At 44.1% G+C, this 144,179-nt stretch overlaps 1 protein-coding gene and 1 non-coding gene across 2 annotated transcripts; one reads left to right on the plus strand and one right to left on the minus strand.

The window, feature by feature from the left end:
* The first annotated feature begins 13,210 nt into the window (after nucleotides 1-13,210).
* PPA1 (inorganic pyrophosphatase 1) lies at nucleotides 13,211-76,570 on the plus strand. The gene is made up of 11 exons (XM_075258254.1): nucleotides 13,211-13,376; nucleotides 24,824-24,888; nucleotides 38,139-38,192; nucleotides 40,971-41,090; nucleotides 53,070-53,156; nucleotides 54,116-54,242; nucleotides 57,960-58,087; nucleotides 61,041-61,126; nucleotides 66,034-66,103; nucleotides 75,175-75,214; nucleotides 76,180-76,570. The coding sequence occupies exons 1-11, from the start codon at nucleotides 13,316-13,318 to the stop codon at nucleotides 76,209-76,211; spliced, it is 870 nt and encodes a 289-aa protein (XP_075114355.1). The 5' UTR covers nucleotides 13,211-13,315; the 3' UTR covers nucleotides 76,212-76,570.
* A 31,757-nt stretch (nucleotides 76,571-108,327) lies between these two features.
* On the minus strand, nucleotides 108,328-108,409 carry TRNAS-CGA (transfer RNA serine (anticodon CGA)). The gene has a single exon. It is a non-coding gene; the product is annotated as a tRNA-Ser (tRNA).
* Between the last annotated feature and the right edge of the window lie 35,770 nt (nucleotides 108,410-144,179).

Genomic DNA, 144,179 nt, shown 5'->3' on the forward strand with positions numbered 1-144,179 from the left:
CCAGCAAGGGAGGCCAAAAACGCAATGTGAACACTCCTTTAAAGTGAAAGTCCCACCCCCAAACAGGCTGCTATGCTAGTAGCATAGCGACCTACATCATTATTAATACAAAGCACACATACCTTTAGAGGTATTGTGTGCTTTGTAGTTCTCCAGCTAAAAACTTATATATTATTGCCCCAGTTCCCTCTCCGCAGTGCCGCACACCCGATGCCCCAACAATCCCCCCCCCCCCCCGTCCACCTTCTAACATCTTTCCATTGCCCCCTGTACCCATACCTCCCAACTTTTGAAGAACCAAAAGAGGGACAAAATGTGCGGCGCGGCAAATTTAGCCCCATCCACTGTTATGTTGACTCCGCCCATTCTCATTAATTTTTCATGTGCCCGCACACAGTATAATTCTCCTACAGTCATCCATACATTATATGTCCCCCTCTATCTCTCCCCCAGCTTCATATACACCCTTCATCTGCCCCCAGTTTCATGTCTCCCCCTCCATCTCTGCCCCCATATTCATGTCCGCCCATCCATTTCTGCCCCCAGTTTCATGTCCCCCCTCCATCTCTGCCCCCAGTTTCATGTCCCCTCCATCTCTGCCCCCAGATTCATGTCCCCCCTCCATCTCTTCCCCCAGATTCATGTCCCCTCCATCTCTGCCCCCAGATTCATGTCCCCTCCATCTCTGCCCCCAGATTCATGTCCCCTCCATCTCTGCCCCCAGATTCATGTCCCCTCCATCTCTGCCCCCAGATTTATGTCCCCTCCATCTCTGCCCCATATTCATGTCCCCTCCATCTCTGCCCCCATATTCATGTCCCCTCGATCTCTGCCCCCATATTCATGTCTCCTCCATCTCTGCCCCCATATTCACGTCCCCTCCATCTCTTCTCCCTTATTCATGTCGCCTCCATCTCTGCCCCCATATTAATGTCCCCTCCATCTCTGCCCCCAGATTCATGTCCCTCCATCTCTGCCCCCAGATTCATGTCCCCTCCATCTCTGCCTCCAGTGTCATGCCGTCCTCTCCATCTCTGCCCCCAGATTCATGTCCCCACATCTCTACCCCCAGAGTCATGTCCCCCATCTCTGCCCCCAGTGTCATGCCGTCCTCTCCATCTCTGCCCCCAGTGTCATGCCGTCTTCTCCATCTCTGCCCTCAGTGTCATGCCGTCCTCTCCATCTCTGCCCCCAGTGTCATGCCGTCCTCTCCATCTCTGCCCCCAGTGTCATGCCGTCCTCTCCATCTCTGCCCCCAGTGTCATGCCGTTCTCTCCATCTCTGCCCCCAGTGTCATGCCGTCCTCTCCATCTCTGCTCCCAGTGTCATGCCGTCCACTCCATCTCTGCCCCCAGTGTCATGCTGTCCTCTCCATCTTTGCCCCCAGTGTCATGCCGTCCTCTCCTTCATCTGCCCCCAGTTTCACGTTCCACCTCAGCGTACACGACATTACACTTACCTTCTCCTTCATTCCCTCGCAGCTCTCTACGCGCCTCTCTCTCACTGGTGCACAGTTGTAGACGCGATGTGACACAGGTCAGCTCCTCACTTCAGCCGCATATGTGACAGCAAGAGAGGCGCGCAGCGGCGAAGCGAGGAGCTGACCTGTGTCAGCTTCTCGCTTCGCCGCCGCGCCGGCTACTGGCTTGTAGACGCGATGTGATCAAATCGCGTCTGCAAGCCAGTAGCAGCGGCTGCGGCGAAGTGATGAGCGGACACAGGTCAGCTCTTCGCTTCAGCCGCATATGTGTCAGCGAGAGAGGCGCACAGCGGCAAAGCGAGGAGCTGACCTGTGTCAGCTCCTTGCTTTAGCCGCGTATGTCTTCAACTTAGATCTGCGTCCTCTGGATGCAGATCTGAGTTGAAATAGGACATACAATGACTGCTACGGGCGCCAGGGGGCCGGCACACGGTGGCGGGCCAAAACCGGGCCCCCCCCCCCATTTTTCAATTTGGCCGGGCCCCTGACGCCAGTAGCAATAGTACTGGCCTATCGGCGGCCCTGCATATACTGTATATCTTGTGTATATATATTTTCTTCATTTTTCCTTCCTTCATTTTTCCTAATCCATCTATGTTCTGATTTTTCAGAACATCATGCTGGATTACCTATTGAAATTCCTGTCATATTGCAAACACTTGTTCTTTCCCTGCTATATAAAATTACAATGCTGCAATTATGCGAGGAGAGAAATTCATGAGTGAAATTTCTTTGCTTTGCCATGTCTGGGTAAAGGAAGAAAGAAATTGAAAATAATTTATTTATTGCTCAGAACTCTTGATGAGAAAAACAGCAGCAATACCACACACAGCCTGAGCAACAACTGTCCACAGTCTGTGTGTGGTACTGCAAACTTTGTGTGTGGCACCATTTCTTTAAAAAAAAAAAAAAGACAAAACACTAAATCATTGTGGATTTTTACTATATTTATGATACAGCTGGAAGGTCTGAACTAATACAGACTGCTGTGAGAATAAGATACCATTTGTACTGAACCCAAGGAAGAGACCAGTCAGTCCCCAATATGCATTGTAAAATAAGTTATATGTTAAAAGACATATGAATCTTTTGTTAGAGATTCTGTCCACATCTACGTTTCATCACTTGTGTCCATCACTGTCCACATCATCAGTTGTGCGATGACAGATGGCAATGTCTAAGTCTCCTCTTTTAGACCAGTAGTTTGTTTACCTGGCTATAGATATGGCCTTTCTTGTTCTTATTCTGGGTGATTTTATGTTTTTTATAAAAAGAACCAGTATGTGTTAAACCTCCCAACTGGCCTCACGGCAAATTCACGTCTGCCCACTTCTATGTTGATCCACCCATTCTTACCCATTTTTCTTTGTGCCCCCACACAGTATAATGCTCCTACAGTCAATTTAACATTATATGACCCCATATTATAAAGTTCTCCTCCAATTGCCCCTTACAGTATGAAGTCCCTTTCCTCATATCCCACCTTAAACTCGGGCAAATAGAGGAGAATACTAAACTAGGGGCAACTAAAGGCAGACATGTCCCCCCCAGCTAAATCCTCAGTTTATTGTCCTCTTAGTCCCAGATCTTTCTGTACTAAAATACACTGGACGTTATGTTAAAAGACATATGAATCTTTAGTTAGAGATTCTGTCCAGTGTCCATTCTGTCCAGTGCTGTGGACAGGACTGTTTATAATAATAATAATAAAAAATTTTATTTATATAGCGTCAACATATTCCGCAGCGCTGTACAATTTGTAGGGTTCAAATACATACAGATACATAACAAAGAACGTCATTTCACACAATGGGACTGAGGGACTTTTGTTGGATCTCATCAGCACAGCATAGGGAAACTGGTTTGGCTGGATAACAGACTATAAACCAGGGTCAGGGACTAAGAAAACAAATTTTATTAAAACGGTTGTCCCACCATCTCAAATGGACAGGAGTCTGCAATTTCGCACAGTCTTGGAGTGCTTATCTGGTGGACCTGGTTCATCCATGAATCACTGTTATGGGTCAGAGATGAAAGTAACCTTACACCAATCCGGGCCATTAAAATGTCATTCATTGTATCACTGAATAATTTCATTGTGTCTGCTGTTGATCATTAGAAGACTTGCCTATGCTACAAATGAATAAACAGCATGGTGATACATTCTCCATGACTAGTCAGACCACAATATTTGTCAGGATCATCCCTTAAACTGGAACAGTGGAAAGGGTTTTGTGCCGGGAATAGCAGCAGTTACAGTCAAATATGCAGGTCTAAATATTGTGCAGTGTGCTTGGCTTACGTGTCGGCTTGGTATTCTACAGGTCGCAGTAAACCTGTCCAACACTTACATGCTATCTACCTTTTAACCCGTTCCTTCACTATGTTGTAAACATATGGCATGGCGAGCAGCAGTTCATATGCCAGGCAGTACATTTACAGCACGAACATAATGGCATCACCTGGCAACCCCAAAAATCATCAGTTTGAAGCTGCAACAGCACATGGGTGAAGCCAGTGACAACACATTCATTATTAATATGGAAGATCACTGCTCATTCCCATTTAAGAGTCTAACGCTAACATATCACTGTGTGGGGGCCAAAAAGAAGAGGGTAGTATTATGTGTGTGGGCCTAAAAAGGGACAATATACTTTAAAGGGGGCAATATACTGTGGGCACCAGTAAAGGGGTCCCATTGTGGCTCGTCCGTCTCTGGGGACCCTTCATCACTTAGTTTTTGCTCGGGCGGATCTTCACTACTTGGAGACCCGTCATGTGCAACGACTGCTCTTGTACTCCCGCCAGCGGTATTTTGAGCGAGGTAATAAATCCCACACGCTGCTGACAAGGGCCCTCAGACACCACTGTGCTGATTCCACTCCCCACTCTGTTTCATGACCCTTCCGGTGTCCTCCAGCATCATCCTGACGCTGTGGCTCGAGTCTTACACGGATGGCCATTCTCTCTTAACTGATTGGTTGCCGCTTGCCACATCTTTCTTTGGCCGCCCTGGCTTCCCTTAACTCTCCCATCACGGCCGAGGAATTGGCGGAGACCCTCAAAGATCTTCATAATGGTAAATTTCCGGGTCCCGACGGGTTTACATATCACTATTACAAGGTATTTCAGGGGCAGCTTGCAACTCACCTCCTGAATCTCTTTAATTCCTTCCTATCCAGTTCTCCGATCCCTCCCTCGATGTCCCACTCACTCCTCACTTTAATACCTACACCGGGCAAGGATCCCCAAAATTGCGCTAACTATCGCCCAATAGCCCTGTTAAACACTGATTTGAAACTCTTCACCAAAATTTTAGCCAACAGACTGAACGCTTGGCTCCCTTTCCTTGTCCATAAAGCCCAGGTGGGCTTCGTTCCTTGCCATCAAGGTTGTGATAATACCAGAAGGGCTGTAAAATTGGTAGAGGTAGCCAACCATTCCTCCACCCCTGCTCTCCTCCTAAGTCTTGATACTGAGAAGGCTTTTGACCATTTGAACTGCACATTTTATGCAGTCCACTTTGGAGGCCTTCAGGTTTTCGGGGGCTTTCCTCACAGCTATCTGGATGCTTTATTCTTCACCCTCAGTGGCGGTTAAACTCCCCCATGCTTCCTCACCCACTTTCCCTATTTTTAATGGTACCCGTCAGGGCTGCCCCCTCTCCCCCCTAATTTTCGCTCTGTGCATTGAGCCGCTGGTGGCCAAAATACGTCATGATCCCTTAATATCCCGACGCATGACCTTGCACTCCTCCAGGCTAATTTTGACTTCCAATGGCGCTCCTCCTCCATTCGCTACTTGAGAGTCCAAATTACCTCCTCCTATTCTACCCTCTATTCTGCTATTACTGGGCTTCCCACCTGCGTTGTATCCCAATCTGAACTGCTGCCCCGGCTTACACCAGGTGGATGGAGATTGAAAAGCTCTGGTTGACCCCTATGCACCCTAATGCATTCCTGTGGGTTGCCTCCCCCCCCCCTTCCGACACACCTCCCTCTCTTCTTTTGCTGGGCCCCATCCGCTTCACTTGCTCCGTTTGATCAACTTGTAAGGCTCAGTTCTCCCTAATGTCCCCAAGATCGTCAATAGAATCTGTACTTTATAACCCTCTCCTCTCTCCCAGCCTTCAAGGTGTGGTCCAAGGCAGGTATATTTCACATAGCTGATATGGTGGATCCTGTGATATTGGAGCTCAAGCGCTTTGATTATGTTGTGGCTAATGTAGGGCCGAATTGTTCCACTACTCTCAAGTTGCATAATTCGTCCGATCTCTCCATGGCTCTTCCAAGGTATCCCTCCCTACGGCCTTCTTGAGAATCTGCCATGCAGGTACCTCTGCCAAGGGCTTTATTTCCTCAGTTTACCAGCTCCTCTCTTGTCAGGTGCTTGGCTCCCCCATCCGGCATCATTATATGTCTAAGTGGGAGGAAGCATTGGATGTGCCCATTTCCTTGGGTCAGTGGAAGATTGTTTGGTCCCGAGCTCAGAAATCCTCTCAGGGAAACACAATTTAAACTATTGATGCATTGGCACCATACCCCGGCCCTTCTCCATGCTTTGAATCCCGCACTTCATATGGGGTGCTGGCGTTGTAAAGTTGCTGTGGGTACTCTGTACCACATTTTTTGGACCTGTCCCCTTATCTTGGGCTATTGGTGGGAGGTGAGAGCATTGACGGACTCCCTTTTCCTACAAGGGGTCCCCTTAGATCCCCTCATTTATATTTTGAACCTCCCTCCTAGGCATTTGGATAGCAAGACCTCCAGGTTATTCCTCTACCTTTGCACAGCTGCAAAAACCCTCATTGCTATACATTGGAAGAGCCCTAATTCCCCCTCTGGTACAGAGCTTTTGGCCTGCATTAAGGATGTGCGGAGCCTTGAATTTCTGACTGCAAGTCTTAACAACACGTTGGATGACTTCCACTCCACTTGGTAGTCTTGGGACGCCTACTGTGCCCTACGTGGCCTGTGACCTGGTACCCTCTTTCCCATCTTCCCTTCCTGCCCCATTTTGTCTCTTAGTGTTTGTTCCCCCCCCCCAGTACTTTTGTTTATTGCTATGTCATTTCCTCCAGTTTTTTTTCTATTGTCTGATACGAGTTATGGGAATGGCGGTATAGCCTCTCCCCCATTTCCATTTCTTTTGGTGGAATTGTTTTATTTCTTGTTATGTTAACACCTTCAATAAAAATTACAGTTTAAAAAAAAAAAAAGAAGTCAGTAAAGGGGGCAATATACTGAGGGGACCAGTAAAGGAGGCAATGTAGTGTGTGGAGACCAGTAAAAGGGGTGTTATTCTGTATAGAGGCAGTAAAGGGATTTTTTTGATCTGCAAATTTTACAATTTTAATTTGGGGAGCCCAATCACAGAACCAATGATCGTCAGGTCAGATATGTATATTTTTTTGGGTGGAGGGGGGATGCCCTCTATAGTTTGTCTCAGGTAGAATAAAGTCTAGGTTTGCTCCTGCCATGGGGGCACTATAAACAGTACTATAAGGGCTAGTTCATACAGAGTTTTTTGGAAGCGGATTTTGACACGGAATCCATCAAAATCCGCTAGTAGCGTAAAAAAGAAGCGACATGCCACTTTTTCCTGCAGATGCACTGCATTGGCATTCCATCGCAGCTAGCCATGCGGTATGTTCACACGTGGAATCCATTTTCCGCCATGTGAACATACCCTTAAGTTACCATGTACTGCAATATTGTTGGATGCACTGTGGTGCCGTGAACTTACAAGTTTCTCTGCAATTTAAAATTTAGCAGAAAAAGCAGACTTTATAAGATCAATTGAAAGAGAAACTTAACAAGCCAGAATGGAATCTGAAAAGTTACTCTGAAAGGGATAAAATTCCTAAGATTGCAGTGTTGGCAAACATAATGATAGGTTAGTGAAAGCATGACCTCAAAAAGGGGCTGACAGCTGCCATTCCCACAGATGTCCATTTATATAACACTTTGCTTTTACTGGAATCACAGAAATTGGTTTTACCATCAAAGATGGAGAATATAATAATTTCAGCATGGCGTAAGTCAATGGAATGATCACAAAAATAATTATAGTCCTTCCTTATAAACAGACACCGCTATCTTTATACATGATAGACTTGTGGCCATGAATTGCTATTACTACTACCAGGGACGCACCATCTACGAGGCACATGTGCCCTGATATTGTACTAGCCATATATTTACAGCTAGCACACTAACCCATTATTTTCTCGACCCCCCCATAAACATGCCTGTGTATTATCATGTGTCTGTGCAGTGAACTGTGAATTTGGGGCAAAACTCAGGACAGGTCCTATTTCTGTCCATTTTGTGGCTCAGACTCACTGCAAGCACACATAGGGCCAGAAATGTTCTAAATGTATTAATTAAGAAGCATGCTTATTAATATAATAGGTACATCTCAATACAGGTGTCAAGATTGGCATTGGGAACACCATTCTTTATAAGTCTCCTCCAAAATCCTTTTCCGAAAGTATCGACAACAGAGAAAAATCAAAATAAAGGTTATAAGTATTTAGCGCAGATATTGCCTGCACCTAAATTGTCTGACTTTTGGGACTCACAAGTAGGAACCAGTTTCAATTTTTCCATATGGTTATGGCCTCAAGTTAAAACATTTTCATCTAACATTAGGTTCATATTAGCGTTTGAGTCACAGTAGGATACGTCGTCCCCCATTCTTAAAATTGGGAAGAAAAGTCCTGCAAAATGGGTGAAGGACCACAAAATGATAATATCATGGTAACCTGAATATGAGTGCACAGGTCCTGCATCCAGTATACTACAGTGGCCAACTCTAGACTATAGAGGATGTAAGAGAAGCCAGAAACACGTTCCCTCCCTCCTTTAGCACCATCTGGGATCCCATCAGTGTGAGAAGCATAAGAATAGTGGAGGCATTGCTAGCGGGGAGGAGGTAGAAAATAGGAATATGGTGCTGCCAGTGAGGAAAGGTGGAAAGGGACACAATGCTCCTGCCAGTGACTGGAAAAGTAAGAAGTGGTAGTGGAGAGTTCTTTATGCTGCACTATACCATAGTATTTGTTTTGAGCTTCTTGCAGAGTCTGCAGACCTATAATATTCGCTATCAATCCTTTGACATGCAACTTATACCGATACATCGATGTTCTGCTACAGAAATATGTCATCAGTCTCCCCTCCTACCTTAGAGACTCCACAAGCCTCATAAAAGACCTCCTACCTATCCCTTGGGAGTCCACCTATCTCTGGGACACTTTGGATCTTGCTGCACTATGTAGAAGGGTCTCACAACTACATCTCTCTTCCCATCCAGTCACCCATCAGTCCCTCGTAAACAGTGTGAATTTATCCTTGAGAGCATAAACTTCAAACTCAAACATAATGCTTTCCAATTCAACTTCAAATGCGGGGTACCGTGATGGTAACAAAATTTACGAATGAATTCATTTATTTCAATAACCCATGGAAAGACAGCATCAAATTTTACAGGTGCTATATAGATGACCTGGTTTTCATTTGGGATGGTTGTGCAGATAGTTTCACAGCTTTCACTAACCACTTAAACAGTTTTGAACAGGAATGGGGTATCACCGTATCTCGCGCCACTTCCACCAAATGCATTAAATATCTGGACCATACTAACAACAGAAAACAATTGGATCATAACAAAAATGTCAAAAAAATTGACTGCAACAAGTGCAAAAAAAATGTCCCCTATGGATAATTTCGGAGGATCCGATGAAATTGTACCTTGGATAAAGACTATGAGACCCAGAGCAAACTAATGACCCATCGTTTCACAGAAAAACACTATCCTAAGGACATCATACAGTCCGCACATCAGAAAGCCAGAAAACTCACTCAATTAGAACCAGGGGTGAACCATGGCTTTCTGCCGCCTGAAGCGGACATCAGAAAGCCGCCCCCCGAAGCGGTCTCTTCAGGTCGCCTCATGGGAGGTGCGGCACTGATTAGAACACATCCTTCCATCTACTAAAACCAAGAACAATCAATTCAAATATAATTTCATCACAACCTTTAATTACAAACACCAGCATATAAGATCCTTCCTGCTCAATGACCCTTTCCTCAAGAGGATCCTGGGTTCATGTAAATGACCCCAGGATCCAAAAATCCAGGGGTCATTTACAGATGAGCCAAACCCCTAAAGAACCTGCTAGCACCAGGCAAACTAAGACCACCCGAAGGTTCCTCATCTTAACCTGTACCCTTCTATATCAGCAAAACTTCAGGAAGCTACAGATGCAAATGTTGTCTTATCATCACCCATGGCCTAACAACTATTACAAGCACCGACACAGGAGAAGAATTTTCCTTCAATCTGTTATTGATATGTAGTTCCTCCTACGTTATTTATGTTCTACAATGTCCTTACGGAAGTGGTGCAGCTAAGGGTTCAGCACAGGGGGGTGAACATGTCCAAGTGGGCCCCCAACTTAGGTATACCGATAGTATCACCATACGGTGATCGTCTTGTGGTATATATTGGCTCTCCACAAGGCTCTGCAGGTGAATACAGTGCAGCAAAATTTAGTGACTTAAAGGTGACGTCTCATCTAATCGTTCACATTTCCTGTCTTTTCCATCTGGACCGCCATGACCAATACTTTCGATGTCTGTACAGTTTGTAGCACAGACATCTTTGGCTCCTTACTTTTCCAGGCACTTGACCCACATTGTCCTTACCGACATACCCATACTGCTGCCACCCCAATTACAAAATATGCAGCATCCCAGAGCAATGGGTTGTCTTGTTTGTCTTGGCTGTGTATGTGTCTGTGGTAGAAACAACATGTCTGCCTTGTTACTGTACATACGCACTTATCTTTGCACCTTCTTATTGTTTGAACGATGCACACTACTCTCATGACCAACCACAGGCTACAGGGCGAGGTTTAAGAAAAGGGTTTATATTCTCTAGCAGCTGTAGTTAAGTTAGTCCAGTCCAGTGGTTGGGAAGTCCAGTAGTTCAGAAGTATAGAAGTTCAGATCTACTTGCAACGTTCCAGCACCAGACACCTTGCTGAGTGAGACAGCAGGAGAACTCATCTTAGAAGCTAAAGATTCAAGCCATCTTATTCCAAGGTACAACCAGAGGCTGCCTCAGAGGCAGTAAAAGAACTTTGGGGGTTCCCGAGAGACATTGGTGTCCGTGCCATTAGACGCTACAGAGGGATCTTACAGGAGTGTTCCATATCAGGACCAAAGCCCCTTACAGTCCCCTAACAGCTGAGTTAGGGAATGGTACGAGGAGTAGAGGAGAACAGTACGTCAAGTACTACAGTGTCTATATTGCCATGGCTACACTCTTAAGTCTTGGACATTGTGTATGGAACTGTATGCTGTAACCATCCTGCAAAGCTGCTGAAGCATCTGATGGCGTTGTTCAATAAAAGTTATTTTGGTTTGCCCTACCACCACTGGGCTCCTGAGTCATTGCCTGCATCACCATCAGGGCACCTCCTGAACAATATCTACCCAGCTCAGTACCCAGAGGTCCCCTCTCCTACAAGGAGTGCCTTGGGGAAAGACAAGAACTGCAGGTATCCCTGTTTACTGCACAGCCTCGTGGAGGATTTAGAGTGTGTGAGTAGCGCACCAGGCCTAGCAGGCGGCACAGGCCATGTCGTCATATTCCACACTCTCTGATCCCTCTCCGCCGGGTTGCTGCAAATATATGATATAACCCCCATAATGAATAATACCCCCAAGTGCATCTTTACATTAATAACTTTCCTTTGTGCCCCCTTTAAATTGTGCCTTATTAATATTGCCTATGTGACAAGGCTGTAACTACATGACACGGTGACTATCCCGGGCCCAAGTACTGTACAATGTCTTTGGGCCAGCGGCAGCCATCCCCCCTTCCACCTCTAGCTACGCCACTGCCTTGTGGCCTACAACAATACGTAGGGCGAACAACCATGCACCTCCAAGAAAGACTCAATAATCACTGTTCCAATATACTAAAAGGATTCTAAAAACACAGCATTTCATGACACGCTGTGACAGTGGCATACATATCGGGATGGGGTAGCAGCGGTAATAGGCCGTTACCTGCTAGAGTAACCCCATCAATAGGCCCTATTTACTTACCAATCCTCGCTCCTGCTCACGGCTGCCTGTGCTTCCCCTTCTGCAGAAGCGGAGGCGACTATGATCAGGAGTGGGGATTGGTAAGTAAGGCCGTGGGCCCGTACACCCCACAAACGCTGCTATCATTATACTCTGGGGGGATTTTCAGACCCCTGAGTATAACGATCGGGGGCCCAGGAACGTGAGTGAACACAAAAAAGCACTGTTACTTACTTACCTCTCCTGTGCTCTGGCATATCACAGATATCACGCATGCCAGGCCGGCATCCTTACGCGTTGTGACCCAGTTCTGGCTCATGTGATGTTTGGTCCAACATTAAAGGGGCTCTATCAGCAAAATCATGCTGATAGAGCCCCACATATGCGTGCATAGCCTTTAAAAGCGCCTCCAAGCGCCGGAGGATGACGGGACCCGAAGACATCGGAGGAAGAAGAAGCGGGGAAGAAGATGAAGACACACCCTGAATGCCCGCCCAGCGTGCACGATCCGTAAGTAGAGCACATTCTTTTTTAGGTTATTATTTTAAAACGGGGGGGTAGTTTAATATAACTTTACCGGGGCCTGAATAGCCTTTTTAAAGGCTATTCACGCATATGTGGGGCTCTATCAGCATGAGCTGATAGAGCCCCTTTAAAGATGGCTGAAAGTAGCGTGGAGTGCACCGGAGTCAGGGAAAGGTAAGTAACATTGTTTTTGATGTTTATATCCTCTCCTAGGTCTCAGATCATTATAAAAAGACCCCAGAGTATAATACTTGTCCATGGTCCACAATGGGGTGTAATACTGTGTACAAGGGCCACTATGGCACATAATAGTGTGTACAGGAGCGTGTTTTTTGGGGTTGGGGGAGTGTGGTGGGGGGGGGCCATGTCAAATGTTCGCCTTGGAGCCCAGCCATTCCAAGTTCCGCCACAGCGCTGTGAATATAATGGGTTCCTCATCACCCCAATAGATGAAGTCTCCATAAGCTCTTTTATTCATCGCTATGCCATAAGAGAAGTTGTGAATACTATAATAGACTCAGTCTCTGCTGCCACGCCTCTCCCCCATAACCCCGCCCTGATTCAACCCCTCCCCAGCCACGCCCCTCCCTCTCTACTGAACACGTCACCCCCCCTCCCTTCCCTCACCCCCCACAGCTGTCAGTTTACATCCCTCATACACGTGCTGTACAGTCCTCAGTATATCTGCTGGGACTTTCTTATGTTCTCTACAATAACACACACCTGCTATACTTCTATGACTTATATCTATGTGTCTTTTATGACCCTGTGCTCTTTTGACATTTGACTATAATAGGATCTTTAAAGGGCAAGTCCCATATTAAACTGTTTGCCCCCGGTCGCCTCTTGTTTGGGGTCTCCATCTATACCCTACGCCGCTGTAATGGCAGTGTACTCTGACGTCACTCCTCTACACCTCTGTATTGGCGCTTATGGCGGTGCACGCTGACGTCACTCCCATTTCATTCATTGCGCATTCTGGCCACGCCCTTTCCCTAAGATCTCGCTGCTATTGGCTCTGAGCGCTGTGGGTGTGTGTTCCAAAACAAATCTCTTTTGACAGGAGTCCCCGCCCAAGACACGCCCACAGCCCCGGCGGCCAATGACATAAGAGCCGGGAAGGTGCGTGTGGGGATATGGGAGCTGCGCGCAGCCCGGCCTATCCTTACTGAGTCTCACGGCAAGCCTGAGCAGACGTCCGAGCACCGGCAGCATGTCATTCAGCGTGGAGCACAGGGCCAAGGCCAACAGCCTGGAATACCGCATCTTCTTCAGTGAGTTATGGGCGAGGTCTCCGGGAGGGAGCCTGGGAGGAAGGGGTTAATGGGAAAGCCACGTGTGAACTAGAGCTAAGGGGAAGGATAACAATAGCCACAGGGTACTAACGCATCACAGTCTGAACAGCTGCATAGTGAGCTGACAGGTTGGGGCAGCAAGTGAGCAGTCAGTGATGGAGAATCTCTGGCATGTGTAGGGTTAACCGTGCACCTGTAATGGGGGTGGCAGGTTTAGGTTTCACTTGTAATAAAGAGGGTGATGCAACATTCAGAAGCGAGAATACATGTTAAAGTGGAAATCCATTGATAATATTTTTGTTTCTGATTGGGGTCCAAAATTGGCAATTCAGATGACCTTCTAAACTCCTCAGCCCTGTCTGCGATTGTATCAGGAATAGTCATCGAACTTTTGTCATTTTGTCTATTTTCAAGTATGTTTAATGTTACTGCTGTGAATGAAGATTGAATGTGCCGCCATAGTAGTCTGGTTACAACTGTAGCAAATTCTTCTGTGAGATTCTCACCAGTGTCCTTCTGTCTGTTCTAGTTTTTTCAGAGAAACAGAAAATTGCATCCAATCAAATCTGTTAGATGATAGATACTAACAAAGAGACCAACAAACCAAACTGACTGTATTGGGGTTTGTAGGGTGTCAGATTTTTATCTGAAACCACCGGACTTGCCGGATATTTCACCTGGTGACTTCTGATGAATGGAGACTGTGGTGCAGGTGTGAATGTGGACTAGGGTTAGGTTAGAGTCACATGACTGATTTTTACCCACGTGTCCTGCTGGGGTATTGACTATGAATCTAGCAGTCCCTGCCCCCCAGTGAGATATTGTCCTGTAAGGGACTGTATCATGCTGCTGGATCGGTCACAGTGGCTGCCTAAAAATCAGCAGAGATAGTTTTAAAAATGACAGACTCTGTGTGTAACTATTATTTTAGCGGTTCACCTCTGTTCTTTTCCTCCAATGGACAAAAAATATGCAGCGCTAGTCTGACACTAGCGTCACGCTGCCATTGGGTAAGTACCTGTCACTAATGATTCAGTTATCAGCCCGCCATGTATAACATTCCATTATTTAGCAAATTTTTCCAGACTTGTATAAGGTTTGTTACAATGGGATCCATTTTTGATCCTGCTCTGTAGTCTAGGTCCTACACTAATTCTCTCTCCAAAACCTGACCATGCATTGTACTTGCAAGGATTGTAATAACCCCCCCCCCTCCACATCCACTATGAGCTCCGTGTACACATGCCTAATCCATGAGCGGTGGATGTATCTTTTCTCTGCTCTTGGGGACAGAATTGGTATAGGGACTAAAACTGGTCCTACACAATGATCAGCTGACATCCCTTCTGTTTCTGATGCCACCTTTTGTCAGCCAAAACAAAGCTGTTTGGGTTAGATATTATTGTTTCAACTGAAAATATTGGTGTTTGAGGATTGGCCGATCATACCAGTCAACGTGCATGGACCCTCTGGCTTTTCCTTTCCCTGTATGAAGGATCCACCAGCAACATTAACAAGTAAACTGACCGAATTGAGGACTGGCTTAGTGGACGGGTAAGTTCACACGATGTAACGTTGAGCGGGATCTGGCATGTATACACGGCAGATGACGTGCTCAAAAAGCTCCCATTGATTTCAATGGGAGTTAGGAGCGTATACGCTGCGTTATTTTGCGCCCATGATTTTGTGGCCGCAAAATCACGGCTTATATGCTCCTAACTCCCATTGAAATCAATGGGCGCTTTTTGAGCACGTCATCTGCCGTGTATACATGCCAGATCCCGCTCAACGTTACATCGTGTGAACTTGCCCGTACACTAAGCCAATCCTCAAATCGGTCAGTTTACTTGTTAATGTTGCTGGTGGATCCTTCATACAAACTGTCCAACCTCTTATGTGCATTTTGTCAATAGGGAGAGCTGAAGCCGGATTCCTGTCGCAGTATCTTATCTCCCTGAGAACAAAGGGTCACAGGATTGAAGTCCAAGTGCGGGAGCCTTTTTATTCCCTGACAGGAGTTGGGATACCTCCATACACATTAGATGATCATATCAGTGGTTTAAGGGAGCTCACTTCATAAAATCAGATAAATAACTGGGAGATAATCTTGAGGGCCCCTCTAGCCCACCATCAATCATAGTAATTGTTCAGGACACCGGTATTGCTAAAATGGAGGTGAGCACATTCTCAAACACCCTCCTGTCCCAGTCATCAGGCTCCCACCGATCTGAAACGTGTCCAGTAGATGGGGGAGGTGTTATGTTGCTTTAGTGGTCCAAGCCTTTTAACACAGTAACTTACAACAGACAAGAGTAGGGCAGAGGTTGCACAAAATATATTTCAGCGTATTAGAAATACGGGGAGAATTCTTAGCCAAGGAGAAATCTATAACTTCGAGTAAATCAATGTATAATTATCTTATGCAAAGGTTTTAGTAACAATCCAATAGCTCTGTTCCATCTAGCTACAGATATTTAAGAATTTATAAACTTGGTGATGTATATGCCATTAGCAAGGATTAGTTCCCAGGTAGCTATGATGGATGTATCTTACAGGCAGTCCTTATACCTATGAGATCAGTCGGAGTTCTTATTGATACATAGCCGTAGTGGCAAACCTATGGCACATGTGCTAGAGGTGGCTCTCAGAGCTCGCTCTGTGGTCCCCAATCTGTGGAGCAGACTGTACTGTGTGGGGGCCACTTTGCAACAGATTGTACTGTGTGGGGGAGCAGCTTGGACTCTTTTCTGGCAGAAACTGTGACCAAGACTTTGACACAGATACGAACATAGCCTTAGTGAATGAAGACTCTAACTGATTAGTGGTTTTTCCTGTATTTACATGGTGCGTTTTTCCTGCATGCAGTTTTTAATTTCAGCAATGAATAGAACGTTTATACAATAAAAGTAAACTAGAGTTTTTCACCTTAATGGCTATTAACTTCTAGAGGAAATGTATAGTGTTGGTAACCTATGCTTATTACACCAATTAAAAACTGCATGCAGTTTTTCAGTAAGAAAAAGCATTGTGTGAACCCGGCCTCACTGGCTGTACAGTCAGCTGAAATATTACTTGGCTAGTAATTCAGGAATCCTTAGTGAATTAGCACTTTCTCTTACATAAAGGGGGTTTTCCATGAACATAACCACATTTAGATTTTTAGAAAATTTAGTTTTTTTTCTATATACAAATAAATAAAAACTTAGCAGTGTTAGGGGGAGTTCCGACAGCTAGTGTCCGCTGCTAATGTCTGTTCAAAATCTTGCGCGGACATTAGCATCTAGCTTGAAAAGTCGGACATCTTTGAGAACGGACAGTTAAGGACAGGCACGGATTGTAAAAGAACGCGCCCGATTTTGAACGGACATTAGCAGCGGACACTAGCTGTCGGACACCGACGGTAGTGTGAACGCCCCCTTTTCTCTAATCATCTTCGTGGTAAAAATCTTGTCTTGATTGGCAATGGCCATGACCATGACTGCAGGAACTTTCTATGGTCTCCAATGTGTCAGAAATCCAGTCATGTGCCCCAGGGGAAGAGATATCGGTGCCGTTACCAATAGCTCTTCACTGTCAGAAGGGCGTTCCGAACTTCACTGGTGTTCTTCTGCTGATGGCAACCTGTGCGTTGCAAATAATGAACACCGACTTCCAGGTTACAGCAGCAAGATACTGAGATGAGCCAATTCTTTGGATACAAAGCTGGCAACCCTCTCAAATCTCTACTAGTATAAGGCTAATGTCACTGTGGTTTTTTGGTTTTTTGGTTTTTTTTTTTTTGTTTACTGTGGAAACTTTAGATTAACATTAATCTCCCTTGTGACTGATGCAATACCCTAGAGCCTCTATTATCTGTGAAGACAATTACTATCTTTATTATCCTCCTATTCTTCAGTACTAACAAACTGTATCATACGTCTTCAGCACAGAGGTTAAAAATTCACTTGAATGGCAGGGACTGTATTGTAAAACTAGACACAGCCTATTGACAGGGGTGTAGCAGTTCCAAGAGATAACAAGCAGACCCAGTTTTCTTATGGACAAGCCCTTTAAGGGTCAGCTTTATACTGTGTAGTAAACATCCTTTTGTTTTCACTGTAAGAAATGTAGTTTGGTCAGTTCTTAGTTACCTTTTTGTACTTGCACCATTCCTTACTTTCTCTTTACTATGTTTAATGGGGTAATGCTGAGAAGTGCTTCAAGCTAAATGTCTTGTATGTAAAAAGATCACTGTTGTCCTGTTGTACGATTTGGCTTTGGCCAAGCTTAAGCTGTCGGTAGATGACACATTTGACTCTAGAATAATTTGGTATGTAGAGGTATAGTTCTAAATCCTGCAATTTTCACTCTGCCTACTAAGCCTAATACAATTGCCAATTCTGTAGGGGTTTTCTTTAAAGCAGTTGTCCCAGACAAGGCAGAATTACAATATAAGAAACAAATCTTTGTTGCATCCACTAACAATAGATGTCACAAGTTACCTACTCCCCTTTACCTGCATATCTAGATATTACACTCTCCTATAGACCTCAGTGAGGTGACTCTAGTCTATTACTGCCTATGACCATGAGTGCTGTAAAGCATATCGGTAAATGCTGTTAATGGCACGGAGCAGATTCATGTCAGGTGGTGGCCGCCATAGCCAGATACAGAAAATGAAATAAATCTATTTTTACTAAATTTTTAAAAATTGGCATTAGCTTTCATTTAATGTGCTGCCATGGTGTCTTTAGATAGAGTAGACCTTCTCCTGGCATCCAGGTCAATCTAGGCATGTTTGTTCAGTCATGAACAAATATATGTTCATCATGACCCTAGCATGTGATGACACTGTCATGAGCCTGAATATCTAACATGCTCTGCTTTTAGTGTAGCTCTTGGGTTTCTGGAATTATCTGAGAATTGCTCAGGTTTCAACTTGGTGTGAATTTGCAGGAACTTCTAGGAAGATTGTCAACTGTCTTGAATGTTTTCTACTTAATATGACTTTTTCTCAGTGTAGAATGACTTAGAAATGGCCTTATAAGTCTTCCCTCACTAATGGGCAGCAACAGTTGTATCTCTAAGATCATTGCTGACGCCTTTCCTCCTTTGCATTGTGTCCTTGGTAGACCAGTAAACTGTGTCACAAAGCTGTACAAAACTACCACACAATTGATTAATAAAACATAATAAATTTTATTAATACCTACTAAAACAGTAGAATCACATGACATATATGAGAGACAATTACATAATACAATTCTGTTGCTATAAAGCAAGTGGGGGTAGACAAAACTACATAGTACCAACTAGCCAGTAATAGGTAGAAAACAGATGGCCAATAACAGTTACATGAAGTAGGAATGGTCCTGGATAGGAACAATAATATATAATGTATGGTGCAAGATGCACCATACATTATGGGGACCTGATGAAGCCTGCCTGTGTGCAGGTGAAACGCGCGTCGGGCGTTTTCCTTCTTGTTGGTAGGTAAGATGGCAACACTGTATTGTTATACCACCTAGGAGAGATACTGGGTTCCTGGCTTTGTCACACTGCTGTTTATGGTTAGGTGCATCCTGCACTATACATTATATATTGTTGTTCTTATCCAGGACCATTCCTACTTCATGTAACTGTTATTGGCCATCTGTTTTCTACCTATTACTGGCTAGTTGATACTATGTAGTTTCGTCTACCCCCACTTGCTTATAGCAACAGAATTGTATTATGTAATTGTCTCTCATATATGTCATGTGATTCTACTGTTTTAGTAGGTATTAATAAAATTTATTATGTTTTATTAATCAATTGTGTGGTAGTTTTGTACTGTTGGACATGATTGTATACCCACACATAAGTTTACATTTTTGCCTCTTTTATGTGTTGTCACAAAGCTGCAGCATTTTCCCATAGAAGATTTAGGGCTCCTTCACATGACGTAACTGCGCCGCTCATTTAGACACATATACACGTGTCCCAGCGTGGTGCTTCAAAACAGAGCCCATTGATTTCAATGGGAAGAGCGCGTATATCGGCATATACGCGTGCTTCCCATTGAAATCAATGGGCTCTGTTTTGAAGCGCCGTGCTCGGATACATGTCTAAATGAGCGGTGCGCTTACGCCGTGTGAAGGGGCCCTTATAAGATAATCCTTTAATAGTCCCACAATGGGGAAATTTCAGTGATACATTTTCATAGATGGTACAGTAGTATATAACAAGAGAGAAAACACATACAAGCTCATGGCAGATAGAGAAATCCTAGGAATCATAGCAACTAAAAAGAAAGAAACAGACACACTGCAGGATCATTTAGTTCTCTGTGTGAAGTGATGTTAATAATACAGCCCCACCGTGGTTGGAGGACATGAGGAGGGGTCACAGCATGTAGATATAACAAGCAGAAAAAAACGTGTGTGTTTTTTTTTTTTTTTTTTTTTTTTTTTTTTTTTTTTTTTTTTTTTTTTTTTGCAGAGGTGGGGGACATATGCAGCTATCATGATAACATGTGGCAGTTCCTTTGGTAGGTGGTGAGATCTCCTGCTCACAGCTGATAGTTCGGTATCTTGCATCAGCGCTATTGTCCATTAACCACAAAAAAATGCCCCAAATATCCTTCATCACAGCCCTCCTCTTCCTTTCTTCTTACCACTGTGTTCTACTGCCCAGAGAGGTCTGAAGCCATCCAGGTAGACAGGGTGCTGCTATCTTGCCAAGCTTCCATAAACACATGGGTAGGTGGGTGATGGTAGGTTCCCAGGCTGTAACAGAGTCCCACATGTCCACAGTAAAAAAAAAATACCAGTCAGCTGTAGGCAGCTTCACACATCAGCAATAGACTCCAAAATTCATCTCCTTGAAAAGAAGTCGTCCACACTTCCATGCAGGTTTCTCCTCCATGCCACATGGTGTCCATGCTGTCCTTAGCTCCTGGGGGGATGGTAACAGGCACATGTGCAGGTCTCCACGTCTTGAGTCATTGTCCATGCTTAACAATAGAAACAAAAGGAACAAAATACTCCACAGGATCTTCCATTCGATTTATAGTTGCTAATTCATAGTGCTAGTTTGCTTGGTTACAGGATTCTTGAAGATACAGACAAAAAGAGTGAGAAAGGAAAGATAAAGGTTGCTCCCAGCTTGGAGCACTGTATCAGGCAGCCACACACAAGGTGGCGCCAGGAAGTTAGGCTTCCTTATACAGCATTTAACAGTTCTTGCATATAATGATGTGGACATTGTTTCCTTTAGGGCAACACTGAGTGTGAGCTGAAGCTTGTATTGTCTAAAGCAGTAACTAGTTGCATGTATCCCTTAGGCCCGGTTCACATCTGCGTTCAGGCCATTCCATTCCCCAAAAGCAGCACTTTGGCTTCCGCATGAAAAATGCGGAGAGAAGACGGACCTCATTATAATCTATGGGGTCCACCTGTTTCCTAATATATGTGTGTGTGTGTATGTGTATATATATATATATATATATATATATATATATATATATATATATATATATATATATATATATATATATGTAATGTGGATTAGGTTTCCATTCGGTGGGTCCCAAGTGGACTCTCTGAATGGAAACCTATTTGAACCAGGCCTTGGATATCTGATATGTGGTTCCAGGGTCCTATGGAAAGATAAATTTAAGACCTATTATATGGGAAGATAGTCATACCTTTATACTGTTTAGGGACGTGTGCTCCTGTTCAGTGTCCAGCCATACAGGACAGCAGTCATCCAATGCTAATGAGCCTATAAGCCTTATCTAAATATACTTTGAGCTGATGAATTATTTATTTTTTTTCCCCTGGGGGGGGGGTGGTAAGAATCTTCTTTCTCATAGTTTGATTCTACCTTGCATTTCATTGGTAATAAACCTGTTTACTTGTACTTTCATTAAGTCCTTACTATTGATGTACATTCTCTGTTCTGCTGAATTTACAACTTAACACCTTGATACTAGGATGAATGTTAATCTTAGTCTGATTTTACTTCTATAAATATCTTTGACGTCTTGACCTCTCACAGATGTATAATCCTGAAGAGAAGCTTCATTCTCTGATCTTGTAAAGCCTGACTCCAAGGCTGAAGTATCACTTTGGGTTTCTTTCTTTATTTAAAAAAAAATAAAAATCTGCCCCACATTGAAATGTATAGGAGGCAGATTTCAGGTGGAATTTGGAGCAGATTAGGAGGTAGAATTTGCCTCAAAATCCACTCCAAATTTTTTTTCTTTGAGTTCCTGCCACATCGGCTGACTGCCATCTTTCTGTGTAGAAATACTTGTATAGAAAAAGCTGTGGGGTAAACGGGATGCTCACAGTCTGTCAAGATTGAAGTGTCAATGGAGTATTCTGGGTACAATATTGACTATCCCTGAAACAAACTCCAAAATTGCCTGGAATGACTGCCTGTCTGATACAAAGTTTCCACGCTGAAAAAAAAGTAACCTCATGTGGCGACTCGCCCGAATTCATGCTAAAATTCTGGGCCAATCTTGAGTTGAATGTTGTCCTTTGCCAGATCTGCTCTTGGTGCCTCCACCCACTATAATAAAATCGGGATGTTTGTTTTGTATATTGCAATGATCTTCCATCCTGTATTTTGCTTGTGTACCCTACCCACACAGGAACCAAGCTCAGTAAGGGTATGTTCACATGGAGGAAAAGGTGGTGGAAACCTTTCCCGCGCAGCATCGGCATACCATCGCGGCATCCCAAATGAATGAGCCTAATCGGGAGTGAGTCTCAAGCCACAGAATCCGCTTTTTCCGCTAAAATCAAAAAAAGAGGGGGGGGGGGTGGGGGGGGGGGGGAGAGTACACACCTATCTTCTGTTATTGTCTCTGTCCATGGGACATGTCAGTCTTTCTGTCTCACTGTTGGCATTGGTTTGTGATCCAGTAGATGTGGCCCTGCCAAAGTGGGAGCAAAATTGCACTCGGACACAAAGGTGTGATCACTACATCACTAACCAGGCCCACAACAGTGTATAAGTTTAGAAAGGGTTTTGATGGAAGTACTCTCAAAAAAAAAAAAAAAAAAAAAAAAAAAAAACCTCCTGACTCTCCAGCATGGATTGACACCCATCTGGATATTCCAATTTATGGTAGGCTCTCCTCAGAAACCAAGTAGGTGTTGCACTGCCTGAATTTCAGAGAAGGATAGAATACAAGGTGCCTATTAAGTCTCCCTTCCACCTAGTAGCCACGCTGGCTCTAATATACTCATTTGTGTCCGAGTTTTAAGGGTATTGCTTTTAATTCAAGTGTGTCCTTGGCTGGCACCCCTCTTACAACCTGGCAGCCAGCTCTCTGCAACCGTGCGGGATGCTAAAATGCCCCTGAAAAACGCTCCCAACACGTTTCATCTGCCAGTAGCCAATATTATCCCAACTCCTAATAGGGGGATGTGATTATAATCGGATACAGTGATGGACTGGCTGCACACATGTAGAGCAGTGGGCACTTGGAAACTCTTCCACCACTTTGCTGTAAAGGAAATGTACTTTGGTACTATAGTGTAAGGACATCCGCTGTATGGCGTAAGAACTGGTTTTCTAAGCAGTGTTATAAGCTGCAAAATGTAGTCGAAAATGTGACATGGCTTTATGTATAATGGCATCCACCAGACATCTTTATACACTTTGATTTTTTTCATCCTGACTTTAACCTTGAAATCTGCCATCCACTTACTATACATTAGCATTTTCCTAAGGAACAGATGCATATAACCACATGAAAGCCACTACTACTGCTTATTGGAAGAGTCCATCAAGTAGATGAAAGAACTCTTAAGTGACAGTAAAGGTATAGAAGCTTCTAATGCAGATTTAGTCTGAAGAGCGCTTGGGATATTCTGTTTGAGGCTGGTTTACGTAGTACAAGTGTGCTAATCATAACTCTAATTAAAAAAAAAATAAAAAAAAAATTCAGTTCTTAAAGGGGTTGTCCGATTTTTGTGACATATTGAGACAAATGTATGTTACACATTTTACCAGTTTACTTTCTGAATAACTTCATCGATCTCTGCTTGCTGTTAGTCATTCTGCTTACTTCCAGTGGGTAAAAATCAGTCCATGGTCATGTGATGGACACAAGTGCACAGCTCGTCACCACGTGATATGATTACTGTGCTGTGACTTGAACGAGCAGTGCACCTATGTGTCCATCAAATGACCATGGACTGATTTTTATATTCAACTAAAGCAGAATGAATGACGGCAAGCAGAGAAACCAGAAACCAAAGCCAATAAGAGAAAGGGGGCACTCGCCAAACTTCTTGTAAAGTCACCATGTCTTTATTCCATAGTCCGTTTAAAAACCTGACAGCAGCAATGGGAAAAAGTTTGTGCAATTCAGCGTTCAAAGCGACAGGTGTTTTGCACCAATGAGCGCTTATTCTGACCCCCTAACTGCATGCGAGAGCTAGAAAGAGATCTAGAAAATAGTGAGGAATTAAGAGGATATTGGAATTTTTGTTATAGCTTTTTTTCATTATGCAAAAAAAATTTGCTTTTCTCAGTTTAAAAAATAAAATTATGTAAACCTAGCCTTGTATCTGCCAGATATTGTGTAGGTTCACATTGTGCCAACAAAACTGCTCTGACCTGTGAGGCATGAACTTAAAGGACCTTCACCTTCTCTCAAGTGGATGGATTGCTGAAGTATGGAGACCGGTGTTTCAAAGACTCTGATGTTTGACTACAAACTTGGAGGTTCACATCATGAACACTGTCCTCTTCTTCAAACCATTACTGTATGGGTCCATTCACACAGAGGAAACTGGTGAGGAATTTGGTGTGGAATTTCAGCGCAGAGAAAGAAACCCATAGAAGTCAATGGAAGACTCCCCCCCCCCCCCCCCCCCCCCAAGCACTGAAATTCCACACCTAATTCCTTACCAGTTTCATACATTTGAATGAACCCTATAAGTGTTTCATGGTGGGAATGGAGTAGGATCTTGTCGAGAGTGACCCCTTTACCTTGAAGTAGTGTACTTGATCTGCAACCGTTTTGGATCGTTAATTTCATAGTAATATCCCTAGTAATGCCTGGACCAAAGGTTTCCAGCAGAACATGGCCTGGGGCATCACATTGCCCTAAACTTCACAGACTGGGTACTGAAAAGTATCTATGAAGTGAGGCGAGCGCAATACTGACATCCTTGTTGCTCCAAAATTCTCAATACATATGTGATATAAAATGTATACGTCAAGAAGTGGGCACTGAACTGTTGGAGGGAAGGGGGGTTTATTCAGGATGCTTTAATCTAGGCAACATTGCAGTGTACAGTTGGTAGGGACCATTCTACTGACAAACTTCCAGAATGTTAGGTTTTTTTTTGTTTTTTTTTTATGCATTTGGAGTATTAGTATTTATTGTGCCATGTATTCAATCTTTTTTTTTTTCTGCTGTTTTTTCTTTTGCTTTATAGAGGATTGCAAAGGACACTATATCTCTCCATTCCATGACATTCCTATGTATGCAGATGAAGCAAATGTAAGTGTACAACCTAAAACTCCTATCCCATCTATTCCCAAAGATTATGGATTGTCGTGTGTGTGCTTTATTTATATATGCAAAAATACAGAAAAAAAAAATATACAACAGGACGCTCCCTTGCATAGAACCTTGCATGTACCCAATATAAACTAAGAAACTTGCCCAACGTAACCATATAGGTGAATAATGCCTTGACATGTTTTGTACACTTTAGGCTGAGGCCCCACGTTGCAGAAATGCAGTTGATTTTTGTCATATTTTTTCGAGCCAAAGCCAAGAATGGCTACAAAAGGAATGGGAAATGTATAGGAATTTCTTATACTTCTCCCTTCTGCTCAAACCACTCCTGACTGGCTGCAAAATCTGCACAAAAAAAGCTGCATTTCTGCAACGTCTGGCCTCAGCCTTAGATGCAGTTTGAGGTGCTGCAGTGTTGGCGTCCAAACCCTCTGTCCCAAGGCTGGAAGCATCAAAGTGGGCTCCAACTTCTTGCGCTTCCTCCTGGCACTTCTATAGCGTAATTGGGATTAATAGATCAGTCGGAAACGATCACCTGGGAATCTATTTATTGCGTGAAAAACAAATAACCAGGTAGCAATGTGTTGCGGAGCTACTGCTCCTTCTTCAGACTCAACTGAAGATGTTAAGCGTGTCATAATGGTTCATGAAAAGAAAGCTTTCATCCAATTAGGAAATTATCTTCTTCCTGGTCTTAATCATTAGAAGCGGCTGATAAACAGAACCTTTGGAGACTTCCTTTGTGTAGCATGCCTCATTAACTAAGGCTGTGTTTGTTTGGCAGCTATAATAGGTTAGTATTCAATAATTATTCAGTACTTTATCTCTGTAGCTTGGTAAAATTATTTGCATATCTTTTAAGAGCACATCTTCAGCTTTTTAATTATGGTAATTACGGGCATTATTAGACATGTTACTTGTATACTTTGTTTATATGTCTTATACTTTTTGAAAGTATCTTTCAGGACTTATCCAAAGTCCCTGAATGTCCTTGTATCAAGAGAGTTACTATAATGTCATGTAAATTTACATCAGGACATCAAGAACCATATAGAGGTAAAAGCCGTGTTATGAGATCAAGATGCATCGGACATGGGGTTTATCTGGGTGACAAAAATAACATAAGAGAGGAGAGGATCAGACAAGACTGGTGCTACAGGAATCCAAAACTGTCTATATTAGATGGTACCCAATGGATCCTGTTGAATTGGGTATCCTTAGTACTATGGTCCCCACACTGTCAGCCTTTCTACTAAACAGATGGAAGAGTGAGTACCATATATACTTGAATTTAAGCTGAGGCCCTAATTTTACTCCAAAAAACTGGGAAAACTTATTGACTCGAGTATAAGCCGAGGGGGGGGAGGAGGGAATGCAGCAGCTACTGGAAAATTCAAAATTAAAACTGTCGGAGTTTTTGGGTGCATGGGTGCAGTAGATGCTGGGAAAGGGAAGGGGTGTGACCAAATATGCCATAAAGAGTATGGGGTCTGTCTCACAAGCCATCAATCCCAATAAAACGTGTACACTCATCGGCCACTTTATTAGGTACACCTGTCCAACTGCTCGTTAACACTTAATTTCTAATCAGCCAATCACATGGAGGCAACTCAGTGCATTTAGGCATGTAGACATGGTCAAGACAATCTCCTGCAGTTCAAACCGAGCATCAGTATGGGAAGAAAGGTGATTTGAGTGCCTTTGAACGTGGCATGGTTGTTGGTGCCAGAAGGGCTGGTCTGAGTATTTCAGAAACTGCTGATCTACTGGGATTTTCACGCACAACATCTCTAGGGTTTACAGAGAATGGTCCGAAAAAGAAAAAACATCCAGTGAGCGGCAGTTCTGTGGGCGGAAATGCGTTGTTGATGCCAGAGGTCAGAGGAGAATGGCCAGACTGGTTCGAGCTGATAGAAAGGCAACAGTGACTCAAATAGCCACCCGTTACAACCAAGGTAGCCAGAAGAGCATCTCTGAACGCACAGTACGTCGAACTTTGAGGCAGATGGGCTACAGCAGCAGAAGACCACACCGGGTGCCACTCCTTTCAGCTAAGAACAGGAAACTGAGGCTACAATTTGCACAAGCTCATCGAAATTGGACAATTGAAGATTGGAAAAACGTTGCATGGTCTGATGAGTCTCGATTTCTGCTGCGACATTCGGATGGTAGGGTCAGAATTTGGCATCAACAACATGAAAGCATGGATCCATCTTGCCTTGTATCAACGGTTCAGGCTGGTGGTGGTGGTGTCATGGTGTGGGGAATATCTTCTTGGCACTCTTTGGGCCCCTTGGTACCAATTGAGCATCGTTGCAACGCCAAAGCCTACCTGAGTATTGTTGCTGACCATGTCCATCCCTTTATGACCACAATGTACCCAACATCTGATGGCTACTTTCAGCAGGATAATGCGCCATGTCATAAAGCTGGAATCATCTCAGACTGGTTTCTTGAACATGACAATGAGTTCACTGTACTCCAATGGCCTCCACAGTCACCAGATCTCAATCCAATAGAGCATCTTTGGGATGTGGTGGAACGGGAGATTCGCATCATGGATGTGCAGCCGACAAATCTGCGGCAACTGTGTGATGCCATCATGTCAATATGGACCAAAATCTCTGAGGAATGCTTCCAGCACCTTGTTGAATCTATGCCACGAAGAATTGAGGCAGTTCTGAAGGCAAAAGGGGGTCCAACCCGTTACTAGCATGGTGTACCTAATAAAGTGGCTGGTGAGTGTATGTTGATAATCCACAGGGTAGGCAGAGTATTATAAGGCTTGCAGTTACACTGGTGTTCAGGGACTGCAGCAGTGCCAAACTTCTCCAGTGAATGCCATTGGACTAAGTAGACTGCTAGAGGGAAAGTAGTCCACTGTGGAGCCCCATATCAATTTGCTCCAGTGTTGGGGCGCTAGCTATGGTTTCTCAACCTTGGTCCACTTAGTGTAAGGGTAAGTTCACACAGTTTTTTTCTGGTCAGGATTTTGAGGCCGTATCCACCTCAAAATCCTGACCAAAAAGACGGCTCCCATTGAAATCAATGGGAGCCTTCCCCCCCCCAGGAGCTGGTTTGTTCTGGCTCCCGGAAAAAGAAGAGATACTCACTCACTCACTCACTCACTCACTCACTCACTCACTCATTCTTTCAGGCAGATTCGCCTCGCGACATCCGCCTGAAGACACTCCCTCCTGTCTAGCCCCATTCATTTGGGCCTAATCCAGAGCGGACTGCACGACTGGATGCCGGGGCACTGCCTCCTTCTTTGTCCACAGCGTCATCTTCAATGTCTTCTTCTGGCACAGGCTCGTAACTTCGAGCAGAGCAGACCACACAGGCCACGGGAAAATGGCCGCTAACAATAGGCCAGGGGATGAGTAGGGGCTACCTAAGGCTTGTGTCCACTCTTCCCTTTTAACAACATCTAACAAGTCTATGACCCTTCTGGTATTGTAACTTGACTGACAGAAAGCCACAAAGCCAACCCAGTCCTTAGATATCAGGGCAGTTGTATATTTTAACAAACTAATCATAGAAATACTTTGCCCCAGGAGCTCAGTGACGTTCCTCCACCTTCTTTCGGCTGCCATGTGTCTTGCCATAAGATGACAGGTGCAGCAGGAGTCTTTAAGCCACAATCCCGGATTAATCCCTGTGCATGATCTGTGCTATGATCATGCAAAAAATTCTGCAGCTCCCTAACAGTGAAGGTAACTCGTGTATACTTTTACCTGTCACTCAAGATTTGGTATTCCATTAAATATTCAGTCCCCCTACAAAACTACCATTGGAGAACTGAAACTTTATCGGTTCCATGGATTCAGATAGACAAGACAGACATGTCAGGCCCAGCAGTGAGGGAAGTGTCCCTTGTATCTACTCTCTCCACTTCATGTGTTTGTAAACCACACAACTCATTTTAACATGACATTTAAAAAAATCTACTGGTGTAAAGATGTAGACAACATAAAAGCCACACTGCGGGCCAAGCTGTTGCACTGTGCTAAGCCTACAGCAGTGTCAGTGGGGTTGACTTAACACAGTAGCTCAAAGAACACCATAGAGAATCCTTGTGTCTTGCACCGTCCCTCAGGCTCCGCTCTTGGCATAACCGTGCGTTGGTCTTAAGCCCAATGCTCTTTGTAAAAGGAGTATCCATTTCTACAGATTTTGCTAACTACTTAATTGACAGTATTCCCTTTATCTCTAACAGCAAGTCTTTTTTTTTTTATTAAAGTATCAAGTAACAGTATACAGAAAAATCTCTACGGGTTTCATGTGCAACTGTTTGCTTCGCAACGCGTGTGTGTACTTTTGTCTCGTGCTGTGAGATTTGTTTTATTTAATCTTTCCTTCAAATGAGCATAAATCCGTGGATGTAAATGTCACTGTCCATACAGAGAGAAATAATAGTGCGGCAGCTAGGGAGTCTGATGGAATTGGCATTCACAAAGAGTGCAGAAACGTTCACAGAAAAGGATCTGCATGGGGTAACTGGATGGCTCAACGTCCAGTCGTGAAGGGCACATCAGGCATTAGCTGGATCAATTGTCTGCAAATGAAAGATTGGAATGTAAAGAGAACTTTTAAAGATCGCAGTGGCTAGGTACCCGAACGTCTCATGTGTCACGCAAATACTGTTAGGTCTTTTTATTTTAGGAGGACATAAAAGATGACTTTAAGGTAGAATACCCAAAAGGGTTTGTCCAGATTTACAATTTGCCAAAAAATAGGAATAATTATAATAATGAAAATCCAGTTGAGGGAGTCTATTAAAATATTGCCTATGACAAACGCAATGCTTACCACCTAAATGACGTTCTGTTTCCCTTCTGACACTGGGTTTATGATGCTCTCGGCTTCTTGCCTGGAAATCAAAGACTGAGGCTGGTCACCAGTGGCTGGTTCAGCCAAAAAAATTGGCACCCACTCTGCCAGAACACTCATATTGGGCATGAGGCCTAAGGGATCTGGAAACTGACTTAGTCTGTCTCGGTTTCAGTCTTTGCCATGTACACGTAACCTTAGGCTGGGTTCACACGGGGTTTTTTGGATAGATTTTGACACGGACTTTGCGTCAAAATCCGGCTCTCAAACCTGCCTCCGATTGACTTAAAAAAAACACTCACGGATAAAAGAAGCGACCTGCCCTTTCTTCATGCTGGCAGGTTGTGACGCTCCCTCCCGACTTGGTCCATTCATTTGGGCCTAATCCAGAGTGAAATGCTGCGACTGTCAGAATCCGCGACAGGTGCGGCTACCCGTGGGAGGTGCTTTTTGGACCAGATTCTGAGGTGGCTTCCCACGTCAAAATCCGATCCAAAAAGTTCTGCCTTAGAGTACAAGTTAGTAGGCGTGAGATTGAGGTAAAGTTGGACAAGTAATTTCTGCTTTCTTTACGCTGTAGCAAGCTGCAGAACATTCTTGGGTAAGATGGAGGTGCGCAGTCTTATAATGCAGGGGTCCAGTAATTGGCTTTCTGACCTGGAACAGAGTTTTTGTAAGTTCCCCAATTCTCCGGTTTTCTTTCAATCAGTATTGAGATGCAAAACCTTTACTATTTCCTCTATAATACAAGTGCAGGTCTTCAGTTCTTATTTTACAAGGCCGAACTTTGGAATGTAGGTCTCAAAATGCAAGCGTATAAACTTTCTAGCTGGACCCTGGATATCAGTCAAGCCCCGCCTCCCTGCCAGAACATTCTTTGGTAAATACCACTAGGATAGGGGGGATCTTGCTTCTGGTTTTGCCCTGGAAGGTTTTATCCTGGAATAAAAGGCACATTAGTGTAAATAACAGTGCGTAATAGAAAACCAAAACCATATGAAACAATTCCGTGTATTATTAATGGCGCAAACACAATTCAAATAAATACTTGACATCTATAAATATTGCTAAGTTTTTTTTTTTGTTTTTTTTTTGTAGATTGAGTCCATATAGAGCTCACAATGTACATTTTCCCTATCAGTATGTCTTTGGAGTGTGGGAGGAAATCCACGCAAACACGGGGAGAAAATACAAATTCCTTGCCAATGTTGTCCTTGGCAGGATTGGAACCCAGGACTCCATTGAACCCAGTGCTAACCACTGAGCCACTGAGCCACCGTGTTGCCCTCACGGATATTAACCATTTCATGAACATGCAAAAAAAAAAAAAAAAAAATGCAGACTGATGGAGAGCTCTATATAGCTCTTGTTTACTGCAATCCATCATTTCTAGGTTTAGGGTTTCGTTATACGGCACTTTTTTTTTTTCAGGTGGACTTTCCTTTTTAAAGAACAGACACTTCCATGTGTCCACACGAGAAATCAAGATTACTATCGATCTCTGACCATAAATCAAACAAGGTATGAGGTGGCAGGTTTTTTTTTGTTTTTTTCTCCGATAAACCTGGACTTTGATTTGTCAGCTTGTAAAGTCAAAAGATAGGAACGAAACTGGTTTTACTGTCGTGATCTCTGTAAGAGTAAACTCTATTTGTTTTCAGCCGCCTTAGAGAATGGTTCTCCAGCTTTAATATACTTCAGAGACTTCACTGAAATGCTGGCTGTCTTTGTACATCTCAGTACTTTGAATTACAAAGTACATTGAAAAGTCTATTAAAAAGTGATCCTGATCTTCTGGAAATGTGCACATGTACCAAGGCCGCTAATTTGTCTCTTAAAAGGGTCTTCTCTCTGAAGCAGAGGGATAAATCTCTGGTCCTTCTGTTCTGCTAAATAGGAGAGTAGCATAAAGGAACATAACATGGGGGAACAGTTTGGCATCTACCTTATTTATTTTTATTTTATTTATTATGCTTATATAGCGCCATCATATTCTGCAGCGCTTTACAGTCATTGACAGTCACTGTCCCATATAGGGCTCACAATCTATATTCCCTATCAGTATGTCTTTGGAGTGTGGGAGGAAACCGAAGTACCTGGAGGAAACCCACGCAAACACTGGGAGAACGTACAAACTCCTTGCAGATTTTGCCCTTGGAAGGATTTGAACCCAGGACTCCAGTGCTGCAGTGCTAACCACTGAGCCACCGTGCTGCCCATCACCTTACAAACGTCTCCTTCACTGACAACTGGGCTATTCCACTACAGTGCTTTAAAGGGTTTGTCTCAACAGTAAAGATTTTGTTCCCAATAGACAAATAGAAGTCTGACCATAGTAAGAAGGAGAATGGGAATTGTGAATGTGGTGGTCATGTACACTTGTAGCCACCACTCTATTTACATGTATGGGACTTTTACTATTCCATCAATCTCATAGAAGTGCATTCAGGGGACCTTGCGGATCCTGTTCTCATTTTAGCGTTATAAATATTAATTGTATAAATCATGCATTAAGCGTTTTCTATCTTCATAGCACCAGCTGGTGGCCAAAGCAATGTGCATGTCCAACTACTGTGCTGAGTCCTGGTGGACAAACATACATGCTCTTCTCACAGCCAGGTCCTTGAAACTAAAATCACGTAGGAATAACCTTTCTTAAGGCTATTAATATCTTGCTTTGTTTTGCAGGTTCTCGCCGCCATTTTTAAATTATTAATCTTTTATTCTTTATGCTCCGAGAGCACAGCGTTGTCGTCACCACCTCAATCTTCTTTTCCCGATGCCTCCGTTGTGTCTCTCCTCCCCTTCACTGCTTCAGACACAGAGTGGCACTTCAGGAATCGAAATACCGCGCATGTGTGGTTGGCTCTGCCACTTAGGTTCACAGTGAAGAGGAGGAGAAACACAAGTGGCAGAGCCAACTACGCATGCGTGGGATTTCCAAAGTGCCACTTGGCGGCTGAAGCAGTGAAGAGGAGGAGAAACTCAATGGAGGCATCAGGAAGAGAAGACAGAGGCGGTGCTGGGAGTGATGATGACGCTGTGCTCTGAGCATAAAGAATTAAAAAATGAATACCGTAATATGAAAATGGCGGGGAGGACCTGTAAAATAAAGGTAAGAGATGAAGAGCCATTACAAAGGCCATTCCTACAGTCTTTTATTTAAACTTTTAATGATAGAATCCCTTTAATAAAAGGACCAGGGTCTTCAAAATATAAGCATCGTGACTTAAGCAGTCACAAAGCAAATGCAATGCTTAACCACTGAAGTTACGTTCTTCAGTTTCCCTTTTGACATGATCTGGGTCCATTCTGCTTTCTGCTCCTTGGCCCTGTTCATTTAAAAAAAAAAAAAAAAAAAAAAAAAAAAAAAACCTAGGGGGAGAAACCTGCTCCCCTAACTGTTAATGGAGGAAGGTATTTCCTGTGGGTCTGGCTGGGCAAGGAAACAGCAGGAATACTGTACTGGTCAGCCTAAGATCCAGAGGGAAATCTGTAAGGGAGTACAATTTTTGTATAATTTTGCTTTCTGCTTCTAGTCTTTTTGGCCACAACTTCACTTTCAATAACTACGGATTTGAGATAAGCTATTCTAATGTCCTGGCATCCAACGGATCAAGGGGTTCTGGGAACTGCCTTAGATTCTGTCCTTCAGTTTAAGCCTTTGCCAATTTAATCGTGGTACAGTCAATTACCCATGTCTGTAAAATTAAGGTTATTTATAACCTAAGAATAAATTGGGACTGCTCAATGTAGTGTAGGATTCAACTGTGCAAAAAGACAATGTTGCAGATTAAGAATGAAACATTGAATTTTGTAGTCCCCCCCCCCCCCAGTCTACAATCTGTTTGCAATGCTGTAGTAAGTACAGGTAGTCCTCGGGTTACGACAGTCTCGAGTTACGACGTTTCGTGGTTACGACTAGAGATGAGAGCTCCCTTGTAACAGAAAACTGCCAGCACTCCCAGCTAGCAAGGACTAGCCAGCGGCAAATCAATGCTGGTTCTGCAGCAGGCTCGTCCTTGCTCATCGGAAGAGAGCTGGCAGCTTGCTGTTACAAGTGAGCTTGTAAAATAAAACCCTGAAACAGAATGTGAAACTCACCGAATGGTTCAGGGTGGGCGGGCGGGCATTCAGGCCTCCTCTTCCTCCGATGTCCTGACCACTTCCTCCGGCGCTCGCGAACTGATAATGGCCTGGGCGCATGCGCAGTATCATAATGCTTCTACTACGGCTACTGCGCATGCGCCCAGGCCATTATCAGTTCGCGAGCGCCGGAGGAGGAGGACGCAACATCGGAGGAAGAGGAGGCCTGAATGCCTGCCCACCCTGCACCGTTCGTTAAGTTTCACATTCTGTTTCAGGGTTTTATTTTAAAGGGGGGGGGGGGGGTAGTTCCGAGCCGCTGCACACTAAATCACGTTGATCCGTTCCAACGCGGCGTCGGTATGGTAGGTTTCCGACTTGCGTCGAAATTCGGTTTATGACGCCGCGCAAGAACGGATCAACGTCGTAAGTCGAGGACTACCTGTATAGCAATTCCATTCACTGCCCTCAATACCTTTTTAGCACATCATGAGTCATGGTGGATTAGTAAACTTTAAGGTCAGATAATACTAGTGGTGGCCTAAGATAAGAGCAGAAAATCAGCAGCCCTTGTACAATGCGTCAATGTTGTACCTTTGGCATCATCGCTTTTTTTTTTTTTTTTTTTTTGTGTGTAATGTGACATTGGCAATGTGCAGCTGTCGGAATACAGAGAGGGTGTCCTTCTAATCACTTAATAATTCACAATTTGACACATTTTTGCTTGGAATCTATGCTGAACATACAGTATTACTGGCAAGAAGAAATTAATGACCATGAACATTGAAGGTAATAAGCAGTGAAGGGAATAATGTCACCCTTGGCGGTCCAGTAATTGTCATTTGGTAATGTTGAATGACAATATATAACTTCTATGTTTAGCTGGGTGATGGTGGTCAGATGAAAAGGAAAGGTTAACATTGTTTTATATTCTGTTCTAATTCCATAAATGTCCAGAATACAATTTGGGTAGGGCGCCATTCAGATCATGTGTGGGGGGTGTTTTTCGTGCCACAAATTCAGTTACGGTTTCCTGCCCACTTCTGACTTTGTACTCTTTACATTTGGATATTGGCATGTAGACTTGTGATCAAAAAGTGCATATTTCACTAGCTGGATGGTTTCATGACTACACAGCAGATTGGAACCTCTACATTTCTCTGGGAGCCTAATGGAGCCTTAGGGTGATACCCTTTAAAGAGGTTGTCCTTGATATAGGTTTTTGTGGCCTATCCATAGGGGACACCAGTTGGCTGTAAAGGACTGCTCCTGCATCTGTACTATGAATATGGGGCCATAAATGGCAAAAGGCTCTATTCCCTTGTGTAGTGTCTGGGTACTTGGACGAAAGCTTAGCTTTCATTGAAGTCAAGGGGGGTTGATCTGCTGTACTGGAGCTCAGTCACTATACAGGTCATGGAGGCAAATGTTTGAGGGCCTCCTATTAACTCCTTTATGAATTGGCTGTTTATGGCCTTTAAAAGCCTAAATCCCATACAACCCTTTAATACTACTGCCTCTTAATCCTACTAGATGACTGTCTATTGTTCTTCCACACCTTCTATGCCATTCTGCATTGCCTAAATGCCCTTGTGGCACCAAAACATTCCCTTATATGTGATGACCTTTACCCTGTATGATCTTGCCAATGTCTCACTATGGCTCCAGTGCATCATTATACATCAGAATGCTAAAATCTTTATTCCCTATGAGCATTCCCTCCATATTCCACTAAAGCTAACCAGTGACCTCCTACCTGCAGTAATTCTATCCGGCACCGATATCTTAAGTGCTAACATCTAACCTATAATGGTGAGTTGCAAGTCTGTAGCAGCCACTCAATAGAAGACATTGAAGATAGAAATAAAACATTGCGGTATCTAACTGGGGCACAGTCTTTCCATTAGTATATACTATAGTGGCATTTAAAAAGTTAAAATGGCAACATTAACCAGATGGCATGTAAACTGCAATTGTAAAGCTGTGGGGTCAAAAAAAAAAACAACAAAACCTACTCTTCTCTGCTGTGGGTTCCAGCTGGACAGGAACCATTGCGGGTCCCTGTTGATAAATCGCCATTATTGAACTTGCAACACCTGAGACCATGAGAGCTTCACTACTTCTGGTTTGGCCAAGACCAGCAGCTAAAGGAACAGTGGTAGAACAAAGCACTGGGTGTAGACAAGTATTCCTTTAAAAAATTTTTTTTTTTTTTTTTTTTTTTGCGCAAACTTACTTTTGATTCCTCTCGTATTAGTTTGTATCCCTAAAATTAGTTTCCATGCCCCCAATTACTATCAGATTTTCTTCCCCCTAAGTGTTCCCAGCTGCCCACCTTTACATTTCCAATGTTTTTGCTGTATGAATAAACAAACATATCGTACAACCCTTATTTATCGGATCTCTGTCAGAATTTGAGTACAATTAAATATAATTGACTTCATGCTTTTTCTCTTCCAGCAACATTTAGATTTAAATCCATTTTTTTCAATGTCTTGCTGCAGTTTCTGCCGTACAGTGATAAGATTTCACAGGCTTGTTCACCTGTAAATTGCCCTGGGCAGCCATCAGTGCGGCGTGCGATAAACTCATTAGAATAAGCCCATCTGCTGCCGTTTTCTAAGCTATGAGTTCAACAAATTAAGGGATCTCTTGACTTCATAAAGCTTTTATTTTCCTGTGGAGCAAGCATGAAATCTCACTGATAAATGTTATTAAGGAAGGAAGTGTAACGCAGTTGTTGACTGCAGTTGGGTTTGGTGTCCTAAATGTTCCCAATGCTGTCCATGTTACCTGGAAGGAGCAAAACAAGCTGCTGAATACAATACTATATACCGTATATACTCGAGTAGAAGCCGAATTTTTCAGCACAGTTTTTGTGCTGAAAAAGCCCCCCTCGGCTTATACTAGAGTCAAGCAAAAAAAAATTTTTATTTATTTTTTTTTTTTTTTTTTTTTTTTTTAGGGAGGTCTAATGTATAGAATCTGCCATAAAATAGTGAAAGAAAAAAAAATAAAGTAAATGTTCTACATCCCTCCTTTCCCTAGAATACATACAAAAGTAGAAAATGACTGTGAAACACAAACACATTAGGTATTCCTGTGTGTGAAAGTGCCCGGTCTACTGAATATAGGGTATCTGCAGTGCTCCTGTTCCATCGGGAAGGGGTTAATAGGAGCACTGCAGATACCCTAAATTCAGCCAGAATGAATTCCAAGTGGGGGAAGAAAAAAAAACAGTCCTCAAGCTCAGGGAAGGGGCAGACAGACAACCAAAACACCCCCTCCCCTTTCCCAGCAACTACTGCACCCAAAAAACTCCGACCATTTTAATCTTTGAAATTTTCTAGTAGCTGCTGCATTTCCCCCTAGGCATAACTCGAGTCAAGCCAGGGTTTTTTTTGGTTTTTTTTTGTGGTAAAATTAGGGGCCTCGGCTTATACTCGGGTCGGCTTATACTCGAGTATATACAGTAGATAAAATTAGTATTGGGGCGTCTCCATGTTACACCTACACTCCAATGTGTCACCAATATGAAAATAGTGGAGGTTTGACACCCAGCACCACCACCAATCTGTTGACCAGAAAACCAAAAGTAGCCTAATGGGTGCACCATACTGCAGTAGCTCAGCACAGCCACTAGACTGTGTACAGACACATCTGTTTTCATCTTCAGACATTGTGCAAATAACTGCTGGGCTGGGTACTGGGCCTCCGCTATGGTCATATTGATGACCACAGGTTGGACAACCCCCTATAAACTTCATTAGAACAGTTTGTAGAGTACAAAGAGTACTCCATGTATCGTATTTTGTCCTCCTAATAGGAGACAGATCTTAAAAAGTTGCTACACGTTCGCATGTTTCTGCACTTTTTCGAAGACTTTCTTAAACGTCCGAGAATGACAGACCAAGGCAATTATTTTGATGGTTTGATGTGCTCCAATGACAAGTACAGAAATGTGATTAGATGTAAGGGTTTCCTTCCGACTGGTTCACATATCTGATTCTCTGGGCCAAACTGAAATGCAGAAGGTGATGTGCAGATAATGTTAAAATGAGATGAATCAAGACTTTATGGAGTTACGTTTTTAATGGTAATGTATTTGTTGGCCTGCATTAAATAAAAAGCACTGTAGGTGAATACAATGGGTTTCCCTCTATCGAGAAGACTTTGATACACTCATTAACATTGTGAAGGCATGTGTGTATCAAGCAATACAAGACGCGTTAGTTTGTTCCCTCCAGGTACGGTAAAGAAAATGATCTGATCTGTGATGTCTTCTGAAATCATGTATTTCTTTCTTGCAGGGCATTTTTAACATGGTTGTCGAAGTGCCAAGATGGACTAATGCAAAAATGGAGGTAAAACTACAAACCGTATTCTATCACCGCACAAAGTGGTCTACCTTACTTTGTAGAAGTCACAAGGCGTAAACTTGAACATAGTTTTGAACAACCTAGCCAATCCCTGGTGACCAATTGCTAGTAAACCATTAGCATGAACTACATATACAGGCCTACATTGGAAGTGCGTTTAGTATTTCAGAATGCTTAAACAAAACACAGACCGTACCGAGCGGCACATAGTGTAGCACCCAATGGCGAGTGTAAACATGCAAGTGCGCTGTTTTTATGCTGTTGCTATACACACTTGATAAAGGGGTGACGTACCTTGAAACACATCGTGTGATTGCTTTGTCAAATAAAAGGTACCAAAGGGAATAGATATATAGAACGGTTAAAATATAACCTTTAATAAATATATTAATATCAAAAAAGTGTAGACACACAAAGCACATACAAGAATGTGTCAATACCAATATATACTGCAACAATGTCAAATTACACAGGCATGGCAGCCTCCAGAAAATATAACCAAGTTACACTCGCCATTCAGAGGATAGATGATGAATGATGTGATACCGGTAAATAACTGGAAGTTGCTAATGGTAACAGCACATAATTTGGTACAAAAATCAGTTATTCAAAGGTGAATAGTGGTGGTAAGGGGTATAGAGGTAGTAAGTACAGAGGTCAGGGGTGGTCATTTTCACACACATACCACACAGGAATGTACCTATATGTCCCTAATGACCTATCTCAGAACCAATCCCCTATTGGTGAATGGTCTGACTGGAACCTCACCCTATATAATAGAACCACTATATGATAACTGAATAGAAGACACTCAAAAGTTAAAAACAATGAGCATGCCACCCGACATGCATGTTTCATCAGGGCTATGACATTTGGGTGTATGTGGTGTATTCCCAGTACCTTGGGACACCGCTAACCTTTTCCTATACCTTTGGTGGTTTTCTCCCATGCTGACTTATCTTTCTCTCCCCCCCCCCCCCCCCCCCAGTACCAGGTGGGATGTATGGTTTGGAGTCTGTTTGGCATGTGAGTGTGAAAGCCAGACCATTTGCCTAGACAGGGCTGGGTCACTTTTTTTGAGCATTCTTGTAGCCATTAACCCCTGATGATTCAGGATTGTGTAACGTTTCCTGATGAAACATGCATGTCGGGTGGCATGCTCATTGTTTTTTGATATTAATATATTTATTAAAGGTTATATTTTAACCGTTCTATATATGTATTCCCTTTGGTACCTCTTATGATTATTTGAATAGATTTCATTAGTATTTGGAATCAATTGGTTCTTTGTCAAATAAAAAAAAAAAAACTTTAACAAGTATAAAAATACTAACGGGCCATCTCACAAAGACTGTCCTTGGTTATATGGTATTAGACTATATAGACCTTATAATTATACTGAGGTTACAAATACTCTGTATACATCTTGTGTGTTAATGTTCCCTGTACACCAGATGAATGCTTGTTGTTTCCAATCCTCCCACAAAAAAAAGCTATGTTTCCGCAATGTGGGGCCTTAGCCTAAGGCTGAGGCCCCCGCATTGTGGAAATACAGCAATCACCCCTCTCATTGGAGGGCAGTGAGAGTAGGGGGAGTGTCCTATACCTCAGCTCTAGCAGAGCACTGAAGGGACACTCTGACTTCATGTAATTCTTGCAGTTCACGTGCTGCTGGCGTGCCAGTAAAATATGCCAGGAGTGCCATTCTTGGCACGCCTGCCAGAGGTTGCCGACCCCCTGCACTACACAATATCCTTGCTGTTTTATATAGTCTAAAGCTGGTCATACATCAGAAGGATCACCAAATATAAATCTAATGTATATGATAACTGATGCGACTTTAGACTTGTAATAGTAATAGACTTGTAATTCTTTGGATTTTCATGCAATCTGTTGTCCGGGGCCCATTAGAGGCATTAGGTAGACCCCACAAAATTTGGTTGGCTGTGCTAGAAATATCATGTGGCTGGATTTAAAGCCAAAAGCAGTTTATGTAGGGGTATTCTCTTCTGGGAGTATGCATGCTACAGAATGTAAAACCTCTTATAAACTCATGGCCTAGTTTTAAGATGGGATCAGACTGTTGTGATCCCTTTAGATTCCCCATGCCAGAGTGTACAGCCCCCCCAGCATTGTTTCATTGCTTACATGTTGAACACTATAGTGTTAGTACCCATAGTTATCAGACTTGCAGCAATGTCCAGTAGTTGTAGTGCCGTTTATCACTGCAGCAGTGTCCAAGTACAGAGCGTACCTGTACTGTAAACTGTTCCAATGAGCTGTCTACCCCAAGGAACAGCTGACATGCAGGGTTCTTACTGTCAGTACCCCTGCAAATCTTAAAGATGGGCCACTTGTTTTTAACAGGTGACTAACCCTTTATAAGGGGTTAATCTAAGGCTAGGTTTTAGAGCTGACCGCCGACAAGCTGTCCCCTGTCCAGTTTCCCCAGGGTTTACGACGGAAACTCCGGGGTGGACAGCGGCGGTAGTGTGAACGCTGCTTAAGTGGAGAATAAGAATACAATAAGGCCCGTTACTTGCCTAGTAAATTCCCTGCAGCAATGCTCAGGTTTCCTGGAATGTGTGTTTCTTAAAGAACAAGAATCACTACAATCAGAAGCAAAGTTTAACAGTTTGTTTAGCTATGTATTGTAGAGCTAAGGTGTTGCTCACGTCAGAGATGACCTTTTCAGCCTATCCTTAACTACTGGAGTTCTCTTTGGGCCTCCAGTAACCAACTGTGTTTTGCTTGTGTTTCCAGATTGCCACAAAAGACCCACTGAATCCCATCAAACAAGACGTGAAGAAAGGCAAGCTGCGTTACGTGGCCAACGTGTTCCCTCACAAGGGTTATATATGGAATTATGGAGCCATCCCACAGGTAATAAGCATGGATAAACTGGAACACTGGCTGTGCTCCTGAGCACGATTTATGATGCCAAGTCGTGTGTGGCGGTTTTATATAGCATCTTGTAAACTCTGTTAAGAACTTAGAATTTGTGCCAGAGGATTCCCAATGCAAGCATATAATCAGAAAACTACTATTTTTATAATCTTTGGTTTTGTTGCCCTTAGTGATTTACTTTCAACTACTATTCCCAGGTTTCTAGAATACAGTGTGGCTAGTTCACTTGTTTGCTTTAGATCTTAAAGGCTGTTATTACAGTAAACACAAGGATCCACTGTCCAGTCTCTGACATAAAGGTCTACGGTGTAGGCTAGGAAATTTCCATCCTTTAAAACTAGAGCTGTCCTCTTGCAAACAAATTATTGCCAAAATATATTATAACAAATGAATATAGGGTTCACACAAACTGTAATAAGGTGTATATTAAGTAAAAGTAGGCAGCATGGTGACTCAATGGTTAGCACTGCAGCACTGGAGTCCTGGGTTTGAATCCTGCCTAGGGCAACATCTACAAGGAGTTTGTATGTTCTCCTCGTGTTTGTGTGGGTTCCCTCCCACGCTCCAAAGACATACTGGTAAGGGAGAAAAAAAAAGGAATGGATCCTGTGATGTCACTCACATAGCGTGCACATCCCACATTGCACTTTTATTTAGCCAAGTTCATAAAGTCACTGATGGGTAATTTACTCAATATTGTAGATACATTCACTGAAGGAATAAATCTAAAACTTAACCTTTTATTAGGTATGATAAAAATAAAAAACAAGTGCCCAAAATGTGATTAAAAACAAGTGAGGGAGTATATGTCCATTAATGGAGATGGAGTAGGTAGAACCCCAACCCCTATTATATATATAATAGGGGTTGGGGTTCTACCTACTCCATCTCCATTAATGGACATATAATGGACATTAATGGACATATACATACTCCCAAATTTATTTTTTCCCAAAATTGGATGGCTCTATATGGATTATAGTGTCCGCTACACTGCTGATTCCAGGGCCAGGTAGGGGCTATTGTTATAGAGATGTGTGGATTGCTCCCAGTCTAAGGTCCATCAGATAAGGATAGAAAATAGCCCTTAGCAAGTGTCCACTACCTACTACCACTACTACTACTACTACTACTATGCAGATCAGTCTCTTGATGTAGATGTATTTAGACTGAGCTACAACAAGGAATCAGATGCGTATATATGCATAGCAAACACAAGGCTTCCTCAACGCTCAGTTTTGCTAGTTAACCTGAAAGTCTAGCTCATCAGGAGGACAGATATAGGGAAGATAAGGTTCTACAGTAAAATCTGCAGTTCCCACGCCCTTGGTGGTAGGACGTGGTACTGTGTAGGTCTGCCGGTGAGCGCAGTCAGCTGGACCTTTTAAAGCTAAGCCACGCTCACAGTGGATGTCCCCTATGACGTGGCACCTTCTGATTGGTCGCGCATATTCACATGTCATTTGACGTCCATGGGGGCGTGGCTAAAGTCACTAGGACTACTGACTGGTGAACTAAAAGTCCCAGCCAGAAGTAAAACCAAATAATGATGGAAGTGGATAACCCAAAAGTGCCAGAGGATGCCAGCTGCTGCCAGAGACTCTCAGAAATCACTCCAAACACTGTTAAAGGTATATAGGTGTACTTATTAACCCATTACTTGCACTAACACTCCTTTCAATTCTACCCGGGAAAAACCCTTTAAGATGGTCATGGCAGAGTGGTGTCCCACTTCTACTTGTTTTGCCATGGGGGCCGTACTCTACCATGACCATCTTAAGCAGCAAGTTCAGAACTGAAAAGTGTGAATATTTTTGTCTCCTTTATACATAAGAATAATAGAATATCCCACACAATACAGGAATAATGGCCACATTGATATCATGGTACAGGGTTCATGCCCTCCATGGCACAGTGATAATGCAAACACAGAAAGATGATGGTGCACACTCTGGGGAAGTAATGTCCTATAAACAATGAGTCACGTCTATACGTTATTAGATTGCATATCATTTGTGCTTTAAGAGAAACCTCTCTTGGGTAGGCGCAGCTTATAACATATTTTACATGAATCCTATATGTTTCTATTAAATGGTCCCTTTATTCTCCATTTCAAGAACAATTAAAATGGGATTTGGATGAATGAGCTCCAAGTTCACACCTCTAACACTGCACGTCCTCCTGCACGCTTGTTCAGAAGAGCATTTATTTGCAGTAATACTCCTTGCCCATAATCCTAGACTTGCAGCGCGCTCCTGTTTGTGACCCGTGACCGCAATCCCTCTCTTTGCATTGTACAGTCCATTACATCATGGCTATAGAGTGATAATATAATTCCACCATTACTTATTCATAGTTTTACAAAAGTGGTCACAGTATTCGGGCTATCAATAATGCTACAACCATTACATTGGTCTTCTCAATGTCCCATAGTCATCAGCTGACTAATAAAAAATCGTTCTAATTTCTGAAATTTTCTAATATGCTAAACAAATTTCCGTGTTTTTCATTGTATATCTTTTATCACCAGACATAAAGAACTATCAATTTTAGCTAAACTAATCCCATTAACTTTTCGTTTCCCAGTTCAAGTTCTAATGAATTGAATTCTATAAATTTCTCTAATTAATTTTACCCTCCAGATATATGAATGGCCGCGTTTCTCTAATGTTAGCCTAGTAATATTGTTACTAATGTTAATCCTTTCAGAGTAGGCGTAGCAATTAGATTTTGCTTACCTTAAAAGGATTTACATTATAGATTTGTGTCTACTTCCGTATCTGTAGGGTCATGATAATTACAGAAATCTATGGGATTTAATGCATTGGAATTTGATGGAATGAGGAATTGATTAAGGATAATTGATTCTTACCTAAGGTCTGTTCTGTCTGTGAACAAAAGATTCCGTATTTAATGGAGAACACTGGGAACTTATTTTACATTTCTCATATAATCCAGTAATGAAAATGAATATGTATTACTACTATTTAAAGAATATGGACACTGGAGACAATGGCCGAGTTTTATTACTGTTAATTTACCCTAAAACGAATACCATTTTGGTAAAACCGTGAACTTGAGGATCAGTGGCGGAGTATTAGTCTATACCTGTGGTGAAATACATCGCGACTTTCCTAGCGAGGACTAGCTTTTCAAGTATGTTCATCCCTGGCATTATAAAGCCTGTGTATGGGAAGTCTTTAGAAATTTTTGTGGTGAAGGATAGTCAGTACTCAAATGTAAACTTAACATATCACAATTTTAGCAGCTTATCGAATGTGTTCATTGTATAAGGAGGCGTTGGTTGAGAGAATACCAATATGTGGTTTATGGATGACAGCGTGGTGTCGTCGTCCCCCATACCACAGACCTCTAAACCCCTGTGGACACTGTTCAGAGAAGCAGCAGCTTATGCTTTAGTAATTGTCAGGTAACACAAAGGTGACCTTTCACTACGTCCAGCAACTCTTTGCTGCCCCACTGATTCAGGCACAGTTGGATTTTTTTTTTTTTTTTTTCTCTAGAACTCGCCATTCCTGAGCAATCAGGGTTTTTAGTTTCCGCTCAGTTATGTTCTCTGCCGTCAGGTGGGTGCTCCCTGTCTTTCTACTCCAGCACAGGACCACCCATCGGACAACCGAGAGCATAACTCTGCTGAGACTAATATAAATGATAGCTCTGGAATGGTGGGGACTACAGAAATTCTAACTGTGCCAGAATTGGTGGAGCTGTGCTTATTGAAGGATGTGATGAATTTTAGTTGATCAATGTCCTATTTGAGTTAAGGAGTGAAAATAGAAAGGACTGCACCGAGCAGATCCTCGTGTATTACCACCTTAATAGGAAGGACAAATGGCTTCTCACCTGGTAGGGTTGTGTAGGTATCACAACAATCCTAAATGCGTGCAACAACCAGTTGATGGTGTGGTGTCAGGGCAGCCGCTGAAATACACCACAAAGACGTCAAAGTGGTAGAAAAGTATGGACCTGCCTCCTCGGAAGATTAGACAAAAGGACAGCGCTCACACGGAGATAGCAGAAAAGTTCTTTATTGGATAATACACAACGCATTTCGGGCCAATAATAGCCCTTTCTCAAGTGTAGATATTCCTTCCACAGTGACCCAGAAGCATGCTGGGCTTGTGAAAGGACCGATATTGGCCCAAAAAGCATTGAGTATTGTCCAATAAAGAAGTTTTCTGCTATCTCCAGGTGAGCGCTGTCCTTTTACCTAAACTTCTGAGGAGACTGGTCCATACTTTTTCTACCTAGGTAAGGAGGCGGTAAGTTAAGCGGCACCCCACGGCATTTGTGTAAGTAGAAGTATAGAATATGGGGGGGGGGGAAAGCAGATATGGAATAAGTGATTTTCCATACACTGTAGATTTTAAATGGGGCTATACATTGGATCAGTCTAACATTGGAGCTTGTGCATGAAGTTTTCTTGCTGAAAATGAACTCGCCATGGGCAACTGTCAAAGGCTCAAGCTTTTTCTGAGAATCCTGATCATATACATATGAGGTGTTCCTGAGCCTGATAATATGCTGGAAGGAAGAATATTAATATTTAAGGGTATTTGGCCTGAATACTGTGTCTCTAAATAACTGCTTCTTCCTCTAATCTCAGCATGCAAGGATCTTATTTTTACATTGGTTAAGAGATTCAACAGTTAAGAATATTTGGCCCGGAGGCCCAGAACACAATTTATTGTTAATGCATTATTTAATATTTTCTGCATTAATATATATTTTTAATTTTTTTTTTTTTTTTTTTTTTTTTAATCTATGGATTTAGCAGAAACTCTATCCAGTTCAGTGTGTATTCCCAAAATGTATAATTTTATATACCAATATCAGACATTTTATTAGTGGTTCACATCTTTTAATAGGCTCTGTTAGGCTTGTACTCCTACTTCCCAATAATCTAAAACCTCAGGTAAAAAAAAAAAAAACACCCTATATGTTCAGTGTTCCCTCGCGGCATCCCGAATGAATGGGCCTAAATAGGAGCGTATCTTGAACCACGGCTGACTCGGCTGAGGAACCCGTGGCAAAGATAGGTCATCTCTCTTTTTCGGCTACTAGCTAGTGGAAAAATAAAAAGCGAGCAGCTCCCATCTACGTCAATGGGAGCCATTTTTGCAGGCGGATTCTGTGTCAAAATCCGCCTACAAAAAAACTGTGTGAACATACCCTTAGTAGTAATCTCGTAGCAAATTCTTAGCCATGATTATTGAATAGATTGTTATAGATTTTCTCTTTAGTTCTAGATGAGCCCACGTGCGCCCGCACATGCAATTTATGCAGTTAAAACTTTGTTCAATAAAACATACAATTCTGAAACCACAAAGATGAGCTAATGATAAGGTTTACAGCGGATACAAAGACTTCAAAATATGAGCATTGTTTAACAAGATCTGTAGGAATTCCCTGGCGTCTTATTCCCTGCTGATATTCGGTACTATTCATGTACCTTCATGGTTTACTGCAAGACTGGCAAGTGGATACAGTAATGAGGAGGATTGTTACGAGTGCCTGTGTAGATCGGGATGTGAAGGCAAAACTTTCTGCATATCTCAAGGTCTGCTACAATTTCTTAAGTTCATGTTGAATTTTTTTTTCCTTGTAGTAGAAATATGTAACTAGTCCTGAATATGGATTTTCAAAATAATCCTGCTGCATTTCAATCTTGATAAAGAGCAATAAACCATATAGGGATCACATTGTACTCCAACACCCCCCCACCCCCCCCCCCAAAAAAAAAAACCACTTACAAGCTCAGAATAGGAGATGGAGAAGATACTAGGAGTCATACAAACTAAAAAAGTAAGACTTCAGGACCATTTATTTCTCTGTGCGGAGTGATCTTCGCTTAGCCTGATGTAGATTATACAGCCTGGCCATGGCTGGGAGGAAGGACCTCCATTAACGTTCCTTCTCACACTTTGGGTGAAGCAGTCGGTCACTGACATTACTGCCCAGTGCTGTCAGTCTCGTACATGGGAGTTAGTCTCCAGCATGGAGCTCACCACGGACAGTATCGCCCACCACCTGTACTGGTTCCAAGGGCTCCCCAGGACAGAGCTGGCCATTTTAAAAAGGAATACATATATAGGTTAAAAAAAAAAAAAGTAAAGTAGTAATTTGTTTAATCAAAAAACGATAAAATATGATTGTAATAACTGGTATGCTTTTCTAGTGAATAGGCAATCCTATTATAGCACCAGGAAGAAAGTGAAGCAAATGTCACTCTACTTTATTGGTACATAGACAAGTGCCAGATTGTTAATTCTTTTCCCGATGTCAGAATCTGACAGTAAAAACACTGTAGAATTAATTATTTTTCATCTCGTCACAAGAAACTTGCTTTGCTCCAGGACTTTTATTCTGTTCTGTTACTAGCCCGAGGCACCATTCATGCAGCCTGCAAGAACACCTAAGGATTGAAAGTCCTGTATATCGGCAAATATTTCTAAACAGCAAGTGTTTCAGAATGATTTCTCCAAACACTCAACATGACAGGCATAGTCTTTAAGATAATACTGGTTGTAAAGCCAGTAAGTAAATATTGTAATAAAACTATATTCTAAAAAAAAAAAAAAAAAAAAAAAAATGTAATTGCTTGTCTGTTGTAGACCTGTGCCATTGTTGCACTGAGTACAAATCTATCCTACTTTACTGACCCAGAGAAACTTGTTAAAAGGACCATGACTTTTTGCAAGTTTAGGCGAGAGGGTGTTGAGCGTTCATAGCTGCTTATCCAATGATTGTTCAGTTGACCTGCGGTGATAAGTTCTAGATTAGACTGGAGTGTTATATTAGATGTCATGCGGTCTTCATTTTGTGAGGAGTATAATGCGGTTATACAAAAAATTGGTTTACAAAATAACAGCTCTTTGTCTAGGGAGCAGTGGAGGTGCGAGGAGACTGGCTGCGTGATGGAGAACAGAAGATGGTTATTAAGGGCTTATCAAAAGGAGAGAGGAGAAAAAAAAGAAAAAAAAAACTTGCTCAATACCTGATGAAACATGGCTGTGCAGGAGTTTAATAACCTCCACTCAGATCTACAAACCATGAGATTATTGTCCAAGGTTCCTTATGCTTGTAAGGACTATTTTACACCCTATGTTTGGACTGGAGAAGTGTCTATCAGCTAGATTTCCTGGCTCTCCTGCTTCTCGATAGAAATTAACTCGAGTCGGTTTAGTTGACGTGTTCTGTTCAAACCAATTGAAACCAAATAAATATACTTAATTTTTTTGTTTTTTTTGGTCCAAACGATGACAAGCTACCAATTTACAACAAATTAACTTTACTAGTTTGGGTAGAACAGAGTTTTGATAGTTCTCTATTTTCTTAAATCTTTGAAGGCTTTGCACAATAAAATATAAAAAAGAAAACTGAATCTGGTATCTACTCATAGTTTGATGGGTTTTTTTTTTTGTGTTTACCCTCCAAGGATCCCATGCCCAGAAAACTAACCCCAAATGCTTCTTGGGGCATTCTTCAGAACGGATCCTGGCTCCCGAACCTCCTTTACCTGGAAGCACCCTTTCTTATTCTGAGTGCTGTTTGGTACCAAGGCACTTAGTTCTGAAGGAACACCCCAAGTAGCACATAATATGTGGAACATATAAGGCAGCAGTACTTCTAAATAGCAAAACACTGGGTAGCACATATGGGAGAAATATTCGTTTAATATTTCACAGTAAATGTAAGGATTTCAACCAGTGCCAGGCATAGCTGGGAATCTGTTCCTTTTGGGACAGAAATACTGATTTGGCAATTAAATCCACATCATGATTAAAAGACTTTATAACTGAGTCGTTCATGATGTTAAGGATGCTGCCCTCTATAGGGTGGTGTACAGAGTGCACTCTGTTCTCCTAATTCCATCCAGGAGATTAGATTTGCATATTTTTTTACCCATAATCCCTAGCGGAGCAGGAATGACTTGTAATTCTCCGTACTGCCTATGTAGGCACATGCTCTCCCTGATGTGGACGAGTGTCCCCAAACCCAGGCAGCTGCTACAAAGACAAGATTTGGTGCATCCAAGGAGCCATGGATTCATAGAACACTCTTAGTTCTATTACGGCAATCAATCGATATTCCTTATAACTAGTGATTTGTATACACTGTCTACCAATAAGTATTTGACACCTGTGGTAGAATAGAAAAACATTTATTCATATTCAATAGTTGGTAGAGCCTCCATGAGCGGCAAATAAAGCGTCAACCCTGTGGGGCATGCTTTCCACAAGTCCTTGTATGACGGCTAGTGGTATTTTATTCCATTCGGCTTGGAGAAGACAGGTAAGTTCTCTCACTGATTTTGGACGGTTGCAGTTTTGGGGTCTGCCGACTTGTGGCACATTCCTACAATCACCATTCATCTTCCACTTCATTTAATTCAGTTTGCTTGCTATGTCCCTTAAGGATCGACCATTGCTGTGGTACCCGACAATTACCCCTTTCTAGAAATCGGACAACTCTCTAACTCCTGCATCTTGCATGCGACTAATGCCAATGCTGTTTCCTACATGATATTTAATGGCGGAAGGCGTAACATACATCACGACCACAGATATCTTCATCTTCATTTGCATGGGTGTCCAAATACTTATTAGTAGACAGTGTAGTCTTGGGAATCCGTGTGCAAGAAATATATAGCTTGAATGGGTTCAAACACAGATGACCATAAGATTATCAATATTGAGGTTCGAATGGGAAGAACAAGGTAAAAGCTTAGTATGGGAAGAGTCTGTGGATGGAATATGACATGTACCAGAAACCTAAAGTGACTTTGTCAAAACCAAGTACTATAATTTACGTTTTAAGTGCAGCTAGGGTAGAGTCTGTCAGAGAAGGGCAGCAAGTGGGAAGACTGGGGGGTGATAATGAACTGTGGTGGTGAGGGTCTGGTTAGGTGAAGGTTAGACAAGAGATCATCAAAGTAGGCAATATAAGTCGTAAAAGTTGTATGCTGTAGAACTGAAAAATTCGTTTTCTAAAAAATGAAGGGCTCTATTTTATTTTTTTATAGCAATAATTTACATTATAAATTTATTCTACATAATAAATATGTGGAGAATTGAACCATATTGTAACCTCCCTTGAAAAGGACATTCATAGAAACCTAAATCTGTACACATTCCAGAAAATATTCTCCTATTGTAAGAAAAGTTGACTATTTTTGACATCACTCCATGTTTTCTGTGTCGGTGTTGCATGCTGAGGGCCATAACTGACTGTGATGGTTGTTCTAGACAAGCTATTAAAGCAGAAATCTTTTTTGATTCTGTACTGTAATCGCCAATCTAAGCTGAATGACCATTCAGGCATTACATTAAAACAAAGTGAGGGTCTCCAAGTGATGTCTATGTGAGTAAACAGACCCTATTGTTTGACTATCTCTGTGAAAGTATTTCGCATTCACACTTGCACTCTGTCATTCCACCGGGTTTCCGTCATAAGTCCCGGAGAAACTGTATATGGGATGGCTTCCCAGCGGTCCATTTTAATACCCATTCAGGCCTAGTTCACATCTGCGTTCAGTATTCTGTTCAGGGAGTTCGCATGGCGACCCCCAAACGGAATACCGAATACATTGGCAAGTGGTGAGCAGTGAAGGCACACAGACTCCATAATGGGGTCCCTGTGCTTTCTGCATGAGTCATGCGGACAGGAAAGTAGATCAAGAAGTACTTTTCTGTCCATGTTCCGTGTGGACACTACGCGGAAAGCGCACGGACCCCATTATAGTCTATGGGGTCTGTGTGCTTTCACTGCTCACCGCTTGTCAATGTGTTCAGTAATCCATTCAGGGGGTCCCCGAATGGATTGCTGAGCGATTGTGTACCAGGCCTTATTTGAATGGGTTTTTTAAAAGCAAATTACCGCTGTCCGTATGCAGCCTCTGTGCGGGGAAACCATTTTTTTTCTGGGCACATACAAAGTCCTGCATGTCCGACTTTGTGTCCGGCCCCCTCCAAAAAAAACTGGCGGAATGACAGAGCACACAAGAGTGCAAGTGTGAACATCCCCTTAGTTGGAGGTTTGTAGCTTGTCATTGCCATGATGAGTTCTTGTTTCTAAGGCCCTGTATAGTGAGCCACAGCCAAAAAGCACTGTGGAAGAGACTGTAGCGCAAACGTATCATATATTTTATTTATTTATTTTTTGTTTTGTTTTGTTCTCTGCAGCACTCTTCAGAAAAAGTCTGTAGAGGTTTCCTCTGCTGACTTTCTGTCCCTATTATACCTATGTAGAAAAAGCCAGCATTTGTTGGTATAATTGACTTTGTAGATACTGTGAAACGTTGCGTTGTTTCCACCGTGTCCAAACCGAAGCATATACGCTACGCAGCGCTCAGCCTTCGTGTTTGTGCTTCATAAGGCTAAAGCCCCACGTTGCTTGCTTTTTTTTTTTTTTTTTTTTTTTATATAAGAAAGCCAAGATTGGCTAAAACAGAAATGGGGAAACTTATAGGAAGTTCTTATACGTCTCCTTTCAAAATCTGCAACAAATAAAAGCTGCGTGTCTGCAATGTGTGGCCTTAGCATAAACCGGGTTTTCTTGGCTAAAAATATTGATGACTTATCCTATTTATTGGTGGGGTCTGACTACTCCACATATCAGTTGTTCGGAGGCTGGTGCACACCAGATAGTGGGCCTGGAGTCCAACCTAAGCTTCAGTGACTCTTTCCCTCCACTATACACAGAACATAGATGTCGGTTTCCTGTTCCATTTTTCTGTATATCTGTTGCTGAGAAGATCTTATCAGTTGGGGTGCTGGTTGTTGGACTCTCACAAATCTGATATTCACATGCTATCTTTAGAATAGGTCAGTAATAGATTTAGCTCAAACAACCCTTTTAAGTTCCTGATAACCATTTTATTTCCTTTATTGGGTATTCACCAGTTTGACCTAAATGGTCGTTGGCGATTTTGGTATTGCATGACACATTGCAGCGCTATGCTAGCATTCATACATGCCAGGATCATGTAATGTAATAGATTGATCAGTCTATGGCAGGTAAATCATTTGATGTTGAAGAAGACAGATCTGTAATGTGGGGGGGGGGGGATATCTTAGTAAACCTTTAAAGCGTCACTAAACTTTTAGACTTGTGATTTCCTGGCAGCATTTGTCATTAATTTTGTAATGCAGGATTTCACCGAAAGGAGACTAAATTTGTTGCTTCCTTCTTTCTTCCCAAGCTTCTGTGTTTTTATAATACACAAGATATGACTGTTTGACATGACCCGACCCTACCCCTCTTTCGTATATTTTGTTTTGTTTTGTTTTTTTCCACATAGCCCTGACACAGTTCACAATGAAAAGCAGGGGCCAACTTTCAATAGAGAAACAAGGAAAAGTGGAAAAAAAAAAAAAAATGCAGGATTTTTAGCTTATCTAGCATTTTGTTAAAGCTATTAACAAGTTAATTAAGATATTTGTAAGGAGATTTTATTCAGCCACTGGTTGATTGCTTCTTTTTTTGTAAATTCTGATTTTATTAAAGATTTTTACAAGTTATAATACAAATTAAGTTCACAGAAAAGGTAGTTACAAGGTTGATTGCTCCTGAAACAATGTCACACCTGCCTGCAGGATATTTGTGTTATTGCATCTCAGCTCCATTCACTTTAATAAAGTCCAGGCAGTATTTAAACAGCTTTTTTTTTTTTTTTTTTTCATATATAACAAACCTGAATGAAATCCTTGAAAGCTACATAGTGAATGCAATGGTTTTTGGTCTAATTTAATCAGTTGATTAAATGAGTGAAGGACGTTACCCATTATTCCTTTTGCCTTGTGGAGAGGCTTACAGAAAATATTTCTGCAGCACTTAATTTCTCAAACATCATCATGTCTTCTCTATGCTCGTAATTATAGTTCCTGAACCTTAAGTGGATAATGAAAAGATAACTCTTGATCTTTCTTTCAGACCTGGGAAAATCCATCTCACATTGACGAGAATACTGGATTTGGTGGTGATAATGACCCTATTGACGTGTGCGATATTGGAACGAAGGTAATATGTCATTTAGTTTATATTGTGAATGGTAAATATTAGAGATTAACATTTGTAATGATCTTAGTGTCCATGAACTCCCAGCAAACACCTTCGCCCCCCCTCTCCAGTTCACCTTGCACTGTGCTGCTCGCTTAATACACCTCACCCCCGTTCTTCTTCGGCTGCTCCCCTCTGCCAATCCCTTCACTGGCTACCCATTGCCCACTGAATTGAGTTCAAGCTACTAACGTTAACAACATACAAAGCCAACCACAGCCTGGCCCCTCCATATATCTCTCCGACCTAATCTCCCGCTACCTGCCCACACGTAACCTCAGATTCTCCAATGACCTCCTACTCCGCTCTGCTCTCATCCGCTCCTCACACAACTCCAAGATTTCTCTCGTGCATCCCCCCCATACTCTGGAACTCCTTACCAAGACACATAAGACTGACCCCCACAATCACAGGCTTCAAGAAGGCCCTGAAGACTCACCTATTCAGGAAGGCCTACAACCTCCAATAACACTATCACCGCACCGCCATCTGTACAGTCTCCCCCTTCTGTCTCTACCCCCCTTCCCTCATAGATTGTAAGCCCTCGCGGGCAGGGCCCTCTACCCCACCCCACGTACTCATCCCTGCTCCTGCTCACGGCCTCCTCCATACTCTCACTGTGCTGTTGCTGAAAAATGGCCACAGAATGTTTGGACGTTGTTGAGAATTAGAACATCATGTGGAGGAGGAGGAGACCGTGGACAAGACCAGGGACAGGAAAGTGAATATCGGGCATTACCTACTGGAATAATCCAGAAGGCAATGGACTAAATCTAATTGTCACTGCTCCACAGCTGGATAGCAATAGCACAACACTGAAGAGCAGTAACAGCTTTGTAGGAAGATCTGATATGTCATATTAAGGAAAATAAGGGATAAATTCTAAATCTGTATAGTAAGAACCTTGTCGTTTTTCTTAGGTTTGTGAAAGAGGAGACGTCATTAAAGTGAAAGTTCTTGGCACCCTGGCATTGATCGATGAAGGAGAAACCGACTGGAAAATAATAGTTATCAATGTTGAAGACCCCGAGGCCGCTCTCTATAATGGTGAGTAACCGAGGACATGACGTGTGATCAATCATAATCTAGGACTACAACAGAAACATAAGGCAAAACAGAATCTGTATATTCTACACACACCAGACGGGACATGGTGAATGAGGACTCTGAATACAATTTTATCAATAACTCAAGGAATGAACTTCCACCTAGAAAGATAATGATTTTCTTGTACTGCTATATTTTCATCAAAAAAAACCTAAAGTACTTAATTGTATTTAGTTTTTTTTTTTTCTTTTGTCAACCTAGGCTAGGCTCAAGCAAAGCAAAATCCACCCAAAAAAAAAAAATCTTCCTGTCAGCGGCAGATATATTTACGCCCATTCGCATCAATAAGAGATTTCTGTGAAATCCACCCAAAGATCGAAGTGTGTGTGTGTGTGTGTGTGTGTGTGTGTGTGTGTGTTTTCAGCTAGTGCACCATGAAGGGTCTGCCTCTTCAGGGGCGTAACTACCAGGGTAGTGGCTGCCACAGGGCCTGGGACATTAGAGGGCCCGGCGACAGCTGCTACGTAAGTGTGTGTGTGTTTGTTTGTTTTTGTGGTGTGTGTGTGTGTGTGTTTTTTTTTTTTTTGGTTTTTTTTTTTTGGGGGGGGGGGGGGCAGCGGCTCTATCATTGGCAAAAGTCATTTTTATTTAATCACAACCTTGCATAGCCTTTAGAAAGGCTATTTCACAATTTACATATTTAGTATGTAAGTTGCCTCAGTAGATTTTTAATAAGTCTGTTTATATTCATATGCTAATTAGGCTCCAGTGTACACCGGAAGTTGTCAACCAGCTCTCCTCTCTATGCTGTGTATGAGAACAGGGAGGAGGAGTCAGCAGCAGCCTTTGCTGTATACACCGGAGAGACAGTGCATGAACAGACTTCTGGGGTGCACGGAGAAGCTAATAGGCCGTTACCAGTTGGAGTTACTCTAGCTGGTAACAGCCTATTAAAAAAGAAAAAAAGCGCCCTATTTATTTACCTCTCCTGGCTTCGGGCCTGCTTTTGTGACATCACATGACCGGGGCCTGCGTCCTATGTGTTGCAACGCAGGCCCCGGATCATGTGACGTCCCGTATGTCATTGACAATGGCCGAGATCAGCGGGGAGTGCAGTGAAGCCAGGGATAGGTAAGTAGCAGTGGTTTTTTTTATGTTTGTATCCCCCCCCCAGGTCTCCGATTATTATACTCTGGGGTCTGAAAAGACCCCAAAGTATAATTGTTCATGGGTGTCCACAGTGGCACATAATACTGTGTGCAGGGGCCACTATGGAGCATAATAGTGCTTGCAGGAATGCAAAGGAGAGAGGGGGTTTTTGGTTGGTCAGGGTCTTTGGCATCAGTCGGAGGGGGAGGGGCCCACCATTCCTAGTTACGCCACTGTGCCTTATATTGAAGTGACTGGGATGCCCAATATGTGGTGGGGAAATCCGCTGCAAAAATTCTGCCAAGCAAACCTAGCCTTTGGGTTTATCTTGGAGGACCTTTCAATGTCCTCATGAAAATACGGTTTTATACACCTTTAGAAAGATGACCACGTGCTGGATTCTATAGACTCTCAGCTTTCTAGCGGCGTGTAAATCTGCACTTTCATGACGACATGAAAGGTCGTTTTTGAGTGAATTTTTTTGCAGCCTTAGCCATGTCTTACAAATGACATTATTCCATTGATAAATTCCACAGGAGACCGTGATGGGGCATTTGGTGAATAATTGAATTAAACAATCATTAAGTGAGTGTAAATGATATACACTGGCAGCACATATACGATTACTTTCTAATAAGACCACTTACACCTTGTCCCATCACTGGGGCTGCCTGTTACTTGGTATGGTCTCCACGCCACTGTCGGTATCCAATTTTCGGTGCTTTGGAGAGGATTTTCCGTAAACTTAATATTTGACGGAACTGCGTATCTGTCATAGAAAATCTGGTCTGGATAATGGGATGGTCTTCTTTAAAGAGGAATTTTGGCATGGTTGTACACTTGCAGTTTTGTATAGCTGCATATTTGGAAGTATCAGTAGACCATATTGTTTCACCCATTTTTTACTGTAGGTTCACACTAGTAACCTACACTAGTGTTAAAATAGCAGTTACACACATGGGTAGGATGACCCCACTGATTATAGTGGGATCTGTCAGGTGTCTGTCGTTTAAAACTGAAATCTGCAAACACGTTGACGGTTGTAGGCTTGGTTCACATCTGCGTTCGGTATTCTGTTCTGGGACTCCGCTTGGGGACTTCCCTGAATGGAATACCGAACGCATTAAAAAGTGGTGAGCAATGAAAGCACACGGACCCCATAGACTATAATGGGGTCCGTGCGGTGTACGAACCACTCATGCGGAGAGAAAAGTAGTTCTTAAAGTAATTTTTTTTTTCTCCGTATAACTCGTGCGGAAACCACACGGATCCCATTATAGTCTATGGGGTCTGTGTGCTTTCATTGCTCACCGCTTTTTAATGCATTCGGTTTTCCATTCAGGGGGGTCCCCATGGAGAGTCCCCAAACGGAATACCGAACGCAAATGTGAACCAGGCCGAAGTTCTTTAATTTAAGTTTTGTCTTCAACCATTATGTAATATGTATGAAATGCTCTGTGTAATATGTAGGAAACCCTCTGCCATGTACATTACACTAGCTTATTTATTATTGCTAAATAGAACTTATACATGTTTAAAATTGTTTCTTTTTTGGTGGGTGGGGGGGGGATATTTTTTATTTATTTTATTTTTTTGGCCCTGTGATGTCATGAGTAGATTGGTATCATTTTATATACAATAACTACAGCTTTTGTACCCTTGAAGGAAGAAAAAAAAATCCAATGAAAAGTGATCACGAATGAAAAGGGAATGGTTTTGACCCAAAAATTTAATTCCTAAAACAAAATTAAACTTTCTAACAATCTATAGATCACAGTCCTTATTGTTTGCTGCCACAATATGTATTCCCTTCATGTTTGCTTCAGGGCACAAGGAAGGTTTCTCATATATCTGGCTCAAGTCTATCTAGGTTATCTGATTTCCCTTGTGCTGTGAAAAATGTATTCTTTGGTGTTACGCTCTTAGGATTCTCACTAAAGCTATCCATTTCCTTTCGCTACTATTGCTTTGTGCTAAAATGACCTAAAATTGGTTGTGCTACAGGAGGCGGCTGTGTATGAACAGTGGCCTCTTCGGAGATTGGCTTTCTTTCATTTTGGATGTAAATGGCATCTTAACATATATTACTATTTGGCTCCCATTGACCTCCAGTTATTTATCCAGTTCTGTTGATTTATCTGGGTGACAATGGCAGGCAGAAAATGAGTGACCAAACTATTCAGATTGCTGCAATGCAAAGTTTGATGACTATATTCTTAATGTGTGGTTTGTTTGTTTTTTGGTTTTTGGTTTTTTTTTTTAAATATCCTTTTGTCAAAGGTGGAAAAACTGAAGACTCCATGTGCTGTTTTTGTAGGACAATCTTTGCAGTAGCACCTTCTGTGATCCTTTCAAAGATCTCTTTCCTTTGCGATGGTGCCTCCTTCCCATCGGGCTGGCGCTCCTTAGACCCATAGTTTATAGTTCCGACTTTGCTTATTGTTCACTTTCTGTTCAATGTCAGAAATTCCTTATATTATAGCCACCACAAGCGCCTGTTAATATATTCCAGCAAAATAATCCAATTAACTAGACCCTAGTCTAATAAACAGAGTCTTTGGCTTTCAGATATTGAGGACGTCAGGAGACTGAAACCCAATTATCTGGAATCTACCGTTGACTGGTTTAGAAGATACAAAGTTCCTGATGGAAAGCCAGAGAACCAATTTGCCTTTAATGCTGAATTCAAGAATAAGGTAAATCCTAATTTTATCCTCTTATTGTGCCTCTTATACAGAAGAGTGGAATCCGTCATTACTAAGTGTCCTACACATTGTGCCAATTTTCACCGAATATCTTTTAACCTTAATCTCAAGCTCTATTCTAAACTTACCGCCCCTCTATTGCAGCCCTTAGTTCCCGGCATCATTCATAGAGAACAGATTTGGGGTTTTGTTCAAGGACACAAGGCTTATGACTGTATTAAGACCCTGTTCCTTACAAACTAGTGTAAGGGATGTACATCTCACCCAGACTACTAAGGTGGGTGAGATGAGAACTCCAGAAGGCATGTTTGTTCTCGGCAGACAACTTTCGTCTGCTGAGCATCTTGGTAAATGCTCAGTACTGGGCTGGATTTTTAGGAATGGCAGATAGGTTGGTAGTGAGACCTGTCATTCCACCCCCCTCCAGTCCACACTTTGGGGATGTTCCAGCAGCAACTCAGCTGCAGAGAGTCTCCTCATCAAGGGAGCTTAAGAAGCCAACTCCAGCAGCAGACTTTGGACAGAGCTTGGCTGGAGACACAGCAGAAGGTCAGACTGTTGGAGCTGTCCTGGTTGATGCAACCTACTGTTGAGTCTGTTATCCTAGGTGAGGTAACCTATTCTCTGTTTAGTTAGAGCCTAGCCGGGCAGGTATTTTATTTTTGTATTGTTTCCTTTTGTTGCTGCACTACCTTTTTGAGTGAAAATAAAACTCTACCTTTGTTTTGGACTAAAGAAACTGGACTTTTGTGTCTATGCTACCCCACCTAGCAACCCCAGACCCTGACACTACCATATGTCTAACCAGAACCAAGTTCATGCACGTAGAGGTCTATTGAGAAGTTGGAGTTCATAGGGGGCCTACTTTATTGCAGGGGAGACTTAAACTTTGTATCTGATTCCAATATTGGACAAGTGCTCAGTCCCCATGCACCATTTATTGGCCTTTTCCCTTCCTTCCACAGTATGCAGTTGACTACTCTATGGAGGACACCACCAGAGTAAGACTGTACTTATGTCTCCCATTAGACATATGGTTTCCCTGGAAGTGGGGTCTCCGTGTGCTGTATGCTATACAATTTTACTGCCCACTTGGCTCGTATACCCTACATTAAAGAATAAAAGGGCTTGTATCTTTGGGATTGGGTGACAGCGCCTATCAAATGATGTACATCAGTGTTTTTTGTGATTAATGCTAGGGACAACCTGGCTCTCTATAGGCATAGGCTTATACTAGAATTAGAGATTGTGCACAGACATTTTTATAAATTTGACAGTGTGTACGTTGACTAGCTCTGAATCTGTTGCTGGAAGCAACAAATCTACCTAAGCTCAGATCTCGCTGGGTGACAGATACATGACCATTATGCATTGTTTTAAGCCGTACTATACCACAGTATATAGAATTAAGGGTTTTCTGGTTCTCTGCCTGAGGAAATGCTGCTGAAGACTACTAATGGCGATACAGCGCTTCTTATACTTTCTTCTGATGCCGCTGTCACACTAGATGAGGTTTTTACTGAACCTGAAGTGCAGACAGTAGTAAATGCTTTCCCGTTAGGGAATAGTCCAGGACCACAGGGATTCAATAATAGATTTTATAAGCGGTTTATAGAGAATTTGTGTCCATTTTTAGTTAATTCTCTCTCCTCTACTTGCCCTCTTGACCTACAATCACTAGAGGTTCTTCAGGATAACATCCATAATACCTTCTTATCCATGTGTCATGTCCAGAAACACAATATACCAGCTTGTTTTCCTCCCTGTTGATGGTAAGAAAGCATTTGACAGAGTTAATGGAATGTTCCTCCACCGTGCCTTCTAGTAAATTGGCTTGGGTCCTGTATTGTTGGGGAAAATGATGGCACTCTATAACTTGTCTTCTGCCAAGGTGAAGATAAATGGCTTTCTATCTGATCCAATACAGATACTTGATGGCAAGTTTTTCTATTGTGGCCCTTGCTTTAGCCATGGCATATCAGAGAAAGGACTGAAGTTTTAAATCTATCTCTAGGACCTCCTGTGGTCAACTATGATACACAAGCTTTTACATTTAAAGCATACCTCTACTTATAATCCACTTTTCAGAAATCAATAGTACGGGTAAAAAAAAAAAAAAAAACATAAACTTTAACTTTCAGGCAGATAATCACTCCATATTAGTCTATGAAGGGACGAGGGGGATGAAAAAAACACTCAAAAAAGTGCTTCTGTTACTCTGCCTTTCCTTGTGTTTTAGCACTCCTAAGTTGTAGATAAGAGACTACCGTTAATTCTGCCTGCGGGCCATCATTGGCTCACACTTCGTCAGCTGCACAGATTTTATTCAACCTTCTTGCCAGATTCTGCCATCCACAGCCAATTCACTTTAAACAATAGTCAAACACCAATCCTATCCTCTTATTTCCCTGATCTAGAGGATGCTGATGAATGCAAACAGAGGAGGCCTCCTTATGTAGAGCTTGGCGGTTAGGCAATGTTTTCTCCCCAGGACTGGGAGAAGATCACTTATGTACTCATGAACTCTTCCTTGCGTTTCAATTATAGGAGACCTATTACTAGATTATTTCTAGATGGTTTAGGAGTTCCTCCGTGCCTGCACCATATATTTGTATAGTGTGGGCAATTTTCAGCGTTTGAGGGCATTAGGTTTCATATCTGGTGGGGGATGTCCTCCAGTCAAGAAGTTATGAGGCCAATATTCCATTATACAATGAGCTCCTCGCCAGGGCTTTCCTTTATTCTCTATATTCCTAGCTACAATCTCTGCTGTCAAAAGGGGATACCCGGACACTTCATATTGGTCATGAGAGAATCTATTATATACTATAATAATGCAATATATTACAACTTGCTTAAGTTTACTTTATCAGTAAGAAGCTTTCTTATTTAAACCTACTATGCTTTATCATGTCTCACATGCCCTTTGTGTGTTTTTACGCAGGATTTTGCGATAGAAGTGATTAAATGTACCCACGCTCAGTGGAAGGCGCTTGTGAACAAGAACACCGATGGAGGAGAAATCAACTGGTGAGTTCTATATTTATAGATTGTGAACCAAAGTGGAATTTGCCACTAAAGGCCACGAGCTACAAAGCTATACCAGCTAGTCAGTCCTGAGCGATGACTTCTCATGCTGCTATATGCAATGATGTCATGATATATAAATGTAGTTCCCATATAAATTCCTAGATTTGCCTTCATAGTTGTAGAATATGCCAATTGTTCATGGTGAAAATGAGGAGAAATTCGGTCTTGAATCATATACTGTTTATTACTAAGCCATTCTGCTAATGGTAAATGGAGCAACCTAGTAATCCTTGGTATAGTAAGTATCAGCAATAGATCAATCGCTGTCTGACACTGGAACCATTAAGAATAGGGGCTGCAGTATATGGCAGGTAGTCTACACCCCTCAGCTCAGTTAAAAACTGCAGAGGGGAAAATTGTCCAAAATTGCAAAATATAACTCTTATAATGTTACTCTTCATGTACACATACTGTACTATTGACTTTATGCCAAGTTTGTTGAAAGGTTGGGTATGCTTTAAACAGTCTCCTATTCTCCTCCAAGAACTCGGTGGTGGGTGTTTATAACCATGAATGGAAAAGGTTTTTAACACCACAACACGACATGGATCCACACAATCCTGAAATGTTGTGTGCACAAATTTCATGAACAGAGTAAGGCTGTGTTAACATCTGTGTCGTAGTCTCCATAGGAGTCTCCGTCGCTTTGTCCACTGATATTTGACAAAAAAAAAAAAAATCCTGCACTTACATCTTTCATCCGCTGCTTTGAGTTTAAAAAGACCCTTTATAGCCATTGTCAGGTCCTGTATGTATCTGCAGTCCAGAACAACGGGCAGCCCGGAGCAAACATGAACGTAACCTTACTGGCATTTTATGATCAGACCACTTTACAAAATCTGACCTCTCTGGGATAACCTGGTCATTGCTAATGCTTATGCCAACTGAAGAATAAGTGTGTGTGTGTGTGTGTGTGTGTGTGTGTATATGTATATGTATATATATATATATATATATATATATATATATATATATATATATATATATATATATATATATATATATATATATATATATATATATATTATTTTATTTTGGCATCTGTTAGCAATGGATGTGACTGAAAAGGTCTCTTCTATATTCAGAAGAGAGATCCCCAAACTTTTGACCATGTTATGCTTTAACTGTTAGTGATGGGAGAAAAGGGGTTAAGAAATGCTGGGGTCAAGTAGAGCTCTGCTTGGTCAGATTCTCATGAATACTGATATCTTTTAGTTCTTTGTTTTATCTACTTGAAATCATAACCTATAGGCAACGCGTTTTCATACTTTACAGGCATTGTCATCAGGCCAACACAGTGGAGTATTGATATGGAGGATGACCTTCTTCCACCATATCAATATTTCACTGTGTTGGCCTGAAGAAGGTGCTGGTAAAGTGTCAAAACGCGTTGCCTATAACTTTATAGGTTATCATTTCAAGTGGATAAAAAGAACAAATGGATATATTTCCACTGGCTTTATCCTCCCAGAATTTTTTTTTTTTTTTTTTTAACCCCTCTTTTCCCTATTGCTACGTTACCACTAATCCATAAATTAAGTGGTGTCTGGGTCGAGCGGCAGCTTATGAACATGTCAGGTTTCAAGGTGGTGCAAAAATGGAAAATTGTCCCCTACCCCACTAATTATACATTTTGTTTTTTATTTTTTTTCCCAATCTTTTACATTTTGTGATGTGATGTAAAATCCAAAGCTTCAATAGAAATGCATGTCTTGGTCTGAACGAACTGAACATTATAAATAATGAGATAAAATTGGCAACTACAACCACAAAATACAGCCTTTCAATGTTTATTGCTATCTGACGGCAGCTTTTCTAAGGAAACCAAATGTTTTAGATTTGCATCAAAGCCTAGACATAAGTCGCTTGCTGACAGTTCAGGCTGCATCCTATAAAAACATACAAAGTGAACAGTGCCACCTACTGGGAGAAGCCTTGTGACACCTTTAATAACTTTTTGACCACCCAACATCTGAAAATGTCATGTTGGCCTCCGTGTAACTCCAAATTTCCAATTCTTTTATGCGGCATGCTGCATCCTGAAGGGCTTTTATGGCCAAAATAGTAGAATTTAATATACAAACTCTTCTCGCTGAACTTGGTATAGCTTTAACATCCCAAAATTGTACGTGTGCTATATCGAAATGTTTATACTGAAATGTTTAAGATTTTATTTTACCTAAATGAAATCTTTAAACTTTTACAATTGTATTAGGCTAGCATTTCCACTTTATTGTGTTGTATACACAGTAGTACTTACTTGCCATCAGAAATAATGTTACTATTTGGGACAATATCTAAGATAAGATAATCCTTTAATAGTCCCACCATGGGGAAATTCAATGCATAATACAGTAATATATTACAAGAAAGAACTTGTTTATTGGTGAAGGCTTGACTGCTTGGATCCGAATGGAGCAGCAGTCTGCCATGCACATTCTCTTATGGCACTGCCATAGAAAGCAAGCACTGCACTCACTATTTCTGGCAATCCCATAGTCTGTGAATAGAGCTACAGTGAGCTGCTCCCTTTGGACAGGGGAAGGGGGACCACCCCATTCTCATCCACATCCATCTGCTTCTGTTTTTTACAAGACTGCTGGAATTAGAGAGGATACAGATGGGTTCTGTCCCCATCTTCAATGGTCATTCTAATGGTGTTTTAAGTCTTAGGTAGTGCATTTTTTTTATTTATTTATTTATTTTTTTGAAAAAGGGGATTTAAAATCCGTTGTTTTGATTCCTAAAACTGCCTTTTGAAATTTTGGGAATAGCCCGAGAAATAAAATTTTAATGACCTGACATTGAGTGTCATATCTTCTTTTGAAAATGTAGGATGTCCTTGAATGAGCCTGTCAAAATAGAAAGCTTAGGGAATTTGGCATGCCGTACAGTTAACACTCCTATAATCCAATACACTGAAGGTACATTAAGTAAAGACTTTCAGTGGGAACTTGGCCGGTAATGCCAGCCTGCAAATATTCTATATAATTGGTCTCCTGGGCTTTATTTGTCATAATGCGTTTAAAGAAAGTTTGAGTTACAGCTTTAATACAGTATGAACTGTGAGCAAAGCAGGTCAGCAGTATAGTCTCTTCTCACCTGTCTGGTTCCTATCCTGGGAATAACGTGCTGTAATGTCCCATACCACCTTCATATTATCTGATATAAATTACTATTTTATATGTCCTTATTTATTAAGGAAACTGCTACAGGGTTATTCTGAATAGTGACAAATATACCCACATGACACATCCTATATTCTCAGTTCAAAGGGGGGGGATCGGAGGTGCAAACTAATGATGGTAAATGGGCACCTGCATAACCGCATAGCCAGTTACAAACTATTCACAAACTTGGAAGATGGCGGGGCCTTTGAGTTTTCACCGACCTCATGGCAGCATCTGTGTTAAGTAGCCTACAGAGTTGGAGGAAGACTATGGGGGGAGATGGGCATCACATAAGTCCTCTTAGCTAACAAAAGAGTTGCAAATGCTGTCATATATGTTGCTAAATGCTTTTTAAACAGATCCTCTAAAACCTAGTCGTAAAGTGGTATTCCAAGATGCAAACCTAATTTAGACATAAAATAAGATCTAATGTGCCACTCCAGTCCTCCACACAGGTCTTAGTTTCATTGGCTGCAGTGATGACCTGACCCATATACTCATACGACTATGGCAGCTCAAAGGAGCCCTGCCATATAGCGCGGAGGCCAGTGATTGCCAACAGGAGACACGTGACAGCTGCAGCCAATCGTTGCTGAACCAAGTGGAAACCAGTGGGGGAACAGGCAGGGTTGGAACGAAGTATTGGGATTGGTGCAGTGAGGATAGATTTATATTATATTGTTTTTTCTATTGCAAACCCTTTTGCCTGGAGAGGGGTTTCTGCCGTGCAATTTGTGGGATGATCCCAAGATTTTCTGGTGCTGCTGCAATTGTTTTTCTTGAAGGGGAAAAAAAAAAAAAAATTAGGCCATAATAGGGTCATTGTTTTACTATCTAATAGAATAAAAGAGGAGGCCGCTCTCGGGGCCTTCATTGGCCATATAAAAGCATCAGACCACCTGCATATTGTTTGCAGTGGTTTACAATGCCTTACAAGAAGGAGCCCCCTTCCTCCAAAACTCCTTAGATGCTGTGGTTGCTATTAGCCATTTCACTCCTTTGATGCCATGGTCGAGTTATAAGGAGTAGGAGTCTTCCTGTGAGTATACGGTTAAGCACCTGCTTCTAAATATGTAAGACCCTTCTCTAATACACCACAATTGATGTAGAAAGTCAATTGCAGCAGAACATGGTTCATTAGTAACAGATATATAGTCTATACGATGGTCACTAATGGGTTAAAGAACTGCATGATTTTTATGACCATTCTTATCCCGATCTGAGATTACATCATCCTCTTGTCTCCTGAGCTTTCTTGCATACACTTCCCTTAGCCTGACTGTTTCTATATTAGAAAACACTTGAAAGAATTTACTAATTGAGGAAAAATCAGACGTGATGTCGGCAATGTCTGGTGTTTTCAAGAATGTACTAATTGGATGGTAGAGAAGAATAAAGCGATACAAAGGGGACAGATAATAATTTAGTTCCATGCGTAGATCATAACATATATAGATAAGACTCACACAGGAGGATATAACAAACTGCTGAGTTAATATTGTCTAGCAGATATACAATGAACAATTATATGAACGGTTTGCACAAAATGGAGTGAACCTAAAACCATTAGACAAAGGTGGCATGGCGTTAAATCCTTATCGATGTGTAACCTAGTAATTGTTCTAGCTGTAATCTATTAGATGTCCTGAATGTAACTTTGCATATTCTTCTTCGCAGCACTAACACCACGGTACATGACAGTCCCTTCTTCTGCAAGCCAAATGAAGCTGGAGTCATTGTACAAGCGGTGAGTTGATGGCCCTGAACATGTTTGACTGCGTGCAATGATATCTGACATCTCCCCGTCTGACCTTGTTTCATATTGAGAAGGAGTTGTGATGACCTGTAGAGTCTGATTTTGAGGTTTGAGGCACACCGTGGTCTCTGAGCAGGTTCCGTCTCCTGGAAATGTATGAATAATCTGACAACTCTTATTCCTCTGGTGTAATGTGGTTTCATCCACTATGCCTGTGTATGTGGGGACAGATCTCATTGACCATGAGAATGGCATCACCCACCTGTCAATTTATTCATACATTGCCAGAAAATACTAAAAGGCTAAGGCCTAGAGATGAGCGAACACTAAAATGTTCGAGGTTCGAAATTCGATTCGAACAGCCGCTCAATGTTCGTGTGTTCAAACGGGTTTCGAACCCCATTATAGTCTATGGGGAACAGATACTCGTTAAGGGGGAAACCCAAATCCGTGTCTGGAGGGTCACCAAGTCCACTATGACACCCCAGGAAATGATACCAACACCTCTGGAATGACACTGGGACAGCAGGGGAAGCATGTCTGGGGGCTTCTAACACACCAAAGACCCTCTATTACCCCAACATCACAGCCTAACAACTACACACTTTACACACTCAATACCACCTCTCTGACAGTAGGAAAACACCTTGAAACATGTGTATTTGGCACTTGCAGTGAGGAGAGCTTGTCACCAGCAGTGAATTTGGCCCTTGTAGTAAGTTGAGGTTGGCACCAACATTTGTTTTGAAAATCAGGGTGGATTGAGCCTCTAACCAGCAGAGTTTGGGCAAATTCATGGTGGAGGGAGCCTCTAAAAACCCCAGTTTGGACCAATTCATGGTGGAGGGAGCCTCTAAAAACCCCAGTTTGGACCAATGCATGGTGGAGGGAGCCTCTAAAAACCCCAGTTTGGACCAATTCATGATGGAGGGAGCCTCTAAACAGCCCAGTTTGGACCAATTCATGGTGGAGGGAGCCTCTAAAAACCCCAGTTTGGACCAATTCATGGTGGAGGGAGCCTCTAAAAACCCCAGTTTGGACCAATTCATGGTGGAGGGAGCCTCTAAAAACCCCAGTTTGGACCAATTCATGGTGGAGGGAGCCTCTAAACAGCCCAGTTTGGGCAAATTCATGGTGGAGGGAGCCTCTAACCAGCCCAGTTTGGACCAATTCATGGTGGAGGGAGCCTCTAAACAGCCCAGTTTGGACCAATTCATGGTGGAGGGAGCCTCTAACCAGCAGAGTTGGTGGAAATCAGGGTGGAGGGAGCCTCTAACCAGCAGAGTTGTGGGAAAGCAGGGTGGAGGGAGCCTCTAACCAGCAGAGTTGTGGGAAAGCAGGGTGGAGGGAGCCTCTAACCAGCAGAGTTGGGGGAAATCAGGGTGGAGGGAGCCTAGTATTAGCAGAATTGTGCAACGCTTATGGTGGATGAGTATGAGGATGGGGAGGAATTGGAGAGGTTGAGTACAGACATGGAGTTTCATGTTGGGGTGCTTTACACAGGTGGGCACAAAAATGAAGGCTCTATCCAGTGGTGGTTCATTTTTATCAAAGTGAGCCGGTCGGCACTCTCAGCTGACAGACGGGTGCGCTTGTCAGTGATGATGCCACCGGCTGCACTGAACACCCTCTCAGATAGGACGCTGGCGGCAGGACAGGACAGCACCTCCAAGGCATATAGGGCAAGTTCAAGCCACAGGTCCAACTTCGACACCCAATACATGTAGGGCGCAGAGGGGTCGGAGAGGACAGGGCTGTGGTCGGAAAGGTATTCCCGCAACATGCGCCTATACTTCTCACGCCTGGTGACACTAGGACCCTCCGTGGCGGCACTTTGGCGAGGGGGTGCCATCAAGGTGTCCCAGACCTTAGACAGTGTGCCCCTCGTTTGTGTGGACCGGTGAGAACTTGGTTGCCTACTGGAGGAACTGCCCTCCCTGCCGCCAACGTCACATGCTGGAAACATCTCCATCATATTCTGCACCAATTGCCTGTGGCAAGCATTGATGCGATTGGCCCTCCCCTCTACCGGAATAAAAGACTAGATGTTGTTTTTATACCGGGGGTCAAGGATAGCAAAGATCCAGTACTGGTTGTCCTCCATGATTTTGACAATACGCTTGTCGGTTGTAAAGCACCCAAACATGAACTCAGCCATGTCTGCCACAGTGTTAGTTGGCATGACTCCTCTGGCCCCACCGGAAAGTTCAATCTCCATTTCCTCCTCATCCTCCATGTCTACCCATCCGCGCTGCAACAATGGGACGATTCGAAGTTGCCCGGAAGCCTCCTGTATCACCATCACATCATCGGACAACTCTTCTTCCTCCTCCTCCTCCATTAAACGCAGTGAAGCGGACAGATGTGTGGACCTACTCTCCAGCTGTGACGGATCGGATGCTATCCCTAACTCCTCTGTGTGATCTGAGTTATCCCTGATGTCAATCAGGGATTCTCTCAGAACACACAAGAGCGGGATTGTAAGGCTCACCATCGCATCCTCAGAGCTCACCCTCCTTGTGGACTCCTCAAAGACCCGTAGGATGTCACAAAGGTCTCTCATCCATGGCCACTCATGGATGTGAAACTGAGGCAGCTGACTTTGATGGAATACCAGCTACAAAACCCTAGGGTGCCACAAAGGTCTCTGCTGCTCAACCACTCTATTCAACATCTGAAACGTTGAGTTCCAGCGTGTGGGGACGTCGCACAAAAGCCGGTGTTGTGGCACATGCAGGCGTTGCTGGAGAGATTTTAAGCTAGCAGCGGCTACTGTCGACTTGCGAAAGTGGGCGCACATGCGCCGCACTTTCACCAGTAGCTCTGGAACATTGGGGTAACTCTTTAGGAAACGTTGCACCACTAGGTTGAAGACGTGGGCCAGGCATGGAACATGTTGGAGTCCGGCAAGCTCCAGAGCTGCTACCAGGTTCCGGCCGTTATCACAAACGACCATGCCTGGGCCCAGGTGCAGCGGCTCAAACCATATTGCCGTCTCATCGAGGAGGGCATCCCTCACCTCGGAGGCAGTGTGCTGTCTGTCCCCCAAGCTGATCAGCTTCAGCACAGCCTGCTGACGTCTACCAACGCCAGTGCTGCAACGTTTCCAACTCGTAGCTGGGGTAAATCTAACAGCGGAGGAGGAGGCGGTGGCGGAGGAGGAGGCGGTAGAGGAGGAGGGGGGTGTTCTTCTCGTGTCCCTGCCAGGAATGTTAGGCGGGGAGACGAGGTACACCGGGCCAGTTTGGGAAGCAGTCCCAGCCTCAACTACATTCACCCAGTGTGCCGTCAGTGAAATGTAGCGTCCCTGTCCGCATGCACTTGTCCACGCGTCGGTGGTCAAGTGGACCTTTGTGCAAAGCGCGGAACTAAGGGCCCGCCTGATGTTGAGTGACACGTGCTGGTGCAAGGCGGGGACGGCACACCGGGAGAAGTAGGGACGACATAGCGAGGTGCCGCAGTTGCCATCAGGTCCAGGAAGGCGGGAGTTTCAACAAGCCGGAACGCCAACATCTCCTGGGCCAGCGGTTTAGCGATGTTGGCGTTCAAGGCATGCGCGTGTGGGTGGTTAGCAGTGTATTTCTGCCGCCGCTCCAATGTCTGAGAGATGTTGGGTTGTTGTAAAGAAGCGCCTGATGGTGCCTTTGATGGTGCAGGAGAAGGAGATAAGACAGGAACAGGGGAGGATGAGGAAGAAGTCAACAAAGTGGCAGAGGCTGTTGAAGTGGTGTCCTGGCTCGTCCTCTGGAGTGCATCGCCAGCACAGTCGGCAGTGGCAGAGGCAGTGGCAGTGGCGTGAACGGCAGGCGGCCTTTGTCCTGCCGTTGCTGCCTGCCACTGATTCCAGTGCTTGGATTCCAAATGACGGCGCATTGAAGTGGTGGACAGGTTGCTCTTCTCAGAGCCCCTAATCAATTTCGAGAGGCAAATTGTGCAGACAACACTATATCTGTCCTCGGCGCATTCCTTGAAAAAACTCCACACCTTCGAGAAACGTGCCCTCGAGGTGGGAGTTTTTCGGGGCTGGGTACGAACTGGAACATCTTGGGAGATTCCGGGTGTGGCCTGGCTTCGCCTAAGCTGCTGACCTCTGCCTCTAGCTACCCTTTTTGGTGCTGCACCTGCCTCAACATCCACACTACTTTCCCCGCTTGACATCCCCCCCTGTACAGGTCGGGTCAGTGTCCTCATCATCCACCACTTCCTCTTCCAACTCCTGTCTCCTCTCCTCCTCCCGCACAATGCGCCGGTCAACTGGATGCCCTGACGGCAACTGCGTCACATCATCGTCGATGAGGGTGGGTTCCTGGTCATCCACCACCAAATCGAACGGAGATGGAGGAGACTCTAGTGTTTGAGCATCTGGACACAGATGCTCCTCTGTTAGGTTCGTGGAATCGTGACGTGGAGAGGCAGGTTGAGGGACAATGAAAGGAGATGAGAACAGCTCTGGGGAGCAGGGACAGTTGGGGTTATTGTTCTGTGAAGCTTGGGAATTTTGGGAGGAAGGAGGACAAGACTGTTGGGTAATAGGAGGAGAGGAGGCAGAGTCTGACTGGCTGCTGGACAATGTGCTGTAAGCGTTCTCTGACAGCCATTGCAAGACCTGTTTCTGGTTCTCGGGCCTACTAAGGTTTATACCCTGCAGTTTAGTTAATGTGGCAAGCAACCCTGGCACTGTGGAGTGGCGCAATGCTTGCTGCCCCACAGGAGTAGGCACGGGACGCCCTGTGGCTTCACTGCTACCTTGCTCCCCAGAACCATTCCCCCGACCTCGCCCACGGCCTCGTCCACGTCCCTTTCCGGGAGCCTTGCGCATTTTGAATTCCCAGTTAGAAATTGGCACTATATACCAGTAGCAAAAATTGTGGGTGCACGTAACCCCAATATATTCTTTGAATTCCCAGTCAGACAATGGCACTATATACCAGTAGCAAGAAATGAGGGTATTTGTAACCCCAATATATTCTTTGAATTCCCAGTCAGACAATGGCACTATATACCAGTAGCAAAAATTGTGGGTGCACGTAACCCCAATATATTCTTTGAATTACCAGTCAGAAACTGGCACTATATGGCAGTAGCAAGAAATGAGGGTATTTGTAACCCCAATATATTCTTTGAATTCCCAGTCAGACAATGGCACTATATACCAGTAGCAAGAAATGAGGGTATTTGTAACCCCAATATATTCTTTGAATTCCCAGTCAGACAATGGCACTATATACCAGTAGCAAGAAATGAGGGTATTTGTAACCCCAATATATTCTTTGAATTCCCAGTCAGACAATGGCACTATATACCAGTAGCAAAAATTGTGGGTGCACGTAACCCCAATATATTCTTTGAATTCCCAGTCAGAAACTGGCACTATATAGCAGTAGCAAGAAATGAGGGTATTTATAACCCCAATATATTCTTTGAATTCCCAGTCAGACAATGGCACTATATGGCAGTAGCAAAAATAGTGGGTGTATATAGCCCCAATTCTATTGCTAGGGGACTTGCAGTGTATTTCTGGGGTGAAGGTGGGGGGGCACACCGTTGGAACGGGTATCGGGGGTATATATCGGGTATACGGGAATACACTGACAGTGTATTCCATTCAGGATCCTGGGAAAGCTGGGTTGCGGCGATTGAGCCCGTCAGTGCCACGTTACACTGACAAGCTTCTCCCTGGAATTTAGCTCTTATAAGAGCTGTTGGTTGTCTTCTCCTTCCTATCCTAGCCTGTCCCTGCCTACCCAGAATCTAAGCCCTAGCTAACTGGACGGAAACCTCCGTCCTCGGTGAATTGCAAGCTCAGAATGACGCAAAGCTGGGCGTCGCTGTTCTTTTAAATTAGAGGTCACATGTTTTCGGCAGCCAATGGGTTTTGCCTACTTTTTTCGACGTCACCGGTGTCGTAGTTCCTGTCCCACCTACCCTGCGCTGTTATTGGAGCAAAAAAGGCGCCAGGGAAGGTGGGATGGGAATCGAGTAATGGCGCACTTTACCACGCGGTATTCTATTCGAATATGCCGAACAGCCTAATATCCGATCGAACATGAGTTCGATAGAACACTGTTCGCTCATCTCTACTAAGGCCCCATGTTGCAGAATCGCAGCGGTTTTCTGTTGCAGATTTCTTTGATCCAAAGTAAGAAAGGGGAGTATAAAAGAAGCTCTTAGGTGTTTCCCTTCTGTTAAATCTACTCCTGACTTTGGCTCAAAAACCAAAGCAAAATCTGCTGCGTTTCCACAATGTGGGGCCTTAGTTTAAAACTGAGTTCTAAGAAAAGATGTCCCAGAAATTTTATGGCATTTACTTACACAGGTCCTCCCCCAAATGTATTCAATTGCCACCACCCCTCTACAGAGCCATATAACAACCCTTATAACATATATTTATGGTTGTTGCTATTGTACATTTGAAGAAAAACAACTCGAAGTCTTATGCAAATTAGGCAGTTGGTGGGGGCGGGCCTTCAGCCCTGGGAGCACTGCTTTTGCTGCTAAAGTAGAATGGCTGATGTCAGGACCAATTCCTGCACATGGAGACAGGAGATGCTCAAGGGAGCTGATGTACCCCCAGTTAACCAATTGCTTCATGTGCATAAGACATCAAAGTTTTTTCGAAATCTGCGAAAGTGATTTGCAGATACTTATACCAGTAATGTGCTTTGTAACATGGTGGTAGCTGAAAAATGCTTTCAGTAGGTGGTAGACTCCTTTTATTCTCCAACCTCTCACCCCAGTGAATAGTTATATGTACGCTAGGCGGGTCTGTACACCTACAACATCAAGCAGTAGTCATCTGCAGTACAGTGCAGGTACCATTGAAATACATTAGAAAGTTGGACTGGGTGAGGTTGGGAAAGAAAAGGTGGCATTGTAGCTAGCATTTCCATGGGGATTTTGAAAAAGCTAATCTGCATCAAACTGAGTAATTCCCATCTCTGTGGAGTTTGTCGTCCCCATTGAACTCCACAAGGAAAAGGGGTTGTCAAGATTTCTCTATATTGATTATCTACAGGTCTTGTGTATGAGATTGGTGGGGATACCGCACCCAGCACCCCCACCTGTAGCTGCCAGTGCCTGAATTACACAGTGTAGGCTGGAAGCAGATCCATACATTGTGGTAGTGGCTGTGCCAGGTTACTGCAACTCTTCTCCCATTCATGTGAATAGGAACGAAGCTTCAGTAAGTTTGCCAAGCCGCTACATAAAAGGTTCAGCCATCTGCTTTGACTTCTGTTTTCTTTAGATCTGGTGCTGGTTGATGCTGTGAGCAACTGATCTTGGAGTTGTGGGGGTGATGGAATATCCCCAGGTTCTTACACTGACCTATACTGGGGACAGGACCTCAATATCAAGAGATGCGAATTATCTTAATTTCCACAAGGAAATACTCCTGTAATTTTTTTACCTACAAATCTAAATGGGAAAACCTGCAGAGTATTTGCAACTTGTGAACATACACTGCAAGATGGACAATAGTGGAGATCCCTGTTGCAGCTCCTGCACCAGGGCATGAGACCTGTGTCATTGACCTGTCTGGATCTTATAGGCCCCCTTTTCCCTTTTTAAAGCTTCATTCTGTTCCAAAATGTTGCATTACTATATGGCAGTGGACACAAAATATATATGTGTGCGCAATATATTATAATGTGCTGTCTCTGCTTTCTGGAAACGGCTTAGAATGACGCCACTGCATTTCAGAACTGTTGTAGAATATTAAAACTGGACAGAAAATATGACGGAAATCAAGCTGCCCGTATCGCTTCTTATGTTCGTCAACACGTTGTGAGCATAGGACAATAGATGGCTGATTTAATTGTAGTACTTGTGTAGCAAATGATAGAGCATGCTGGCTCAGACAGTGATGGAGTAGCCTCCCCGGCAGACAGTATTTCAGCCTTCTATGGTAAAGCATTGATGGAACCACTTTAACAACAGTATTATACATAAATGACTAATCTCTTCCGCTTGCAGCTGATATAATGACTAGGTATGCTGCCGAGAGTCATAAAGCATTTTACATTTTAATCATTTCAAGATGATGAATAAACATGGCTCTTCTCCCCTTCGCTGCACCCTAATGTCTACAGGGAACGAGTCTCTGCATTCTGATTTACAGATGGAAATCCTACAGATACACATGGGCTGAAGAGTGTTAGCGGGTATCCTGCACTGTACTAGTTTCTTGCTATGCTTGTACGCAATTCATTTTAGTCTATTAGACACAAACCAACTAAAGTTCTGCGCACACTTCAAGAGAACGCTCCTTAGTTTTGACTAATATTGATTTTTATTTTTTTTGTTTAGCATGGATCCTAAAGTAGTGTTTTGCTGTTGACTTGTTTAGCAGTATTCGCAAATGGGCTCTGAGAAGTAGGAACCGCTTTATTTTGCAGGAAAAGATTTTCTTATTTTAGAATATATCTAAAGTCAGGTATTTGACCCTCAAACTCCTATCCACTGCTAGATTAGGTTTTAATGGGCAGATAAGTTCAAGAAATATATGTAGACGTACCTGAGGTTTGGGCAGAGGTGTAAGTTGAAGCTCTTGGGGCCATCAGTACAAAAGTTAGAATATACCCAGTATTCTAAATGTAGGCATGGGGCCCTATTTTATGGCAGGAAGACCTATGGGATCCCAAGATTTCAGGCCTTGCTACCTGCGCATCCCCTATAGATGAAGGCTAAGGCACCACGTTGCAGATTTTGTTGCGGTTTTTTGAGCCAAAGCCAGGAGTGGAATGAGCAATAGGTTAGTAATTAAGAACTTCCTATATAGTTCCCATTCCTTTTGTAGCCGTTCTTGGCTTTGGCTCAAACCGCAACAAAATAAGCTGCATTTCCACAATGTGGGGCCCGAAAGAAGTTTAATTGGCATTAGTGTGGTGAGGGTAACCTATGGATTCCCTTGGCTTTTTTGGGCCAGGACGTAGCCCAAGACACTGTGACCTAAGTAATGATGCTCATGGGCTCCTGGGCCTGGTTGCGATTGCTCCCACCCCCAGGCAAATTTCTGTTTCAGCTTTGCAAATGACTTAATGGTTAAACTTTGTTTCTTTCAGACTCCTCCGTGTGGACCTGCCAGCCCCATTCCAGTAGATGGTAAGGAAACTGCTTTAGTATATTTGATGCTGTGTGTGGTCGTGTTATAGTCTGAATCTTCTTGTTTCCTGTGTATTTCTATTCTCTGGGAAGGTGGGGGTAGAGTCTTAATTGTCGCTTATTAGTGATGATTCTTGGAATTTACAATCTTATAATCTTACACCGTTCTTGGCCAAGTTATTAATTGGTTTGACCTGTAGACTTATGGGTTTTTGAAGGAATAGTACTGCCATCGAATGATCTCCTGAACAAAAATAACTGTTAGAAACAGTAAGAACTGACTAAGTAGAATAAAATATGCTACATAGAATACTGTATAGTTTTATAAATCCACTTTGGAGAACGAACTGGAGTTAGAAAAGATTTAATAAGCGTCAAGTTACCCATAAAACATTCTAGTCTTGTCCACATATTCTTGTCTCTTATTGTCTCTTACAAGTGATATATTTTTGCTCTTTACAGTATTGTCTGTAAATAAAGTTCTTGCGGCGGGTTCTTTAATTGGTTTGATACTTAGGATGTAGGGTTTTTTTTCGGACTACTGCACCTGTTTAGTTGCAACTAGCACCAACTTATCTAATGAGCCCCTTTTCTGGCTCCTAGTTATTAAAATCTGCAGGGTAGGACAGGCTTCAGCCATCCCGAGATTAATAAGGGGCTCATTGCGGTCTTAAGTTAAAGTTTTAGTAGATAATACTTTAGAAGTCTACGCTGTTGCGCGTCTATGAAAAGTACAAATTGTAAATCATTTCAGCTATTGCTTAACCACCAAATACCAATGTGAAATTAGAAGATATTTTCGGCATTAAATAGCTAATTTTTCAGATGAATTTTTTAGGCTTTGGAAGGAACGCAATGCTTATTTATGAAAAATGATTATACCTTGTTGTCTCTGTGGCTGATCAAAATGTTCTTTTCTCTTTCCTCTCGCCCACCTCTTTCTTTTCTTTGGATGGCATATGCAGTGGACAAGTGGTACTATTATCAGAAGAACTAATTAACAGGTGAAGACCTCTCGCTATTATTGCATGCCTTTCCCTAGGCGTTGGGATGTGCACCATAGAGACAATATCGACAGAATAGACATGACCATGTAAACAGAAGCCGACGTAACCCTTTGGAGTGCGGTATCATCCAGGAGAAGAGCAATGTGATGTGTACAATAAACAGCGACGGTCTAAAATGGGTTACTGTTAATAACACCGGCATTATCTTCATTGTGCATCAGCAATTTAGGCGTCTGTTTAGCTCTGCTAGTTCTGTAAAAGCAGACTGCAAAATTGGCATGCTGAAATCTGCTCAATCTCTGTGTAGGTTTCCGGTACAATAGAAGCAAATAAAGCTACTTTGTTGATACTTTGTTTTTTGTCTCCAATAATGTGTATAAAAAGTTCATCATTCAAAGAGAAGAAACTTTTAGCTTTGTTGTAAATCCTACACCCAGAAAATCGTGACCTGCCACCCACTCAGCAAAAGAGGCCTCTAACAAGCAGCTCATCACCACATCGAAGGCACAAAATATCAATTTCTTCTACGCTTTTTTTTTTGTTTTGTTTTTTTTTGTCTTTACCAAGATTTTGACCCTCATCGTGGTGTGCCGCTCATTTCTGTAGGCACAGCAGATGTCAGCATTAATGTTTGACTGATAAATTAATAAGCCCTCTACAAAAGTGACTAGTATAATAATGTAATCGCAGCCGCTGTGTCCTTCATAAAGTAGTGACCTAAAGTAAGCCGGCTTACAGGGCGGAAATAGAGGAGACTTTAAGTAGTTTCTTCTTTCACTGCATTTTCAACAAACTTCGCATCAAGCAAATATAGGAAACTTTGTATAGTACTGAGCAAAAGATATAGCCATGTGTGGCGGCAAAAACTCTGCAAAGTAAGAATGTTCCAAAAATAGAAGTGTAAGGCTGAGGCCCCACGTTGTGGAAGACGCAGCTTTTTGTTGTTGTTGTTGTTGTTGCAGATTTTGCTGTTTCTCTTTTTTTTTTTTTTTTTTTTTTTTTTTTTTTTTTTTTTTTTTTTTTTTTTTTAACCAAAGCCAGGAATAGATTAAGCAGAAGTGAGAAGTATAAGAACTTCCTATATATTTCCCATTCCTCTTGTAGCCATTCCTGGCTTTGGCTCAAAAAAAACACACAATCTGCAACAAAAAAAGCTGCATTTCTACAACATGGGGCCTTGCCTTAATTGGCTTTTAGCCATTGAGTGAATGAATAAGAGATTTAAATCAAATCAATATTTGGTGTGACCACCCTTTGTAGTGACCATATTGGCAGAAGGATTTCTGGAAGCAGACAACAGTAGTCCTCAAAGATATCTGGAATATCCAACCTGCAGAGTTCTTAACATTGGTACCACCGTGGCTTAGAGGTTACCACTGTAGCCTTGCAGTTCTGGAGTCCTGGGTTTGAACCTGACCAAAGACAAACTTCATGGAATTTGTATGTTCTTCTCAAAGGTTCTTGTGATACAAACACAGGGAGAAGAGCGGATTGCAGCAAACTTTGCTTAAAGAAACATCTAAATCATTCACTTTGCATTTTAACTGACTAATAGAGATGAGCGAGTACTGTTCGGATCAGCCGATCCAAACAGCACGCTCGCATAGAAGTGAATGGACGTAGCCGGCACGCGGGGGGTTAAGCGGCCAGCCGCCGTCAAAGCGGAAGTACCAGGTGCATCCATTCATTTCTATGGATCGGCTGATCCGAACAGTACTCTCTGATCTCTACTGACGAACCTATTACCGTATGTACTCGAGTATAAGCCCAGGCCCCTAATTTTACCACAAAAAACTGGGAAAACTTATTGACTTGAGTACAAGCTGTAGGCTTGTAGGGGGAATGCAGCAGACACTGGAAATTCTAAAAAATTAAAATGGATACCAATAAACTACATTAACTGATCACCAATCTTTACATTAAAATGAATTGATAGGGCTGCAAATGTCACACATATAGGACAGGTATAGGACACATACAACCTGCCCCATAAGTTGCAGCTCTTCAATTTGGCCGGACAAAGAGCCGCAAAAGCGACGGCATCTATGTGTACGGGCCCATTGAAATGTAATGGTCCATGTTTTTTTTTTTTTTTTTTTTGTTTTTGTTTTTTTGTTTGTTTTTTTTTTATCCACCATTGCAGATAAAGTCTGGTCATGTGTATTACAGTTTAGTAACTCCATATGCCTCCTATTAATAAAGTTAATCCCATCATGTCCCTCACATTAACCCCCTGTGTGCTTCACTCAGTTACTGAGATGTGAGACATATGGAGGGAATAATTATTACATTAAACATTAAGGCACTTTATTATTACCTCCGTATGTCTCATATATTGGTAGCCCTTATATGTGGCACAGGGGTTAATGTGAGGGATATGATGGGGTTAACTGCTGCTATTAATGTGAGGCACATGGAGTTACTAAAACTAAATGAATACCCCCAAATCCCTGACAGTAAAAGGAATTGTAACCCCAGTATGTTCCTGTGTTTTACTTTCACGTCACTCTCCTCTTCCTCTCCTTGATGCAGACACAGGAGCAGGGACCTGCCACCTCCTGGGCTTTCTCTCTTGTTAGTGAAGGGGAGAGTGTCCTATATAATTACTGTAGCAACCACTGAAGGAAACTGCTGCCTGACTCGAGTATAAGCCGAGCGGGGGCTTTTTCGCATAAAAACTGTGTTGAAAAAGTCAGCTTATACTCTAGTATATACAGTAATACTATTTTTGAAAAACATTCTTAGTTTGCAGTATTTTTTTTTTTTTCCTCCACAGCTGCCTAAAACATTTGCACAATATGGAATCTTTACTAGAGGTTTTTTGTTTTTGTTTTTTTTTAAATATAAATCTCCCTTCCTTATAAACTGTTCACTCTGAATTCTCTGCAAAACACCTCTAAGGCCTGGTTCACATCTGTGTTCAGTATTCTGTTCGGGGAGTCCGCTTGGGGAACCCCTGAACGGAATACTGAAGGCACTGGCTAGTGGAGAGCACTGAAAGCACATGGACCCCATAGACTATAATGGGGGTCTGTGTGTTTTTTTGTTTTTTTTTTAACTACTTTCGTGACTCGTGTGGAAAACACATAGACCCCATTATAGTCTATGGGGGGGTCTATGTACTTTCAGTGCTCTCTGCTTGTCAGTGGGTGCCCAAGCGGACTCCCCATATGGAATACAGAACGCAGATGTGAACCAGGCCTTAGCTGCTAAAGACACTGTCAGCTCACTGAGGATTCACATGAGAACTGCCCTATAAAACCCTTTGGAGAAGGGAGGGGAATGAAGAGGGAGTCAGAGCAAAGCAGTGAGACTAGAAAATTTACTATAAGCAGCGGCATTTCCATCTCCCAAGAATGCTTATATTCAGATTAGTACAACACTACAATGATCTCCATGCTTCTTGTTCTAAGTGAATAAGTGTTCAGGAGTAAAGATGAGTGAGTACTATTCGAAACGGCCATTTCGAATAGCACACACCCATAGCAATGAATGGAGCCAGCCGGTATGCAGACGGGGTCGGCGTCCTGCCGCTTAACCCCCTGCATGCCAGCTGCGTCCATTCATTCCTATGGGTGCATACTATTCAAAACTGCCGTTTCGAATAGTACTCGCTCATCTCTATTAAGGAGCAGAATTTCCTAGTGTGACAAATCGACAATAGAAATTAGTTTTTTACCAGCATTTATTCATCCACGTGTATCTGAAAGAACCTAAAGAGGGTCACACAAGTATCCTTGGACTTCGAAGGAAAGAACAATGACTTGATTGAGTAGATTAGAATCTGGCACTTGAAAAAATTTAAATATAACATTCTATTAGGAGAATTGCGTTCATTTCGACTATGATTTTATTCCGCTATATGCACAGTATACACTCTCTATTGAGTACTGAGGGAATAGTTTGACACTCTCCTGGTGCTGGAAATGTAGCAGAAATTCCTTTTCTCTATTGTCTTTGGGAGAGATTAGAACATCTAGTCTCCCTCCATTAGCTCAGAGACAACTAAGGTACATACACAGAAGAAAAAAAAAGCTAAAACTGTGCAATAAGTCATAAGCCAGAAATTGTGTGCTTGCTCATGTACAGAATTGACAGCTTAACCTAAAGTCTCCAGAAAGTACAGGTATGCTTTAAAGCGAGCATCCAATTATAAAACAACTTTTTATCATTGAATTGTACAGGTGACTTTAAGAAACTTTGGAACAAATATATATATATATATATATATATATATATATATATATATATTTACATAGAAGTCTATGGAGAGGGGGGAAGGAGGAGGCTGCTAGAAGAGACTCAAATAACTGCTGCTATATTCTGCTGCATTGTGAGTGATGGAGTGCTCTTCTCACATAGCAGTATCAAGATAAGGCTTTAAATCCCCCTCATTCATTCATTCTCTCTCTCTCTCAAGTCTTAGACTCGTTCACTATTTGGAGTCCAAATGATTTTTTTTTTTTTTTTTTAAATACAATATTTAGAACTCTCTAAAACAATGTTCACATCTGTATATAGATGTTCTGTTCTGAGCTTTCATGACAGATATCATATTTTATTGTCAAGACTACAAACACAATGGTCAAACCAGTGGATCCCATTGTAAGTTGGCAAAATCTGTCAGGCACAGTTATTTACTTGCATTTGACACAGCAACATGGTTTCCAGACACGTAATACAGATGTGTACAGAGGCCCAAATGTGCCTGGATCACGCTTTAATGGAGTGATGGTTTGTATGCTCTGCCACAGATCCGTTACAGCTGTCCATATTCATTAATGTTGAGAATGGTAGTATATGCATGTCCAACTATCCATCCAGGTATTTAAGGCTCTTCAGTAAGTCCAAGTGGTAGGACCCCAGAGATGAACAAAGTTTTGAGATATTCAATTCTGCCGCTTTGCTGGAGTTTGCCTAAAAATTTGATTCTATCAGACTTAATTTATGGCAAATAGTGTTAAAAACAGCTGCAGAGAGCCTGTATAGTGGTGTAGAACGCCGTGCCTTGCAGTAACACACATAGGGAGTCTGCTGTGGTCTGACCCTTATGTTTCCCTACTACTAAACACCTTTAAGTAAGTGTAAGAACAACAGCTAACTGCAGAGATTAGTGGCTCAGAATTATTGATTTAGATATTAGAACAGATGACTGCTGAGAACTGGATAAGAATTCCGTTTTCTTTGGCACAGTAGTAATGTAAAATGGCCTGTAATATCATGCTTTAAAAGAACAGTGAATAATCTCCATATAATAAGTGCCTTGAAAAAGGCATGAGAACAGATTACTGCAGATATTAGTGGATGATAATTCACAGGGTTTTTTGGGGGGGTTTTTTGTTTGCTTTTTTGTTGTAATGCACTGCAAAAGGCTTGTTGTGTTCCACCTTGATCATACAGGTATGAATAATGAGCAGCAGTATAACGGCAGTGAGTATTAAGATTCTTACTGTTACTGACGCTGTAACCACCCCAAATTCTTCTTTCAATTCCTCTCTATATTTTCCCCTACACTTGTAATCCTCTTTCCCTGAACTTGTATCCGTTTTCTATTACTGTCCTTAGCTCCTGCTGATGTCTGTCCCTGCAATAAGAGTGATGTGAAATAACTGCACCTAAAATGACCGCTGGTTTTTATAGGGCTGTGATATCACAGAGGCCGCTAGCTGCTGATTAGCTGCATGTTTGGCATTGTGGGGGATCCTGCATTACCAGAGTTCCCTGAGATACTTGGTGAATCGAATATATAGTGAAATTCGGATTGAATTCTACTTCTGCAGGTCCAATTTGCTCATCGCTAACCCTTACCTATCATACGTTTATGACTCGTCTAGCTGAAAAGTTATAAAAGTAGAAAATGGATGTCTTGGGACAACTTTTTTTTTTTCTCCACTAAGTTGTTTCCCCATCATGGTTTGGTATGGGAAAAAAGTCTGCAAATATTGTACACTATCTGTCCCTTAGGCAATAGGAGGTTCTCATAAATGTTCAAAGGCTGGTTACAAAGCCTTTCACTACATTGTCAAACCTGCTGGGAAAAGATTGTAACCTTGTCAGTCATGAAAAGTAGCAATATCATAAGGAAGGCAAAGAAAGAAACTGCTGTTCTGGAACTGCATTATGAACTGGAACAGAACATTATGAATAGAATGACTGAAAAAACAGAACAGAGAGCAAAATCCATAGTTGACTCCACTGTATTCCTTGGCTATTAGAATATTCTACTTAAGGTACAGAGGTGATAAAAGTAGAATCTTGTTTAGAAAAAGAACTATTCTTTAAAGACAACAAAAAAAAGTCTACTAAGATGCTACACGATGGCGCGCTTTTGCTTATAGACTATGTAAATGTAGAAAGGCAGTCTGAAAATGTTTCTAATTTTTATTGTCCCTCCTGTTGGAAGATAAATTTTATGTACTTTATAAAGGGTCTAGTCTTAAAGGGAACCTTCTACAAGGTTTGCACCCCTAGGGTTTGCTTCACATGGGCGTGTTCAGGTTGTGAGATATGGGTAGGGTGTCTGTTATACTGCTGGGACCAGAAATCCTAGTCACCAAGATGGCTGCCTCGATACAGAGCTCCAAGCTGAGAGCAACTTTTATCTTCCTTTTCACTCTTTTTGTCTGTATCTTCAAGAATCCTCTAACCAAGCAAACTAGCACTATGAATTAACAACTATAAATTGAATGGAATACCCTGTGGAGTATTTTTTTTCCTTTTGTTTCTATTGTTAAGGCATGGACAAGACTCAAGACCTGATTCAGCTGGAGTTTTCATGTGTGCACATGTGCCTGTTACCATCCCCCCAGGAGCTAAGGACAGCATGGTCACCATGCGGCATGGAGGAGAAACCTGCATGGAAGTGTGGACTTCTTCTTTCAAGGAGATGATTTTTGGTGTCTATTGCTGATGTGTGAAGATACAGTCCTATGAAAAAGTTTGGGCACCCCTATTAATCTTAATCATTTTTAGTTCTAAATATTTTGGTATTTGCAACAGCCATTTCAGTTTGATATATCTAATAACTGATGGACACAGTAATATTTCAGGATTGAAATGAGGTTTATTGTACTAACAGAAAATGTGCAATATGCATTAAACCAAAATTTGACCGGTGCAAAAGTATGGGCACCTCAACAGAAAAGTGACATTAATATTTAGTAGATCCTCCTTTTGCAAAGATAACAGCCTCTAGTCGCTTCCTGTAGCTTTTAATCAGTTCCTGGATCCTGGATAAAGGTATTTTGGACAAACAATTCAAGTTCAGTTAAGTTAGATGGTCGCCGAGCATGGACAGCCCGCTTCAAATCATCCCATAGATGTTCAATGATATTCAGGTCTGGGGACTGGGATGGCCATTCCAGAACATTGTAATTGTTCCTCTGCATGAATGCCTGAGTTGATTTGGAGCAGTGTTTTGGATCATTGTCTTGCTGAAATATCCATCCCCGGCGTAACTTCAACTTCGTCACTGATTCTTGAACATTATTCTCAAGAATCTGCTGATACTGAGTGGAATCCATGCGACCCTCAACTTTAACAAGATTCCCGGTGCCGGCATTGTCCACACAGCCCCAAAGCATGATGGAACCTCCACCAAATTTTACAGTGGGTAGCAAGTGTTTTTCTTGGAATGCTGTTTCTTTTTGGACGCCATGCATAACGCCTTTTTTTATAACCAAACAATTCAATTTTTGTTTCCAAAATGAAGTTGGCTTCTCCAAATGTGCTTTTGCATACCTCAGGCAACTCTATTTGTGGCGTACGTGCAGAAACGGCTTCTTTCTCATCACTCTCCCATACAGCTTCTCCTTGTGCAAAGTGCGCTGTATTGCTGACTGATGCACAGTGACACCATCTGCAGCAAGATGATGCTGCAGCTCTTTGGAGGTGTCTGTGGATTGTCCTTGACTGTTCTCACCATTCTTCTTCTCTGCCTTTCTGATATTTTTCTTGGCCTGCCACTTCTGGGCTTAACAAGAACTGTCCCTGTGGTCTTCCATTTCCTTACTATGTTCCTCACAGTGGAAACTGACAGGTTAAATCTCTGAGACAACGTTTTGTATCCTTCCCCTGAACAACTATGTTGAACAATCTTTGTTTTCAGATCATTTGAGAGCGGGCTGTCCATGTTCGGCGACCATCTAACTTAACTGAACTTGAATTGTTTTGTAGAAAGAAATGGTCCAAAATACCTTCATCCAGGATCTGATTAAAAGCTACAGGAAGCGACTAGAGGCTGTTATCTTTGCAAAAGGAGGATCTACTAAATATTAATGTCACTTTTCTGTTGAGGTGCCCATATTTTTGCACCGGTCAAATTTTGGTTTAATGCATATTGCGCATTTTCTGTTAGTACAATAAACCTCATTTCAATCCTGAAATATTACTGTGTCCATCAGTTATTAGATATATCAAACTGAAATGGCTGTTGCAAACACCAAAATATTTAGAACTAAAAATGATTAAGATTAATAGGGGTGCCCAAACTTTTTCATAGGACTGTACCTACAGCTGACTGGTATTTCTTTCTATTACTGTGGACACGTGGGACTCTGTTACAGCCTGCGAACCTACCATCACCCACCTACCCCATGAGTTTATGGAAGCTTGGCAAAAGAGCAGCACCCTGTCTACCTGGATGGCTTCAGACTTCTTTGGGCAGTAGAACACAGTGGTAAGAAGAAAGGAGGAGGAGGAGGTGGAGGAGGGCTTGTGATGAAGGACATTTGGGGCATTTCTTGTGGTTAATGGACAATAGTGCTGATGCAAGATACCGAACTATCAGCTGTGAGCATGAGATCTCACTACCTACCAAAGGAACTACCACGTTATCATAATAGCTACCTATGTCCCGCACCTCAGCACTGACTTTTCTGCCTGTTATATCTACATGCTGTGACCCCCCCTCCTCGTGTCCTCCAACCACGGGCGGGCTGTATTATTAACATCACTTCATACAGAGAACTAAATGATCCTGCAGTGTGTCTGTGTTTCTTTCTTTTTAGTTGCTATCATTCCTAGGATTTCTCTATCTGCCATGAGCTTGTATGTGTTTTTCTCTCTTGTTATATACTACTGTACCATCTATGAAACTGTATCACTGAAATTCCCCCATTGTGGGACTATTAAAGGATTCTCTTATCTTATCATAGTCATCTGCCATATAGGAGTCCTGGCTATGGCTCAGTGTTTGATGCAAGATATATGGCCAACCTTATGAACTTATGCTGCCGGGTTTATGGTCCCAAATCTACTGATTGCCAAATTCAACAAAAATTTAGTTTTACCCTACTGAAGATGACTCATTGCTCTTCAGTGGCAGCTCCATATGCATGCACAGTGTACAATTGAAGCCTGTAAAAGCATCCAGAGAATCCCAGCAAGTGAGGGGACCCATTGTATCTGCAATGAACACATCCATTAGTACAGATGGAAGCCCTCAGTGCACAGGTAATGGACAAGGGAGCGAGTAATGAGTACAGATTTCATCAGCACTCACGGCTAGAGATGAGCGAACACTGTTCGGATCAGCCAATCCGAACAGCACGCACCCTTAGAAATGAATGGAAGCACCTGTGACGCCAGCCGGCCGCCGGCAAAATCAGCGTCACAGGTGCTTCCATTCATTTCTATGGGTGCGTGCTATTCGGATCGGATGTGGACTTCCTGGCCCTTCCCTGTCCCAGGGGGCAAGCACTTGGAGCAGGGAATGGGAGGTGAGCTAATAACAGTGAGCGCTGATGAAATTCATACTCGGCACGTTATCACTAGAGATGAGCGAACACTAAAATGTTCGAGGTTCGAAATTCGAATCGAACAGCCGCTCACTGTTCGTGTGTTCGAACGGGTTTCGAACCCCATTATAGTCTATGGGGAACAGATACTCGTTAAGGGGGAAACCCAAATCCGTGTCTGGAGGGTCACCAAGTCCACTATGACACCACAGGAAATGATGCCAACACCTCTGGAATGACACTGGGACAGCAGGGGAAGCATGTCTGGGGGCATCTAACACACCAAAGACCCTCTATTACCCCAACATCACAGCCTAACAACTACACACTTTACACACTCAATACCACCTCTCTGACAGTAGGAAAACACCTTGAAACATGTGTATTTGGCACTTGCAGTGAGGAGAGCTTGTCACCAGCAGTGAATTTGGCCCTTGTAGTAAGTTGAGGTTGGCACCAACATTTGTTTTGAAAATCAGGGTGGATTGAGCCTCTAACCAGCAGAGTTTGGGCAAATTCATGGTGGAGGGAGCCTCTAAAAACCCCAGTTTGGACCAATTCATGGTGGAGGGAGCCTCTAAAAACCCCAGTTTGGACCAATTCATGGTGGAGGGAGCCTCTAAAAACCCCAGTTTGGACCAATTCATGGTGGAGGGAGCCTCTAAAAACCCCAGTTTGGACCAATTCATGGTGGAGGGATCTTCTAAAAACCCCAGTTTGGACCAATTCATGGTGGAGGGAGCCTCTAACCAGCCCAGTTTGGACCAATTCATGGTGGAGGGAGCCTCTAAAAACCCCAGTTTGGACCAATTCATGGTGGAGGGAGCCTCTAAAAACCCCAGTTTGGACCAATTCATGGTGGAGGGAGCCTCTAAAAACCCCAGTTTGGACCAATTCATGGTGGAGGGAGCCTCTAAAAAACCCAGTTTGGACCAATTCATGGTGGAGGGAGCCTCTAAACAGCCCAGTTTGGACCAATTCATGGTGGAGGGAGCCTCTAAACAGCCCAGTTTGGGCAAATTCATGGTGGAGGGAGCCTCTAACCAGCCCAGTTTGGGCAAATTCATGCTGGAGGGAGCCTCTAAAAACCCCCGTTTGGACCAATTCATGGTGGAGGGAGCCTCTAAACAGCCCAGTTTGGGCAAATTCATGGTGGAGGGAGCCTCTAACCAGCCCAGTTTGGACCAATTCATGGTGGAGGGAGCCTCTAAAAACCCCAGTTTGGACCAATTCATGGTGGAGGGAGCCTCTAAAAACCCCAGTTTGGACCAATTCATGGTGGAGGGAGCCTCTAAAAACCCCAGTTTGGACCAAGTCATGGTGGAGGGAGCCTCTAAAAACCCCAGTTTGGACCAATTCATGGTGGAGGGAGCCTCTAAACAGCCCAGTTTGGACCAATTCATGGTGGAGGGAGCCTCTAAACAGCCCAGTTTGGGCAAATTCATGGTGGAGGGAGCCTCTAACCAGCCCAGTTTGGGCAAATTCATGGTGGAGGGAGCCTCTAAAAACCCCCGTTTGGACCAATTCATGGTGGAGGGAGCCTCTAAACAGCCCAGTTTGGGCAAATTCATGGTGGAGGGAGCCTCTAACCAGCCCAGTTTGGACCAATTCATGGTGGAGGGAGCCTCTAAAAACCCCCGTTTGGACCAATTCATGGTGGAGGGAGCCTCTAAACAGCCCAGTTTGGGCAAATTCATGGTGGAGGGAGCCTCTAACCAGCCCAGTTTGGACCAATTCATGGTGGAGGGAGCCTCTAAAAACCCCAGTTTGGACCAATTCATGGTGGAGGGAGCCTCTAAAAACCCCAGTTTGGACCAATTCATGGTGGAGGGAGCCTCTAAAAACCCCAGTTTTGACCAATTCATGGTGGAGGGAGCCTCTAAAAACCCCAGTTTGGACCAATTCATGGTGGAGGGAGCCTCTAAAAACCCCAGTTTGGACCAATTCATGGTGGAGGGAGCCTCTAAAAAACCCAGTTTGGACCAATTCATGGTGGAGGGAGCCTCTAACCAGCCCAGTTTGGACCAATTCATGGTGGAGGGAGCCTCTAAAAACCCCAGTTTGGACCAATTCATGGTGGAGGGAGCCTCTAAACAGCCCAGTTTGGACCAATTCATGGTGGAGGGAGCCTCTAAAAACCCCAATTTGGACTAATTCATGGTGGAGGGAGCCTCTAACCAGCCCAGTTTGGACCAATTCATGGTGGAGGGAGCCTCTAACCAGCCCAGTTTGGGCAAATTCATGGTGGAGGGAGCCTCTAAAAACCCCAATTTGGACCAATTCATGGTGGAGGGAGCCTCTAAACAGCCCAGTTTTGGCAAATTCATGGTGGAGGGAGCCTCTAAAAACCCCAGTTTGGACCAATTCATGGTGGAGGGAGCCTCTAAAAAACCCAGTTTGGACCAATTCATGGTGGAGGGAGCCTCTAACCAGCCCAGTTTGGACCAATTCATGGTGGAGGGAGCCTCTAAAAACCCCAGTTTGGACCAATTCATGGTGGAGGGAGCCTCTAAACAGCCCAGTTTGGACCAATTCATGGTGGAGGGAGCCTCTAAAAACCACAATTTGGACCAATTCATGGTGGAGGGAGCCTCTAACCAGCCCAGTTTGGACCAATTCATGGTGGAGGGAGCCTCTAACCAGCCCAGTTTGGGCAAATTCATGGTGGAGGGAGCCTCTAACCAGCCCATTTTGGGATAAATATAACAGTCCATGGAGTCTCATCTTCCTCTTGTTTGGTGACAGCTGGACACGTATTGGGCAGCGATCTCCACAGTGGCCTCTTCTTCTCCCAGTAGGATGTAGAGTTTCCTCTTCTCGTCTGCAGATATGAAGTCTGGGATGTGGGCAGAGAGTCTTTGGTAGTAGACGGCCCTCATAGCTGAGTATTTGGTGCAGTGTAGCAGGAAGTGGGTCTCGTCTTCTAGGGCCCCCTGGTCACAGTGCTGGCACAGTCTCTTCTCCCGTGGCTTGTACGTCTGTCTGTATCGCCCCGTCTCTATCTCTAGGTTGTGGGCGCTCAGTCTGTATCGGCTCAGGGTCTGTCTGTGCTTGGGATGGCGTATTCTCTCCAGGTAGGTGGCCATGGTGTAGTCCCTTTGTAGGGATTGGTACACGGTGAGTTTCTTGGAGTTATTTATTTCGTTTCTCCATTCTTCAATGTACCGCTCTCTGTTTGCCTCTGCTAGTATTAGCAGAATTGTGCAACGCTTATGGTGGATGAGTATGAGGATGCGGAGGAATTGGAGAGGTTGAGTACAGACATGGAGTTTCATGTTGGGGTGCTTTACACAGGTGGGCACAAAAATGAAGGCTCTATCCAGTGGTGGTTCATTTTTATCAAAGTGAGCCGGTCGGCACTCTCAGCTGACAGACGGGTGCGCTTGTCAGTGATGATGCCACCGGCTGCACTGAACACCCTCTCAGATAGGACGCTGGCGGCAGGACAGGACAGCACCTCCAAGGCATATAGGGCAAATTCAAGCCACAGGTCCAACTTCGACACCCAATACGTGTAGGGCGCAGAGGGGTCGGAGAGGACAGGGCTGTGGTCGGAAAGGTATTCCCGCAACATGCGCCTATACTTCTCACGCCTGGTGACACTAGGACCCTCTGTGGCGGCACTTTGGCGAGGGGGTGCCATCAAGGTGTCCCAGACCTTAGACAGTGTGCCCCTCGTTTGTGTGGACCGGTGAGAACTTGGTCGCCTACTGGAGGAACTGTCCTCCCTGCCGCCAACGTCACATGCTGGAAACATCTCCATCATATTCTGCACCAATTGCCTGTGGCAAGCATTGATGCGATTGGCCCTCCCCTCTACCGGAATAAAAGACGAGATGTTGTTTTTATACCGGGGGTCAAGGATAGCAAAGATCCAGTACTGGTTGTCCTCCATGATTTTGACAATACGCTTGTCGGTTGTAAAGCACCCCAACATGAACTCAGCCATGTCTGCCACAGTGTTAGTTGGCATGACTCCTCTGGCCCCACCGGAAAGTTCAATCTCCATTTCCTCCTCATCCTCCATGTCTACCCATCCGCGCTGCAACAATGGGACGATTCGAAGTTGCCCGGAAGCCTCCTGTATCACCATCACATCATCGGACAACTCTTCTTCCTCCTCCTCCTCCTCCTCCTCCTCCTCCTCCTCCTCCTCCATTAAATGCGATGAAGCGGACAGATGTGTGGACCTACTCTCCAGCTGTGACGGATCAGATGCTATCCCTGACTCCTCTGTGTGATCTGAGTTATCCCTGATGTCAATCAGGGATTCTCTCAGAACACACAAGAGCGGGATTGTAAGGCTCACCATCGCATCCTCAGAGCTCACCCTCCTTGTGGACTCCTCAAACACCCGTAGGATGTCACAAAGGTCTCTCATCCATGGCCACTCATGGATGAGAAACTGAGGCAGCTGACTTTGTGGCACCCTAGGGTTTTGTAGCTGGTATTCCATCAAAGGTCTCTGCTGCTCAACCACTCTATTCAACATCTGAAACGTTGAGTTCCAGCGTGTGGGGACGTCGCACAAAAGCCGGTGTTGTGGCACATGCAGGCGTTGCTGGAGAGATTTTAAGCTAGCAGCGGCTACTGTCGACTTGCGAAAGTGGGCGCACATGCGCCGCACTTTCACCAGTAGCTCTGGAACATTGGGGTAGCTCTTTAGGAAACGTTGCACCACTAGGTTGAAGACGTGGGCCAGGCATGGAACATGTTGGAGTCCGGCAAGCTCCAGAGCTGCTACCAGGTTCCGGCCGTTATCACAAACGACCATGCCTGGGCCCAGGTGCAGCGGCTCAAACCATATTGCCGTCTCATCGAGGAGGGCATCCCTCACCTCGGAGGCAGAGTGCTGTCTGTCCCTCAAGCTGATCAGCTTCAGCACAGCCTGCTGACGTCTACCAACGCCAGTGCTGCAACGTTTCCAACTCGTAGCTGGGGTCAATCTAACAGCGGAGGAGGAGGCGGTGGCGGAGGAGGAGGCGGTGGCGGAGGAGGAGGCGGTAGAGGAGGAGGAGGAGGGGGGTGTTCTTCTCGTGTCCCTGCCAGGAATGTTAGGCGGGGAGACGAGGTACACCGGGCCAGTTTGGGAAGCAGTCCCAGCCTCAACTACATTCACCCAGTGTGCCGTCAGTGAAATGTAGCGTCCCTGTCCGCATGCACTTGTCCACGCGTCGGTGGTCAAGTGGACCTTTGTGCAAAGCGCGGAACTAAGGGCCCGCCTGATGTTGAGTGACACGTGCTGGTGCAAGGCGGGGACGGCACACCGGGAGAAGTAGTGACGGCTAGGGACGGCATAGCGAGGTGCCGCAGTTGCCATCAGGTCCAGGAAGGCGGGAGTTTCAACAAGCCGGAACGCCAACATCTCCTGGGCCAGCAGTTTAGCGATGTTGGCGTTCAAGGCTTGCGCGTGTGGGTGGTTAGCAGTGTATTTCTGCCGCCGCTCCAATGTCTGAGAGATGGTGGGTTGTTGTAAAGAAGCGCCTGATGGTGCCTTTGATGGTGCAGGAGAAGGAGATAAGACAGGAACAGGGGAGGATGAGGGAGAAGTCAACAAAGTGGCGGAGGCAGATGAAGTGGTGTCCTGGCTCGTCCTCTGGAGTGCATCGCCAGCACAGTCAGCAGTGGCAGTGGCAGAGGCAGAGGCAGTGGCAGAGGCAGTGGCAGTGGCGTGAACGGCAGGCGGCCTTTGTCCTGCCGTTGCTGCCTGCCACTAATTCCAGTGCTTGGATTCCAAATGACGGCGCATTGAAGTGGTGGACAGGTTGCTCTTCTCAGAGCCCCTAATCAATTTCGAGAGGCAAATTGTGCAGACAACACTATATCTGTCCTCGGCGCATTCCTTGAAAAAACTCCACACCTTCGAGAAACGTGCCCTCGAGGTGGGAGTTTTTCGGGGCTGGGTACGAACTGGAACATCTTGGGAGATTCCGGGTGTGGCCTGGCTTCGCCTAAGCTGCTGACCTCTGCCTCTGCCTCTAGCTACCCTTTTTGGTGCTGCACTTGCCTCAACATCCACACTACTTTCCCCGCTTGACATCCCCCCTGTCCAGGTCGGGTCAGTGTCCTCATCATCCACCACTTCCTCTTCCAACTCCTGTCTCATCTCCTCCTCCCGCACAATGCGCCGGTCAACTGGATGCCCTGACGGCAACTGCGTCACATCATCGTCGATGAGGGTGGGTTGCTGGTCATCCACCACCAAATCGAACGGAGATGGAGGAGACTCTAGTGTTTGAGCATCTGGACACAGATGCTCCTCTGTTAGGTTCGTGGAATCGTGACGTGGAGAGGCAGGTTGAGGGACAATGAAAGGAGCGGAGAACAGCTCTGGGGAGCAGGGACAGTTGGGGTTATTGTTCTGTGAAGCTTGGGAATTTTGGGAGGAAGGAGGACAAGACTGTTGGGTAATAGGAGGAGAGGAGGCAGAGTCTGACTGGCTGCTGGACAATGTGCTGTAAGCGTTCTCTGACAGCCATTGCAAGACCTGTTCCTGGTTCTCGGGCCTACTAAGGTTTGTACCCTGCAGTTTAGTTAATGTGGCAAGCAACCCTGGCACTGTGGAGTGGCGCAATGCTTGCTGCCCCACAGGAGTAGGCACGGGACGCCCTGTGGCTTCACTGCTACCTTGCTCCCCAGAACCATTCCCCCGACCTCGCCCACGGCCTCGTCCACGTCCCTTTCCGGGAGCCTTGCGCATTTTGAATTCCCAGTTAGAAATTGGCACTATATACCAGTAGCAAAAATTGTGGGTGCACGTAACCCCAATATATTCTTTGAATTCCCAGTCAGACAATGGCACTATATACCAGTAGCAAGAAATGAGGGTATTTATAACCCCAATATATTCTTTGAATTCCCAGTCAGAAACTGGCACTATATGGCAGTAGCAAGAAATGAGGGTATTTATAACCCCAATATATTCTTTGAATTCCCAGTCAGACAATGGCACTGTATACCAGTAGTAAAAATTGTGGGTGCACGTAACCCCAATATATTCTTTGAATTACCAGTCAGAAACTGGCACTATATGGCAGTAGCAAGAAATGAGGGTATTTGTAACCCCAATATATTCTTTGAATTACCAGTCAGAAACTGGCACTATATGGCAGTAGCAAGAAATGAGGGTATTTGTAACCCCAATATATTCTTTGAATTCCCAGTCAGAAACTGGCACTGTATACCAGTAGTAAAAATTGTGGGTGCACGTAACCCCAATATATTCTTTGAATTCCCAGTCAGACAATGGCACTATATACCAGTAGCAAGAAATGAGGGTATTTGTAACCCCAATATATTCTTTGAATTCCCAGTCAGAAACTGGCACTGTATACCAGTAGTAAAAATTGTGGGTGCACGTAACCCCAATATATTCTTTGAATTCCCAGTCAGACAATGGCACTATATACCAGTAGCAAGAAATGAGGGTATTTATAACCCCAATATATTCTTTGAATTACCAGTCAGAAACTGGCACTATATGGCAGTAGCAAGAAATGAGGGTATTTGTAACCCCAATATATTCTTTGAATTCCCAGTCAGAAACTGGCACTGTATACCAGTAGTAAAAATTGTGGGTGCACGTAACCCCAATATATTCTTTGAATTCCCAGTCAGACAATGGCACTATATACCAGTAGCAAGAAATGAGGGTATTTATAACCCCAATATATTCTTTGAATTCCCAGTCAGACAATGGCACTGTATACCAGTAGTAAAAATTGTGGGTGCACGTAACCCCAATATATTCTTTGAATTCCCAGTCAGAAACTGGCACTATATGGCAGTAGCAAGAAATGAGGGTATTTATAACCCCAATATATTCTTTGAATTCCTAGTCAGACAATGGCACTGTATACCAGTAGTAAAAATTGTGGGTGCACGTAACCCCAATATATTCTTTGAATTCCCAGTCAGACAATGGCACTATATACCAGTAGCAAGAAATGAGGGTATTTATAACCCCAATATATTCTTTGAATTACCAGTCAGAAACTGGCACTATATGGCAGTAGCAAGAAATGAGGGTATTTATAACCCCAATATATTCTTTGAATTCCCAGTCAGACAATAGCACTGTATTCCAGTAGTAAAAATTGTGGGTGCACGTAACCCCAATATATTCTTTGAATTACCAGTCAGAAACTGGCACTATATGGCAGTAGCAAGAAATGAGGGTATTTGTAACCCCAATATATTCTTTGAATTCCCAGTCAGAAGCTGGCACTGTATACCAGTAGTAAAAATTGTGGGTGCACGTAACCCCAATATATTCTTTGAATTCCCAGTCAGACAATGGCACTATATACCAGTAGCAAGAAATGAGGGTATTTATAACCCCAATATATTCTTTGAATTCCCAGTCAGAAACTGGCACTATATGGCAGTAGCAAGAAATGAGGGTATTTATAACCCCAATATATTCTTTGAATTCCCAGTCAGACAATGGCACTGTATACCAGTAGTAAAAATTGTGGGTGCACGTAACCCCAATATATTCTTTGAATTCCCAGTCAGAAACTGGCACTATATGGCAGTAGCAAGAAATGAGGGTATTTATAACCCCAATATATTCTTTGAATTCCCAGTCAGACAATGGCACTGTATACCAGTAGTAAAAATTGTGGGTGCACGTAACCCCAATATATTCTTTGAATTACCAGTCAGAAACTGGCACTATATGGCAGTAGCAAGAAATGAGGGTATTTGTATTCCCAATATATTCTTTGAATTCCCAGTCAGACAATGGCACTGTATACCAGTAGTAAAAATTGTGGGTGCACGTAACCCCAATATATTCTTTGAATTACCAGTCAGAAACTGGCACTATATGGCAGTAGCAAGAAATGAGGGTATTTGTAACCCCAATATATTCTTTGAATTCCCAGTCAGACAATGGCACTGTATACCAGTAGTAAAAATTGTGGGTGTATATAGCCCCAATTCTATTGCTAGGGGACTTGCAGGGTATTTCTGGGGTGAAGGTGGGGGGGCACACCGTTGGAACGGGTATCGGGGGTATATATCGGGTATACGGGAATACACTGACAGTGTATTCCATTCAGGATCCTGGGAAAGCTGGGTTGCGGCGATTGAGCCCGTCAGTGCCACGTTACACTGACAAGCTTCTCCCTGGAATTTAGCTCTTACAAGAGCTGTTGTGGTTGTCTTCTCCTTCCTATCCTAGCCTGTCCCTGCCTACCCAGAATCTAAGCCCTAGCTAGCTGGACGGAAACCTCCGTCCTCGGTGAATTGCAAGCTCAGAATGACGCGAACCTGGGCGGCGCTGTTCTTTTAAATTAGAGGTCACATGTTTTCGGCAGCCAATGGGTTTTGCCTACTTTTCTCAACGTCACCGGTGTCGTAGTTCCTGTCCCACCTACCCTGCGCTGTTATTGGAGCAAAAAAGGCGCCAGGGAAGGTGGGAGGGGAATCGAGTAATGGCGCACTTTACCACGCGGTGTTCGATTCGATTCGAACATGCCGAACAGCCTAATATCCGATCGAACATGAGTTCGATAGAACACTGTTCGCTCATCTCTAGTTATCACTATCACTAAATATGCATAATAATATGCAATATTTCATTTGTAACTTGAGAGGACTAGTATTCTACAGACTATCAATTTATATTTACTGTGCTCAGTATTGTTTAATAGGATGGTTGAAAAAAAAGACACGTCCGTAAAGTTCGTCTGTGGATGACATCGGATTTTGAGAAGAAGCTTTACGATGAAACCTTCATTTGTTGTGACCTCTCAATTCTGTGCACTGTGTTGCTGGCATCAAAAGTAAATCTCTAACTGGATGATGTGTTACTATCAGAAAATCTATTGTGGAAAGGGAAAAAAGAAAAAATGAAATTTTCCCTTATGCTGCCAATGAGAGTCTCATCTGCCAAGAGTTGTCTCCTTTTTATGTAGTTTAAAGTCATATCTGAAAAGCCAAATTGATCCGGAATAATAACCGTCTGCTTAGGTACTACTTCTCATTGGCACACTCCAATGGCTGCCCATTTATTTAACCCCTTGGCAAAGTTTGACTTTGACACAGCCCCATTTTTCAAATATGACGTGTCACTTTATGTTGTAATAACTTCGGAACCCTTTAACTTTTCCAGGTGTTTTTGAGAGTGTTTGTTTTTTCGTGACCCATTGCACTTCGCGTCTGTTGTAAATTTGGGTCAATATGTTTTGTATTTATTTATGAAAAATAGGAAATTTGGTGAAAATTTTGAAACATATGCAATTCTCAAAGTTTGAAATTATCTTCTTTTCATATACAATCATACCACTCTACTTAATAAACATAGTTTATCAGATCTCTGCCTTATAATGACATCAAATTTTAAATGTTTCCTTAACCAATTCTGGACTGCCCATAGACTTTATGTGGCCGGGAAGTGGTTGCCTTGTTCTGACAGGACGTGCCAGTACGTCCTGTCAGAGCACAGCAGCTGCACAAGCTCTGTATACTGTGTATACAGCGTGCAGGAGGCTGTATTCCTCCTGCAACTGTAGGTAAATGCCCCAGTTGCAGGGGAAATCAGTCTCTAATACAAAAAAAAAAAAAAAAAGTGATCAGATGTCCCCAAAGGTCTCTTATGACCTTATGGGAACACCATCTGAAAAAAAAAATTAAAAAGTTAAAAAATAAATAAAATTAAGTAAAATAATACGCCAATAAAATGGCGTATTAATAATAATAATAATAATAATAATAATAATAATAATAATAATAATAATAATTTAATAATAATATTAAAGGTTATAGCCCCACCCCGACAACACCATACAAAATAAAAAATTACCATAACGGAGATGAAAAACTATTTTATAAAGTTTTTCAGTTGCACTTTGTGTTATTAAATTTAAAAAAAGAAAAGTGAAAAACAGACACAATTTCCCTCCTATTTTGTTTATATTTTCCTGGATATAAAAAAATTAAATCACATTCCAAAATAAAAACATAAAAATAAAGCCCTATGTGTCCCCCAAAAAAGACGCAAAAATTAGTTGAATGAGACGTATGAGAAAAATGTTACAGCCCTCTAAACCGCACATACAAAATAAAACCTAAAATGTGTCTGGTCCTGGACCACAAATTGGCCCGGTACTGAAGTGGTTAATTTTTTTGGGGGGACGTCATAAGGTTTTACAGTCGAACAGGAATTTTCAAGACAACTTACAAAGCAAATATTTTAAGGGACTAATTCAGTTCTAAAGGGTCTTTGTATTAGAAACCCCCATAAATCACCCCATTTTCAAAACTGCATCACCTAAACAATCCAAGTGAGCATTTAGGGAGTTTGTTAACCCTTTAAGCGCTTCACAGGAATTATGCAGGCATAGATAAATATTCATGGGACCTGGTGTAAAGGTTAATCTTGAACACCCCAACCCCCCCCCCCCCCCTACACACACACCCGCTAGCATTACTGCCACCCCATATTTCAGGGTTTAATTTATAAACTTATTCCTCCCCTTCACTGAAATTTACAAGCAGTTTCCTGGTCCATGTAGTTTTAATAGGGGGGTACAGGCAAAATATAAGTCAATTCTTCGATTCTCCGAATCATGGGGGTCCCAGCCCATGCCAGGCCAGGCCAGGCCAGTCCGACCAGCGTGCTTGAGGTTCCTCTGGTGGACCCAGGCTCTAAAATAATAAAGGTCCAAAAGAATAAACCAAGGGTACAAAGATTCTTAGTCCAACACTGGTTCCAGTAGTGCACCGAAAGAACAAAACAAGGTGCAGTATTGTAGTAGTCTCCGCAGCTGAGGGATAGTACTGCTCACAAGTCTTTCTTTGCTTGTGTAGAGCATCATTAGATTTTAGAAGGTGAACTGTGATGGTAAGTCTGGTCCGGGAGACGAATGTCTGAGTAAGGGGACATTGCTGGTCAACAAAGAGCTCCTGAAACACCAAGAAGATCATTTACATAAAATATTTTTTTCTGTACAATGAAAGATGCTTCAATCACAGTGAAGATATGTTTTTACAGATACTATAGTGATTATTTTCAATGTGATTTGGGAGCAGATAGACTCCCTTTAAATCTCAGTTTAGGAGTCCAGTGCCAGATCTCTGTATGACTTTACATACAAAGATAGCTGTCAGTAAATAATACACAAAGAGTTAAATAAATAAATTACTGAAACATTTCTAATAGATCTATATAGCAATCTGCTGTAGAACAGTGGCACACGAATCTGGGCATCCAGGACAGGCATGGCAGGAATCATATAGACAGCCTGTAGAAGTGCAGTAGCGTGAATCGGCCCGTCTTCCACTTTACTGTTGCTTTTACCAGAGGAGGTATAGAAGAAGTAAAGATTTTTTTCTTATTTGGATCAGTTATTAACAACAAAAGCCTCAGCGTTCAAGAAACATAGCTACTTGGAAGCACAAAAGATGAAATGCAGAGAAAAGATCTTTAGACATAATGGCGGGTCTATAGAAATAAGAAGGCTTGTTCAGGCTACGGTATTTACTGTGACTCCTCTACCTGTAAAAATCTTTCAGACTTATCTTACTTAAATACAATTTAAAATACAATTACCTTGGGTACAAAAGTAAGCTTTGACATCTATCAGCAACAAGATTGCTGGTACACAATAAAAACATCAATAAGAAAGATAAAATATAACAAAGTTATTTTTATTTATCTTAAAGGGGTTGTTCCATAAGATTGCTTATTTTTAGATAAGGGGTAGTATAGGATAAACAAATAAAGTAAGAATTACTCAACTTGCCAATCTCTTGGTCTGCTTTCAGAAAATAACAGCTCACCCAAGCACCGGGCACAGGGGTGTCCTGTCTCCGCTAGGGTCAATTTCCTGCCACTGTTGTTCCAATGCTCACTTCTAAAAATAATGACTCATCCAATCTTTGGCCACAGGGGTTTCCATCAGAGCTCGTGACTGGGTAACCTGTATGTTGACAATAACCAGGAAGTAGAGGGCTGTGGTGACCCAAGAAGCATCAGAGCAACATTGGTGGGGGATCTATGAGATAAATAATGCTTATATTTTTTTTTTTTTTTAGAACCCACCCTACCCCTTTTCTTTAAAAAAATAAATAAAATTATTCTGTTGTACAACCCACTTTCATCACTTTTCTTCCTGTATTTTAAAGAGGACCTTTCATCAGATCGGGCACATGCAGTTCTATATACTGCTGGAAAGCTGACAGTGCACTGAATTCGGCTTTCCCGATCTATGCCTGGTGTAAAGCGCTATCGGTCCCGATACCGTAGGGCTTTACAGTCAGAAGGGCGTTTCTGACACTTAGCCAGGGACGCCCTTCTGCCCAGCAGCGCCTATCGCGCTGTACTGTGTGAGCGGGGAGGAACCCCGCTGTGCTCTAAGACTGGGGAGGAATGCCCCCTCCCCTCCTGATAATACTCGTCTATGGATGAGCTGTGTGAGCAGAGGGAGGGGGCGTTCCTCCCCAGTCTTAGAGCACAGCGCGATAGGCGCTGCTGGGCAGAAGGGCGACCCTGGCTAAGTGTCAGAAACGCCCTTCTGACTGTAAAGCCCTACGGTACCGGGACCGATAGCGCTTTACACCGGGACAGATCGGGAAAGCCGATAGTGCGCTGAATTCAGCGCACTGTCAGCTTTCCAGCAGTATATAGAACTGCATGTGCCCGATCTGATGAAAGGTCCTCTTTAAATACAGAAGAGAAAATATCTCAGCTACTTTCTTCTTCTCGCCCTACGACCTGAAGTAGTGACCCCTTCCCCTCACACCTTCTCCAATCTCTCTCGCCTGCTGTTACGACTTACCTTACTAAAATATTTAACCTCTCTCTCTCTCTTCTGGAATTTTTCCATCCTATTTCAAACATGCTGTTATAACCCCGCTATTGAAAAAAATCCTCCCTTAACCTGTCCTGTGCTGCTAACTATAGACCCATCTCTAACCTCCCCTTCATCTCCAAAATATTGGAACGCCTGGTCTATTCTTGTTTAATCCGCTATATCTCTGCTAATTCTCTGCTTGACCCCTTACAATCTGGCTTCCGCACTCTGCTCTCTACTGAAACGGCCCTCACAAAAGTCTCCAATGATCTCCTGACGGCTAAATCTAATGCTGACTTCTCTCTTCTTATTGTTCTGGATCTCTCAGCAGCATTTGATACTGATGACCATCATCTCCTCCTCACTATGCTCCGCTCAGTTGGCATCAAGGACACCACACCTCGCGCTCTCTTATCTCTCATACCACACTTTCAGTGTATCATTTGCAGGCTCTGTTTCTTCCCCTCGCTGTTGGGGTTCCTCAGGGCTCGGTCCTAGGCCCCTGCTCTTCTCTCTCTACACAGCCCCAATTGAAAAAAAAAAAATTATACACATCTTCCTGTGACATGAGCCCTGCACTAATACAGAACACCAGTGTCTTTCTGCTGTCTCAAATATCATGTCTTCGCTCTAAGACTGAACTATTGCTGTTTTCAGCATCTAATAGATCTGTCCCTGATATATTCATTGCAGTCTCAGGCCTTACTATAACTCCTAGGCAGCATGTCCGCTGCCTTGGGGTTGTGCTTGACTCAGACCGTTCCTTCACCTCCCCGATACCCAATCACTCACACGCTCATGTCATCTCCATCTCAAAAACATCTCCAGAATACGCCCTTTCCTTACCAGAGATACATTAAAGACACTTATTGTTGCTCTGATTCACTCTCGCCTTGACTACTGTAACTCCTTACTAATCGGTCTTCCCCTTACTAAACTCTCCCCTCTACAATGTATTCTGAATGCAGCGGTCAGGCTCATCTATCAGTTCAGACGCTACAGCGATGCCTCCGGTCTGTGCCAGTCACTACATTAATTGCCTATTCATTACAGAATACAATATAAAGTTATCACCCTCATCCACAAGGCTCTCCATAATGCTGCACCTCCCTACATTTCCACCCTCATCTCTATGTCTATTGCCCAACCCGTGCTCTCCGTTCACTCAAAAACCTAAGACATCCTCTATTATCAGAGCCTCCCACGCTCGTATACAAGACTTCTCCCGAGTTGCACCACTTCTCTGGAATGCTCTACCCCGGACAATCAGATTAACTCCCAATTTCTACAGCTTCAAGTGCAAACTAAAGACATATCTTTTTAGACAGGCCTATCACAATTCCTAATGTAAACCCTTCCATACCGTAATTAGAATCCCTAAAACAAATCCTCCTCTGTTCACACTTCCACATTACACCACAGGATATGGTGCCGTTTCAGGCTAACCTTATATATCTGCATGTTAAAGGGCATGACTGGTGACAGCTCGCACAGTTTTATGTTTGTGTAATGACAGTAACTTCTATCACAGAATTGCTACCTCCAATGCCGCCCCTGTTACCTCTTGTGTCACCCCCTCTACCTCATAGATTATAAGCTCTTGTGAGCAGGGCCCTCAGTCCCATTGTGTGAAGTGACTTTTTCTTTGTAATGTATCTTTTTGTCTGTACTTGAACTGCATAGTTGGTTGCAAGTGCTCCAAGGGTGTTCCCAAGCCTGGCAAGTGTTCCTCCTTGTCCTTGACTGTTGTCTCCAACGTTCACCAACTTCAATAGCAATTAAATCTTAGGCACAGTATGACCGTGACGCTGCCCACCACATGGAGAGAGCTGTGAATGTGACAAGCTGGGAATAAACTACCTACGTGTAAGATTTCAAAGTCGTTGACAGTGATGTTCCCGAACGATGGAGCCATCAATCAAGCACAAAAGAGAAGGTTTAGCTAGCAAGACCTGAACAAACTGAGCATATTCAAGATTTCATTGCCAATGACTGTGACAGTGCCTACTGCTGGAGCCTTTAAAGGGATTCTATAATTAGAATCCCTTTTTTAACTAAGTACATGTAGGAATAGCCTTAAGAAAGACTATTCTGTTCTTACCTTTATTATTCTGATCTGCGCTGCTGTTCCTGAGAAATAGCTTCTTTCTTCCATAAATAGCCGACGGACATGCTCTGTCGGCCATTTTCCTGTGGCCAAATGGGAGAGGCCACAGGAAAATGGCCAACGGACATTTGCAGTCGGTGCTTTTGGATGAAGATATGAAGGTTATAAGAAAAAGAGGCAGTCCGGAGAAGAAGATGCAGGCGTCATTAGAGAGTCTTCGAACAGCACAGGGGACACTCCCTGTGCTATTTGAGCACAGGGGAACGTCCCCAGTGTTGTCTGAAAATTAATGAAGAAAGAAGATATTTCTCAGGAACGGCGGCACGGCTCAGAATAATACAAGTAAGAGAAGAATAGCCTTTCTTAAGGCTATTCCTACATGTACTTAGTTAAAAAAGGGAATGCTAATGATAGAATCCCTTTAACCAAGACCAAGCGAAGGGTGTGACTGTGGGAATGATCTGCGAATGTGCAAGATGTTGATTTCAAAGACAGTGACGTTGCCAAGTGCTAGAGAAATCAATCATGGCTAAGGAGAAGCAATAACTGGCAAGACACTCTTGTAATCGTATATTAGAGGTTGTGGAAAGCGGACATATAATAAAGTGTGTACCCCGTATATACTCCCATACATCTATGATTAGTCTAGTGTAGGACCCCTTTAAGAAAAGGAAAAATGCAGTAACCAACATTTATTCATTTAGACTTCCACATTGCCGTAGCTTTATATAATTCAAACTGCTTTCCCACTGAATTGCTTATACCCCAAGAGCTTGCCACTCTAACGGGAAATATCAGAAAATATATTTTCATAGGAAGCATAGGAAAATATTTGACAATAAACATTGCTTATGCCTCAGTGAGTAATCCATTTGTTTATAGTGAATGATGCCAGTATCTGATATTGTGACTATTCCCACTCTCACATAATGATATTCTGAATCTAGATTTGCCAAATTATATGCATGCTATATAGCAAATCCAAAATAATAGTCTTGTGAAAACAGCCTGCCTTTTATGTAAAAAGAGTCATGAAGATTGGCTGGGATTTTATATTAGCTAAATGTGGATTTATTTTTAAATACTTCTAAAATGTGTGCCGCATCTGTGACTTATAAGTATACCATGAAAAAATGGGCAATAAAAAGACACATCAACAATATATATGTATGGAATTAAAATGCAGTACCTGTCTGACTGTAGGGGGAATTGCTTAGTAAATTATATAAATTTCAATGCATGGTAAGATGTGCATGTGGGGACTCCAGAGGCGTAGCTAAGGTGGGCCTATGGTTCCAGGCCCATAGTTCCCCCACCCTGAGACCACCACAAAAACTGATACTGTTGACATGTATCTTAGTGATTCTGCTTTATTTAGAGTAGGTATCTCATAGTCTTCTTGAAAAGGACTATACCACTTCACCCCTCCTCTTTACATCACAGAGACCTATTTTGGTAGCTAAAAAGAAGCTATTTTGATTACGACCAATCATATTAGTACAAAAGTCATTGAAGAATTTCCTTTATAACCTATACACAAACATGCAGACACCACACAATCATAATTGTTAAGTTAAGATAGAAGAGAGTCAGATTTTCTACCAACACGTTTTTCACCTTGGTCTATTAACTTAGGTTGGTGAAAGAACGAGTGATTATGAAGATAATCTTGTTTCCCTTAGTCCTAACAGCGGCACAATGTGGGGTATTTCTGCCCCTGTGTGCTGGTAGGACAGGCGGATATTTAATTAGCCAATCAAATGCGTGGCAGGCCCTATAAGAGGGCACAAGAACCTCCCCTCTGCGTGTAAATACAAAAGTACCTCCATTACATTTATATACAGTTTTATACATAAGATATGATTCCCAGGGTGGGAAATCTTGTGCCGCTGTTAGGACTAAGGGAAACAAGATTATCTTCATAATCACTCGTTCCCTGTCGTCCTCAACAGCGGCACAATGTGGGGATATAGCAAGCAGGTCCCCAAGATGGGTGGGACAAACCCATGACCGAACTTAAACTGGTCTGGGCAAAGGCAGTGGAATCTGCCCCTTGGTCCTTCAGGCGGTAATGCCGAATGAAGGTGGATTCAGATGCCCAAGAGGCAGCTGCATATATTTGGTCCACAGACAAAGCACTTCTTTCTGCCCGTGAAGTGGACACTGCCCTGGTTAAATGGGCATGAAGGAAAGATGGAGCCGACAGCCCTTGGGCGGTATAGGCGACTCTAATAGTCTCGGTAACCCACCGGGATATTGTAGCTTTGGCGGCTTTGGCGCCCTTGTTTTTCCACGTGTAGCTGACCAACAGGTTTTCAGTCCACCTAAAGGGGCGAGTGCGCTGCAAGTAGATCTGCAGGCATCTAACCACATCCAGCTTGTGCCATCTTTCTTCTTCAGCAGAAGAAGGGAACGGAAAAAATACTGGAAGGGAAATCAGTTGGTTCCTGTTTACAGCAGATGGCACCTTGGGACGAAACCCAGGGAGGAACCTAAGCTGTACATGGTCAGAGAAAAAGGTGGTATATGGCTCCTCAGCGGACAAAGCTTGTAGTTCACTAACGCGTTTGGCAGGTGTGACTGCCAATAGCAGCGCCATTTTGCCGGTTAGCGACTTGAGGGAGACCTCTTCCAGAGGTTAAAATGGCTGGCCACATAGGGCGTTCAGGACCGGAATAAGGTCCCATTGGTGGACAGGGGTGTTTACCACCAGTCTCAGCCTAGTTGCCCCTTTAATAAAGGTGCTCACTAAAGGATCCTGAGACAAACGCCTCCCCAGATAGGCGGACAGGGCCGCTACGTGTACCTTGAGTGTGGCCGCAGCAAGACCTCTGTCTAGTCCGTCTTGAAGGAAGTCCAGGATCGCCTCCGTAGGGGGATCGGTGGAGTCCACTTGATGCTGCAGACACCAGGCATTAAAGATGTTACCTATTCGACGGTAGTTCCTGTTAGTCGAATCTGCTCTGGCGCTGGATAGGGTCTTCGAGACGGCTTGTGACAGTCCTCTATTTCTCAATAGGGACTGGTCAACCTCCAGGCTGTCAGGTTGAGTCTCCTCAGATCCTGGCATCTCAGCTCTCCTTGGGTTACCAGGTCTGGGAGTGGGGAAAGCCTCCAATATATGCCCTGACTCATTTGTATGAGCTGAGCAAACCAAGCCCTTTTTGGCCAGAACGGGATTATGGCTATTCCCGAGGCTTGGTCCTGTCTTATTTTTATCAATACCTTCGGTATGATTGGAATTGGAGGGAATATGTAAAACAGCCTGAACCTCCATGGGATGGACAGGGCATCCACCGCCAAGGGATTGTCCTCCTGGTACAGAGAGCAGAAGGTCCCCACCTTGGCGTTGAGTCGGGTAGCCATAAGATCGACCTCCGGGAGACCCCATCTCTGGACGATCTGTTGAAATATGTCTGGATTGAGAGACCATTCTCCTGATACGGTAATACCCTGACTCAGCTGATCCGCTACTATGTTCAGGGAGCCCTTTATGTGAACAGCGGATAACTGGACCAGATTCTTCTCCGCCTAGGCAAATATGAGATTCGTCTCTCTCAGCAAGGTTGGTGACCTGGTGCCCCCTTGTTTGTTTATATAGACTACCACCGTCCTATTGTCTGACCGGTTTTTGACAGACTTGCCTTTCAATTCTGGGGCAAAGTGTACTAGGGCCAGGTACACTGCTCTGAGTTCCTTGAGATTGGATGACCCCAGCTCCGGACATCTCCATCGTCCTTGTACAGTTTTGTCTTGACAATGGGCTCCCCATCCCCACTGGGATGCATCTGTTGTCAACAGGGTCCACACTGTCGGGACCGTGGACCTTCCGTCTTTCAGGTGTATCCACCATCTGAGGGAAAGACGGGTAGCAGGAGAAAGGCAGATCTTCTTGTGCAATCCCCATGGAGACCTGTTGCAGGTTCTCAACACTTCCATCTGCAGGGGACGCAAATGCCATAAAGTCCAAGGCACCGCCCTGGCCGAGGATGACATCAGGCCCAGGACTCTCATGGCGGTCCGGATGGTTACCTGCCGAGTGCGCAATAGGAATCGTGCACTGGCTTGGATTCTTTCCTTCCTTGGACTGGAGAGGAAGATCTGCATCGCTTCTGAATCCACTATAAATCCGAGGAATTTTCTTCAGGTGGATGGAACGATTTCGGACTTCTCCCAATTGATAATCCTAACTCCTGTAGGAAGTTGATGGCAAGGTTGAGCTGCTGGAGGAGGGCAGCAGGAGACTGAGCTTTCAGTAGCCAGTCGTCTAGATAAGGGACGATGAAAAGACCCTGAAGTCTGAGGGCCGCGGCGACCGGAGAAATCACCTTGGTGAATACCAGTGGGGCGGATGTGATGCCGAATGGCAGAGCTGTGAATTGATAGTGCTCCCTGTGGCCGGCCATAGCGACGGCAATCCTGAGGAACTTCCTGTGGAAATGAGCAATGGGGACATGTAGATAGGCGTCCTTCAAATCGAGGGTAACCATCACCTCTCCTGGCTGAAGAAACACAGCCACGGAATCCACGGTTTCCATTCGAAATGACCTCTTCCTGATAAACCGATTGAGGTACCTCAGATCTATTATCATTCTCCAGCCCCCGGTGAACTTGGGGACCAGAAATACGGGGGAGTAGACTCCCAGACCGAGGTCTGAGGCTGGTACCTTCTCCAGGGCGCCCTTGGTAACATATTCGGCAACCAAGGCTTCTAGACTGGCCTGCTGAGAAGGTGGAAGAGTTTGGGTGGAAACGAACCGATCTGGAGGTGGAAGATGAAAGTCGATGTGATACCCGTGTTGTATGATCTTCAACACCCATGGGTCTTGGATATGGGTGAACCATGCTCTGGAAAAGGAGGAAAGACGTCCTCCCAGGAAGGGGGGCCACAGAGAGCTGCCCCACGTCAAAACTCAGGCTTCCTCTTGGTGTCCTCCTTGGAAGCGCCACGACCAGCTCCCCTAGGGCGATATCTAAAACGCCGTTGTTGGGAAGGGCGTCTATAATTAGAGGAAGAACCTCTGCTTCTAGAGGGAGCACGTCTGCCCCTGGATGCTTGAGGTAGGGACCTTCCCCTACCTTCAGCTAATCCCTCCATAATGGCGTCTAAGCTTTGGCCAGACACCCTTCCCGGCTCAAAGGGGAGAGCACAGAGTGCTGCTTTAGACGCAAAATCTGCCCGCCAAGGCTTTAGCCAAAGGGGTCTACGGGCCGCAGTAGACAACGCCATAGATTTGGCGGAGATTTTTAATTAATGGCAGGAGGATTCCGCCAAATAATCTGCAGCCCTATGAACTCTTTTCATAGAGGCCAGAATCTCATCTCTGTCTACGCCCAAGTCTATATCCCGCTCCAAGGCGGCTAAGCGGTTGCGCAAAAAGTCACCAACCATAGAGGAGGCAATGGCCACAGAGGCTTGCGCGGAGGAAGCTGAGTAGACCTTCTTCAGAACGGAGTCCGCCCTACGATCCAGAAGGTCCTGAAGATTTGAACCATCTTCCAAGGGCACCAGGGTTCTGCGGGACAGCTTTGCTACGGCCAAATCCACCTTCGGGGGAGGCCCCCAGGAATCCCACTGGGTAGTGTTAATAGGAAACAAACTCTTGAAGATCCTGGAAAGCGAATGTCCTTTCTCTGGCTGTTTCCACTGCTGCGCCATAAGGTCGGTCAGTGTGGCGTCCGCATGGAAGGCAATATGTCCCCCAGAGGCAGACGTGGAGGCTTCCCCGTCAACATCTCGGCCCACTGTAGACCGGATGGACTTCAGCAGCCTGCCCGTTTGTTCATAATGGAACGCAGTTCTGCTGGAATAACTGAGTCGTCCTCGGAGGAATCATCCTCTGCCACCCGCAGGTGTTACAAGGGGGGGGGGGAGAGACGAGGAACGGAGCTCAGAGCATGGTCTCCTGGTGAGCTGAGACAAGGTGCAATGGATCCCTTTGAGGGAATCATCCTGCAAAACAAAAAGGAGAGTACAAGCAAGCTATTTACCCAAGCGATGCCCAAACTCACCATCTCCTTGACCCATGCCATCATATCTCTGGGAGAGGGCTCCACAGGTGGAGGACCTCTGCACCCGCGACAACGGGCCCACTCATAGCCTGAAAATAGGCAAGTTATAGGACCAGTAGTACCCCGCAGGGCACAACCTTTCAAGCCGCTACCTACCATCAGGGAGCGGTGTGTCGCAATCGAAGCAGGAAAGATGTTTCCTCTTGGAAGAGGTTTCCCTCCTACCATCCCCAGGAGGGGTAGTAGAGGATGACATATCCTACAGAGAGAGATAATAGACCATGCAACACTGTCACCATGACATCATACCAGCTTTTTAAAAAAAGGGTAAATCTTACCAGGTCCTGTAGACCGGACAGAGAGGTGACTTGGCGCCCAACGTGCGACTCGAACCCACGACCTTGAGATTAAGAGTCTCATGCTCTACCGACTGAGCTAGCCGGGCTGGCGCTGTGAACAGGATCTGAACCTGTGCGGGGAGACCCCATTGGATTTCGAGTCCAAAACCTTAACCACTCGGCCATCACAGCCGGTTCCCAATAAAGTTTGCAAACTGGAAAAGAGTTCAAGATCAATGAACACCACAATCGCACGCCTTCAGCAGATACTGCAGGAAGGTCTCTGACACCAGGCCAGCCAGCCTCTTAATTCTGGCCGGCTGGAAGTGGGCGGAGCCACAATCAAAGCAAGTGAGGCAACCTGCCCAGACAACTAACCCTGTAATCAGGGGTCTGCAAAGATATACATTCCCCCCCACCAAGAGGCCCTTAACACGGGCACTTACCCCCACATCTCCCCGTCTTTTCCGGCCTTTAATAAGGCCTGAATCTTCCCTGAGTGAGCGGCCGCCAGCGCCAGGCCGTTGCCATGGCGCTATGATACTTCCGGCGAAACTGGAAGTGCGCGCTTACAGCAGCCGGCGGGGAACAGGATACACAACAGTGTGGTTCCACCCGCCGGCAGTCCGCGCGGCCACCAGAGGCGGCATGCGGAGTCCCCGGACTCTCACCAAAATGTCAGGTAAGTCACAAGGAGCAGGGGAAGCGGAGGAGAGGGGGGGCAGGGGGGATAGAGGGGGGTAGCCACACATGGCTAACAAGCACCTTCTCCCCGCAGGGCACAGAAGGTGACAAGAAGAAAACAACCGCTCAGGAGGTGAGTGATCCTGCTGAGCTTCTCAAAGAGGACACAAGTCCTCCCACCTGTCCTCTGTCCACACAGGACAGAAAAAAACACGCAGAGGGGAGGTTCTTGTGCCCTCTTATAGGGCCTGCCACGCATTTGATTGGCTAATTAAATATCCGCCTGTCCTACCAGCACACAGGGGCAGAAATACCCCACATTGTGCCGCTGTTGAGGACGACAGGGAATGAAGTATAGAGTCTATAAGGTCTTTGCAAGAGCCAACACCTTACTAACACTAAATACTACTGATTACCGGAGCAAACTTGGTCCCATATAGACTATGTGCATACAGTGAGTCAATAGCAGAAATATGACTCACAGGTGACAAAAGTGTAGACGTCTGGTGCCACCTTACTTGGATTATGGATAGGGTTGAGCCGATCTTGACTTTTCAGGGTTGATTTTGAAATCCGATTTCTGATCATTTTTCATTCGAATCCGATCTCGATCCCAATTCCGATCCCAATGCAAGTCAATGGGATTTTTTTACTAATCGGAGATCGGATTTTAAAAGCAATCCCGTTCACTATACAGCATGGAATCTAACAATTGAACGCTTTTTTTTAGAATCCACGCTGTGTAGTGAATTTTTTTAATCACTAAGTAGCCAGAGGATTTTTTTTAATCCTCTGGCTACTTAGTCCCCGCTGGTGTCCACTTACCTGAAGAGATGGCTTGTCCGGTGCTCGGTGTTCTCGGTCTTCTTTGCCTCGCTGCCCCCACCTCCCAGGTTAGTGTTTAAAGAGCTAGGAAGGCGGGGCTTGTAGCTTAGGAGAGTGTGGGCGGGAACAGGACGGGGAGCCATGATGTCTCCCCTCCCAGTACCTGCCCACACTCTCCTAACCCGCCCACACTCTCCTAACCTGGGAGGCAGGGGACAGCGAGGCGAAGAAGAATGAGAAGACCAGGCACCGGACCAGCCATCTCTTCAGGTAAGTAGCTACTAGAGATGCTAGCTAGTCTCCCATTAGAATGAATGGGAGACTAGCTAGCAAAGCTTTGTGAGAAATGATCACCGATCTCGATCCCACCTAAAAAGATCGTGTTCAGGATTCCGATCGCAAATTTTTCTCGATCACCGATCAGAACACGATCACTCAACCCTAATTATGGATATAGAAAGTGGAAGACATTTGATGCATGGAAGATTTAATCACTCAATTGCATAACAGATGTGAGGCCTTTCACAAAACCTGGTTTTACTGGATGTATACTAGGATTGTGTGGAACACAAGTCCTTTATGATTACCATCTAAACCTGTGGTGTTCTAGGGAGGAGCATTGTGGGGGGAGCATGTGGTTGGGGAGAAGTAGTTGGCCATTGGGCCTCACTTTCCCCTTAACATCTTGTCTGTCTGTCCCCTTTTTCCCTTTTCTTCTTCTTTTCATTCTCTTCTCTCCCTTTCCTCCTCCCTTCTTCCTGTTCTGTTTCCTCTACACTCCTACCCTCTTTTTCTTTTTACTTCTGTCCTCATCTTATCTTCTGAACCCTCTTGGAATCACCACTGCAGGGCTTATTTCTTGTGTTTTCACTCCATGGCTTTTTCCCTGTGCCTATGGTCCTCTGTGTGGGCTTGATATTACTTGTTTTTTGCATTTGTTATGATATTATGAATAAAGAATTTGCTATAAAAATAGAAGAAATGAGAATATTGTCACTTCATAATTTTTGTCTCTCTCAGGCTCAACATGAAGTTCCTTGAAGCAAGCGTGCCACTGACGTTTGGAGATTGGTCAAACATCACAGTCTTAACATTACCTATGGACTCTATGATCATTGAGTAACTTGTAGTACAGACCAATTAGTCAAATTGCAGGAGGTCAAACCTTGCCTGTGTCTTTATCTAAGTTTACATATATATCGAGGAATAATGATAGAGTAGGGGATGGTCAACAAAGTCAAAATAAAAATAAATCTTCACCATTATTCATTATATAGTTTAAAAACATCAACGGAACAAAACACACTTGTGCAACCAATTGCTCCCTTGTGATTAGTACTGCTGAGGGTTGAGATCACCTATAACCCATATATGGTGTAGTTAATCCCGTCCTTTAGATTTACAATGACCCCCAAAAAATACAGTATAGGTCATAGGGACTATACAGGGTGTCCCTGATATTCAAAGGCACGTCTTCGAGCAACACCGGCAAATCATCCTGCAGAAATCCCAGGTAGTTGTTGGCGTTGAGTCTCGGTGGAAGGAAAAATGGTCCTAAGAAATGGTGTCCCAGACTTTCCACCCGTGATTAAACTGATTTCCCATTAAAGCACTTTCTCTTCTTCATTTCTCCTTTCACATGGCACAGCAAGGGATAGGAAACCGACATCTCGGTCTACCTGTAGCGCCACAGCGGTGCATTTCCAGTCACATGTTCATTAATAAAAAAAAAAAAACACTTCATATACCGGCTAAAGTCCACCCTTTCATTTTGTGTACTTACTTTCTGTTAAATATTATATATTTACAATATTCTCTAGCAGACATGGGGTTAACACTCTACTGACATCATAGTCTTATATTCTGGGGACATGGGTGCGGTTAGAGTACACCATTTTAGAAATCTCCCTACATAGCTGTAACATGGAAGGTAACACCCACTCTCATGAACATAAATGAGTGACAGACACACACGTCGTCATCGTCATCCATGGGGGGGATCCATGGGGAATCTATGGCAGGTCTGTCTGCTATCCCTCTCTGTCATCCTGGACAAGATGTCGTGAATATCCCAGATGACCAGACCAGATGATCAAGCATGAACCAAGCTGTAACTACAAGATATCCAGATAATTTAACTTCTCTGAAGATGTAAGCTATTGACAATTGACTGATATTTGTGTTATTTGGACATTTTCCCTGTTCCTGTGTTTTCCTTCAAGATATTAATAAACCTCTACACTGATTTATAACAAGCTGACTTCTTCCTATCGTGGATAAGGCCTACAACACGTGACACAAGTCTATCCCACAATTTCAAGGCTAGGTACGGATATTTAACAGTGGATACAAGTCTCACCGGCAAATACAAGATATTTAACACTTTCCGGACACCCTGTATGTTAATCATTGCCCTATTACCAGGGCGAGCACTTGGCAAACTTTGTCAAAGGCCCACAGTGCTTGTGAGGGCCATCTCAGTTTCTGCAATAAGCAATACAGATTCTTGAACCTTCCTGTCTTCTCTCGCACATATACACTATGGGACCCAGTGTTGTCCTGGAGAGCCTAGGGCACACTATACAGCCACATGCACATATTACTTGTATCCCATGTGGAAATTCCTAAAACTGGGGCAACACGGTGGTTCAGTGGTTAGCGCTGGAGTCCTGGGTTTGAATCCTGCAAGGAACAACATCTGCAAGGAGTATGTATGTTCTCCCTGTGTTTGCGTGGATTTCCTCCCATTCTACAAAGACATACTGATAGGGAAAAAAAAGTACATTGTGATCCCTATATGGGGCTCACAATCTACATTTTTAAGAAAAAAAAAAAAAGTCCTAAAACTGCACTGGCACACACTTTTACAGTATTAGCCGGCTACCTTGCCATTACCTTGGACAATTTCTGTCTATTGGCCCCCTTAATAGCCTGTTAACTTTTTTATTTTTGTACTTTTTTCATTAAAGTTTTGTATAAAAGGAAAAAAAAACACATAAAACACATCTGATTATGAAAATGTGAAAAGGAAAGGAAGAGGGGAGAGAAGGGACATATGGGGTACAGACGCTGGGGGGTGGTCCCAGAGGAGGCCATCTGGTGTGTACTACAAGGCTGTAGTCGTACTATAATCAGCCTTAGTTAAAGGGTAAACCAGCAGAACAAAATGCAATGTTCAAATATCCCTACAAAAGCTGATTATAAGCTTAAAAAGTTAAGACAAAAATTAAAATCTAACTAAGGCTCCGTTCTCACAGAGTAACGCTCACACAAGTCCAGTTTCTTTAGTCCAAAACAGGTAGAGTTTATTTTCACTCAAAAATATAGTGCAGCAACAAAAGGAAACAATACAAAAATAAATACCTGCCTGGCTAGGCTCTAACTAAACATAGACTAGGTAACCTCACCTAGAATAACAGAAATCCAAAAGCCAGTAGAATCATTCAGGTCACAGCTCCAAAAATATAACCTCTTTCTTTGGCTCTCCAGCCAAGCTCTGCCTCAAAATCTGCTGCTGGAGCAACTTCTTAAGCCTCCTTGACGAGGAGACTCTCTGCAGCTGAGTCGCTGCCGGTACATCCCCAAAGTGTGGACTGGAGGTGGGTGGAATGACAGGTCCCACTACTAACCTACCTGCCATTCCTAAAAATCCAACCCAGTACTGAGCATTTACCAAAATGCTCAGCAGATGAAAGTTGTCTGCTAAGAACAAACATTCCTGGAGTTTTCTCATCTCACCCACCTTAGTAGTCTGGGCGAGATGTACACCCCCTCTATTATCTGACCAGCCATCGGCTTACAGTAAATTTTATTTTGACAGACTGGTTTTACTTTGACTGCACAGTCAGAACAACCTGACTTGCAAAAAGGAAAACAGCTTATATAACATTGTAAACATATAGCCATTATGGAGAAAGATAATTATTTTATGTTCTCGCTCCCATGCATTATGGCATTGCCTTATGTTTCATTTAAACTAGAAATGTTCCTGCTAAAGATATTTTCTATATATGGATTTGCTCTTAAAATAGGGTTATATGAAGGGTAATCATCTGCTGAGCGACTCAGTGACAATAATTGTATCCTTACTGGATAATAAGCAATCGCCATACAAGCTTCATTCAACTTTTATTGTGTTTTATATTCTGCCCTATCATTATGTAAGTGCAAAATAAAGATTACCATATGTCATGAATATAAAAGAGGATATACAATACTGTATAACATGCAACAACTCTACTGTTAACACCCTCTATTAGACTTTTACCCAGGAGCAGACTGAAGTGGCAATCACCAGCTAGGTGACAGCACCAATGCTGTACATGATATTCATAGACAGCAAGCCACCATGCGAATTTGCAGGTAGTGTGATGTCCTTGGTTGTTCCATATTACTTTCTAGGTCTCTGAGTTCCTAAAAAAACAAATGACATGTGGATGGCTTCTGGTTTTTTTTTGTTTTGTTTGTTTTTTCATAGATCCATCAGCATCAGTGAAAAAGAAATTAACTGGCTTCCATTTTTACCTTTTGCAAACCCGCAGTCTGTAAAAAAAACCGGACATCTAAATGAAGATATTGATTTGAACAGATATGTATGCTGTGTGCATAAAAAATGCAGATGGCATACTATCCAAAATGCAGACATATAAAGAAGACTTTACTGCAGTGACAGCTTCAGGACAATAATACAGACAAGCACAACAGAGAAGCAGCCAATGCAGGAAAAGCTTGAAAGCAAGTAAAATGACCACTTCCAGAGACTACTGTTAAAGGAGTTTTATGCGCAAAAAGGTCTGTTTGTGCTATTAATAGGTTAATAAATGCAGCCATATACCTTCACCAGTGTTTTGAGTGATTTTTGGTTGTCTCTGGGAGCTCCTGGTATCTTCTGCATTTGTTGGCATGGTCAGCTTCATGCTATGTAACTTCCACACTAGCTACCTTTCACCCTACTCCTCCTTTCCTCTCTCCCTCCCTCCTTCCCATCTATCTAGCTATCCCACTCACAACTACTAGCCCTTTTCTACCTACTCAGCTCAACCCCTGACCCCATTATATACTTACTTCTCTTCCTTCCAGTCTTCCTCCTGCGGAACACCTATCCTTCTTTTTTGACTGCTATAGACCCTCTACTGCGCAGGTGTTGGATGCTGCTCCCACACCTGCGCAGTAGAGGTGAATTATTGTCTGCACAGAGCAGCGCAGGGTCTATAGTGCGGGCAGACATCACAGAAGGAGGAGGAGCTGCATACCTCCCAACCGTCCCGATTTCCGCGGGACATTCACGATTCCGGTGACATGTCCCGTGGTCCCGGTTGGAGGGAGGTATGTCCCGATTTCAACTCAGATCTGCGTCCAGTGGACGCAGATCTGAGTTGAACACATACGCGGCTGAAGCAAGGAGCTGACACAGGTCCGCTCCTTGCTTCGCCGCTGCACGCCGCCTACTGTCTTGTAGACGCGATATGATGATGTCACATCTGGTCTACAACTGTGCGCCAGTGAAAGAGAGAGGCGTGCAGAGAGCAGCAGGGAAACGAAGGAGAAGGTAAGTGGAAGTGGAAGTGGAACATTTAACTGGAGGCAGATGAAGGAGAGGACGGCATGACACTTGGGGCAGAGATGGAGAGGACGGCATGACACTGGGGGCAGAGATGGAGAGGACGGCATGACACTGGGGGCAGAGATGGAGGGGACATGAATCTGGGGGCAGAGATGGAGGGGACATGAATCTGGGGGCAGAGATGGGGGACATGAATCTGGGGGCAGAGATGGGGGGGACATGAATCTGGGGGCAGAGATGGAGGGGACATGAATCTGGGGGCAGAGATGGAGGGGACATGAATCTGGGGGCAGAGATGGAGGGGACATGAATCTGGGGGCAGAGATGGAGGGGACATGAATCTGGGGGCAGAGATGGAGGGGACATGAATCTGGGGGCAGAGATGGAGGGGACATGAATCTGGGGGCAGAGATGGAGGGGACATGAATCTGGGGGCAGAGATGGGGGGACATGAATCTGGGGGCAGAGATGGAGGGGACATGAATCTGGGGGCAGAGATGGGGGGGACATGAATCTGGGGGCAGAGATGGAGGGGACATGAATCTGGGGGCAGAGATGGAGGGGACATGAATCTGGGGGCAGAGATGGAGGGGACATGAATCTGGGGGCAGAGATGGGGGGGTACATGAATCTGGGGGCAGAGATGAAGGAGGGACATGAATCTGGGGGCAGAGATGGAGGGGATATGAATCTGGGGGCAGAGATGGAGGGACATGAATCTGGGGACAGAGATGGAGGGACATGAATCTGGGGGAAGAGATGGAGGGGACATGAAACTGGGGGCAGATGAAGGATGTATATGAAACTGGGGGTGAGATAGAGGGGGAATTTAATTTACGGGTGGCTGTAGGAGGATTATACTGTGTGCGGGCTCATGAAAAATTAATGAGAATGGGCGGAGTCAACACAAAAGTGGGTGGGGCTACATTTTGTCCCTCTTTCGGTTCTTCAAAAGTTGGGAGGTATGGAGCCGTCCCACAGAAAGAGGTAGATAGGCAAGTATGATAGAGTGCATGGGGGGGGGGGGGTGTAGTAGTAATAGTGACATTCTGTTTCTGGAAACAGATCATCACCAGATAACCAGCAAATGTCCCTGGGGTGCTCATATAACTGCCCCAGGGATATGGGTAAATATAAATTTTTTATTAATTATGTTATTTAGAAAAAAAGGTGTTTAGATTAGTGTAGGTATTTCCATTTATCCTGGCCAGGACAAGCCCTTTAAGCTTGCAGTGGCTAATCTGATGTGCAGGGTCTATAGCAATGATTCTCCAACAGTGGAGAATTGGTAACCTACCAGAGGGCTGTGACCCTCTGGTTGGGAAGATGGCCACATGGCTTAATGCAGCATTATCTGAATCCTCAGGATATTGTTTGTCTTTAGGTAAAAATTATTAGGGAGGGTTGCCTCAGGGAAATTTTCCTGTTCCATGGGTGCCCTGTGCACTACAAAATACATAATTTTACATTGAAACACCACAGCTTCAGATAAGCCATCAAGCCAGTGGTGTAACTAAAGTCTTGTGGGCCTGGGTACAATCTTTTGTCCGGGCCCCCTAACCCCTTCCTAGAGCGAATTTTTGATAGTGGCAGTTACGGGTGCTGAAATAATATCTCAAATACTTGAAAGGGGTACAGCTTTAGTACCAACAACTAACTGCAGTTATCAAGATTATGGTGAGTGAGCAGCGCAGCACCCGGCATGTCAACAATACTGGGACAGTATTACGTGCTCCACATTGGACCCCTCACAGTATTATGTGCTCACCAGTGGCCCACACACAGAATTATATGCTCACAGTAGCCTCCACACAGTATTGTATGCTCACAGTTGCCCCCACACAGTATTACGTGCTCATCAGTGGCCCACACACGGGATTATATGCTCACAGTAGCCTCCACACAGTATTGTATGCTCACAGTTGCCCACACACAGTATTATGTGCTCACCAGTGGCCTCCACACAGTATAATGTGCTCACAGTGCCCCCCCCCCAGAGCATGGACCCCCATCCCTCCTCTTGCTCACACACAGCCTACACCTCCATATACCTCTCCTGCTCACACACAGCTTGCACCCCCATGTCCCCCTCTTGCTCACACATGTTCTCTTCTCTCATCCTTACCAGACTCCGTTCCCAGCAGCTTCCACACTGTCCCGTACAGTCCTGAATAGCTCCGCGCACACGAGTTTGATCACATGGTTAATATGTCATCAATGGTCCTTTAGCCCACTAGGATTTAGCATCTACCACAGGAAAAGTCCCAGAATGGATGCTCAACGCAGGATAGGCAAGTATAAGTATTTTTTATTTTTATACACCACCCCTGGGCTGACATTTAATGGAAATGGTCCCAGTCAGGCCCCTTTTCAGTAACAATATGTCATGGTGGACTGGGGCTCTGGCCATGTGCAGCCAGTTGCAATGCCCATGAAGTGAGGCTCTCTGGGGCAACCACTGGAGGCCTTGCTAAGCCCCGCCCACCACTTCTGCCGCCGCAACCAACAGCAGCACCAGTACTGCTACGAAGATGGGGAAGGTAAGTAGCATACCTTCCCCACCCCCCTTCCCTACACTACCTAAAACCGGCAGTCATGCTGGCGCTCCGCTACAGAAGTGTCAGCCGCTCCATAAGACATCCCCCAAAAATAAGACAGGTCATATATTTTGGCTGAGAATTTAATATAAGACACTGTCTTATTTTCGGGGAAACACGGTATAATGGACCCTGTGTTATACACGGACAGTACTATGCTACACAGCACTCATATATACAGTACATGCATCATAACAGGCAGGTCTGTTGTAGCAGTGTGCACAGTACTACTTTATACACAGTATTGTACTTCTCTAATACTCAGTAATACAAGAGTCTAAAGCAGGGGTGGGCAACCTTCAGTGCTGCAGCTATTGTGCAACTACAACTCTTAGCATTAACACTTTCTCTACTACTACCTAGTAGTGAATGGAGCATGCTGGGAGTTTTAGCTTCTCAGCAGCTTGAGTGCTGAGGATTGTTGAACCCAAGTCTAAAGTAACATGCACAGCACCATTTACAGTATCTGCGCTTCTGTCATTTCTTTGATATCTCTGGGGCATTAATATGCAGAGTATTGCTTCATTGCAGTATGTGTGCCATTCTAACACCTTGTAGTATATATGAAACACAAGCTCCTGTGTCAGGCCTGGACAGATTCCCAGATCACTGCTCACACAGTAGTTCATCCATCCTGTCTGCTGTTAAATCTAGGTACTAGAGATGAGCGAACACTAAAATGTTCGAGGTTCGAAATTCGATTCGAACAGCCGCTCAATGTTTGTGTGTTCGAACGGGTTTCGAACCCCATTATAGTCTATGGGGAACAGATACTCGTTAAGGGGGAAACCCAAATCCGTGTCTGGAGGGTCACCAAGTCCACTATGACACTCCAGGAAATGATGCCAACACCTCTGGAATGACACTGGGACAGCAGGGGAAGCATGTCTGGGGGCATCTAACACACCAAAGACCCTCTATTACCCCAACATCACTGCCTAACAACTACACACTTTCCACATTCAAAAAAACCTCTATCAAAGTGGGAAAATACCTGGAAACCTTCTTTACTCCCCAAATGGATGGACACAAACCCCAATTTAAGCTCAACAAACAGTAACAACCACCCCTTTAAATCACGTTCCCCATGACAACCACAAATGGAATAGGCAATGGGAATTCCAAAAGCCCTCACCCTTAACTGTCATTTTGAGTGTGTGTGTGTGTGTGTGTGTGTGTGTGTGATGTGGTAAGACCTTCCAAAATTCACTTTTCTAGCCCTTAACATGAGCCCTTCCAAACAAAGTTACAGGACCTTAAGCTGAGCTACCAGCAGAGATTGAGGCCCTTGGCATGAGTAGAGCCTTGCACCAGCAGTGTTTTTGGCACTTAGGGTGAGTTGAGCCTTGTACCAGCGTGTGTCCCTTAACATCAGGCGGGCCCTAAGTTCTGCGCTTTGCACAAAAGTTCCACATTAACTAGGCTGAATGGTACAAAGATTAGTAGGCCCGAGAACCAGGAACAGGTCTTGCAATGGCTGTCGGATAACGCTTAAAGCACATTGTCCACCAGCCAGTCAGCCTCTACCTCCTCTTACCCAACAGTCTTGTCCTCCTTCCACCCAAAATTCCCAATCTTCCCAGAACAATAACCCCAACTGTCCCTGCTCCCCAGAGCTGTTCTCCCTTCCTTTGACTGTACCGCAACCTGCCCCTCCATTTCGCAATTCCACGGACCTAACAGACGAGTATCTGTGTCCAGATGCTCAAACACTAGAGTCTCCTCCATTCCATCTCCGGTCGATTTGATGGCGGATGACCAGCAACCCACCCTCATCGACGACGATGAGACGCAGTTGCTGTCAGGGAAGCCAGTTGACATGCGCATTGTGCAGGAGGAGGAGGCGAGACAGGAGTTGGAAGAGGAGGTGGTGGACGACGAGGACACCGACCCCACCTGGACAAGGCGGATGTCAAGCTGGGAAAGTAGTGTGGATGTTGAGGTAGGTGCAGCACCAAAAAGGGTAGCTAGAGGCAGAGACATGTCCAGAGGCAGAGGTCAGCTGCTTTGCCGAAGCCAGGCCAGACCCGGAATGTCCGAAGATGTTCCCTTTTGTACCCAGCCCAGAAAAACTCCCCCATCGAGGGCACGTTTCTTGAAGGTGTAGAGTTTTTTCAAGGAATGCGCCGAGGACAGATATAGTGTCATCTACACAATTTGCCTCTCGAAATCGAGTAGGGGCCCTGAGAAGAGCAACCTGTCCACCACTTCAATGCACCGTCATTTGGAATCCAAGCAATGGAATCAGTGGCAGGCAGCAACGGCAGGACAAACGTCGCCCGCCGTTCATGCCACTGCCTCTGCTCACAGTGCTGGCGATGCACTCCAGAGGACGAGCCAGGACATCACTTCATCTGCCTCCGCCACTTTGTTGACTTCTCCCTCATCCTCCCCTGTTTCTGTCTTATCTCCTTCTCCTGCACCATCAAAGGCACCATCAGGCGCTTCTTTACAACAACCCACCATCTCTTAGACATTGGAGCGCCGGCAGAAATACACCGCTAACCACCCACACACGCAAGCCTAGAACGCCAACATCGCTAAACTGCTGGCCCAGGAGAGGTTGGCGTTCCGGCTTGTTGAAACTCCCGCCTTCCCGGACCTGATGGCAACTGTGGCACCTCACTATGCCGTCCCTAGCCGTCTCAACTTCTCCCGGTGTGGCGTCCCCGCCTTGCACCAGCACGTGCCACTCAACATCAGGTGGGCCCTTAGTTCCGTGCTTTGCTGCAAGGTCCACTTGACCACCGACACATGGACAAGCGCCTGTGGTCAGGGATGCTGCTTATCTTTAAGGACAGGCAGGGTGAATGTGGTGGAGTCTGGTCCCGGGGTGCAAACTGAGGTACCCTATCTCCTCTCCCAGGCCAAAATTCATGGCAGGAATAGACTGAAACCCTACGACGCTGCAACCTCCACCACAGCTACTAGCGGCAAACGCTAAAACACTGGTGTGGGGAGACGTCAGCAGGCGGTGCTGAAGCTCATCAGCTTGGGGGACAGACAGCACAGTGCCTCCGAGGTCAGGGATGCCATCCTGGCTGAGATGCCATTTTTTTTTCCCTGCTACACCTGGGGCCTGGCATTTTTACGCCTGTGATAATGGCTGGAACCTGGTAGCGGCTCTGGAGCTTGCCAGCCTCCAACACGTTCCATGTTTGGCCCACGTCTAACCTAGTGGTGCAAAGTTTTTTGAAAACATACCCAAATGTACCGAAGCTACTGTTGAAAATGCGGCGCTTGTGCGCCCACTTTTGCAAGTGCACAGGAGTCGCTGCTAGCCTAAAAACACTCTAGCAAGGCCTACATCTGTCCAAACACAGGCTGTTGTCCGTCATTCACACACGCTGAAACCCTACAATACCATATCTTGAGCAGGGTGTGTGAGCTGCACAGACCTTTGATGGAGTTCCATCTACAAAACCCAAGGGTTCCTCAAAGTCAGCTCCCAAAGTTTCTGCACCATGAGTTTCCAGGGGTGGCAGAGTTATGGCTAGGGGCAGAGGCATGGATAGGGATGATGTCTAGGGGCAAAAGCAGTGTGGATGTGGAGGCAAGCTAAGCAGGAAAAACTGGGGGTACAAGCTAAGGCATGGACTGGGGTGATGTCTAGGGGCAAAAGCAGTGTGGATGTGGAGGCAAGCTAAGCAGGAAAAACTGGGGGTACAAGCTAAGGCATGGACTGGGGTGATGTCTAGGGGCAAAAGCAGTGTGGATGTGGAGGCAAGCTAAGCAGGAAAAACTGGGGGTACAAGCTAAGGCATGGACTGGGGTGATGTCTAGGGGCAAAAGCAGTGTGGATGTGGAGGCAAGCAAAGCAGGGAAAATGGTGGCTAGAGGCAAAGGGATGTCCATAGGCAGCAAGGGCAAAGATGCAAAACTCTCCCCTGTTTCAAGAATTTTCCTGACTTGTCTCCCCACAAAACATTCCTGGGAGGAGGGCTGAAACACCACCCTCCTCCTCCTCCGCTGTTAGATTGACCCCAGCTACGAGCTGAAAACGCTGCAACACTGGTGTGGGGAGACGTCAGCAGGCTGGGCTGAAGCTCATCAGCTTGGGAGACGGACAGCACACTGCCTCTGAGGTCAGGGATGCCATCCTGGATGAGATGGCAATTTGTTTATCCCCGCTGCCCCTGGGGCCAGGCTTTTTTGTCTTGTTGGAGGGCTCTGGAGCTTGCCAGCCTCCAACACGTTCCATGCCCGGCCCACGTGTTCAATGTAGTGGTGCAATGATTTTTAAAAACATACCCCAAATTAGCTGAGCTAAGGGTGAAAGTGCAGCACTTGGACACCCACTTTCCCAAGTCTACAGTACCTGGAGCTAGCCGCAATACACTCCAGCAAGGCCTACATCTGCCTGAAGCACCTACTGTTGTGCGAGGTCACCACACGCTCTAACCCTAGATACCGTATGTTCAGCAGGGTGTGTGAGCAGCAGAGACCTTTGATGGAGTACCAGCTACAAAACCCAAGGGTTCCTCAGAGTCAGCTCCCTCACTTTCTGCACCATGAGTTTCCATGGGTGGCAGACTTATGGCTAGAGGCACAGGCATGGATAGGGGTGATGTGTAGGGGCAAAAGCAGTGTGGATGTGGAGGCAAGCTAAGCAGCAAAAACTGGGGGTACAAGCAGCCGGTGGCATCATCACTGACAAGCACAGCTGTCTGTCAGCTGACAGGCTGACTTTCACCAAAATGAACAGACAATGGATAGACTCATCATATACATGTCAGTTACATGACAAATTTAGTGCAATTTGCAAGTCCAAGATGGGTTGGAGATCTGCGGAGAGGAATCTCACCACCTCTTGCGGGTGCCATCATTTGGAAGGCAAGCCCTGGGCTCAGTGGGTGAGAGCAAGCGCAGGATAATCGTCGTTTGGCCTGGCGGCCACTGCCTCTCCCACTGTTGACAGGGCTGGCGCTGCAGTCCAGACCAGCAGCCAGGACACCTCCACATCTGCCTCTGACACTTTGGGGAGTTCACCCTTATCCTCACCTTTTCCTGCCATTTCTCCTTTTGCCCGCGCCATCATGCGCCTCTTCCCAGCAACTCCCCATCTCCCAAGCCTTTCATTTCATGCTAAAGTGCAGCGCAACCCACCCAAATGCCCAAGGCTTCAACGGCCTCATCTCAAGAAATCTGGCCCAGGAGATGTTGGAATCCCGGCTGGGGGACACTCTGCCCTTTTTGGGCAGAGTGTCTACTGCGCCACCACACTGTGCCGTCCACACCAGCACTTTCCCCCAAACATGAGGCGGTCCCTAAATTCAGCGCTTAGCCCTAAAGTTCCATGTGACCAGTTACGAATGGACAAGTGCATGCGGACAGGGATGCTACCTTTCAATTTGGGCACAGTGGTTGAATGTAGTTGAGGCGTGGACCGGGTCGCAAAATGTGGTGGCCTGACTTGTCTCCCCACACAACATTCCTGGGAGGAGGGCTGAAACACCACCCTCCTCCGCTGTTAGATTGACCCCAGCTACGAGCTGGAAACGCTGCAACACTGGTGTGGGGAGACGTCAGCGGGCCGTGCTGAAGCTCATCAGCTTGGGGGCCAGACAGCACACTGCCTACAAAGTGAGTCATGCCATCCTCGATGAGACGGCAATGTGGTTTTTGCCACTGCACCTGGGCCCAGGCATGTTGTCATGTGTGATAATGGCCGTAACCTGGGATTGGCTCTGTAGCTTGGCAGCCTGCAACATATTCCATGCCTGGGCCACGTTTTTAACTCATTGCTGCTAATCATTTTAAAAAGGTACCCCAATGTTCCTGAGCTACTGGTGAAAGTGTGGCGCTTGTGCGGATAGTTTTTAAAGTCTATAGTTGCCGCTGCTAGCCTCTATGCACTCCTACAATGCCTGTACCTGCTGGAACAACGGCTGTTGTGCGACGTCTCCACACTGCTGGCACTAAACATATCATGTGTTGAGCAGAGTGTGTGAGCAGCACAGACCTTTGATGTAGTTCCAACTCCAAAACCCTCGGGTTCGTCAAAGTCAACTCCCTCAGTTGCTCAACCATGAGTGGCCATGGGTGGCAGACTTATGTGAAATCCCATCCCATCCATTGCACTGGACATGAAACATTAGCATGCGCTCATCACAACTCCGGATATGGCAGCTGCGTTAAGCAGGGTGCAGGGTACAACACAGACCAGGCCCGAGCACCAGGAACAGGTGTTAGAAATACTGCAGCATCCGCCATTTCCTTCCAATTTTGGGGTTTTGGACCCGCCACCGACTTGTCTGGACCTAAGTGGGGATCATGAGACACAGTTGCCATCAGGGCAAGCTGTGGTCATGTGCGGTTTGCAGTAAGGGGCCAGTGCGCAATTGGAAGAGGAGTTGGTGGATGACGAGGCCACCGACCCCACATGGACAGGGGTGATGTCTAGGGGCTAAAGCAGTGTAGATGTAGAGGGAAGCTAAATCAACAAAAAACCTGGGTAGAAGCAAAGGCATAAACTGGGGTGATGTTTAGGGGCTAAAGCAGTGTAGATGTGGAGGGAAGCTAATTCAACAAAAAAAAAACAGGGTAGAAGCAAAGGCATAAACTGGGGTGATGTTTAGGGGCTAAAGCAGTGTAGATGTGGAGGGAAGCTAATTCAACAAAAAAAACAGGGTAGAAACAAAGGCATAAACTGGGGTGATGTTTAGGGGTGAAAGCAGTGTAGATGTGGAGGGAAGCTAAGCAGCAAAAACAGTGGGTAGAAGCAAAGGCATGCAAAACTCTACCCTGTTGGAAGACTTATTCCTAGGTCTGGAACACGTTAATGGCCCCCCTGGACAAATTACTGCCACTCAGGGGCCTAGTGTCACCAGGAGGGACAAGTATAGGCGCATGTTGTGGGAATACCTGGCCGACACCAGCTCTGTCCTCTCCGATCCCTCTGTGCTCTACAGCCTACACTTATTTTCTCATCTTTTTTTCTGCACTGCACATCTCTTGCCTGCTTCCTTTGGGATCTTACAAGTGGTGGTCCACTTCCAAAGATGGTAATTTCACTAGACAGTGTAACGGGAGTAGCTGAGGGATCGCTGTCTTAACCACTTTTTGGCACAAAATTAACTTCCAAAGCCAAATATGGTGCAAGTATATGATGCAAGGACACCTACACACCTATCTCTGACACATTGGGGAGTTCACCCTCATGCGCCCTTTTGGCCTGCACCATCATGCGCCTCTTCCCAGCCACTCCACATTTCCCAAGCTTTTCATTGCAGGCAGAAGTACAACACAACCCACCCCCATGCCCAAGCCTTTAACAGCCTCATCGATAAACTGCTGGCCCTGGAGATGTTGGTGTTTGTTTATGCTTCTGGAGACCCAGGCCTTCCGTCAGCAGATGGCAGCTGGGGCACCTCCCTATGCTGGGCCTAGCCGTTACTACTTCTCTTGGTGTGCTGTCCCTGCCTTGCGCCTGCATGTGTCCCATAACATCAGTCGGGCCCAGAGCTCTGCGCTTTGCTGCAAGGTCCACTTGACCACCGACACATGGACAAGCGCCTGTGGTCAGGGATGCTGCAGTGCTTATCTTTAATGACAGGCAGGGTGAATGTGGTGGAGTCTGTTCCCCGGGTGCAAACTGGGGTGGCCTATCTCCTCTCCCAGGCCAAAATTCATGGCAGGAGTAGACTGAAACCCTACGATGCTGCAACCTCCACCCCAGCTACTAGCGGAAAACACTGTAACACTGGCATGGGGAGATGTCAGCAGGCCGTGCTGAAACTGATCAGCTTGGGGGACAGACAGCACAGTGCCTCCGAGGTCAGGGATGCCATCCTGGCTGAGATGGCATTTTTTTTTCCCTGCTACACCTGGGGCCTGACATTTTTGCGCCTGTGATAATGGCTGGAACCTGGTAGCAGATCTGGAGCTTGCCAGACTCAAACACGGTCCACGCATGGCCCACGTTTTTCAACTTGTTGGTGCCATGTTTCTTTGAAACCTACACCATTGTGCCTGATATACAGGTCAAAGGGGGGCCATTTTCGTAAGTGAGAACTAGCCTCTGCTAGGCAGAAAACATTCAGAGCACACTCCTCTCATCTTCGCACCGTTGGCTGGCGGAGGAAGACGAGGGGGTTGGAGTGGCATCTGATGTCCCTGTCCCACACGAGGCTAGAGGGTGCACTTCAGTGCATCCCATTGCTTCACCACAAATGGTGTGAAGGGGAGTGGAAAATGGAGGAAATGGAGAGTGACCCTTACAGTTGGGGCCAGCAAAGGCATGCCAAGTAAAACACTGGCACACATGGCTGACTTCATCTTGGGTTGCTTTTCAACACATATTTCACATCATGAAGAACAAATAATACTGGATTTTTACAAGCCTCGAACCCCGGTCTAGGTCTAATGTCTGTTCCTTTCTTATATTAGGGGAGAGGGAAAAAAAATTACTTCAGTGATACGTTTAGCGTACATAGACTGACTATTAATGTGCATCCCACTTAGTGTTGTTAGGGTTACACACCGTCACAACCTGGCTAAAGCTTCTATAGCTGTTAATAAAGTCAACATAACTTTACGGTATCCAAAAAGACAGCTGGTACCGACAGAGAGCAAGACAAATGTCAATCAAAGCTGTGAGCTCTGAACACCCACAGTGACTTTGGCGTCATCATCATTATAAGGGAGCGGGTGGTAATAAATAACTTGGCAGTGCCTAAAACCCAAAAAGCTTATACAACTATATTTACATTAAGATACACAAATGACACTTTTCAGTAGCATGTCATGAGACAAGCTGATAAGCTCTTCCTTTGTGCAGTGCTATTTGAAAGTTAAACGCTGCCTTTATTTTAATTCTGGAGAAGGTGCAGACATTAGATTTAGAACATGTTGTCTTCATTGTCCAAATCCTCTATATAGGTAACATGTTTTTCGGGCCGAGCTGTCTGGGAACGAGCTGGTGCAGCACTGACAACCTGGGTGAATATGGCAAGAGCCTGAGATGTAGGGTGAATGAATCCCCAAATTATTTGTGGAATTCCCAGTGAGACAATGGCACTATCTACCAGTAGCAAAAATTGTGGGTGCACGTAACCCCAATATATTCTTTGAATTCCCAGTGAGACAATGGCACTGTATAGCAGTAGCAAAAATTGTGGGTGCACGTAACCCCAATATATTCTGTGAATTCCCAGTGAGACAATGGCACTGTATAGCAGTAGCAAAAATTGTGGGTGCACGTAACCCCCATATATTCTTTGAATTCCCAGTGAGACAATGGCACTATATACCAGTAGCAAAAATTGTGGGTGCATGTAACCCCAATATATTCTTTTAATTACCAGTCAGAAACTGGCACTATATAGCAGTAGCAAAAATTGTGGGTGCACATAACCCCAATATATTCTTTGAATTCCCAGTGAGACAATGGCACTATATACCCGTAGCAAAAATTGTGGGTGCACGTAACCCCAATATATTCTTTGAATTCCCAGTCAGACAATGGCACTATATACCAGTAGCAAGAAATGAGGGTATTTGTAACCCCAATATATTCTTTGAATTCCCAGTCAGACAATGGCACTATATACCAGTAGCAAAAATTGTGGGTGCACGTAACCCCAATATATTCTTTGAATTACCAGTCAGAAACTGGCACTATATGGCAGTAGCAAGAAATGAGGGTATTTGTAACCCCAATATATACTTTGAATTCCCAGTCAGACAATGGCACTATATACCAGTAGCAAAAATTGTGGGTGCACATAACCCCAATATATTCTTTGAATTCCCAGTGAGACAATGGCACTGTATAGCAGTAGCAAAAATTGTGGGTGCACGTAACCCCCATATATTCTTTGAATTCCCAGTGAGACAATGGCACTATATACCAGTAGCAAGAAATGAGGGTATTTGTAACCCCAATATATTCTTTGAATTCCCAGTCAGACAATGGCACTATATACCAGTAGCAAAAATTGTGGGTGCACGTAACCCCAATATATTCTTTGAATTACCAGTCAGAAACTGGCACTATATGGCAGTAGCAAGAAATGAGGGTATTTGTAACCCCAATATATTCTTTGAATTCCCAGTCAGACAATGGCACTATATACCAGTAGCAAAAATTGTGGGTGCACGTAACCCCAATATATTCTTTGAATTACCAGTCAGAAACTGGCACTATATAGCAGTAGCAAAAATTGTGGGTGCACATAACCCCAATATATTCTTTGAATTCCCAGTCAGACAATGGCACTATATACCAGTAGCAAAAATTGTGGGTGCACGTAACCCCAATATATTCTTTGAATTCCCAGTGAGACAATGGCACTGTATAGCAGTAGCAAAAATTGTGGGTGCACGTAACCCCCATATATTCTTTGAATTCCCAGTGAGACAATGGCACTATATACCAGTAGCAAAAATTGTGGGTGCACGTAACCCCAATATATTCTTTGAATTCCCAGTCAGACAATGGCACTATATACCAGTAGCAAAAATTGTGGGTGCACGTACCCCCAATATATTCTTTGAATTCCTAGTCAGACAATGGCACTATATACCAGTAGCAAAAATAGTGGGTGTATATAGCCCCAATTCTATTGCTAGGGGACTTGCAGGGTATTTCTGAGGTGAAGGTGGGGGGGCACACCGTTGGAACGGGGATTTGGGGTGTATATATCGGGTATACGGGAATACACTGTCAGTGTGTTCCATTCAGGATCCTGGGCAAGCTGGGTTGCGGCGATTGAGCCCGTCAGTGCCACGTTACACTGACAAGCTTCTCCCTGGAATTGAAGTTATATGTAAGCCCAATATATTCTTTGAATTCCCAGTGAGACAATGGCACTATATACAAGTAGCAAAAATTGTGGGTGCACGTAACCCCAATATATTCTTTGAATTCCCAGTGAGACAATGGCACTATCTACCAGTAGCAAAAATTGTGGGTGCACGTAACCCCAATATATTCTTTGAATTCCCAGTGAGACAATGGCACTGTATAGCAGTAGCAAAAATTGTGGGTGCACGTAACCCCAATATATTCTTTGAATTCCCAGTGAGACAATGGCACTGTATACCAGTAGCAAAAATTGTGGGTGCACATAACCCCCATATATTCTTTGAATTCCCAGTGAGACAATGGCACTATATACCAGTAGCAAAAATTGTGGGTGCACGTAACCCCCATATATTCTTTGAATTCCCAGTGAGACAATGGCACTATATAGCAGTAGCAAAAATTGTGGGTGCACGTAACCCCCATATATTCTTTGAATTCCCAGTCAGAAACTGGCACTATATACCAGTAGCAAAAATTGTGGGTGCACGTAACCCCAATATATTCTTTGAATTACCAGTCAGAAACTGGCACTATATAGCAGTAGCAAAAATTGTGGGTGCACATAACCCCAATATATTCTTTGAATTCCCAGTGAGACAATGGCACTATATACAAGTAGCAAAAATTGTGGGTGCACGTAACCCCAATATATTCTTTGAATTCCCAGTGAGACAATGGCACTATCTACCAGTAGCAAAAATTGTGGGTGCACGTAACCCCCATATATTCTTTGAATTCCCAGTGAGACAATGGCACTATATACCAGTAGCAAAAATTGTGGGTGCACGTAACCCCAATATATTCTTTGAATTCCCAGTGAGACAATGGCACTGTATACCAGTAGCAAAAATTGTGGGTGCACATAACCCCCATATATTCTTTGAATTCCCAGTGAGACAATGGCACTGTATAGCAGTAGCAAAAATTGTGGGTGCACGTAACCCCAATATATTCTTTGAATTCCCAGTGAGACAATGGCACTGTATACCAGTAGCAAAAATTGTGGGTGCACATAACCCCCATATATTCTTTGAATTCCCAGTGAGACAATGGCACTATATACCAGTAGCAAAAATTGTGGGTGCACGTAACCCCCATATATTCTTTGAATTCCCAGTGAGACAATGGCACTATATACCAGTAGCAAAAATTGTGGGTGCACGTAACCCCCATATATTCTTTGAATTCCCAGTGAGACAATGGCACTATATAGCAGTAGCAAAAATTGTGGGTGCACGTAACCCCCATATATTCTTTGAATTCCCAGTCAGAAACTGGCACTATATACCAGTAGCAAAAATTGTGGGTGCACGTAACCCCAATATATTCTTTGAATTACCAGTCAGAAACTGGCACTATATAGCAGTAGCAAAAATTGTGGGTGCACATAACCCCAATATATTCTTTGAATTCCCAGTGAGACAATGGCACTATATACCAGTAGCAAAAATTGTGGGTGCACGTAACCCCAATATATTCTTTGAATTCCCAGTCAGACAATGGCACTATATACCAGTAGCAAAAATTGTGGGTGCACATAACCCCCATATATTCTTTGAATTCCCAGTGAGACAATGGCACTATCTACCAGTAGCAAAAATTGTGGGTGCACGTAACCCCAATATATTCTTTGAATTCCCAGTGAGACAATGGCACTGTATAGCAGTAGCAAAAATTGTGAGTGCACGTAACCCCAATATATTCTTTGAATTCCCAGTGAGACAATGGCACTATATACCAGTAGCAAAAATTGTGGGTGCACGTAACCCCAATATATTCTTTGAATTCCCAGTGAGACAATGGCACTATATACCTGTAGCAAAAATTGTGCGTGCACGTAACCCCAATATATTCTTTGAATTCCCAGTCAGACAATGGCACTATATACCAGTAGCAAAAATAGTGGGTGTATATAGCCCCAATTCTATTGCTAGGGGACTTGCAGGGTATTTCTGAGGTGAAGGTGGGGGGGCACACCGTTGGAACGGGGATTTGGGGTGTATATATCGGGTATACGGGAATACACTGTCAGTGTGTTCCATTCAGGATCCTGGGAAAGCTGGGTTGCGGCGATTGAGCCCGTCAGTGCCACGTTACACTGACAAGCTTCTCCCTGGAATTGAAGTTATATGTAAGCCCAATATATTCTTTGAATTCCCAGTGAGACAATGGCACTATATACAAGTAGCAAAAATTGTGGGTGCACGTAACCCCAATATATTCTTTGAATTCCCAGTGAGACAATGGCACTGCATAGCAGTAGCAAAAATTGTGGGTGCACGTAACCCCCATATATTCTTTGAATTCCCAGTGAGACAATGGCACTATATACCAGTAGCAAAAATTGTGGGTGCACGTAACCCCAATATATTCTTTGAATTCCCAGTGAGACAATGGCACTATATACCAGTAGCAAAAATTGTGGGTGCACGTAACCCCCATATATTCTTTGAATTCCCAGTGAGACAATGGCACTATATAGCAGTAGCAAAAATTGTGGGTGCACGTAACCCCCATATATTCTTTGAATTCCCAGTCAGAAACTGGCACTATATACCAGTAGCAAAAACTGTGGGTGCACGTAACCCCAATATATTCTTTGAATTACCAGTCAGAAACTGGCACTATATAGCAGTAGCAAAAATTGTGGGTGCACATAACCCCAATATATTCTTTGAATTCCCAGTTAGACAATGGCACTATATACCAGTAGCAAAAATTGTGGGTGCACGTAACCCCAATATATTCTTTGAATTCCCAGTCAGACAATGGCACTATATACCAGTAGCAAAAATTGTGGGTGCACATAACCCCCATATTTTCTTTGAATTCCCAGTGAGACAATGGCACTATATACCAGTAGCAAAAATTGTGGGTGCACGTAACCCCAATATATTCTTTGAATTACCAGTGAGACAATGGCACTATATACCAGTAGCAAAAATTGTGGGTGCACGTAACCCCAATATATTCTTTGAATTCCCAGTCAGACAATGGCACTATATACCAGTAACAAAAATAGTGGGTGTATATAGCCCCAATTCTATTGCTAGGGGACTTGCAGGGTATTTCTGAGGTGAAGGTGGGGGGGCACACCGTTGGAACGGGGATTTGGGGTGTATATATGGGGTATACGGGAATACACTGTCAGTGTGTTCCATTCAGGATCCTGGGAAAGCTGGGTTGCGGCGATTGAGCCCGTCAGTGCCACGTTACACTGACAAGCTTCTCACTGGAATTGAAGTTATATGTAAGCCCAATATATTCTTTGAATTCCCAGTCAGACAATGGCACTATATGGCAGTAGCAAAAATAGTGGGTGTATATAGCCCCAATTCTATTGCTAGGGGACTTGCAGTGTATTTCTGGGGTGAAGGTGGGGGGGCACACCGTTGGAACGGGTATCGGGGGTATATATCGGGTATACGGGAATACACTGTCAGTGTATTCCATTCAGGATCCTGGGAAAGCTGGGTTGCGGCGATTGAGCCCGTCAGTGCCACGTTACACTGACAAGCTTCTCCCTGGAATTTAGCTCTTATAAGAGCTGTTGGTTGTCTTCTCCTTCCTATCCTAGCCTGTCCCTGCCTATCCAGAATCTAAGCCCTAGCTAACTGGACGGAAACCTCCGTCCCCGGTGAATTGCAAGCTCAGAATGACGCGAACCTGGGCGGCGCTGTTCTTTTAAATTAGAGGTCACATGTTTTCGGCAGCCAATGGGTTTTGCCTACTTTTTTCAACGTCACCGGTGTCGTAGTTCCTGTCCCACCTACCCTGCGCTGTTACTGGAGCAAAAAAGGTGCCAGGGAAGGTGGGAGGGGAATCGAGTAATGGCGCACTTTACCACGCGGTGTTCGATTCGATTCGAACATGCCGAACAGCCTAATATCCGATCGAACATGAGTTCGATAGAACACTGTTCGCTCATCTCTACTAGGTACGCTATGTGCTGTGACTGTAGTACATACAGGGTCCGATGTCAGGACATTCCTTCTGAGAGCTCAGCACTATCAATCCCAACAACGCTGGGTGGTGTCAAAGGAGACATTTTGGTTAGCGACATGTCTTAACACGATATTGTGCCACCATAGTACGGCTATACATTTTGACGGATGACTAAAAATTATGGTTCCAACTTCCTTAGGGGCTGTATGTTCTATATCAGCGGTTCTCAACCTGTGGGTCGCAACCCCGGCGGGGGTCGAACGACCAAAACACAGGGGTCGCCACATACCTCCCAACCGTCCCTATCGGTGGGAGGTTTATCCCAGTTTCAACTGATCGGCGCCTGGAGGACGCCGATGAGTTGAAAACACAGGCGATTAAAGCAGGAGCTGACACAGCCAGCTCCTGCTTTAATGCTGTGCTGCGGCTTCTGTATGTGTAGCCGCGATGTGATGACGTCACATCGCGGCTACAACTATATGAGTGAGCGAGTCTGAGAGGGCAGCGAGAGAGCGTTGGAAGGTGAGTGTAAGTAGGTTTTTTTTTTGTTTTAAACATTAAGGTGGAACATAATGAAGGGGCAGATGAAGGGGGAACGGCATGACACTGGGGGCAGAGATGGAGGGACATGAAACTGTGGGCAGATCAAGGGGGGGGGAACGGCATGACACTGGGGGCAGAGATGGAGGGACAAGAAGCTCTGGGCAGAGATGGGGGAACATGAAACTGGGAACAGGTGGGGACATGAAACTGGGGGAAGAGATGGGGGGACATGAAACTGTGGGCAGATGAAGGGGGGGTACGGCTTGACACTGGAGGCAGAGATGGGGGACATGAAACTGGGGGCAGAGATGGAGGGGGGACATGAAACTGGGGGCAGATGAAGGGGTTATATGAAACTGGGGGAGAGATGGCGGGGGGACATATAATGTACGGGTGACTGTTGGAGGACTATACTGTGTGGGAGCACATGAAAAATGAATGAGAATGGGCGGAGTCAACATAAAAGTGGGCGGAGCTAAATTCGCCACATATTTTCGCCCTCTTTCTAATCTTCAAAAGTTGCGAGGTATGCCTAAAGCCATCAGAAAATACATATTTCTGATGGCTTTAACCACTGAGAAGCCACGCTACTGTCTGTAGCAGAGCTATTCAACTGGAACGCACACCGTTATGGACACGTGTTCCAAACTGAATGGGGTCACCGCAACATGAGGAACTATATTGCGGCGTCACGGCATTAGAAAGGTTGAGAACCACTGTTCTATATATATGTTCTATGTATGTTCTGTATGTGGGTCTGCCCACCGTGATTCTGCTGAAATTGCAAAAAACAACAACTTGGGGACGGTTTGCATACGGTCAGTTTAAAAACTCATTCATTTCAATTGTTCAAGTGCATACCTCCCAACCGTCCTGATTTCCGGGGGACATTCACGATTTCGGTGACGCATCCCGCGTCCCGGTTGGACGGAGGTATGTCCCAATTTCAATTCAGATCTGCGTCCAGAGGACGCAGGTAACACATATGAGGCTAAAGCAAGGAGTTGTCACAGTTCAGCTCCTTTCTTCACCGCTGCACGCTGCCTACTGGCTGTGTAGACGCGATGTGATGACGTCACATCGCGTCTACAACTGTGTGCGAGAGAGAGAGAGGCGCGGAGAGAGCGGCGGGGGAGTGAGGAGAAGGTAAGTGTAATGTGTACACTGATGTGGAACGTGAAACTGGGGGCAGATGAAGCAGAGGACAGCATGACACTGGGGGCAGAGCTGTGGAGACATGAATCTGGGGGGCAGAGATGGAGGGGACATGAATCTGGGGGCAGAGATGTGGGGGCATGAATGTGGGGGCAGAGATGGAGGGGACATGAATCTGGGGGCAGAGATGGAGGGACATGAATCTCGGGGCAGAGATGGAGGGGGGACATGAATCTGTGGGCAGAGATGGGGGACATGAATCTGGGGATAGAGATGGGGGACATGAAACGGGGCAGAGATGGGGGACATGAATCTTGGGGCAGAGATGGAGGGGGGGACATGAATCTGGGGGCAGAGATGGGGGACATGAATCTGGGGACAGACATGGAAGGACATGAATCTGGGGGCAGAGATGGAGGGACATGAAACTGGGGACAGAGATGGAGGGGGGACATGAAACTGGGGGCAGATGAAGGGTGTATATGAAACTGGGGGAGAGATAGAGGGGGACATATAATTTACAGGTGACTGTAGGAGGATTATACTGTGTGCGGGCACATGAAAAATTAATAAGAATGGGCAGAGTCAACACAAAAGTGGGCAGGGTTAAATTTGCCGTGGCGCGCTATGCGCGCCGCACGTTTTGTCCCTCTTTCAGTTCTTCAAAAGTTGGGAGGTATGCAAGTGTGGACACCCCCTAAGAGTTCTGCACAATTTCTTATTGCAAGTCATTAAATGAAAGCAAATATATGTGGGTGATCTTGAAGCAAGATTTGTGAAGTTGATTTTTTTAGCTAAAGAGAACTATCAAACTGCATAAAGTGCAAACCGAGTTATAACAATTATTGGGTGCTATTATCTGACCACGAATTATACCAATTACGCTATATCCAATGTATTTAATATATTTCGTAGACTAGTATAGAAAGTAAGTTCAGCTGAAAATGAAATAAAAAAATAAAAGCTTTTCTCGGGGAACAAAACAAATGGTAACAAAAAAAAAGGGTAAGTGAACCAGTTGTAATTACCTAGATTTCTGCATTGAGTACTACACATAAGGCTGGGTTTACATGGTGCTTTTTTTTGTTGAAGTACAGCGCAGTTTGTAATTGCAGTAATGAGCATCACGTTACTATACATCTCACACAGGAGTGATGTGCTAACTCCTTACAGATTCCAGTAAGCACACCTCTCCATTGCATTTATTTGGTAAAGATTTTGTGGCATGCGCCACTTCCGTATTTAGAACAACATGTGTAGATACGTATGGGAAAAGTCTGACCAGCGTAGCACCGCACTCACTGCCTGCCACTATCTCACCACTTTGTACCAGGACAGGCGTGTGTCCAACCATAGCTGTTCCTTTGGGCAGTCACGAAAGCTAGATGACAGTCCATCAACTGCCCAAAACATCCAGGGGACCCAGTTTGTAAATAGTGTTCTCCCCCACATGCGATCCTACCCTGTCAGGAGGCTCATGGTACGTTTGCCATGGATCATACCAAACCTCACTCACAATGGAGTGCAGTTCATTAATCTGGCCTGACATGAAACAAAAAGAAGACATCTTATAATTTCAACAAAAAAACTGAGGTGGGTTTTCTGGTTTTCTAAAGCAAATCTACCCCTCTTCCCCTGTGCTCCTCCTTACCGACCTCAATTTCCATTGCTTACCTATTGTGCCTGACTTATCTTCTCCATACCTTTTTTCTACATTCCACTTCCATTTTTCTTTTGTCTCTCATTGAACAATAGACCCACCTCCCCCTGCCAGACATTGTGGCACTAATAACCAATGAGGTCCATGCCAATATAAGGCTCCATTATCTAGCTCATTCTAATGCAACTCACTTATAACTCCATACTAGGGATGTCCAGACCCCCTTAAGTGTCCTCAGGTTCATTCCCTCCTCATCACAAATTACTACAATTAACAACTGCACGCAGTTCTTCAGCAAGAAAGCGAAGTGTAAATCCAGTCTAAAACGTAACCAGGTTAATTATCTATGTATTTATTTATTTATTTATTTATTAAGCTTTTATTATTATAATTTTTTTTTTTTTTGTAAATCTCAGTTTATTATGGTTTTTCACAACATATACAAGCCAAAAACAAATGCAAAACAAAAAGTCTGGTGAGATAAATCATACATATATGAATTGTATAAACAGGGTAACCCCAAATTTCCCCAAGGTGGGACTATTAAAGGATTATCTTATCTTATCTTATAGTTTAGAAGAGGAGTGGTAGACAATAAGTCATAAACTAGCGGTAAGGAAATCAAGGACATATCCTTATAGTATAAGGAGTAATATAACTACTCCTTCACAAATTATGAAATGAAGCAAATATAGAACAAGGAACATTAGCAAGACCAGCGGCAAACTCTGAACATTTTAGTGTGAAAAGAAGCTTTTGTAGAAAATTATTGATTTACTTAACAGAATACGCTACTCTAAGGAGGAAGACATAGACAGGGGGTATCTATGTATTTATTTTTCTCTATTCTGCTTACTATAGAGCCATCATATTCCATAGCACTTTACAGACATATCATCATATCAATTTTTCCCGCACATTAAAGAGGACCTTTCATGGTTTGGGGCACTGTCAGCTTTCCAGCAGTATATGGAACTGCCTATGCCCCAAGCCATGAAAGGTCCTCTTTAAAAATGTATGAATTTGTTATAATTTCCTATACTTTCCTATGTCTTTGAGTCTTTGAACTTTATTAGAGATTCATGAACTGCAAAATGGACCACCATACAGCATGTCTGAAAATGAAGGTGTCTGCAGTCCATGATTTACATGTGAACAAGCCCTTAGGATGGGTTCACATATTACTTTTTTAAATTAAAAACTATATGTTTTTCTATTGTACTTATCATTATGCATATAATAGCACGCGTCATTACAAATTTCACCTAAAGTAAAGTGCTAGTCATTACTGCAATTTAAAAGAGTAAGCAGTTCTTAATTTTAAAGAGCACAGTGTGAACACAGCCTTATAGACAAACACAATCAAACTGAACTAATAACATACAAACAGTTGTACTGTTCATGTCTTCTGTTGACCACATCTCTGTACAGAGAGAAAAATAAGTGAACCCTTGAATTTAATATGCAGATCATGATTGTGTGTGTGTGTGTGCGTGTGTGTTCAATGGCTATTGCTGGGGTTTATTCTTGGTTTACCTATAACACTAAGCAAATAAAATCACCAGGGCCACAATAAATTACCTGATGCGTGCATTCAATCCCCAATGTGTCACCTCTTGGGTCTGAAATAGCTATTGATTAGGAGCATACACACATCAAAGAGGGGCGGTAACAGGAGACAGTGTCCGTACTCTATAGTAGCTGAATGAACTTGGAGAGTCTATAGTAACAGCCAAGTAAAGAAATCAGCACAGACCATTACATGGCAATATGTACATGGCTTCTCCCACACAATCATAGAATTTTTTTTAAAAAAGTGTGTGTTACACTTTAATCTCTACTTAAGCTCAGATATGTCACCAAATTGAAAGATAGTAGTCATCGGTATATAGACCTTGAATATCTTCCAGGAACGGCAAGAGGTCTGTATATAACATCACCTTTGCTTCTTTCATTCTATATTTAAACCTAACTAATTCAGTACATGTCTGAAGGATGGCTGACAGTAATTCCACTGCTATTGCAAAAGGTGGGGGTGATAAAGAACACTCCTGTCTAGTGCTGATAACTACAAAGAGTCTCTTACACATCCAGCCATTGCAGAGATAGCAAATAACAATTGTGCCTAGGATAAAAGTAAATCAAAAACCCATGCCATACCTACAGACAATGCCATTCCATACACAATCAAAATAGCATCAAAAACTTGTTATTAAGTCTAATCATAGATGTTCCAGAAGTTCAGAAATATATTTTACAGCAACCATATAAACATAGGAAGCTGTCGCCTGGAGATGGCCCACTGGCTTCTTTGGAAGAGTGTTGTCATCCTGTACAGAGATGGAGAGTACATACCTCCCAACTTTTGAAGAACCGAAAGAGGGACAAAATTTAACTCCACCCACTTTTATGTTGACTCCGCCCATTCTCTTTCATTTTTCATGTGTCCCACACAGTATAATCCTCCTACAGTCACCCGTAAATTATATGTCCCCCCTCCATCTCTGCCCCCAGTTTCATGTCCCCCCATCTCTGCCCCCAGATTCATGCCCCCTCCATCTCTGCCCCCAGATTCATGTTCCCCCATCTCTGCCCTAGATTAATGCCCCCCCATCTCTGCCCCCAGATTCATGTCCCCCATCTCTGTCCCCAGATTCATGTCCCCCCATCTCTGCCCCAGATTCATTTCCCCCTATCTCTGCCCCCGATTAATGTCCCCCCCATCTCTGCCCCCAGATTCATGTTCCCCACACATACGCGGCTAAAGCAAGGAGCTGTCAGAGCTCAGCTCCTTGCTTTGCCGTGTCGCTCTGGCTAGTGGCTGTGTAGACGCGATGTGGTGACATCGCGCCTACAACTGTGTTAGCGAGACTGCGGAGAGAGCGGCGGGGGTGCGAGGAAAAGGTAAGCGTAAGTGCTTTTTGTGTGTACACAGTGAGCTGAAACATGAAACTGGGGGCAGATGAAGGAGAGGACGGCATGACACTGGGGGCAGATGAAGGAGGGGACGGCATGACATTGGGGGAAGATGTGGGGACATGATTCTGGGGGCAGAGATGGGGGGACATGAATCTGGGGGCGTAGATGGGGGGACATGAATCTGGGGGCAGAGATGGGGGGGACATGAATCTGGGGGTGGAGATGTGAGGACATGAATCTGGGGGTGGAGATGTGAGGACATGAATCTGGGGGCGGAGATGGGGGGACATGAATCTGGGGGCAGAGATGGGGGGACATGAATCTGGGGGTGGAGATGTGAGGACATGAATCTGGGGGCAGAGATGTGAGGACATGAATCTTAGAGCAGAGATGGAGGGACATGAATCTGGGGGCAGAGATGGGGGGACATGAATCTGGGGGCAGAGATGGGGGGACATGAATCTGGGGGCAGAGATGGGGGGGCATGAATCTGGGGGTGGAGATGTGAGGACATGAATCTGGGGGCAGAGATGTGGGGACATGAATCTGAGAGCAGAGATGGCAGGACATGAATCTGGGGGCAGAGATGGGGGGACATGAATCTGGGGGCAGAGATGGGGGGCATGAATCTATGGGTGGAGATGTGAGGACATGAATCTGGGGGCAGAGATGTGAGGACATGAATCTGGGAGCAGAGATGGAGGGACATGAATCTGGAGGCAGAGATGGGGGTGACATGAATCTGGGGGCAGAGATGGGGGGACATGAATCTGGGGGCAGAGATGTGGGGACATGAATCTGGGGGCAGAGAAGGGGGATATGAATCTGGGGGCAGAGATGGGGGCATTAATCTGGGGATAGAGAAGGGGGGCATTAATCTGGGGACAGAGATGGGGGACATGAAACTGGGGCAGAGATGGGTGGCATGAATATGGGGGTAGATATGGAGGGGATATAAAACTGTGGGCAGAGATGGGGAACATGAATCTGGGACAGAGATCGAGGGGACATGAAACTGGGGGAGAGATAGAGGGGGGACATATAATTCACGGGTGACTGTAGGAGGATTATACTGTGTGGGGGCACATGAAAAATGACTGAGAAGTCAACATAAAAGTGGGTGGAGCTAAATTTGCAGTGGCACGCATAGCACGCCACACATTTTGTCCCTCTTTCAGTTCTTCAAAATTTGGGAGGTATGGTGGTGGGTTCTATATAAATTGAGGGGGCACGTGGGTCTGGCACTTACCCTCTGTCAGTCAGATGAGAGGAAACGCCCTCCCACCCTTGCCCTCATGGTTTGTTTGTATTTGTGTTTTTTCGCTTTTCTTTGTTGTCACAGCATGGCAGGAGTGTTCCACATCCCATGGGGAGAAGCACAGTTATGCAGGCCCACTGTCCAACAGCGGGCTGCTTTGGAGGAAGACATGGATGAAGACACTTGTATGATGTGAAACTGTTTTAGTTTTTGTTAAACTTCTGTTAATAAAGCTGTGGCCAACCCACTTAAACCATATCTGGTATCTGGTGTATTTTTGGGGGTTGTTGGGGGAACACCCCAGGGAACCCATGCTGTAGGTTCCAAATTAAACAAAATGGTTACCAAGCTCGAGAAACACAAAGCCACACATACTCAGATGTATATCAAAGTGTTCAAATGTTTATAAAAAAGACATACTGATAGGGAAAAATGTACATTGTGAGCTCTAAGTGGGGCTCATAATCTACATTTAACAAAAAAAAAAAAAAAAAAAATTGTTAGCTTTTATAGAGGAATAATGGCTGTATGCTAATTTAGGCAAACTACATCACATAGAAATATGAATTATCATTGGTCAGAGTATATAATGGGCGTTTACAAATGATAAATACATGCATAAACAATTCATGAGTTAACACATGGTTGTCCGTGTCATCCATTTTAGTTTTACAAAAGTATCTGCACAAAACACTAACATGGATGCTCTTGTCCTTGATCTTTAGAACTGGTTTAGACTGATCTCATATCTAATGGACATTCTGTATTTGTTATGGAACATGAGAAACTAAGTAATAGTTATGACAAACTCAGCAATATTCCAACATTTTCCTAAATATGACAAGAAAGCACAATTGCAAGTATCTCACAGTAGCTGCGTGAGAGAGACAAGACGTTAGTGAAAGCAAGATGGAGTATACGCAGACAAGATGTCGGAAAGCTAATCTCTCTCTTTATACAGGTATTTTTCCCCCCTCACAGGGTTATACTTGGGGCAGACGGGTATTAAGTTTCATTCACAGCACTCCTATACAATCAACCTCTCCAAAACCACAGCTCTTAACATATCCCTACATGACTCTCTGGTATTCTTACTCCACTTTCTCCTTCACCTGGTCCCGCAAATCCATTAAGTATTTAAGAGTGCATCTACCCACCTCTCCCTCTGACACCTACTCCCTTAACTTTATCCCACTACAACCAATGTTCCAATCTGATCTCGCTAAATGGGACACCATAGGCTTCTCATGGATGGGTCATATCAATTTTCTAAAAATGAATGTCCCCAGACTCCTCTACAAGTTTCAGACAATCTCCATCATTCTCCCAAAGCCAATTCCCTCCATAATTCAGAAGACCATTACTAAATTATATTGGCCTCGAAACCCCCTAAAATTTTGAAACTGACTATGACTAGACCCAAATTACGGGGGAGATTGGCTGTTCTTGATTGCACCCATTACTACATAATTGCAGTCACTGCCCAAATCCTCGACTGGCATTCTTCTCATTCTAAGATCTGGGTTGCCCTGGAGAGATCTCAGTGTCCTCTTTTACTCACATCTCTTCCCTGGCTTCATAAGCACCACTAGTCAGATAAAGCTCTCCTCACTCTCCCCTACGTAGCTCACCAGGTTCTTGGCATGTGCTGCTTGCATCCTGCAGCCACACAACTCTAACTATGACGGACCACCGACACCTGTCTGGGGCAACATGGACTTCCCCATGGCTTTGCGTGCCCCTTTCCTATCCAGGCCCACTGATCAGTTCCATACCATGATTTCCCATGTGCTGGACAGGTCATCTCACATTCCCTACACTGACCTGGTAACCCGGACATCAAGGTCTGTGCATGAGGGATCTTTATCTTAAAATCTTGGCCTTTGCAGATGACATCCTGCTTTTTATTACTCAACCTCTGACTACGCTCTCTAACTAGCCACCCATAGCTATTTCAGTAACTATAAAATCAATCTCTCCAAAACCACATCTCTCCGCCTATCCCTACCATTGGCAATACTTACAATTACACTACTTCTATGCCACCTTGAAAAAAACCCACAGAACTTGCATAGAGCCCTGACATTGTTTGAACATCTTTGCACCACTTCCTCTATGCCCCTTCATCCAACCTCCATTATTTATAGTCCATTCTGCTATACTAGGAATCACTCTCTACTGGCTTTTGTGGAGAGTTGGAAGAGGGACCTTGGGGCCTCCTTTCCACCAGAGGCGTGGCTCTCGGTCTTTCAATCGTGCCATAAATTCTCCATCTCCTGTATAGCTCAAGAGATAGACTGCACAATTCTCTCCTGCTGGTATAGAGTTCTTTCTGTCATTCATGCAATGTTCCCCTCAGCCACCTATTTGTGGTGGAGGTGTGGTATTGCTCATTGAAATCAGGCCATGTGATGCCATCCACCAGTGGGTATGGCTCTTGTGGAATACCTTCTACTACTCTGCCTTTCAGTCTTCCTTCAGTCTTCCTTCCTCCGCACTCCTTCTAGATTGTGTACACCCTACCAGTCTGCTGCCTACCCCTCTTCCTTTTTCCCCCATTCTGCATCCCCCACAATCTCCTATACTTTCCCACTTGTTTGGAAATCCACTCCTCCATTGTTTGACACAACTTTTCCGTAATGTTATGTTTTCCATTCTCTGACATTATGCTGCTCTACTGTGCCAAAGCCTTTTGAAGCCACCTGACCCCCCCCCCCCCCCCCAATGTTTTGCCTTCACAAAGTGTTGTCCTCCCTTTCTCTACCTCTACCGCACCTCCTCCTTGTTGTCCCTTGTGTACTAAAGGAGCAAACATATTAGAGTCCAGCTGTCCAACCCTTCATTAAACCTTTAAGTAGAGACTGGTCATTTACATTAGATGGTCGGCTGGTCCTGCCAGAATGGAGGATGTGGCCAGCATTCATCTAATGTAAATGGTCACCTAAAGCCACTAAGTAAAATATTTGTTTCCAAGCTGAGGAAGTGGTGGTCTCAGACCACTCTAGGTAAAGCTATCCATACTTATTATAGGTCTACGCTGTCATTTCATATTTCTTCATTCTGATTAAAGGACATTATCTGTAATTGGAGAATTTCTTACTAAAACAGCTCAACCCCTATTCACTGTAGTAGAGATGAACTGCAATATAAGATACAACCTATAGACAGGTATAATGCTGTCTCTGGAAGAAGGCGGCCAGGTTGTCCTAATTGTGTACAGGACTCTGTATATTTGTAGAAGAAATCTAAGAAAATTGGATATTTTTTATTTGTCCAATAATTGTATTTTTATGTATTTTTGGGGACTCAGAAGCTTCAGATTACGTCTCTGTAAATGCCAGAAGAATTCAGTATAGGTTTATTACATGTAAACCTGACTGTACACAAAATACCATAGAGAGCTATGTAAGATCCTGCCATGTTGATGGGTAAAATCATGTGACCAACCTGCACTATGAACATGCATTGTGATGTCATCATGGAACCTACAGCAGATTCTATTGTGATGTCACCAGGGTATATAATGTGGTACTGGGCACAGAGTAGTCACTCATCAGTTGGATGTGAATACGTGAGTACTGCTTCATTTCTGTCTCTAGCTGTAGGTAAATAATAAGTGCCCCCTCCCATATCCATACTCATTTCCTTTAGGGTTTCCTATGAACATAACCAGATTTACATTTGTAAAGGATTCAAAGTTAAACATTTTTGTAAATATAAATAACGAAGCATTTTGCAGAGTTTTAGAGATTTCTTGTATCTTAGTGGTGATATCTGTTGTCTTGATTGGTTACCACTGGATATGACCATGGAGGCAGGAACTTTCTGTGGGTTGGAAATCAGCCATGACTTTTATTCTAAGACTGTCATCACTGAGATGATCAGAGAAAATCTTTAATAACATTTTTTACAAATATAAGAAATTCAAAAATTTGCAGAGTTGTAGCTTTTACTGTCTACTAAGGTAAATCTAGTTATGTTCATCGGAAAAAAAAACCTTTATAAA

The sequence above is a fragment of the Leptodactylus fuscus genome, chromosome 10 (genome assembly GCF_031893055.1).
Source record: "Leptodactylus fuscus isolate aLepFus1 chromosome 10, aLepFus1.hap2, whole genome shotgun sequence".
Classification (NCBI taxonomy): domain Eukaryota; kingdom Metazoa; phylum Chordata; class Amphibia; order Anura; family Leptodactylidae; genus Leptodactylus; species Leptodactylus fuscus.

Bases quoted from the DNA above. Each gene is read 5' to 3' on its own strand.
- PPA1 (XM_075258254.1), top strand. From the start codon at position 13,316: ATGTCATTCAGCGTGGAGCACAGGGCCAAGGCCAACAGCCTGGAATAC. The intron at 24,889-38,138 runs GTAAGTGTACAA...TCTTTCTTGCAG, and splicing joins TGTATGCAGATGAAGCAAAT to GGCATTTTTAACATGGTTGT. The intron at 41,091-53,069 runs GTAATAAGCATG...TCTTTCTTTCAG, and splicing joins ATTATGGAGCCATCCCACAG to ACCTGGGAAAATCCATCTCA.